Source organism: Antennarius striatus, chromosome 1 (genome assembly GCF_040054535.1).
Source record: "Antennarius striatus isolate MH-2024 chromosome 1, ASM4005453v1, whole genome shotgun sequence".
Taxonomy (NCBI): Eukaryota; Metazoa; Chordata; class Actinopteri; order Lophiiformes; family Antennariidae; genus Antennarius; species Antennarius striatus.
Genome location: NC_090776.1, coordinates 27824268 through 27968446, shown reverse-complemented (window position 1 = coordinate 27968446; position 144179 = coordinate 27824268). Strand labels below are relative to the sequence as shown.

Sequence of the window (144179 nt, the reverse complement as noted above, 5' to 3'; positions counted from 1 at the left end):
TTTTGTACACCTTTCCTTTCATTTTAGCTGAGCTCTTCTATCAAACATCACACCTGACACTTTCCACTACCCATTCCATCCTGCCTGTACACGCTTCTTTACCTCTTTTCCACACTCTCCATTGCTCTGGACTGTTGATCCTAAGTACTTAAAATCCTCCACCTTCTTGATCTCTTCTCCCTGTAACCTCACTCTTCTACTTGGGTCACTCTCATTCACACACATGTATTCTGTCTTACTGCGGCTAGCCTTAATTCCTCTCCTTACCAGGACAAACCTCCACCTCTTTACCTTCTCCTCCACCTGCTCTCACTGCAGATCGCAATGTCATCTGCAAACAACATAGTCCATGGAGATTCCTGTCTAACCTCGTCTGTCAGCCTGTCCATCACCATAGCAAACAAGAAGGGGCTCAGAGCTGATCCCTGATACAGTCCCACCTCAACCTTGAACTCCTCTGTCACACCTACAGCACACCTCACCACTGTCTTACAGTCCTCATACATGTCCTGCACCGCTCTAACATACTTCTCTGCCACTCCAGACTTCCTCATACAATACCACAGTTCCTCTCTGGGCACCCTGTCATAAGCTTTCTCCAGATGTACAGAAACACAATGCAGCTCCCTCTGGCCTTCTCTGTACTTATCTATCAACATCCTCAAAGCAAATACAGTGTGTCCTTGTTCTTTGTGGTTAATGCGTTCTAGGAACCATATGTGATTTAAGAATCCGCAATCAAGATCGCAATCTATTTATCTCATTGTTTATGGTAAATTAAACATTTATGAACCCTCCCCATACTCATATTAAACCACCTTCTCTCTCTATTACCTTTTCCCACACTCTTATCGACTATTTAATGCACGTTTGAGTCACACAAAAGTCCGAGATTGACGGAAAGGAGCACATTTTCGAATGCAGTCAGCCAATGGAATGCGCTTATGGTATCACATGACTGCCTACTAAAAATCCGTGATGAGGTGGAGTCACAATCGATGTGCGAATGCGCGAGGGCACTCTGTACTGCATTTATAGTACTCTTTTGGCATGAAACCATACTGATGCTCAAAAATGCTCACTTCCGCCCTTGGTCTAGCTTAAACTACTCTTTCCCATAACTGCATTGTTTGGTTCATCAGCTTTATTCTTCTGTAGTTGCCACAACTCTGCACATCTAGCTTGTTCTTAAAAATGGGCACCAAAACACTTCTCCACCACAAACAGGAAATTCAGCATAAATATGATTCTGCGCTGGAAGAGAGAATATAATAAGTACAGTGTTGACAATTGAGTGTCGAAGCAACAGTGCAGAGTGGCATTCACCACTAAGTAAGGGGGAGGTCATCAGGCTGGGGTTAGATTTCTTTTTTCATCAATAAGTCATCAGTCTCTCTGTTCCTCTTTCTCCTCCCACCTGCCAAGCTTTCCACTCTTCAGCTTCACGAAATGACCCCCCCCCCCCCACACACACACACACAAACACACACACATATACAGACTGAGACTGCAAGGCTGCTATTGGTTAGAGACAGATACAGACACACACACAACCTTTCCGACTGCTTGCAAGTGTCAAAGTCGAAGAAAAACACAAACCCATGTTTAAGCCATCAGTTAAGCAGAGAACATTTCGCTGAGCATATTCTGTTCAACAACAAAACAGACAAGCTAAATCTGTTCAGTACAACTTCAGTCTTCTCGTTCAAACTGTAGAGCTTAAATACGCATCCCAGCTCTTCTCTTTGAAGTGGTTCTTTACAGCAAGTATCCAAATAGTTCATAGAAACTGTTTGACTTTTAATGAAGTGAGATCTGCTGTTGAGACACTGATTTTAACCAAGGAAAATAGGAAAACCATGCTCATTTAGGGTTTTTGGAAAAAGTAAATTATCTATCTTTTGTCTATTACTCAACAAGCTTAGTTCCTATCTGTCCCACAGCTTAAAGAGGATCAACAGTATAACTGATAGCAAGCTGCACTTGATATGTTGTCTTAACTATAATTTTCTAAAATCACAGAATTCTCAAAAAAAAAAAACTAGTCATGCACCTCTTCACATTGTAAATGTTGACAATTTTTAAAAGTTAAAATGTGTCTCAAGTAACAACATTGCTAAAAATGAACACTGAATTAAAAAAAAAAAACCACCTGACAACAGCTGTGGCCCTGCAGAGCTTCAGTTTTTGCATCACATGGCACCAGCCTGTCAGACCACTCTGAATAACTGTCAGTCATTCCCATTTGGATTGTGTGGATGTGAAAAGTGGATTTGACAACTTCTGAATAGACTGTAGAACAGTGGACTATTTAAGCTGACCAAGTTCTCTTTTTGTACCAACCAAATGTTAGTGATGAATCAGAAAATTCTTAATCACAACCTGCTGGGTTGCATATGATCATTACTTAAGTGGACCTGCAAGAAAGCCATTTATTATATTTTGGCCCCTTGTCATCACCAGATCATGATAAGGCACGATCTAGCAAATATGAAAACAGTCCCTTCGGAAACTCTACCCATACTTTTGACTGGTGCTATATAAACATACAGTTGACTATACTGTGAAGATACAGTATAATGTACGTATCTCCTTTTATCATTTTACAGAAAACACTCCACTACATGTACCAGGTAAATATAATGTTTTTACACTATTAATAATATAATGCAGACCTAACTGTGAGGTCTTCTACACTCTCTGGCATAACATATCCAGATTTATGTTACAATGTCTGGACAGGAAAAAACAGGCGAAATGTGATTGCGTCAAATGGATACATGCCCCATTAAGAGGTGGTGTGAAATATGATTTAAATCAAATTTCTACAGCAGCATCTCAGGCGGCACTCACTGGCTGTTCAAATCAGATTTCAAACATTGTGTCCCTTGCAGAACAACACATATCAACACTTCAAATTCAGTCACAGATGTTTTGAGTAGATGAGCAAAATCCATGCTGCTAATTTGAGAGACAGAGAGACACAGACAGACAGAGACAGACAGACAGATATACAGTACTAATATTACTAGTGTAAATCAATGACGAGCAGATGAGTTGGTTTCAAGTTGGTTTCTGGTTCAACCTAACGTTCGTCAATGATTCTTTACCTGGGAAGAAATTACTGGAAAATTAATGTAAGGTATTGGGGAATGTGTAGGATAACAGATGACAGTTCTCTTCCTCATTTTCACCAAATTAGTGACATTCATTTTTCAGTAAAACATGAAGCAACCTAGCAGAGATCATACTATTTAAGATGACTCTGAATTCATTTTTGAATTTGCATTTAATATATTCAGAAGTGATCCAAAGCCAACCACTTCCTCTGGCTGAAAAAATTAAATTAAATTAATAAGTCTCCCAATGATAGTACAGCCAATAAATGTGTGAAATCATGTTAAAATGACGGGGAAATTGAGGACACATGAACTTTTTTTTTTAAAATTCCAAGATCCCAGTTTCAAACTTTCTTGCGCCCATCGATAGCTTGCAAATAACACTGCAGTCCAGTCAAAAAGGAGCAGATCGGATTTGGCAGCAGCAGCAAAACAACTGATGTCATAAGGTACTGATGTCATGTCTGTTAATAATAATTACAGTAAAGATTGTTTAAAGCAGGGGTGCTCAATACGTTGAGTGCAGGAGTTCGGGTAGTTCTACTAAATCGCATGATGCTAAAAAATTTAAACTAAAGCTGCTGTGAACCATGTGAGGAAGGACGGGGTGTTAATTATTCACTTCCTCATCAAGTTCAGTCCATGCTTATTTATCGCTGCCTATAATCAGCTGGAGTAATGCATACATTAAATGCACCACTGGTGTTCCTCTCAAACAATTCTTTAAATACACAAGTGTTAATGTGAAAAACAAAACCACACATCAAATGACTTTAAAAAACAAAATTATGACAATGAACAGCAAAAATGTCCGGAACTTTCAATCAATCAAATCAATCAACATTTATTTATATATCACTCAATCACATCATCAGACATTGCGAAGCGCTTCAACAGACAGTGAAACCTAACAGAACCCCCCAGAGCAAGCATAAGTGACAGAGAGAAATATTACTTTGAGAAATGTTACTTGTGCAAGCTCTGGATTTACAGATATCCGCAGCTAAAGTCACACTCAGGCCAATAAAACCAAGGTTACAGGCCACAAAATGTGCCACATGTACTCACAATTGCCTGGGGTGGGTGTTCACCCCTATGAAGATGACATGGAAGCTATTCAGAACACCATGTCCCCATTCTTCTCTCTCAAATTATCCCCATGTAGTAACCCATGGGGGCTGTAATATATATCTATTCTCACTGTCGCTGTCTCTGGGTTTTTTCTCCAGTCACTCTTTACTTTTCAGTTTTTGTTTCCGACATGCTCTCATATTTCTGATTTACCCTTGGTCTTATTTTATTATATTCTCTTTCTCCATTTTTTCCCTTTTTCAACTTTCTCACAGTATCCAGGCCTTTTAAATGTGCACTCTCACTACTACCATCAAAAAAAAAACCCTACGCCCCAATTGTGGAGCCAGCATAGTTTAGCACCACACTAAAACGAGTAATTGAAATGATCAACTCCATCACCTTGGCTTTGGGCACTATTCTCCACATCACTGGAGGTTGCAGTGATGAAGGTCCAGTGCTGGGAAATACTGTATTTCTCAACACATTTCCCAAACAGAGAGGAAGAAAAGGCTAACACCCATTGTGTATGGGTCAGCCCTGAAGGAAAATGACAGGGATTTTTCCTCTGGGCCATTTGGTCCTGTTGCACAACTATCTTACCTCGGAATGAATCCTCATGACCTGACAGATGTGACAAGGGTGACAGGGCTTACAATTTTACAATGTGTCATGATTTGCCACAATTAGTTAAACAGTGATAGGTGTTTAGTCGCCAGTTATTTGAAAAATTATTAAATGATATTTTAAGTTAATATGTTAAAACATCTATAGGTTCATCATCTTTAATGTAAGGAACTGTTTTTCTTATTCAGGAAGGTAAATTAAGGGTCTTTTGGTTTTTAGGCAACAGGAGCACATTAAGCTGCATATAAAAGTTCCGATGAGAATATTTTGACAATGTTGTTAATATATGTACAATTAATTGAGTCACCATGACTACAAAAGTCAAATTTTATGGTAATGAGACTACTCATTAGTAGTGAGCCACATGCTTGAGGCTTTGCTATGGCTTGAGAACCGGAGTGTGGACCAGACCTAAGTGCAGTTGTTGAGGAGAAGTTAATCATGTAAGCCCTTTTCACAAAAGGCCTCCAATGCACTGTGGGAAATCTCTCCAATGGTCATCTCCCCGCCTTGCTGATTGGAACGTATGATGACGAGGGAGGGTTCACTAAGAAATGGCTTGAAGCTGTGATAATGAATGAGGGAACAGTGACAAAAATATAAAGTTCATGATTCCAGTCTTCCATCTGACAGCTCCTCTTGTGATAATGTGCTGCTCCTTGTGTTCAAGTATGCAGGGAATGGCCATGCTAGCAGATGAGGAGGTGTGTGTTTATGTTTATGGGGGGATTCAGTGTGAAAATATCAGTAGTGTGACCTTGCATAGATATAAAATAGTTGCGCCCACATTCAAGATACACACCCTCAAGACAATAACTCAACATGCCAGGACACCAGCTGTTACTTCAACTGACTCACACAGATACAAAGATAGCACATGCAATAGCTGACGCGTGTGGACATGACAAACATTCGAGGCACTCTGGAAACACACACACAAAAACACACACACACACACACACACACACACACACACACACACACACACACACAGTAGACCAAATGCACACATGTCTTCACACAAGTGCAGGTGGTGCAGTAAACGCCAACCGGGAGCCAGAGTGGAGCAGCTTACAGGAGGTGGGGCTGGCTTTGCAGGTTAAGGAAGTCGTGACATGCCCCTCCAGCTGGCCCATAAATCAGCCAGCTCAACCTCACTGAGGATGGCTATTGGGACAGAAAGGCCTGGAGGACCCGGAACACACACAAAAAAGCACGCTCAGTCGCAGGCACTGGCTGGTTTCCCTCACACAGACACAAACAAACACACAAACACAAGGCATCCCTGGCAACACACACGGACATCAACACATACACACACAGTCTGCTGGGTAAACAGCTGTGGCACCTTCCATGCCACACCTCTCATACACCTTGGAAATATGCATTTGTGTGTTTAAGGTGTGAATGTTGTGTAATGAAGGATTTATAATAATATGGTGTGATAAATACCAGCATATTATAAGTAGGTGAGTTGGTGGAGCTTTATGACATCTACTGGTCCGTAAACTTTCAAAATAATTAATTACATGGTGATGCTTTTCAGAACAAAGATCAATGTGACTACAAATATGCGACTAAAAAACTTAAACTGAAATTAATGTCCTCTGTGGACTTTCTTTTTGTACAGAATCCTTTATATTCCCCACTATTTAAAGAAATTTTCCAAGAACGGAATAAAATACAGTACGGTTACTGGCTGTGTAAAATATAGTCTTTTCCTGTGCGACAAGCTTTTTGTCAGCTATCATCTATATAGAAAAGGAATGGTCTTTCTGTAACTTGTACATGGTATTGCTTGCAGTTAATACATAGAAAAGCAATCATTATCAATCAGGTTTACAATAATATAATTCTAATAAAATGCAAAATGCATTACAGTTGGGAGGAGTGTGAAAATCCTATGAACATCATCATCGTCATTACCGCACAACAACTGAGCCACTTTAAAGTTTGAAATAAATAATTTGCATTCCAAAGAGTTCAAATAATCTAAAGCAGCAATTCAGTGTAAAAGGCTCAAAAAGCAAATATCCAACAAGCAGAATGATGACTCGTAGAGTATCTACTTTCATGGTGCGTGAGTGTTAGTCTTTAGTAAAATTGTCTTTTGGTAAGTGATTTGTCTGAATGTTTCTGGAGAAACAGAATTCAGAGCAAAAGCAACACTTCATAGATTTATATCATATACAAGGTAACACTGCAGCAACTTCAATGAATAATAATTGCAAGCTATATTGCTGTAATTTCCACAGGATACTTGCCTTAAGGGAATCATATAACTGACAATGTCATGGAAAATTTTGAATCCAAGAAATGATTACCAGAACAGCCTAACCACATAAATGCAACAACAGGACACCCGCTGACTCATCAACACTTAATCTCCATAAATTATGAGGCAAAACAAAGTGATTACTCAACATGAAATTGTCTAGAGAATGAAAGAGAAAATAAATGTAAAAATGACAGAATACAATCTACGGTAAGGTAAGTCTAGTTTTACACAAGGGGTTTTGTTTATTTGAAAGGTTTCTCTACTTTGTTTTTAGTGTGCAGTTCAACTTGGTCCATGCACTCTTAGAATTAGAGGCAGCAATTACTCTACGTCCATCCACAACATGCTGATGAATTGTTTGACACACATGGCCTTGTACAGTAACAGAAAGGCAAAGTGCACTGCTCGACCCTCACAATGTAATTTTGATACCCCTGTTGCTCAGCTGGGCACCATCCAAGTCTCAATGTGTGCTGCACTGCAGAACTGGAGCAGGTATTGCTTCCACACAGCATTCCTGCTCCCAGTAAATCAGTGAAATATCAGCTACTTTATAATGAAATACCTTAACATCACAATCATTTCTGAAATCCATTTGCGCAATAGAGACGTTTCACAGATTTTCTTCTTTTAAATTTCAAAAAACTCACTGGAATTTTTTTTAAATGAGGACATAATTAGTTTACATCATCATCCTTTTATATCTATGTGTTAGCGGTAGTGATCGCTCATCAAATCATATTAGAAAGTGCATGTAAAGAAATTGGAGGCTGACATAACAACTCGCTGTACTATCGCTAACAATCAAACCAGGAGGCTAGATGTGTCTTTATGAAGTGCTGCACTACCTTAGGTTTGCTTCCATTGGTGATTTTAACAGTCCAATATTTGTGGTGGACAGACTTTAAGCCGACTGAAAACACATAAAATTTTATTCTGAGCATGGTTTTATGTCCTGTTATTGTTTCTGGTAAGTCTGATAAGGGAATAGTACTTGATTGTAATGTAATAAATAACAACCAATGAACAATTCTACTAAAAAACAACCTCTCAGACTCAATTGTGTCTGTATGTTGAGGATTACCTGTAATTAATTTATGAATCACGATTGTGTGAGAAATACTGGTATTAAATATTTGACAAAAGACCAAAGGGGATCACATAACAGCCGTATCAAAATAAAGCCCTGTCACCCAAGTCAAACCTTGCAAAAGAAATGAGAAATGAAATGAGAGCAAAACAAAAATCAACAAGAAAAGAAGCATACGGGATCAAGCACACAGCTGCTGCTAGCAAACTTTCATGTTAGTACAGCAAAATGCAAAACTGTATCAAATTGAATCGAAAGAAAAGGAGACAAAGTTGGAATCAGTCCAAGACTGAACTGAAGTGATACATTAAACTCATGCAATTTTTTTTTCAGCCTGAGAGAGGGAATAAGTCTTGAGTTTTGAACGGAGCCAAGGCAATGTCTGGGCCAGAGGTCACCACTATAACAGATAAAAACAAGAGATTGTTTGGGGGCCTGTTAAAAGAACACTGCAGAGGAGGGACAAAGACATTGCTGTGGGAGTAAGGGGGAAACTATATATATGAGTGTTTGTGAGAACAGTGTGCCGGAGGGTGAGGGGTGCTGGAATATATTAGATGATATGACTATGTCAATTCATCAAGTCTTAAATACTGATGTCACGTTGTCACCCAAGATACAGAAATACCCATTTGAGGGCTGATAGTAATTTTCTGTTAATTAGATGATGTTTAAAGGGTGGAATTCCCATCTCTTATCTCTGTGCTTTGAAGGGTTTCCTGTGAGTCATTTGTTGCAGCATGACCTGAAGATTTATGAGATATCCACCTGTTTACTGTGGGTCTGTGTGTGTCACTGTTTCAAGCTTGTAAGTTGTCATTCTAAATTGGTTTCAATCATTTCACAGGGTCTTGCTAATTTTAAAAAAACTCATCCATGCATGGTTGGTTTGCTGTTGTGACAACGGAATCAAGAGTGAAAAAATCTGAGTGAGTTTTTATTACACAACTTAATAAAACATAACGCTGAAGGGAGAAAAAGTCAACAGAGAAGACACAAAAAGAGCACAACAGAAAGAGGAGATGTAACTGAATGTGTGCATGCGTGTATACTGAGGACATGATGACTATGTTAATTAAACACACGAAGAAAAGACCTATTAAGTATAATTTAAATATTGCAATGTTGACATACTGTAAATAAAGATATATCCACTTTATCAAACTAGGATTATCTGACATTCTGCTGTTCCCCTTAGACTCAAAATGAATGTACACAGTCACAAAACTGTGTGGAGGATGTGGTTCACATCTATCCACATCTATTGTTATCTCCAGAAAGGAAAAACTTCCTGGAAATCACAATAAGTTGTCTCCACATGTACTGTAAACAATAAAGCAATAAAATGAAAAATATGGGCTTGTGGACTTGAATGATTTCTCAAAGCCAAGTCAATTTTTAAAAAAATGTTTTTTGACATCTTTTCTGACACACGGGTCATGATTTGGTTTTGCTGTGCCTGTCATGTAAAGCAGCATTGATTCATTTGAGCTGCTTAGATTAGAACCCATCATTAAAATATGTGACCGCATCACACTGCATAATGTTTTATTAATCCACTTTGATGCAGTCAAACCAAAGAGACAGATCAATAATTTGTAACTTGAAACCTCTAACTAATAAGATGCAAATGTGGAAAGAGGGAGATGAAAACTTGAAAAAAAAAGTATCTACCTGCCATCATCTTCTGAGCCTCATATGGCTCCATGTAGCCGTCATTTTCTGTTGTCACTTTTTCCATACTGGTCTGAGTGCCACCGGCCTGCTCAGCATCAAAAGGGTCTGCATAGTCTTCAAGGATAATGAGCTGCAGAGGAAAAAAATGAGGAAAGGTGAGATAGAGGGAGGAAAAAGGAGAACAGGTAAAAAAAAGGGAATTAATTTTGCTGTTCTATTGAACACAACAACATGTGAAAGGTGTCAAGAGAAATGTATGGCTGATACTGTTACAACACAGGACAGAACCGCACGATACTAAGGCAAGCTGAGAGATAAAGGGAGAAACACATAAATATACCACCTCACCTCTGCATGCCTCAGCACACCACCATAATGCCTCCACATTAAGCCTTACAGCACTCTCTCTTCTACCGCTGGCCTGCCTAATTACATGATAGCCAAGTGACAGGCCTGCATTTCAAGAGCAGAAAAAAAAAGACCACAACTGCTCAACTTTCTTATGAGACACAATTTGGCAGATTTATGCCGAACTGGCAGTGAGCCACGGCTAATTGCAGTCTTGCTCTTTTGCACAGAAGATGGCAATTAGATGGACATACTGAGACCCAGAAATACAGCTAAAACCTTCAGGGAGCAGAGCAGCATTCCATATCTATAGTGCCTAAGGGGGTATTTACATCCCGCTTTAAAGCGTTGATGTACAGTGCGCCCTCTCGCGATCGCTTATCAACGACTGCGACTCCACCTCATCGCGGATTTTTGATAGTCACGTGATACCGTACGCACATTCTATTGGCTGACAGCATCCGGAAGTGCGCTCGTTCCGTCAGTCTCTGACTTTCGTGAGACACAAAAGTGCTTTAAACAGTCGATAAGAGTGTGGGAAAAGGTAACACAGATAGAAGGTGGTTTAATAACAGTATAGGGAGGGTTCATAAACGTTTAAATTACCGTAAATAATAAGATAAACAGATCTCGATCGCAGATTACTCAATCGCATGTGGTTCCTGGAACGCAATGACCACAAAGACCGAAGGCGCGCTTAATTGTAATTGTCAGCGTTCGTGTGTTCATCCGTTCATCCGTCAGGAAGTCCACCAAATATCTTTGCAACCAGATAGAAAGATTAAACAAAAAGCTCATTACTCAGGCAGCAAAGGGGAGGAAAATGAGATGATGACCTTCAGTAAAGTAGGTCAAGGTCAAATTTCAACTTTTGTACACTCAGGAACTGGATAAGATAGAAAGACAAGGGAGAATACCAGTGTGAGTAAGACCATAGATCAAAGCTAGTGCTTTGATCTACCTATGCACTAACTTTGATCTATGGTCAAAGACCTACCCTGGAAGTACTGTAGGTCAGGTAAGTTGCGGGATGTTGCAGTCTCTGACTGCCTTGTTGTTTCTTGACATGTTTGTTTCATCCAATTCAGACTGTCCAGTCGGAAGAACATTAACTCTCATGGGAGTCATCTGCCTACCTGGACATTGGATCTAATGAGAGAAAGAGGCTCACTGTAGGGTTGGAGCTGTTAGAAAACCTTCTCTCAGTTTAATTCTGATGCTCAGTGGGATGAGGCAGAGCAATGCATGTTCTGCAACATTTTAGACAAACAGGTTTCAAACAAATAAGACAATGATTATGAATGCAGCTAGAAGAGCAAGCAAACCATTACTGTACACCCTCAGAGTCATGTGTAGAACAATCACTCATCTGGTTGACTGGACTGGGTGGGGCAGTCTAGAGATGGCCTGAGTATTCGTCATCTTCCATTTAGCCAACTTTCCTGTGAGGAACCACTGTCCATCTGTCCATCAAAGAGAGAGTGAGCTTCCCAGCAGAAAACTCTAGCTAGCTACAGGCCACCCGTGAGAGTGCCATAGACACACAAACATTCACACACACTTTCCAAGCCTCAAGGAAGCAAGAAAAATGTACCAACATACTCTTTCAAGTCAGGGATTTCTCTTTTGCTGGAAAAGAGCAAATTATTTTACACTATTGAACAAGGTCAAGTGTGACAAACACATGATCATCCAGAGATGGCATCATATCCCCAAATACCTTCAAGTACTTAAGTAAATGTTTTTTCTCCCTTTTTTGATGTACACTGTTTTGAATATAGGCCACTGAGGGGATGGTAACCTTAAGAAACATCTCTGTATGTAGAACAAAAAAGCATGAAAATACATTTATGTCTTTATGTGCCATCCTCTAGACAAGATCACCACTGAGCCACACCTTAAAATTCATATTTCAATAGAAACCACAAAAAATATGTAATTTGTAGAAAGTTCCAAATTGTAAAAGGCCCAAACATACAATTATTGACATATGAACCAAGATTAGTGAAAATACTCATTTTTCAGATTTCCTGGAGAAAATCACCATATTGTGTGGGGATTCAAAATAATTACAAATAAATTTATGTGGTGCAATAAATACTAGAAAGTCCACATAAAGGTGGTCACTTCTGGTTCCTTAGTGAAGAGGTAATAATGCAATCATATTCCTACAGACATTATTTCCACTGTGAAAGATTTCTGCAATAAGAGAAAAGGAAGTCAGAACAACACGTGTTCCGTAACAGCTACTGTATGTTAAATCTGTCTTCAATATTCCCTCTCCATCTGCTTTGGGAAAAGTAGAAGTTTTTTTCTGCTACAGCATAATTATAGGTTGCTTGAATGTTTTGCTTCTGTGATGCAGGGAGAAAATTCCAATACAAACATTGTCCTGATATGTTTTTGTGCCTCCCAAATATTCAGATTTCTCTTGCGAGTTTAATTAAAATAATGAAAGTCAGACAGACAGCATCAGACAGGCCCATCAACCCCAAAATAGTCAATACAGTCCCAGTGTTATCACCATCAAAACCCCTGTTTCATAAAACAACAGCAGTCAGTAGTCATGTGAGCCAAAACTATCTCAGATACATTCATTTTCAACACAGCCTAAACCCCAGAATATCCCTGATAAACATGGATCACCTAAACGGCGGGGTTTAGTGCTCATTTCAACGCAGCCAACATATTGCAGAAGAGAGGCATTAGGTCTGAGACCATAGGCCACAAATGAGTGAAACACTCTTAACACAGCATATCACATTCTCTTCTGTATGTTTGGATGATAGAAGCCCTTTACTTGCCAACAGAAGATTTATCTGCAGTTGTACACCTTATATTACTTCCAACTTTCCACTTCACGAGTCAAAGAATGTTTGGTTATGTTTCAGGAAATACTGTCTCTTACTGAGTTATGCGTGGAGTCATTTCAGAAACATGACATCACCATTTACCTTTGCTGTTGACACAAATGAAGGCTGAGTCTGACATCTGACAGCATCAGACAGACTCATACAGTATCTTGGCATTGAATGTGATTATAGACAGAAACGAATACATGGTATCCATACTCCAATGCAAACACTATGTGGCCTTTGGTTAGTTGTACATGTAGCCTTAAAGTCTAAAAGTACAGGTAGTTAATATTTATGGCTCTGGATATTTGGTTTGAAACAGTAAGGTTTTAGAGGGAAGATGGGGAGAAATACTTCATTTGAGTTTTATATACAGTATGTTTCAAAGAAGTACACTTGAAATTGTTATTTTTTCACTTATGGTTTGTATATGTTTTGAAATATGCATATATGTGTGTACAGGCCCCTGAAACACACTAACACAAGGGACCTGTAGACATGCAAAGTATATACGATGGGAGGCAGAGTGACGGGCAGCTCCTTCGTGCTGAGCCCCAATTGAGCAGCTTGTAAGGGGGGGCGAGGTACCTACAGAGAACATAGGACTATTAACATGGTGAACATCTATTTTCGATCTATGAGCACAGATAAGTCTTTGACACGACAAACACCTATGACTTCAAAAAATAATATTTTACAGACAGTACTGAGTCAGAGGTTAAAAACTCTTTTCAGCACCTGGCTTGCGTTCTTACTGCAGTCAATGGGGATAGTCAAAAGCTAATCTAAGAAGATGACAAACCAATAACCTAACAACTTTTGCATTGCATATAACAAAAATGTGTTTCTCATGGAAGAAAGAAGAGGTAAATGTGCTACAGCAAAGCTTCATCAAAGGGGAATTCTTGAGTCTCATGGTCGTTAACCGCTCCACCTGGTGTGTCACATTCAGAACTTCACAGCAATGTGTACATCTACAGTAGTCATTTTCACACATTAGTAAGCAAAAGTGTTATGAATTTTATCCTACACAAATCCATCTTGTGCATCAAGGCTATTTAGGTAAAGTGCCTCCATAAGGTGTCATCAACCAGCTGCTGCAGCCTGGTTCATTCAAAGGTGGAGGGTGTGGTTAAGATATCCAAATTGTTCCAATGTGTCCTTTCTGTTGTACTGCACCACTGACTAATTGAGAACAGGAAGTGCTTGGGGTTGTGAGGAGAGGGGTGCTAGAGAGGCTTCATTGCCTGCGGACACACCATCTGCCTGCTGGCATGGGAGGGTGTGTCAGGACTCAGACTAGGTATGCTTGTCATGAAAGGAAAATTCTTCTTCAGCATAAGAGTGCAATGTCTCAGTATGTTGAGTCATTGCTAAAACACACTGTAAGGCTGTGAGAATGTCACATCAGGCTTAGGGCATACCCTCATTTTAACCAGGTACTGAACAGCTCAATCCCATTGAGAGAGAACTCGTTCAGTGTCTTACTTTCTCAGTCTTGCAGCCTTCAGAGCTCTGGCATCTCACAACAAACATCTTGAAACACAATGAAGCTCTCAGGGAGTGACTTCCAATCACTGAGAACAGGAAGGAACATTAGCACAGGAGGGAGAAAGGCACCTGCCACAGTGACTTTAATGGTCACAGAGGTTGTAGGATTACATTTTAAGACGAGAGTCTTATGAACACTTAATGGAAAAGGGAATGTGCTCAGATAGATCTTTGCATAATGAGGTGCTCTTTTGCTTTTGAGAAATTCACAGCTGAAATTAGAGCACAGATGTAATTTCAGTTATGATAATTTGAAAATAGTTAGGTACATTCTGCTTTTCCATATTTTGAGCAAGTGACATTTGGTGTTGGTATTGTACAGCTATAGAAAACCTTAAGCAAATCTTATATAAAGGCAGACAATTTATTTTAATTAGATAAAGATGTTAGACATAAATACAAATGAAAATACATAAAAAGCATTCTTGCTGATGAATGCAGACACAAATATGACATTAATGCCATGGTTGTTCCAGGACGGATTCAATGCGTCAAGGTTGAAGCCTCCTCGAGCCTGCTGTCAAATGAGGGAGGAGGGAAAAAAGAAAGAGGACTGACGTGTGTGATTTATGTCTCACACCACAAGGGATTTCAGCCACTGATAACCTAATACAATTCAGTGCTTAGCAGCTCAATTGCATTAAGGCAGTTCAAAAGGCTTTTTGCTGCTATTGTTCTTCTGTTCTTCAGTGTAGCAAAAAAGAAAAACATGCCACTGAAGTGAGAACTGAAAGCCTCAGATGAAAAGAGGAAATGAAGTGAGTGCAAAATGAGAGGACAGAAAGGGCAGCCAATCATAAAACATGCTTACTCCTCCTGATGGATGAAAAGATGTTCAAAAGTTCATGAAAATCCAAACACAGTAAATTGAGCATCACTGTATTGCCTCTGCTGATAGCGTCTGCATTTTATCTCCCTCTATAAACTTAGATGGATGCTGTGTGCTCTGCAGAGCCATCCTACAATTACTTGAACATAATTTTCTACAAAGAACATTTGCAAAACGCTCCCTGAGAGCAACTAATTAAGCAAGACGGACCACAGAAATAACACTACCTTCAGGTTTGTAAAAAGAGAGAGCGAAGCTGAAAGCAACTGAGGACGCCCGAATCCTGGCTGATTCTGTATCTCCCTATCAGGCAAACCTGACTTGTAAAACTAACACATGTCCCTTTATACAGACCTGCCAAAAAATGTTTTCTCGTTCTGTTTGACCATATACCATTCCTTCAGCTTGGAAGAGCAAGGAGCCTCCATTATAGGACTATGAAAAGTCCATTCACAGAGTGGCAACAGAGGAGCCTCAAAACAACTGTCACATGACCTGAAAACAAAGATTGTTCAACATTGTGGTTTTAGGGGAAGGATGCAAAAAACTATCTCAAAGATTTCAGCTGTCAGTTTCCACTGTAAGGAACGTAGGGAGGAAATGGAAGAACAAAGTTCTAGTTAGGGCCCGGAGTGACAAGCCAAGGAAAATGTCAGATAAAGCGGAGGCTACTGATGGTGAAAACAGTCAAACAGTCTCACAGATCAGCTCCAAAGTCCTACAACATCATCTAGCTAAAGATGGTGTCAATGTGCATCGTCCAATTATTCAACACAAAGGGATGCTCTATTGAAGAGCGATGCAAAAGAAGCTTTGTCCGCGCACATGCCACAAACAAAGTCGCTTGAGGTATGCTAAAGCACATTTGGACAAGCCAGCTTAATTTTGGAATGAACTGATTGAACTAAAATTTAGTTATTTGGACATCAGAAGGGATGGTACACATGGCAGGTGAAGAAAACAGTGTTCCAAAACAAACACTTGATACCCACAGTAAAATTTGGTGGTGGTTCCATCATGCTGTTGGGCTGTGTGTCCAGTGCAGGTAACTGCAATCTTGTTAAAGTGGAGGTTTCACGGACTCCAGTCTGTATCAGCAGATTCTTGCAAACAATGTTTAAGAATCAGAGACAAAGTTGAAGTTACGCTGGGGCTGAATACATCAACAAGACAGCGACCCTAAACAGTGATGAAATTCTACTAAGGCATTCATGCAGAGGAACAAGTACAATGTTCTGGAATAGCCATCTCACTCCCGGTCCTGAATATTGTGTGATTTAAAGCGGGCTGACCATGCTGGAGACCATCAAACTAACCAAACTGGAGGAGTGTTGTGAAGACCAATAGTCAAAAATAACCAACCAAAATCCAGACCCTCATTGGAAGCTATAGAAAGCATTTAGAGGCTGTAATTTCTGCAAAAACAGGCTCTACTAAATACTGATGTAATTTTTGTGTTGGGGTGCCCAAATGTATGCACATGCCTACTTCTGTATAAATAATTATCGCACTTTTAGTAAATCCTATAAACTTCATTTCACTTCTCCAACACCACTGTGTTCATCTGCTATATGATATATTTAACTGAAATTGTTGATTCGAACAACCAGTGATTTATAAAGGAAAATCTGGAGAATTATCAGGAGTGTCCAAACTTTTTCATACCACTGTATGTATCAGAGCTTTGGACTTGAATTGCCATTTGAAGACTTATCTGCGTTGTTTGACTATTATTCATTTGCATCAAATTACTGCATTGCTTTACTGCAGTCAATGACGAGCATTTCTCTTTAGATTAAAAAACAAACAAATGTAGACTAGTAAGGAGATGTGTTTCTATAACAAGACAAACACAAGTTACACAAATTCAGGAAATTCTCTTTTGATGATCTATTGAAAAAACAGACAGCATTTATATTTCATAACCAAGTTCAAACTGCAGGGTTTTTATGGCATACTGTACCCTTTTCTACTCGTTGTATAGGATTAGACCTTGCTCTTGTTGTTGCACTTCAATGTGTACAACCATCAGTATTACTTATTACAATATATACTTTTTAAAACAAGTTTCACTTTTGCTGCACTGTTTCAATGTGGGTCGGCTTCTGCAGGGCAGCTGGGGTGAAGCCAGCTCTTTTCACAACAACTGATTTAGACTGTTTGGTCACGGTTTGGATCGGAATGCTTCCAGATGCAGCAACAACCATACTGAAACCCTGTACCGCACTTCTGCAGATAATCATCAGCAAAGCAGAATATACTGCAGAAAGAAACAGCTTTATTTCAATACAAAATTTATATCCAAAGCATCTTTCATATCACAAATACTCAAATTGCTTGGCAACAGGAAAAACTACGTTCACCAAGTTCTTCACATAGAAGACATTGAAACAGATTGATAAAACTAAGAGTAAATTTAACATGATTTAAGCTTAATACATAAACATAAGCTTAATACTTCTTTTTATTTCAGCTTATCCCATTAGGGGTCTCCATAGCGAATCATTCTTTTCCAATACTAAAGCATAATTACAGAAAAAAAATATCAAATTGAAGTTAAAATATAATAGAAGGTGTACATTAATTACTGCAAAAAGCAGTTTTGATCAGAGCCGCATCTGTAATTTTCTTTCAGCTATTGTAGGGACGCCCGAACAAAAGAGTTTTTTGGGTTTGTTTGTTTTTTTTAACAAATAGTAAACAAGACAGACGACTACATACCTTGTTTCTGGCCAATTATGGGCTTTGAATATAAGGAGGACAAGCTTTGCCAGTTCAACATGTACAGTGTTCTCTTTTGATACGTCCTTGAAGCACATTTTTTGACATTGACGCACTTTCATCAGACAACGTGAGTCCCTCGGACGCAAGCTTTAAACACTTACATTTTTTAAAAAATGGATGCTACCTTTCTGCGATATAATAATGGGAAAAAATGCACCTCCATTCAAAAAAAATATTCACAAATCAGCAAAAAATCCAAACATTTGTACCGCAATGGACGCAAATTTTTCCATGGGTGAGGAATGGCTTAATGTAAGCACGCAAGACAAAATGCAGCTTCCAAAAAAATGTGCACAGGAGAATATATGAATTACAGGCAAAGGAAAATATTGAGTGAAAAGCAAAAGGGGAAAAATTGAATTACATCTTTATTTCTTAAACTTTTTTTTTTTTGAAGAATGACCACCAGGCTGTAACATTTTGATAAAAATAACATGTAATTTTTTCTGTTTTTTCCTTTTTACTGTAATAGTTAATAAAATTTCTAAAATTAACAGTTTGTTTAGAATGTACTAGACGCAAAACTCAATCCTTGCATATACGGTTTATACCGTATATTCTGTTATTACTTTTGTGATGCATAAATGTCATGTTGGGGTGCAAAAATTTTTGTCACAGCACATCCCAGCGATGCACTACTTTCTTGAGGTAAAATGAACTCTGCATGTAACAGAATGTCTTTGCACGACAAAAAACAAGACTAATGGATCTTCTTTTTTTGTTATGGTTTAAAGCTATACTGTGGAGTTAGAAGTATTTTCTGTTTCATTCATTTTGGGTGCCCAGGAGTAATAACATCTGGATTCTTTCCCCAATTCAACATCAGGGACATCAACCGAACAAAGACATTTCAAAAGGCAAAGAATAGACAACCATTTGATCACTGCTAAACCTTAATAATAATAACGCAATGTTGAAAAACAATCAGCTATCATTCATAATGAAGCCGTGTATTTGAATCAAGAAAACGTATTCAGAGCACTTGTAAAATTATATGATGAAGCATAAATCTGAATGGAACAAATGTACACATGGTTTGAACCTTCAATATTAAAATGTCTTTACTGTAGAGCTGCTTATTTACGGCAACAAACCTCAACCTGTCATAATGACGATGGAGGTGCATCACATTTGCAGTTAATCACTTCTTTTGTATGACAGGTGTACAAAACTGTGGCGAGACCAGCGATATTGTTTGGTCTAGATACAGTGTCACTGAGGAAAAGACAGGAGACAGAGCTGGAGGTAGCAGAGATGAAGATGCTGAGGTTCTCTCTGGGAGTGACCAGGATGGATAGGATCAGGAATGAGTACATCAGAGGGACAGCACATGTTAGAGGTTTTGGAGATAAAGTCAGAGAGGCCAGACTGAGATGGTTTGGACATGTCCAGAGGAGAGATAGTGAATATATTGGTAGAAGGATGCTGAGTTTTGAACCGCCTAGAGGAAGACCAAAGAGGAGGTTTATGGATGTAGTGAAAGAGGACATGAAGGTAGTTGGTGTGGGAGAAGAGGATGCAGAAGCATAGGGTTAGATGGAGGAAATTGAATCGCTGTGGCGACCCCTGAAGGGGAAAGCCGAAAGGAAAAGAAGAAGAGGACTTCTTTTGTATGACAAAACAATCTCCTTGTGACTTTAACCGTTTTCATTTTCTGCTAACTGCCCTTGTTTCGAACTGCCCTTGTTCACTGACTCCTGCATTAGCACCAAGTCAAAGAAGCAAAAAACAAGCATCCCAACTTGCCCTCCAGAACCTTCTTCATGGAAACACATTCCACATAGCCAGGCCTCCTGTGGAGAACGGGGAGGAGGCAGTGGGTTGCACTCTAGTAGGTGTTCTTATATGCAACAGATATTCAAGATTAACTACTTGACGACACGCTTGACAAAATCCAATTTCTTTTCTCTGCCCCAGTCCCCATTTGATAGATTTATTGGCAGTGTTTCTGCTAAATGTGGTTAGTGGTGCAGTGCAAGAGTTCATAATAATTTAGGTGCTCCCACACAGTATTGTAATTTTGCAATAATGAAAATCTCAAGCTTATGTGAAAGAGCAATTTTCCTACATCATGCTTACAACAACATCCCTCGTCACAATATTTACAATTATTATGCAATTTATTTAATTTGTGAGTTTAATTTGTGAGTGAAACAAGGAAAATATGCAGACACATACTTTATATCACTGCTGTACCATATTAATACACCAATGCACAGGTAAATACTATTTTTATGACACTGACACAATGAAAAAAGAACAGTTTTGTGAAACATTCTGCAGATGTAGAAGGTTTGAATTTGGACATTATATAATACAATTTTCAATCAAACTCTGGCTTCAGAAAGGCTCCATGTGATGGAGATGCACAGACCGCGGTCCCTGCATGCCGACTACGCTAACAATAGAGCGAGCATTCAGGGTGGAGCCTCATAGTGCCACCATTGATAGGCAGCTGAGCAAGAGAGCAAAAGGCTTGAGAATCTATATTATGGGGGCTGAAGGACATTCAGGAGTCTGTTACCACCAAAATTTCTCGATGAAGCACCAAACACTTCATGTCATTGGATTTCCAACACCTTGTATAATTACATTGATAACCCTGCAAACAAGCAGCCGCCAGATTAACCAGCCTAGGGGCAAGCGCAAACATGTCAAGTTAAAAAGGGAATGTCACCAAGTTGTAAACACTTCCTGTCAGGAAGGGAGCGCTTCCTTAATCCAACCAACCCATTCCTTATTTTTACCCCCAAACAACTGCAGATAGTAGCTTTCTTTCTCTGTAATGTACCAAACAAAATAGCAGGTTATTTCAGTTTTGAAAAATAAATACAAAATATGACCTCATGTAAATCATAGATGTTTTACAACAGACAGGAAATTATTTGGTAGACTCATTTCACAGAATGAAATAAAATGAGAGTCTGGAATCTCGCTAAGAAGAAATTGAGGTGCCCTGCTTCCTGGAGTGCTTGCAGATTAGAGGGCAGCTCTGTTTGCAAGACAGAAGTCTGGTGGCCTCCTGCAGTGTGGCACAAAACAAAAACTCTCAGTTTAACACAAGAGATACAAAGGCAAATCAGATCTTTGTGATCGTGACATTATTCTGTGTTTGGATATAAAAACAACTACAGATAATTGCATGATTTCTGCTTTTGATGCCATGTAGGTTTGGGGCTCAATTTGTTCCCTTCTAATCAGTATGTCAAGATCTGCTTGCCCACCAGCATTGCTTCTTTTTAGACTCTCTCTCACACACACACACTCTCACACACACACACCCACACACAGTTGTTACACAAAACAGATCCATGTGTCCTAAACACCCCTGTGACCAGAGCTGCAGCAGTCATCAGCAAGCTAATTGTGACCTGGTAGAATCATGTGACCTATGCTTCTGCACAAAGCTACAAAAAAAAAAATTGAGTAACAAGCACAACAAAACCTATCGGGAGTCTGTAAATGGCAAAGATGAAGTCCAGATGGATGGGAAGAAGAAAGTAAGCAAACAATGGCTAAAGGCCATCAATTCAAAGAACTATAACTTACAACCACATGTGGCACGATGGTTACATATAAAATCTAACTATGGCCACATTCAATGAAGCTGAATGACAGTGCTGTCATGTAAATGTAATAGGATGTTCAAATTCACAAAGATGATATCTTGAAGAGAGGCTGAACCTTTCGGCACTCCATTAAATCAGCATTACATTATAACTTCCACTGCGTCCGCCACTACAGGATGACTTCATCCTATCCCTGAGAGGCGCGGTTTAAACATGCTGGACCTTCCTTCCTTTCAAAGAGCCTTTCCAGGATTCTTTTTCAGGTCACAAGAATCCATTGTTTTGTTTTTTTGTTATGGACAGTAAAACTTGAAAAAAATGGGTCATCCAAAACAAAGTCTAGCAAGGAACACATATTTTTGCATTCTGTCCAGTGAGCAATTAGATCAGAATAGCTAGGCTTCACATATCTAGAGTGAGAAAAAAATGCTTTAGATACCCAAGTGTTTAAGTAAGGAGTTACCAAAAGTAATAGCATTCTTTGATTTAGAGTGGGTAAAACTGGAAATAAACATTTCATAATCATGGTCCTCCATGCCAACAAAATCCCAGTGTCATTCTCAAATTTAAGAGTAGCCATAGCAACAAATTTTCTTTTGCATTTTACTCAGTTTACTATAATATTAAACCTCATAAATCAGGCATTTGTAACCATACAGCAATGCAGACACATCCTCCACTGGTCCACTGATATTCAGTACGGCCTGCAATCAACCTCACCAGGCTCTATCTGATCCAGAAAGGTAGGGAACTGCACTTAAAAGCAGAACTACAACAAAAACACTTCTGGATCCATGGAGAAAATCACTCACATATCCTGGAGAAACTGATGCTTGTACCTACAATGTCTCCCTGGCAGATAATCAAAACACAAAAGGTCATTAGGATGGATACATCCAACTCTAAAATAAGGAATCTCTGTTGGTCTCTTGAATATTTTCACAATATTTATCCATCCATTTTCTTTCCTGTATTTTGAATTCAGTCTGATCGTTTCATACTCTTAGTGTAGACTTTCATTATATGGATAGTCAGTCATTGGGCTGGACATGTCGTCTGGTCTCTCAAGACAGGTCACTACAAGAGACCAATATTTCTAAGTTTGATAAAGCAGCAAAGATAATTATCATTATTCTAAACTGCATGTTAGAGCATGGTGCAGCAACAAAGACAGTACATTTCCCATGGCTGAAAACATTTTCATGCTCTGCTACTGGAAATGGCTGTGTAGATTTTCACTGTGTATCGAGTATAAGAAGAACTGACTTCACAAATTGAATACTTAATCCAAAAACTTAACTGTACCTGTGAAAGCTGAGACACAGTAATTTAAATCTGGCAAAGAGCAAGCCCTTCTTTATCTAATATTCAGGAAAAGCTTAGTTTCCAGGACTCACCATTGGGACGTTAAATGCAAAAATAACATGAGCTTTTTAAGTGTTCTGTGGTGACAACAATAATACTAAGATCAAGGAAGCTCTTCCTTGACCTGAGGCCTAGCATTCCACTGAATGTCACTCTAAAGTTATGTCTACTTGTTGTTTTTTTAAATGAACACACTTTCATCCTGGATTGAAAGCATATCTTTTGCAGTGGAGGTAAAATAGTTTTCCCCCTCCAGGATAATTAATAAAAATGCTGTGCAAAGTCTTGTTTAACATGCATGTAAGAGATGTAGCACAAATAAAACAGGAAATGTGTGGATCCAGATGCATCCCTTGACTTCACATCCAATCTTTCTGCATAAATTTAGAGATAGTGATAATATGAGTCAGTTTATCTGAGTCAAAGCTCCCCAAACCATATAGGGAGCCAGAGTTACATTGGAACAAGTACTCGTGTACACAGAGACATGCTGATGAGGGAGGGCCATGCTCCATGACTGCTGCAGCCTGTCATCGTGCTTTACTGCCTTTGTTTACACATTTCCGAGTTGAGCTTGTCATCACTTTCCTGTGTCCTTGAGAGAAGTTAGGTTAGTGCTGAGTGGCACAGTGAGCTGAAAGATGAGGCCTTTAATTAGTTCCAAGACAGAATGATAATTGATCATCTCCCTCAATTCACTCTGCCATGAAGGGCTCCGCATCATTAAAAACATAACAAATCACAAAACCTTGAAGACTCAAACTACAAAAAAAAAGAAAAGATTTGCATCCAAATAAAGCTCAACAGGAACAAGTACCTTATTAAAATGCATGAAATCACACATCTAAGGTATGGATCAAAAACCTTCACAACAAGCATAAAATATCTATTTCTTTTGTTTGGTTTGTCTTTGCTGGAAAACACGGGAATTAAAATGGACAAGAGAAAATTCACTTGCTGCCACTATCGGCATTCCAGGCATTGGGTAAGCAGTAATATAATTAGCATTCATGAGTCAAGTAATTAAAACATCAATGTGGCCAAGCAGTGCTGTTAAGACACTTATGCGCACTTTACTGAGTGTCTAGGAGTCAGTGTTCCATTCTTACCCCAAAAATACTGCAGATACCATCACACTGACATCCAATGTCTAAATCACCCTTTTCTTATGTCTAGCAATACAGTACATTAAGTCTATTACTTTCCTCATATAGATAAAAAATCTTACACAGTTTCTTACACAGAAGGTTCAGATACAGCAGAGAATCTGGGACTTTTCTCTGTGCAGTTTGCATGTTCTCCATACATCTGTGTGGGTTCTCTGAATTCCTCTCACCACCAAAAAATATTGGTGTTCTCTAGATTGACAAGAAAATCCATACAAGTGTGTCTAGTCCTTTGTTTTTCTATGAGGCCATGATGAACTGGCCACTTGTCTCCATGGACCCCTACACAGGTTAAACAGTGGGGCTAAAAAATATGCCTGAGAAAGACGCTGTAAAACTGTTCCAACACAATGTTTTCTAACAAGAACACAACTTCATACATTTGAATCTTTCAACACCAGCCTGAAGGAAGAATGCCTGAAACAAGCTGCTAACAGTGCATCCTCCCACAGAGACTGTTAACATGAGTGCCAATATATTCAAGTAATATTCCATGAGCAGCACTTTTAGAATCACCTGGAGTTCCTCTAACAAGGATTTACAAACAGCTATCATCACTAGCCAGAATTTAACATAAAAATCCTGCCAACAAGCACTAATCCTAACAGGTTTAAATGTAAAGCCTCATAGCACTCGAAGCAACAGTTTAATTATCAATGAGCACTGAGAATTCATTTAAAATATTTTGAAGTAGAATTTTGGAACAAAATAACAATCAATACAGCCAGGAGGCAAGTCTTTTTATCTTTTTGTTCTTTAGGCTTAAAACAGAAACTTTTACAAGCCCAAAAGGGGATTTGCTGATTACAGCATAGGATTATAAAAAGCATATACACCAAATCTGGTCATGGTTCTTTTTCAACAAAAGGCAACAACTTTCAGGGTGAAACCTCATGAGTCCCACATACGTCCAGTTTGGTTTCTTTTGTAATAATCTTCAGAAAAAGTATAAAAATGAGTGAGACAACTGGATCAAGCAAGAAAACTGAAACGGCACTTTCATACAGAATGACGTTTTTGAAGTGCGTCTGCCTAATCTGTCAGCCTACCATCTAAATACCAAAAAAGTGTAGCATCTGTGAAGCTGTCCAGACTATGCATCCCTGGCTGATTCCATTCAGTGCCATCATCAAAGTGACAAAAATGTTCAGTTACAGTAATTGTGTTGTGTTGTGCAATATGGAATCATGTGGTTATGCACGGTACATTAACATGTGTCATACAGAGGAAGAATTTTGAATATATTTATACATAAATATATGTTTTGCATTTTTGTAGTAGGTAGATCATTTTGACTTGGTTTTATAAGTAGCGCACATGATGAAAAAGTGTGACCACCCCTGTCCTAGACAATAAATACAAAAAAGTACTAATATTACTTTTAGCGAACCTCTCTCTATGATACTAAAATAAATGTCATCACTCAACAAGAAACCTTAAACCCTCGTCTCCACACTTTGCTTAAACCCACTGACTGTATGCAGTCATTTAACTTGTCGCTCACATTGTTAGCTGTAACGTCTCTCTGTTTAAGCCCTATGTGCATATGAGCAGGGGAAGGGAAGGGGGTAGATGCAACTATTGTTGCTGCACTGTGCTCAACTCAGTGATGATATATATCTGATTGAATAGTAAACCTGCACGGCAAATATATGAAGGCAGTTGGAAAGAATGACAGTTAGAGAAAACAAACAGGAGATAGCTTCATGAGCTTTGCATACTTCATGAACTCTACGTAAGGTCATACAGGAAATACAAACAACAAAGTTTGTTTTGTGTGATGAAACCTGAGGTGGAAAAGTGTGCTCTTCCTCTAGTCTACAATACACTCCTGTTCCACACTGCAGATGGTGTGATACAGAAATAAAGGTCTTAAACCACGCTGAGCCAAATGCAAACTGGTCACAAATTACAAAGGTAAAATTGAAAGCAAACATGAGGGGGAGGAAATAATGAGCAGGTAAAAAGCAAATGAACGGAAGAAATTTTTGATCACAATTATAACTGAGGTATGACTTAGGGCGGAAACGACAGTGCAGAGTCTGTTTTTACAGAGGCTCGTTTGCAGGTGACCAATCCGGACATTCATCGTACAGTCTGTCCTAACATGTTATTGCCACTGAACATGACAGCTTTCTCCAAATTAACCCAGTATGGGTGTACTTTAATAAGCTTAACATGGCAGTATGAAATTGTTCTGTTTGCACAGATTAGTGTGAAACAAGCTCCATGCATTAGCCTCTAACTCAAAAGGTGAATGCGACACACCATCCGACCAGACCAGATCACCCCACACAGGATCGACAGGAACAACCACGGTTATCTATTCATGTATCAGGCATAGCAATAGTGTAAAAATCCACGGTCACCTGCACGTGTGAAATAAACACACACAGATGCGTGGGGTGTGTGGTGATCATGGACCTGTGCAAGGAAAAGAATTACCTAAGGGGCAAAAAGAACATTCACTAAACTGATCTGTCTCTTGAAAATGTATTCAACTCTATGAATAAGTCAGGATCACGTGGTTGTGTCGGCACTTTAAAACAACTTCACTGTCACAAGGATTGCAAAAGTTCAATGAATGGTAGTTTGTGTTTATAATATACTTGTGTGTGTGTGTGTGTGTGTGTGTGTGTGTGTGTGTGTGTGTGTGTGTGTGTGTGTGTGTGTGTGTGTGTGTGTGTGTGTGTGTGTGTGTACACACAACACACTGAACATTCCCTCCACTTCCTGCAGTAGGTTAGTCATTAGACTTGGGTCCATGTCGCAACTCCTGTGGGCAGCCATTGTGCGCTTGTGATAACAAGTTCAGCCGGTTGTAAGGAGTCATTCCTCACAGCAGTGGGTTCACTGGTTCATGAGAACATATTTGACTCCAAGCATTAAAAAACATTAAAAACACACCGATCTAGCTTGAGCTTTTAATTTTTTTTTACATACTCTTGTGTTTGAAGTAAACTTCACCCACCTTGTCCTTGCTGTCGTGGTCCGACGGGGGTGAAGTGGGAGATTTAACACTCCCCACAGCCACAGCCTGAGTGACCGTGACTCCTCCACCCGGAGCCGGGCTGCTCTTTTCGATTGTTTCCACCTTGATAAGTCGGTGTTTTGGAGACACGTACTTGATGTCCGGCGACGACACTGTGTTCAAGCTGGAACCGAACGGGATGTTTCCACCTGGAGTGTACGGGTCCTCGAAGTCCAGGTCCTTTTGTAGTTTGTAAGCAGCGAGGATGTCCGGCTGAGCGGAGCTGGGGAAGGTGGCCCCGGAGCTGGTCTGTTGGTAGCCAGGCGCACCGGGAACACCGGTGTGACAGTGTCTGTAGTCCGGCTTTGGGAGCGCCGGAGGGGTTGCTTTGGTAGTTTTGAATCCTAGGTGCTCCTTGAACCACTTGGCCATACTGCCAGCGCATCGCTCTCAAGTCTGGATGAATTTACTTTAGTCCCACCTTTCCTGACAGCGGAGCCCGAGTTCTGTTCGTCGAAGTCGGATCCTGGGATTCTGGGGTCACCCGCGGCCAGCCGACCGGCGTCTGCGCGTGTCGCCAGTCTCGTGCGAGTCTGTCGGTACGTGAAGAAGCGCGCGCGAGCGAGCGAGAGAGAGAGAGAGAGGAGGGGGGGTGGAGGGGGGAGCGCGCGGCCACAGGCACTCGGTAGTCAGCCCCGCCGTAAGCCTGTCACTCACTGCTCGGCTACTTCCCACGTCAGGTTTCAGGACTACGCAACACGGGAGCGCTTGTGCAAGACGAACACGCCCCCAAAACATAACCTGCCCGCCCTACCTGAGAACGTTCACTGCCACCTACCGGACTTGTGATCATCCGGCTGTTCACTGTTGTAAACAGTAGTCACCGACGCGTGAGCCGGACCCCCAGCTTTCAGAAGGTGCGGTGCGACAGAGGAGTGAGTGCCGATTCCATCGGGATGAATATTATCGGTGCTGTCTGTAGAAGGACTCGTGGGGTGGCCGAATAAATGGGTTTAATAGCATAACTTGCTGTCATTTTAAATAGAACTCTATTCTGAGAAATTATAGATTCAGACTGTCTCGTATCCGCACTTTGAAAAATACCTGATCGATTGAATGAAACACAAAATGAATTAAAATTGTTTATTAAATCTTCTTTCTTCTTCTCCTTTGGGCTTTTCCCTTCAGGGGTCGCCACAGCGATTCAGTGGCCTCCATCTCACCCTGTCTTCTGCATCCTCTTCTCTCACACCAACTACCTTCAAAAAAAAAAAATTATTTTTTTTGATTGTTTATTAAATAAATTGATCATTCAGACTGTTTGCTGAAAAGCCCTTCAGGTCAGAGTTACAGCCCCAATAAGGATTGAAGGATAAACTCCTGCATCCATTCCCTGCTCTGTCGAGGTGGCCACTGCAGAAATGACATCCCGCTTCCAAACGGTGATGTATTGTGATTGTCAGTGTTCGTGTGTCCGTCCTTCAGTTAGTCCACCAAATATATTCACAACTGTTGCAGATAGATAGTTTTCTCAAGGTCAAGGTCAAATTTCAACTTTTGTACGAAGGAGAAGGCCTGTGTGGTTAAGACCATAGATCAAAGTTAGTGCTTTGATCTATGAAAGGGTAAAACATTTTAATTGAGGGGTGTTGCAGCCTCGGACTGCCTTGGTTCTAGTTGTACACTGTGCAATGTTCTAAATTCACACAAATCCTTGAGCAGAGCAGGTAAAATTTTCAAAACAGCAATACTAACATTTGTCTCCAAGGGGTTTCTGAATCTCTTTGACATCGAGGGTCATGGGTTCTCATGCTAAACATTAACTGCCTTTCTAATCAGACAATGCATGAAAAAAGAATCCAATTTCCCATCCCAGAGACATCACCAGCAACAGTCTGCATTAACGGGAGGCATTGTTGCAGCACACTGGCTTTTTTATGAAGCAATATTTCTTTTTAATAACACTACACTCACAGCCTTGAGCAAGTGGCAGTGTACAGATCAGAGTTTAACCCTGACAGGCCCTTGGGAGATGCAACTCCATGCTTTGGAGATGAAAACAAAATCAATTATTTCTGTCCTGTAATCCTGTCATCTCTGCACTTTGTGCATACAGATGGAAATTTGACCAGTGTAATTTCCTTGCACTTTAGAAGAATATCATCTCACAACCAAGACATTAATCTGTTTAACTAGTGCATTATACGTAAAAGCTTTTTTTTTTTTTTTAAATCAAGCAAAAAATGGGTTTAGATGGTCCTTAGCTCACTGTAGCACCGGTCTTCTCTTGTTGACAGTCCTGGCAAAAACAGTTCCTGGCACAAGCAGAAATAGGACCGTTCCAGCTTGTTCAATGTGTGGTATATACCTACTGTTGGTGTACTCAGTATATATTTACATAAAATATACAAAAGATGAGATATAAATACTTCAGGTGCTGAAAGAGTATATGCAGGCATTACAAAGATATGTGATATGTGTGTTAGAGTTGGCATATGATTTAGGTTGCTGAGCATGACTCACATCCTAGTTAGTTTATTGTATTGCTACAGTTGCATTCACCAGCTTTCTCCAGCTGCTGTCACTGACAAGCTTTAAAATGCTAATCCTGTATTCCAGCAGCTCGTAGGGTACAAATACTCTAGCATTTACAGGCAGATTGCTTACTGGGGGAACTTATGTAGAACATTCTGCTCAAGTTTTAATATTTATCATGTGATAGTGGCTGGATGTGCACTAGCACAAGTTGTCAGTACCTCTCATAAATATAAATAAAATGAATAAAAATCTCATAGCAGTGGCAGATGGTGACTCTTGGCTTGATATAGGCTTGTCACGAATATCCAAAATTATACATGTCTACTTCTCCACTTTAATGTAGAAAGTCATCAGCTATCAGTGTGTGTCTTAATAAACCATCAACAGACTGCGCGCATTGCAATGAACTGCCTTCTTGTGTGTGTGTGTCAGTCATAGTGATGTAAGGGAATGATGCTTTCAGTAGCTGCTGTGCAGCTCAGATGTTTAGCATGCTGTGTCAGACATGTCACATGCCCATTTGCCTTTTGAAATATTTTACCTCACGATTTTTCAAGGATTACTAGAAATGACTTGACAGCAGGGGCAGCCAACACAATCATAAGAATATTTATGAGAATATATCAAACCTATCCTTTAGGGCATTATAACTCACCACATTATGTCTCTTCTTAAATATGAATTTCTATTTTAATCCTCTATTTTTACAAAGTGTGTTAACACTGTATTGGTCACAATGTAAGAGTTAATTTTCCACTAAACGAAAAGTGTGGTCATTTTTATTACTGTATATGTTGTTCTTTTATTTCAGTTAATCCCCAACTACAATCCACTTTGTACAAGCAGTAACACAGTATTCTCCTATTCTATAACTGCATTATGGCTGTGCTGGAGCTGGGTGGGATTACCAACAGTAATGAAAACAAGTCCCTTGAAACATTCAGACATTTCCTATATGGGTACAACAAATTAATAATTAACCATCAAGAAAACAGTTCAAAATAGAAATTAAAAACACATTTTGTATTTATGGATAACATATTTTAATTGTGAACACACTGAATAGAGTGTCTTCTTTAAAACAGATCATATAATACTTTTGTCACTTTACTAGGGAAACAAACCAAGAAAATATTACAAAGTGAGGTGTCAGTAGCTCAGCCTGTACGTGAGTTTTGGTTTAGGTGCCAAAAGATTGCTGGTACAATCCTCTGGCCCCCAAGGATTGGGGGGACCACGGAATTCGGACCACAGAATTCACCTACTTGGCATTGTCAAGGTGTACTTGAGCAAACATCAAACTGCTTCCAGATCGCTGCCATGTGGCTGCTCATCACTCCAAACATCTCTCTCTACTGAATACATAGAGGCTGTTTGTGTGTTATATTCAAGTCCTACAGGTGTGTAAAAATGTGTCATTTCTGTGTAGAAAAAAACAGCTCCCCTATAGTGGGATGAAAGTTTGTTCTTCTAAAAAGTACATTTTACAGTAGTAACCAATAAACTCTCAATCTCAGCCTCTATCTGCTGGTGATGTGTCCTTGGTCTCAATCCCTTCTTCCTCTCTCAACTGCTGCCTGAAGCATTGTGAAGCTGTGAATCTGACTTGCTTAGTAATCTTCACCCTCTGTCCAACTTTTAATGTCTGAGATTCTTTTCTTTGTGGTGATGACTGGTTCTTGTTTTGGTTGTTGTCTGGTCTTTGGTGGACCAGCCTCTGGGTGGAAGACCTATAAGCCTCTGCCTGTGGCTGGCTGGTATGTATTTTTAGTATTATTCAGTTCTTGTTCTTCTTGATTATTTGTGTCCATGATGCACTGGTGTCTCTGCAATGTAGTCTTTTTAAATTTCTACTCGTCTCTCTTTTCCTGAGTAGTTTTACCATAAGGTGATAATTTTAGCCTTGGGTCTTTGGTAGTATGTGTAAAGCCTATGATGCCCATATAATAGATAAACATTATACATTCCTCACCAGTTTTACTACATGTGTATTTACATGTGCTCATGGGCCCTCTAAGACACCCTTTTTACTTTGTCTCTTTTTCCATTCAGATAGCTTGAGTCTGCAGCCGGTCTAACATTTCAGATCAGTAGAAAGGTCACTTTTCCTCTACATGATATCTATACATTCACCTCCTAACTTCATGACACAATGAAATTGAGTGACTCGCATTTCAGATATACACATATAACCCAGGCAAACAGAGAAGTCAGTCTAAAATTGTTATCACAGGAAAACAAAAACCCCTATCTAATCCTTTGCCTGCTGTTCTGCATTAAAGCAGTGTTACCCTGTGGGGTTCCATCCCATACATCTTTTGTTTGTGTGCAGCAATCCTTCATATTCCCTCAGTGTGACTGTATAGCTTTGTTTATTTTCCTATGCCTGTCAATCAAACTGCAGGCTGGGTTCTTAGCAGATATTTCTCAGCCTCACCTCCTGCAACTGTGCAGCCTTCACCTTTGGTTGTTCCTGAACAGCTCGCTACTATAGACATGGAATTAAGTATTAACAGCCACCACTGCCGTGAAAGAGTGCAAGGACAGTTAACTAATGTGATTCATGTACGTGGTCTGCCAGGATGCAGGTGCTTATAGATTTGAGTTTAACATTCACCATTATATTGCAGATTATGTTGGTGACAGGTGCGGTGCATTGCCACGTCGTGAAGCCTGCACTCTGTTGAGAGCATCTCTGTATGTGAATATTCCCTGCAATGACACTGTAGGAACACATTACAACAGCACTTCTTGTATTTATACCTCACGGTCTACAATAAATCAGCATTTGGTTAACAGTAAACAGTAAAAAGAGAAATTCTATAATGTTTAAAATATCATGCAGAAGAGTTAAGATATTAAAGATTTAGTTGAAAATGTACTAGTGTCATCTTATAATAGTTAGTTATTAGTTAGTTAGGTATTTATGACTGGAATTCATTATTTATTATCGGATTATTATGTGTCCAGAAAGTGATCTACCATAATTTTCCTTTAAAAAAAGAAATGAAAGCCAATACTACCAACATGCTCTCATATACCTCCTCAACGAGGATTTGAATTAGTTGTACTTATGTACATGCTTGATATATGCACTTAGCCTTATAACATAGAAGGCTGACTAGCGGTGGTGGAACTCTGCAGAGGTTTGAGCACTCATTAAAACCTGAGCCACTGCTACCTGGAATAACTGGGATATTTGCTTTTTGATTTATATGTCAGACTCACAGTTTAGCGTAGATCCAGGTTGAGATGACCTACTTTTTATGGAGTTTTGTGGGTTTATAAAAAGACCATCCCTCAGTCTTGGAAGTAAACAGAGTATCTGCAGGATGGCTCAGTGAGGGAATAGATCCAATCTCAGGTGTTTGATGTTGGTTGAGTGTGATGAGTACCTTGCTTTGGGCAGTCATCTGATCAAATCACATCTCAGTGGACGTTCCCTACTGTGTGCTTTGTGCAGCTTTAACAGCACGTAACAATGAAACTTGCAGTACTCAATTATGTAGGTGCTGTGTGGCTTCTGAATATCTTATACTGGCTTAGTTTGATTAAGGATCTGTGATTCTCCAGTGGAAGTTTAAAATGTGTTAGAAAGGATGGCATTCCAGTCAACCTTTTACCTTTTGACCCCGGGCTAAGCACAGGTATGTCACCCACTCTTGTGGAAACCACATCCATACTGTGCAAAATAGAAATTTGCTGCCTATTTACTGGGATTTCAGTGTGAAGTTGGAATGTCTAAGATGTCAGAAGCCCTCTCTGCAGTTGGAGCAGAATATGCAGCATATATCCTGAGTGATTTACTGGTATGAAAGGCAAGGTAACAAGTCATTTGTCAATATGACCCGGACAAAGTGGGAAGCTCACGTTGGCCTCTTAAATGAGGGAGCAGATTAAGGAGGCTTTTGTTTGGTGTTTGATATGGATCTATTTTTAATTCAAAGCCAAGAAACAAGATGTTCTTTAACAGAGCTGTGTGTTTTTGGTTTTAGTCTTTTAATGAAAAATGAAAATGGATTTCTATTTTCTTACATTTCAGTTACCTTCAGGTCTCCACTTTTCTATAAATAACCACTTCTGAACAAAAAGCCGTCATTTTGATTTGACTAGATAGATAGATAGATAGATAGATAGATACTTTATTAATCCCGACTAATGTCATTGTCAAGGAATAAAGCTTGGCAGCTTGGCACGTACGCACACACACACACGCACACACACACACACACACACACACACACACACACACACACACACACACACACACACACACACACACACACACACACACACACACACCTGTAGACAGCTTTGGTGTGAACAATTCACCTAAGGAGATGGGAGGAAGCCAGAGAGCTCAACCCAAGCAGACATGGGAAGAACATAACCATGATAACTGAGAACCTCTAGACATACAAACTCCACACAGAAAGGAATTGAACCCAGAACCGTCTTGCTCTCCACCACCGTGCCACTATTTTTTTTTTTTTTTAAATTAATCAGCACTAAAGAAAAAAGAATCTCCTTGGTCGTATGCCGGTGTGGTTGTAATCAAAATTTTAACAGTTGAATATTATGTCATAATTCCAAGTATTAGTATTACACTAATACATACTGCCCGGCTAAGGTTACAATGATTGAATAGGTACCTTGTAGTCACCCTAGTATTCTTTATAATTTTCTCCAAAACAATCTCCAACTACGTAAATTGATGCATGATAGCATGAATAAGTAATTTTAAAAGCTGGTCACATAGCCAATTATAACGAGACTTGAGGTGGATGCTGAACCCATTTCCCAGGCTCCTGGCGTGTACAGTATAATCTAGAACGGGAGTTTTGCTTAATGGTGCAGCTGCAATGAGCTGTAAAGGGCCATAGAGCGCCCTGAGTGTTTATCAGTGAAAACACTCAGGGCTGCAATTTCGGGAGGCTGTAAAAGATCACAGATGTTGCCCAGTGGCTCCTTGCATGACTGCCATTGTTATGTTAATACATCTGGAAGGATTGGCTGTGCATGTGTCATAACATCAAAACGGGCTGACTGGGGTTTCTATACCACGTCAGAGCCAAAACGGATGATGAGTATACCTTGGCTGAGTTTTTCATATTTGTTTATTGCACAACTCCCATCATGGATTGAGGCGGCTTGGAAGCAACCACAGACAAATAACATTGAAAGGCAAGGTTGATAATTAATTGCCATACTGATACTCAGATCGCCGTGCTGTTTTTCTAGGGTGTGTGGTTAACAGCTGAATCATTTCATCCTTTTTATATGAAGAAACATTTCATTATGAATTTGAGCTTGCTATGGCACGAAGGTTGCAACTGACTCCAATCCTTTTTGTGCAACCATAAACATCCAAATAAAAAAGTTATCCCAGCAAAACACAATTTTACAGTAATATCAATGCCACTTAAGAAATGCTACGTTTTGTCCTTTTAAAAAGGCTTTTGTGATTGTCTGAAATCCAATTATTCCTGTGGCCTGTATGAGTATGGTAGGGTTATGGTTCATTTACTATTTATTAAACTCTGACTTGAGCTTTAATGTTGTGGTTGACTTACTCTCCTGGATCTTTAGTATATCAATAACTTGTTTGTCTTGTAATTGCATATTGATTTGGAAAATTGAATGTGGCTTTTAGTGTAACTATTTCAGGAAATCCCCTATAAGACATACAATTCCTGCAGCCTGATGAATTGTTCATTTTCTTTGTGGACATCCAAAAAAAACTTGTATTCATCCATCCAGCTGCTTGAGGAATAATAAATAAATGATCACAGTTTGAATCACACCAAACGACACGGACAGTGTAACATTTGCATCTAAAAACAATGCTGAGGCTATGGAGAAATTCAGGTGATGAAAGAATCTGCTGTGAAATTTCACAAGCCACTTAACATGTAGCATTCTTGAGCACTTCCGGAATACCTTCCCAGACACGTTAGACATGGCCGAGTAGCACTCAATGGACTTTAACCACAGGAAATTATCACAAAACAACAGCCTTCTCATCTTTGCTTTATGTTCTGATGGAAGAAATGAACTGGGAGGGGACAGAGTTATGAGACTTTCCTTTAAAAAAGGAGACCACACAGCTGTGAATGCTAAGGAATTAACCTGTGGATCTGTTGATGCACATGAGTTAATTCATGAGAGCCCATGGAAATGGTGTCCTGAGAGGGATGATTACATCCTGAAGATGACAGATGCGTGCTGGGAAATGTGGGAGACAGGAGGATGTCCAGGCTGTTCAGTGGTGGATGACTCACCGCTGGCGGCCGTAACCGCAGCCTCATTTCACACAAGCTAAATCCTTTATCCTGTAGCATGAGTAGCTGACAGGTGTTCTCAATAATCTTGCTCAATTAAGCAGCATGATTCACACCTATGTCTTTTGAAGTGGGAGTCTGTTAAGACTTTGAAATGACAAATGAAGATATTGTAAAATGCAGTGCCTAGAATCTATTATGAAGGCTGCTGCTAAACCCTTGTCCCAAGGCACATGGGCAAAAAATAAATAAATAAATAAATAAATAAAAAAAGGGGGGGGTGAGAATTTCCCACTTGGGAAATGTCAAAATGTTGTAATGATATTCATCAAATCCAAAAGTGAGACTCATCTTACTTTAAAAGATATTTTGCTGCACCTCATCTCTGGTGTGTGCTTACAAAAGGTCTTATTTGCATACCATGCTGGACAGCATTGAGCCCCGTTATAAAGACACACTGACTTGATTCAAGCTGCTGACCCAAAGAGTCAAGATCAGATCACCTCAATAGAGCTAGGTAAAACATGTTCAATGTGTAAAATTTACTGTTGAACAGAGAAGAAAAATATTTATATCACTTGGAGGGAAAGTTGACCTTGGTGTTTATTCTGGAATAAATACATTTGTCTAAGTGATAATTTAAACATTTTTCCTAAACAACAAAAATAACAGAATATCTAATTTGCAGGATTTCCAGGCAGTTTGATACAATAACATGCATGTTTGGGAAATTGTGAAGGGCATCTCCAACTACATCTACTGTTTGAGGCTACAGAATGGCATAGTGGGACTTTGAGCTGAAAGCTGCCAAACGTATGCTACAGGATCACTTCCAGTGTTACAGCTCCAGTTTTGACTCAAGTGTTTCATTGACTTTCATACCTGCCACCTGGTTGAACACCTGTCATGTATCACCTCATTTGCAATAACCAGCAGGGAAGTGGCTCAAGGGTTTAGATATTTGTTCACTTATTGGAAGATCCCTGCAGTCTACATGAAGAGTTCTTGAGCAAGATACTGAACCCCATGATGCTCTCAGTGGATTTGCCGTTGTTGTGTCAGTAGTGTTTGCTCCTGATAACCAGGTGGGCCTTTGCTACCACTGTGTGAATGTTTGTGTGACTAAGTGAGTGCTGACTTGTGTTGATTTCTCTCTCTCTCCAAGAGGCTTCTAGAGTTATCTCTTCAAAACTGAGCAAGCCTCATAGACAGCTGACTTGTGTCGTAAAACTTGAGGACCAGTGGGTCTGATTGGAAAGGTGCATAATTAAAGTACTATTCATTGACTTTTAAGAACCCTGGCGCTTCCCCCACTTATTGTTAGATTGTTCAAGCTGGGTGTTGGTAGTTACTCTATGGTTGTTCAATGCAGCCTTGTGCTTACCCTTTGTCTTCTGTACTTCAATGGTAACCACTGTTACACCAATTCAGCTTTCAGCATTGACCAGTCACAAACATTTACCTCATTCATCCACCATTGTATCCTGTTATTTCCTCTCGTCTTGTCTTATGCTTAAGAATAAATTTGTTTATAGTCATCTTACATTGTATCCATTATATATCCATTATATATACCTTACCAAAAAATATATATGATTCGTCATTTTATGGACTGATATAATCAATTGCTATCTGTTGTGGTTAGTGGGTAAAGAACTGAACTGACACTGGCAGGCTTCTTGGTTGGCTTCTCCTAGGAATCCCATTCTAAAAGATACATTTTTAGAATGGGATCTGTTGCCTCTTTAGAAAAATATATATTTGTGTAACATCCAGTATCTCCAATTGTCTCTCTACTGATTAAAGCAGCGAGTCTGTTTGCCTGATAGCAAAGCACACGGCAGACAAACATTTAAAGTCCCAGACTTGTTTTCTCTGGGAAACAGGCATCTTGGCAATAACTAGCAGTAGTTTATGAGATGGATCTTTATGTGCTGTAAAAGCTGGGAGAGCTCCAGGTAGTTGTTTTACTCTTCCTTTTTCCTCTGACTATTCTCTCAATGCAGCTATAACTCTGGGCCTGCACCAGCTGTCTGAAAGTATTGCGATCTCCTCAAGCATGAGCAGTGTGGGAGAAGAGCATACAGTAGTTCCATCAGGGTAGGTTCTTACAGGAGTAGAGATTGATTATGAAGATGTTAGTCACTATGAACAGATGCGAACTACATTATAATGTCCTTTTAAAAACGAAACCCTGTAATTCACACCATGTTTATTTCTTAAACTCACAATGTTATCATGTTACTTACTTTGATTTGGTACATATTGCATGATAAAAGCAACCCCTTAATGGCATTACTAAACTGGACTCATCGAACACCTAATGCACATGTGACACATCAAATACAGAGATTTTCTGTGCAGACCTTTGTTTTTTTACTTCATCTGATGGATTCAAGTCATGTCCCATCTGCGTAGGCATAATTAACAGCTGAATGATAAAACTAAGTCCCAATGGAGATATGTGCTCACAATATATTTAATTGAAGTAGATGATATAAAAAGATCAATTGAGAGTAACATGGAAATGTCTTTACAAATGGGTTCCTCTCTAAACTATTATGTAGAAGTCACAGTCATTTTTCTTTTTGGTCTTTCATGAAATAAGGTGGTTTACAACACTAATGATCAGGTGAGGGCTTGGACAGGAGTGAAGTCACCTCTTATTTCTCTGGCTCTTTTCTAAACAAAAGTGTCTGTGCAGATCTAAAATAACTGAACAGTATCTGCCCTACAAGTTGATGAGTGCATGCATTTCTTCATGCTAATAAACCATCTCTGAAGGGTCCATAGTCACATTTCTGCCCAGGATTATTCAAACCTCTGACAGATCATCACACAGGTCAACGCGTCTGCAGGCAGGTCAGTGTGTCTTTGATCCACTGACTTTATTAGCATGCAAATATGCACATAAATGTATGCTAATTTAAGTGAAAATTTTTCACACATACACACACACACACACACACACACATGCAGAACTACACCTCAAAAGTAAGAATATCAACTGAGTTATTAATAACATAATATATAAAAAATTCTGTCAAACAACAAACTCTATTGAGTTAAAATTCAACCATAGTTGCATGAAACAGAAACAGAAAAATACATCCAGACAGAAATTCCACAAAGTTTAAACAAAAAATTATACAAATAAATTGTGAATAATGAATATATTCTCATATTCCATTCAATGTGACATTTCAAGCCGTCATGTAACATTTCTGGGTTAGATGAACATAAGTGTGGAGAAAGGGAAGGAGCTATGAACAGATTCTAGCAGAGACCAGAGACAATTACATTTTAAGATATGTAGTCATCAGCCTTGCTCTATAACACAACATGGTAGGTGATGTTTTGGTAGATGTACTCATGAATTTGCGTTTAAAAGGAGCAGAGTCATAAGGGCACTGAGACATTATAGCTAAATAAATGAACCCTGACAGCAGGTGGAGATTCAATAGTAATAAAACTAAAGGGCAAAAGTGAGAAATTAATTCATAAAATCCTCATTTAGAGACTATTATGTTGCTCATTTCAATTCAGAGGGATTTCATAATATAATGTAGAATACAGCTGGTGCTTTTATCAAGAATGACATACCGCGACTGAGCAGGTAAAGGACCAATGGTGTGTTAAAGGCCACTTTGACACATGGCTCCAATTATTCACCTGTGGCCTTTGCGATAATAAAGCCTGTCTATTTTCCTTTAGCCATGAAAAAAGAGGGCTATGCTGCAGTGTGTTCTTAGTAAAGCATTGACTCTACAAATTAGAAGAGAGTAATTTCGGAAAGGATTTTATTGTGAAAAACTGAAAAATTACAAAGTATAAACAAAACATTTGCGATATTATAAAGAACGTCTTATCTATATATATATACATGCTTACATTCTTACATATACAGTATATATACACAGTGTGTGTATACACATACAGTGTGTGTGATATATATCCTCCTTTTTTCTGTTTTTTATTTGTAAACACAATATAAAATGTTGAATAAATTTGGTTCCACTTCATGATTGCGTCTTGTGTATATACATGCTTGTGTTTAAAACTGCTAGAGTGTACTTACAATTTCCCTACGGGGACTAATAAAGTATAATTCTATTTCTACTATTTAACTATAGGCATGTGTGCAAAGTATCTATGATGAAATGTGCTCACTCAGGAAAAACTATTATGTTTACTAATGGTAAAATGATGTCAGAGAAGCTTTTTGAGCCACTTAGTGCTGCAAACGGATCAATAGTTTGAGCATTGTGATTATTTTCACTGTCCACATCTCATTTTAGGGTTGATGATGCTCATCACTCACAGATAAAGGCATGGTTCTCTGGCAGGGAGCAGAAAAAAAGGTAATAATTTAGGTCAAACGTTCCAGTGGACCTGATTAGGTGGAGCTGGTGTCTATTAGAGGACTGATTTTGGAGTAATTGTAAGTGAGCTCATTTGCTAAGTGCTATTGCATATACTGTATCTATAACTGTGAAATCTGTAGGAAATCCACTGGCCATGGAAGAGAACAAGAAGTATTTGCTCACATTTAAGGTCAAATTCTTTTCTTGCAGTGACCAATATACATTCTTTACACTGATCATATTTCTTGGTAAGATTTAAAAGGCAACAACAAAAGTTGACCCATATCATAATCAATAGAGACACCTAATATCAGTATAACAGAAGAAATAAAAAGATGATTATTTTATATTAAGTCACCTGAGTGTGTGACTTTCAATGTGTTACTACCAAATAAAGAGAAGGTAAAAGTGGAATGAGATTAACATTTTTGCAAAAGAAAAATAGATCTAAAACTCCCAAGTTTTATTGTTGTTTGGTTCACCTGCAATCTAATGATCTCTGTTGACTGCCTTTTAATTCTCACTAGTCCATCTGTTTGAACCTGACATGGCATTGCTTATTTCCGTTGCTTCATACTTGCCCATAGAGGCAAAACAACAAAGGGTGATGGTATGATCTTGTAACATCGCATCTTAGATTCCTGAACCTCTGCCACAGTCCTGCCAAAAGCCTGCTGTGCTGCCTCCCATGCCTCCCACCCTTTCCCACCCCACCACAGATGAGAGAGGAATACAAATGCCTGCAGTCCCTGAAGCACGACCACCCCTCCTCCTTTTCCTCCCCCTTCCACTGCTGTATCCCTTCTCCCACATCTAAACCAGCCTCTGCCTGCCTCCCTCCATCCCTGATTGCTCTCCTCCAAGGACAGCCAAAGACATTCTCGTGAGTGAGATAAGGTTGATTTCAGCCGACAAAACATGGCCGCGCTTGCACAGCTGCTTTTGGCGGCCGCCCTGTGGGTGTTACTGGCAGGGCCACACTGAGATCGAGGCTTTAAATGCATATGTTTGACTAACTGTCACAGCACTGGCTATGTGTTAGCCTAGGAAACTAGAAAACCCATCCATATCTGTCTTTCTTTCCATATTTACTGATAGGGGTAAAGGAACAACATCTGACGACACAAGCTGTCAGAAGTATCAGAGACAGGGCTGCTATGAACAAATGAAGAATGAATATCACCTATCATCAGTGGTCTTTGTGCATATATTCATATTTTACATTTTATCATTTCATCTTTGGAATTATGAATGGTTTGATTCTGACAAATTTATGAAGTGACATATTCCAAACAATCAACATTTGGTGTGGGTAAAAAATATGACATTTTTTAAAAGGTGTGACTCTCAGTGGTAGAAAAAGATGCAGCAGGAAACGGGAAATCCAAAGACCATGAATCTGTATCTATGCCTGCATGTCATCATTGACAGAGAATGTATGAGTTTATGACCGTAATCTCTGAAGTTATTTGGCTGCAGAAGGACAAACCAGAAAGAGGTGATTAAACGGCAGAATGGAATGTCAGACCTAATAGATACAGAGCCAACCAGCGGAAATAGGAGAGGGAAGAGACGGGCGCCACAAAATGTAAAGAAAAAAGGTCTATTTAAGTTTGTGTTTCAAAGTGCACATGTCAGATTGGCGTGTGTGTGTGTGTGTGTGTGTGTGTGTGTGTGTGTGTGTGTGTGTGTGTGTGTGTGTGTGTGTGTGTGTGTCTATATAAAGGCTGGTGAAGAAATTGGAGTGTGTGCGACTGGAGATGTTCTTGGCTCCCCCAATTTCAGATGTAATTACCACAACAGAAAACGAGAGGTAAGTGAACTAGACAAGGCATCCCTGAGTCCCCTTTTTCTGAGATACTCCCTCCTCCTTCTTTCTGCAGCCATAAAAAGTACAGTGGACCCAAATGCCCAAATGGCTTTCAAATTTCCGATAAGGTGTCGCCATCAAAAATTGCAATTACACTGCCTTCTAACCTGTGACAGACTGTACCACACCTGTTCTGAAGACTGCATCGTCTTTTGGGGATTTTTTTGGTTTATTATATTATAGATATTGTCTGGGTGACAGGCTGGAAGCCAGCCAGTCTACTCACTCCCCTCCAACCTTGTCTGGAGCATTTTAGTAAAGTAGCTCCAGGTTATGAACTTCCTTGGATCCAAACCAACCCTGGATGTACAGTTTGTGTTCCTCACATTGCTTGTCGTAGGATAATTTTATGTGGAGGTTTTTTTGGCAGCTGCAGAACTTTATGAGGGGGGGTGATACCTTAAAACTATTTTTTTAAATAAGTCTATTCTTCTGTTTACAGCTAGCCCAAATCTTTTCATTGGTTTCATTTGACTGTATTGACTGGTTAAATAGTCAATCAGTCAGAGCTTCATCAATATGGTCTTCCTGCGCAGTTTACTATGCACCTGACTCCATCCAAGGAAACGTCATGAAAATATTATACAAATAAATAGCACCCACTTTAAAATGTTGTGAGAATGTGAGGATAAGAAATATGTGGGGGTTTAAATTCACGGTGTAACATCTGGTGTGTTTATTTCTATCATGAATGCAAAGTGAAGTTTGATGGAGTGAAAAGAAAAATTGCATTTGGCGAAGTTTTGAATGGTGTACATATTCTGCGGAGTACACATACACACACACACACACACACACACACACACACACACACACACACACACACACACACACACGCACACACCAATGACAATCACAGCAGAATGCTCATAGAGGAAAGTAATGTTATATAATTAGATGGATCTTTATCAAGTTGTTCAGCCTACAGTACAATATTCAGGTCTGCGGCTTTTGTGTAGAGCAAAGTCTTAATGCAAGAAGACATCTTTAATAGTGTGACCTTCTCAACAGATACCGTTCCTCCCTCCAGCGGTCTCTCTTCATCCCTCTGTATTCCTTCTACGTCCTTGTTTGTAACATTTCTCCACAGGACTCCCTGGGCGGCTGCATTTATAGGAGATTTTCAGGCGCTGCTGCCATCACCAACTGAAGTAAAGTACCTTCCTCAAAAAACAAACACAAATCACACCATAAATCACCTCAATTATGAAAGCATGTTCTGTATGTAAAAAAGTTCACGTTCAAAATTACAAATTAAGACTGCTTTCCAATTTTACTTTTGCAACTGCAGGAAGCAACCTACTTTTTATTACATAATCAGTTTTATACCTAAAATGGCAAAATCATGACAAAAGTAATTTCAAGGCACTTTCCAAGAAGAGCAGTTTTCAATTGTACCAAGTTATCACCATGACCAAGAGCATATCAATTGTGGTGAGGAAAAAACGACCTTCAACAGGTGGGTCCCTAATCAGATCCTGGTTTTACCCATTTTCCCATGATACCATGCATCATGGGATAAAAAATGGAACAGTGGAAGGCAGAATAAAGTCCAACAAATTCATTACGAGAGTCAAAGACCAAGATTCACCCTTGAACAAAATGACAAACTACACATGGTGATAACAGGGGAAATAGGAAAGAAAATACAGTACTTCACTTTGAAATACATTTTGGTGAAAAAGCTGATGACCTTTTATCAAGAGACAACAGCAACAGTGTTCTCAATGGATGTTGGACTACAAATATCCACATCCTGTGCGAATGTGTCTTATAATATCTGTATGTCACTGTTGGTAAAGCCTGTTAATGATTATATATTTGTGACATGTAGATGCAAGTGTGGAAACTAGCGACGGATTTCACACTGACCTACAATCCTCCTTTTTCACACTCAAACACAAATCACAGAACCAATGCTCACACACAAACATGTACTCTCAACGAAGGACCAGTTCTTTTTGTTATTACAATATTCTCAAGGATTTTGTAACTGCAAACTGAAACCCTCTTGTTTGAAAAAAAAAGTGTGTGGGTTGGAGTCAGCTCCGACGATAAGGGTGCTGCACACCCACTCAAAGATGCACACACACAAAAGCCACACTGCACAATTTTAGTCAAGTCTTTTGGTATGTTTACGCGCTTATTGTGCTTCATTTCTATAACCTGTTGTTCATAATAATTCCACTTCAGGAAAATGTTAATCATTGACGTATTTTCTGTTATTGAAACGATCGTCCCTCGTTTTAGCCGGAGTCCTCGCTGTTTCCTGCCTTTCTGCTAATATATGAAAAAGATATATACTGTAAATCTATTGGTCGTTCCCTCCATTAGCAATCTGATTACTGTCAGAGATCAATATCCAATGAGATGCAAGCTTACTTAACCAACATCTAGTTTTAACTTGCCTGGGAGTTTGAGGGTTCTGTGCAGCATCATTGTGTTTCCTAGGACTACGCTCTTCTGCACTGGGGCTTCAGATATTGTTCCTGGTATCTGCTGGAACCACTCACCCGGTTTGGGGGTCGCTTCCCCGAATGTTCCTGCTACCACGGGGACCATGTCGGTTTTGACCTTCCACATCTGTTCCAGATGTCTGTTGTATGTGTTTGTGTGTGTGTGTGTGTGTGTGTGTGTGTGTGTGTGTGTGTGTGTGTGTGTGTGTGTGTGTGTATGTGTGTGTGTGTGTGTTTGTGTCAATATGTTTGTTGCTACATTTCATTCAGCATTGCTTCTCAAATCCCTCCTGTGGTAAAACCCAATGAATTCATACACAACCGGTGAAATAGCAGCAAGTAGGGAAAATAGAGCAGAAATCATAATTCAGTGTGAAGCACAGGTAGTAGCTTCACTAGCAAGTAAATAAAGCTGAATACCAGTAAAGACTTCCTAATGAGTCTGTTGTTAATGCAATTTCAGCTGAAGCCTCCATCAGCTTCAAATGCTCTGTAGCACATGTATTTAAACTCCCTAATGTGTAAGTGTCAGCAGAAAACAGCTTGATAATCAATTTAGACTTGGGGATGGAGTGGGTTGATGGTCCTTACAGTAAAGTAAATTCCAAAGTGACTGTTGCTCAAATAGGGCTAAAAGAACAATCGATAAGAGCACTACCACTACTGGAGCTGTGCTGTGAAAAATATGAGTTCAGGCATTAATTAACAGTTTCCTCATAATGTAAGTGAATATAGCTGCAGATCGTTCATTCTGCCTCAGCTAGAACACATTGCTGAGACAGGTATAAAAATAATATGATCAAACGACGTTGTTTATTTCATTAGAACACTCTTTTTTGGAGAAAATCGATATTCTTTAATAGCGATGTGTTTCAGCAACCAACGTGTAGGTTAATGTGTTTGCTTAAAAGGAATAAAAAAAGAATCACAGCTTATTCGACTGACCTGGACATGAATTAATACAAAAAAAACCCCATCTCCTATGCAGTGTTGCATTTCAGAGCAACATCCACCCTTTCCAAAAAAGACATGCACTTTAACAGGATATGCAAACCATACGATGATTGCTAAAAGTCATTTGTATTCCTTTGAGATTCTCTGGATTTACTGGCTGTCTCATAAACACAATTCTGTTTTCAACAGCAGGAGAATTGGGTTTTTAATCTGGAGTAAAAGCCTATTAAAATCCATTAATCAGTTGGCATGATTAGGAATTGTGGATGACATTATCACATTTGCCCCTGAAGAACAGTAGATTGGCTTTTTTCATGTTTTATATGGATCAGTGAGGGCACAGTTTTCTGGAAGTCATTGGTGATCTATATTTCATCCGCATAGGACAAATCTGTCCTTTGTTTGATGACTTAGATCTTATAGTTTAAAAAGTTATTTTTTAAATAAATTAGATTGCTGCTGGGGTTTTTACGACTTCATTCAGCTGTTGGCCTCACATGAGCTGCAAGATGAATTCTGGCTATGAAACCAAATGCGCCTAACCTTGTACAATGAGTTGATCTTCTTCATTCATCTTGGTGACACATTTCTGCATTTATTGGCACATCATTGCCCCAATGAATTACCAAAAACATTGCAAATCTAGTATTCACCTCCTCATGCATGAGCACAACACGTACAAAACAGGACCCCAGCTGTAAAAGCTTTACTACGCATAATTAGTGGTCTGCATAGCCAAAGCTATAACTAGCTGGATTGTTAATTAAAGGAAAGGATGTCTAATTATATGAAGAGATTATTGCTTTAACCATACAGATTTCTACCATCAATTATTAAATTCCATTAATCACTACAGCATCTGGCTGATGAAATCTGCATGTATTTGTTTGCCTGTTCATTCATCTGATTACATACGGTATTATTAATATTACGTAATATTCACCACATGTTTGAAAGAAACAATGGTCACTTCTTAAACCACCTTTTTAGAAGCAGAAAATGTAATTTGATGCCAGCACACCAGATGAATCTTGTAAAAAATCCACCGGTCTGGCCCAAATCTGCCGTATTGAAACACCCAGAGTTGTCCTTCGCTTTCATTCAGCAGCCTCTATAACCGGTGCACCATTCAGACACACCTGTGCACACCTGTTCAAGGTAATAAGTATCCAACTAGTCTGTTTTTCTTTTATCAATTCTCTTTCCTTTTAAAATATGTTCCTCTATTTCCTATCTTTTACATTTTGTTGGTCTTGCTTGTTTTTCTTTTACCTCTGTTGGCTCAATCATTTCTCTCTACCTTTTTCACTCTACCTACTTTCTAATAATTTCTTTTTAAATTTGTCTTCTTTCCTGTTGCTTTCTGTCTTTCCGTTTTTGTGTTTCTCTCTATTAGTGTTGCCACACAGCCAAACTGATGTAAACTGACGTGGGAAACAGAGATAATTGGAGGACCCTCTGCTGCATAATCGCATCTGACATTAAATCAATTTCTCCCCTTTCCATGCAACATTCATCAACTCAGGAGAAAACTTTTTACATGAAGTATAGTGAATAAATGAGTCACAAGCTTTCTATTTTATAGTGTCTGTCAGCAAATTTCCTAAAACATTTCTGAGGCTCACATGACATCGGTCTTGACCTACGTCTGATGAAGAGTCATCTTTTCTTCTTTTTTATTTTGGTTGCTCCTTGTCTTCTCTTTTTTTTGTTTATCTGTCAATGTCAATCTTTGCCTTTTGCCTCTTATTTATTTTGTTTTTTTTGTTTTTTTATTGAAGCAATGTGAACATTGTTTTTCTTGCTAAATTAAGTTTGGAGGAAAGAAAAGAGAGACGAGAGCTTACTGTTTAAGAACAATTTCCTGAGCTAATATCCATGTATTGCTACCACTACCAGTGAATGAAGCTTACTATCTGTTTAAAATACTAACATTTATCCCTTTGACTTCCAATATATGCGATAATTTCCTGGTGTCAAACAGAAAAATCCAGTCTTACAAAGACATTTCAAAGCTTCTCTTAACTTGTCATTTTATCACCTTCCTTTGTGTAATACATCAAAATCTCAGCATGTGAGTGCAGAGCAGAAAATTAATAATACTCTCTTCGGGCTGCAGTTAAAACCTCTCTAAGAAATGAGGTCGGACAAAGCCTTCACTCTAATTGTATAAGCATTGCCACTTTTCGTTTGCTTCCAGGCACATCATTGGAAGTGATGCTTGCAAAAGCTGCCCTCTTGGCCTTGCGTTGCTGTCATATCTCCGCCCTGCCAACTACCCCCGGCCCCCCCCAACCCCTCCGGCAGGAAATCAAATACACTTAATGGAGAGAGGAAACATTATGACTGTAATAGAAGCTGGAATGAGATAAGTGTGTCACCAATCACCACCTTCCTGCATATCTATACTGTGGAGGAAAAATCCTTTTACGGTAAGTCCAATGTCAGCGGTCTTCATGATTTAATTTGAACGATAGGATGACAGGGTGTTTTATACACTGAATGTATTCAATGACCTTCAGGAAACCGAACCCTTTAAGTGAAATTCACCACACATAGAAGATATTTCAGAAATTCAGTTTTTTAAAATCATGGTCTTTATGAATCTCTGACATGAGAACAGCAAGGAAAAGGAGGGCAATGACCCTCTCACAGGATATCTGTTCTGGTTTTCACTTAACACCATCACTCACAAATACAAACACATGTAGCCACACATTATCCACTGATGGCCTAAGCAAGTCCCACTGACCAACGGAGTGCACGGTCAGTGGATCAGGTTCTCCCTTTGATTGAGGTCAGCGTTCATGGCTCCATGGTGGATCAGCTCACCGCAATCCTGCTCCTGTTTCAGTGGAAATGGGCAACCCCCAGAGGGCACCTCAAGGTGATAGATGAGTGCTGGGGGGGAACTAGAGGACCAATGGCATTGGCATTGCTGAGGCAGAGGATGGAAGTTGCTGGGATGCTGGCAATTGTTGGATTTAAAGTAGAGAGTAGTTCACAGCTTCGGTATGTTATATATAGAGCAGGAGCTCTTTTCCACCTTTAAAAGTCCAGACACATTTAACTCTTTTTTAGCAAATCACCCTGTCGATATTTATCCACCGTCTTCCATGGAAGTCAACAAAATTAATCTGCATGACGGGGGTGAGTTGTGAAGAATTTGATTCACTTACTCAATTAGAAAATGCGATTGGTCAGGAATATCTATAGTCCACCGTTTACGGTATAGAGGCCAAAGTCTTTGACAGAACGATCTGCCCACATCATCACTGACATGCTGATTGACTTTCCAGGATTACACTTTAATGTGTGATACAAGAAGTTATTGTTATTAATAAGAAATTAGGTACAGGAAATTCCAGTAGTTTAAATCACTTCATCAAAGTATATCATACCTTTAGAGATAACATCATTGCAGTAATTATGACTTATTATAATTATTTACCCCCACAGTACTTCACAACTGCACCACAGTCCAAAGCTCCACCTGTTAGCCAACCATCTATGTCTCTTGCATTCTCCAGGTAATACGGTGTAGAACCGACATCCTTCTCTCCACAAGATACAGCAGACTAATACATTAACAATAAATAATGAAGAAATTCATCAGAAGAGACTTTGCATATAGATAGCCTACTTAAGCTGCAAGCAACCATTAACATAACTTGCAGGAAGTACTGGATAATTAAGAGTGTCTCTCCATCTTTCCTGCCCTCTGTGTGACTAATGGAGAGGCCGCGGTGACGGAAGGAGGACACGGCTCTCAAGACTCCAGACATTTTCATGGTTCCTACAAATGTGTTACTTTGTAGAACTTGTTATGACGCGGTTCTGTTAGAACCCTTGTGGTTTCTTCCCTCATATTACAGTCAAAAGATTCTGATTTTCCTTTAGGCTGGATGAGTCTTTTTTAAATTTTATTACTTGAACTTTGGAGATGTTTCAACTATTCCAAGTGTCCATTTGCATTACCCAGGTAGCCCTCTGGTTTGACTTCAGGCCAGAAATTCAACCCTATCTTTGATTTACATGGGAAAAGGTATGACTCACGGTTCACGCTGGAAAATGTGACAGGTTTTTATTTCACTCACAGACTCCTGTAGTTGGAATTCTAACCACCTGTAAACCTACAAATCTTGATAGATGGAGTGCTTATCGCTGCAGGCATTCACCTAATTATATAAATTTCTCAGAGCAGGCTATTAAATGCATGACATATAAAATATCATCAGGATTTGGACCCTATCCATCAAGCATCCTGTCTATGGTCCCCCTTATCTATGAATCAGAGCAGCGAGTAGGGTGAAAACATTGCGTACTGTGTAATTATTGTTGGCATGATAGCAACTTCTGAATATGTATGCAACAGTTTCCCTCATAACCTTTCCAATCTGCTGTTTCCTGCTGTCAAAAGCCTCCCAGTGGCAATAACACCATTTGTTATGGAAACTGGCTTGTTAGGGATGTTAATGGTGCACAAACAGATGTTTTACCACTTGCTTCTGTGAACAGAAGACTGTTTTTTTTTTTTTTCTATACGATTTACTGTAACACACACAAAAAACAACAACAACAAAGATGACTAATAGCTAATGCAGCTCAGCTAAAATGTGGATGAGGTTGCAAATTGAGGAACGGAATACACGCCCTAAATGTGCTGAGGCATTATTATGATGATGAATAAAAATGTTCTTAATGGTGCCACCTGCACTGAGAAATGTTATTTAATCATGTAGGGATAGCCCTGCAGTGTTTTCCATAACTTCACATGGAGGCTGCAAAATTATTACAGCAGGTGTTCTTTACAACTCAAGAGACAGAGAAAAAAAATACTTTGTACTTTTTCACTGGCAGTTTATGTCACTATCACATTAAGGAGAAACAGAGAATTAACTGGTCAGCAGATTAAATTTGTAAAGCTGGAGCCATGGGCTGCAATTAATGATAATCTTTGCATGAATCTTTACATGATACGTTCACCATTCATCTTGTAGAGAAAAGTCCCCCTGACATTCATATGCAGTATGACATCAATGTCATGGCATGAGTGGAGTATGTTTTTACAGTTCAGCCCATTGATTTGAAAAGTGTCAAGTCAGAGACCTGAAAATTGATTCAAGGACGTGAGTCCAAGTGAATTACTTCTGTGTTGAGCTGCGGCTCCCTAAAGGTCTGCTCGAGGCTGTCAGTCAACCACGTTGGTGCCAAAGTGAGATGTCAGGCTGTAAAATTAAGACATTAAGAAAAATAATTTATAGCCAGTCTTAACACACGGCCTCAACCCGGGACAGGATATGACATTTTTGGGGGTACTTGCTCATTCATCACATTCATCTAGTGTCTGTGTGAGTGAAAAATAGGATGCTTGCAAATGTATCCCTGGGTTGAAGAAAATGCATGATGCTGTTGCACCTAATGTATTCAAAAAAAAAATCAGTTTCTGCTGTAAAGAGTATTGATACTGCTTTCATTATTTTATGCTAAAAGTCAAGCTGCATGATTAGCTTAGCTTAGCTGAAAGACAGGAAATGAGGAAGAGTATCAAAGGGATAGCACCTGTACAGCTCAGAAATGAATATGGTGGTTTAATCCGCACAAAAGGACAGCTGTGCAAGCTGCTTTCACCTCAGGCAGCTTCCAGTTTTAGGCTGAGCTAAACTACTCTAACCTGACTGGGAGGAAGCGAAGAAAGCGTGGAGATCAGGAGTGTTTCCCCTCCTCTCAGATGACAATAGATGGCTGCATGTCTCCTCCTGCTGTTGGCCTCTGATAAGCCCTCTCTTTTAGGCACAAGGTGGAGGGCCCTCTTAATGGAATTGCTCTCATCTCGGTAGCAGCGGTCTATTGACTGCTCTCGCCAGTCAAAGAGAACCCCCTTTGTGAGCCGAATGAACTGGGAGATTGATGAGGCTCGCCATGAGAAATCGGCCCAGCCCCGCACCACATCATAGCGGAAGGCTCCCAAGGACACCTTTTTTTACAGGGCATAATTCACATGTATGTGAAAACGAAATGCCACCACCAGGTTGTTGGAAAAGCAGCGCAATGCCGACGTACTGTATGTCACACTTGAGAGAATCTGCACGGAGAGCCTCCGCGAAGCTGGGAACAGAAAACTCAACGTAATCTGAACGTGTTATGAGAATCTGATCATTTCACAACATGGACCGCAGAAAACAAAATGCAAAAATATGAAAATGATTGTGTGTAATGGTGAAATAATAAATAGTACGGTGTGGAGGTTTAGCGTAAGCCCTCTCCGGGTGAGAGGAATGATTCATGAGATAAGTGATACCCCGTAAATTGAGTGTATCAGCCTAAAATGTATGCTGTGCAAACGCACAAAAACGGGGGAGTCGTTTGTCTGCTGGCAGCATCGGCTGTCTAGCGTTTTGTATTACAACAGGTAACCTCTGAGAGTTCAGGAGGCTGACAACATGCTGATAAGATGCTTATCAGTGCTGAAGCTCGACGGCCTTATCGCTCCTATAGAGCCTCTTACCTTTTGGCTCTCACACAGCCAGACAAAGATCCATTCTCAACAGGAATTTCTGTGTTGAGGAAACAGTATGTGTTATTCATTCCTGTGTCAATTGCCTTTAAGTAAAAACTCTCCGAGCTGCTGTTATAATTTCACAGACAATGTGATTGTTATATTATATATAATATATAACAAACCTGATTGTTATATATTATATATAACAATCAGGATGCATGGTTGTAAACCAGTTTTAATGTTCCTTTTTTTTTTTTTTTTTGCCCTGCAGGCATTAAAGCTGTTTCTATTTTGGTCACGATTAACATCAGCATTAATTCTGAAGATGCACTAGACTTTAGCGCAAATTGTAATTGAAAAATTACACCCTGACAAAAAGCCCATTTTGTTAATGCAATTGCCCCTCAGTAATAGAGAGTTGTTGGTCTTTTCTGTTGCCCCCACCCCCCCACCCCCATCTTCTCCATGGTTTTGTAGCCTTTTAGCCAACGTGGAATTCCCATTCATCAGGTCTGTGAGTGCCCTCGTGTCTGATCATCTGTCACTGGCTTCCATATATCTTTGACATCCCTCCTGCTGCTTTTGAAAATAGAGCCGGAGATTAGGAAGAGAGGAACATTTAAGCTAAGTCCCAGGAGGTCCGTCATCCCCTTCATTGCCTCTTCAAACCTCCATTTCAACCCGTCCTTCTCCAGTCCACCTCGTACACACACACCCCCCTCCCCATTTCCTTCAGCATCTTCACCTTATGGGGCCATCATGGGAAATCATTGTGCAGAGGATGAGCTGTGCTTCAGGGGCCCACGATCAGTCATGAACAGACTCACTGGTTCAGACATGGACATACGATGATGAGTGAGGAAGGATAAATATTGACCAGCTGCAGAGAAAAACAATACAACCTGACAAATATCCGTGATCAATCTTAATTTGAGCATTATTGTATGTTTAAAAACAATAGTTACACAAAGTCAGCTAAAACGGATTTAAATATTAAAAAATGGATGTGTAACCTCCGATGTAAAGCAGTACACAGACATGGTATTTAATATTCAAATCAATCAAGGGTTTGTTTTCACTGGAGGAGAGTTTTCTCTGCATGTACAAGGAATGCTGAATGTCGGTGACCTTCACTGTCTCAGGGATAAAATAATACTGGATACAGATTATCCTCTGGGCTCCTCTGGACCTCAGCTCATCTCAGAAAGACAGGAGCAAAGTCAAGTCCACATCTCATATAAAATGTGTGACATGTTCTGATGTGCATTAAATATATCAGTGGTGTATTGTATTAGTAGTAGCTGTAAGAACGGTATTACTAAAATTCACTGCTAATGAATTTTATATTGCTGAAACCAGTCATTTAAAATATAAAATTGATGAATGTGTGATGAAAATCATTGGCCAAAAAGGATGGCGTTCAATAAAACTGATGACACAATAAATACTGTGATATTTAATGTAAAGGAAGATCGAAGCTTATGGATACATGATTATTATTATTTAGTTGATAGATTTATGAAATGCAAAGTCAGATGATCTTAAATTTGAGTTATAGTGCTGCTTTCTCTGCTTTTTTTGTACATTAAGTTGGAATTGTATTTCCAACTTTACATGCCTTTGCATTATGATTATATTTGGATTTCTTAAGTTTATTAGGTGGCGGCACGGTGGCGCAGTGGGTAGCGCTGTTGCCACACAGCAAGGCAGTTTGGGGTTCGAGTCCTGCTATGTGCGGAGTTTGCATGTTCTCTCCGGGTTCTCCGTCTTCCTCCCGCCTCGCTCTGTGAACCTTCCTAACCTTCAACCATTACAGAACAGGCAACTCACCTACATGATCAATGATCAGCAGTGATCCCTCTGAGAGAAATACTCCGTCCACTTTGTTCAATTCAAGTTCATATAACTCTGAAAATATGCATTGTGTTAACTGAACACAGCAATGTGCAAAATATGGCTTTGAATATTTAAACCTGTTTTTATTTCAGTTAATAAAACATAATTTTATTATAGGGCAGCAAGTTGGTGTGGTGTTCAGTGTGTTCTGGGTGGTGTTTGTTCACAGCTTTCCTCCCACACACAAAACAAATGCAATAGGTGACTAAATGGTATGAATGATTATTTGTTTACATGTATGATAGTTTTCAGTTCAATCAGCTTTATTGAATTTATTCTAATAATGTAATTCAAACATATTACCTTCACAATAAACATGTATATTTTAATATTTTAGCTATCTGCTAATAAACCCAAATGATATCCTCAAACCTTTTGAGATGAACCAACTCACCAGGTTTCACACTGCTCTAGCAACAGATGCAACAAATAATCAGATCATTGTGGATCTGGAAAAGCACTAAAACCCATTAGACTGCACACAGCAGAGTCACAATACACATATTAGTGAGGCCAATAAAGCCCTGCTGCCCACGGCCAAGTGCAGCTTTTCTGTTATCCCCATGCAAATGAGAACATAAATAATAACAAATATAAGAACAAAAGGTATGTACAGATTAAAAAGTAACAACCAAACCTCACGGTCCTACATCTACAGCCCTGACTAATTAAAGGATGCAGACATCCCTTCCTGATGCATGAACACACTGACCCCCTCCTCCAAATGTCTTCAGAGTGAATTTCATTAAGTGGCATTCTACATTGAGAGACATCCCGCAGAACTTCTAACAAGAGGAGAAAGTGCTGCTTTTTGCGACGGTTTTTAAATCGATGGTCCCACAATAACTCCGTTCCATCTCTTACCTAGTGGAAGTGGAGGCGGTGGTGAGGAGGGGGAACTGCATATGGGAATCACAATAAGATGGATGGTCCGTTTCACTGGGATCATTACCTTTCCCTATCGATCGCCCGATGCAGGTCTAGCCTGAGTCCAGTCATTGTGTTGAAGAGATATATATGAGCAGAGGAACTGAGCATGCACCACCCTGAGCTACCCCTTGCACTCAAACAGATATAGTTTCATGTGAGTAAGCTGCTGGGCCAAAGACATATTTTACTAGAGTCAGGCTAATAATTGTGGAGCTAGATAGTAAGTTTCTCCTATGCATACATCTTTGTCACACCAAGACCATGCTTTGCTCTGATTTGGTCTGAGCTTCGTTAAAGGTATTAGGTTTAGACCCTTCTGGACGCTAACGTATGTCCGCACAAGAATGTTTTGGTTTGTTTGTCCCTTTTGTTCTGTCTGGAGGAAGGTTTCTGCTACAGTGCCCTCACAGTATTGAGTAAGCATCTGGAATGAGTCATAGCCCCTCTAATGGAAATCCATTTAGCCGGGTCTGAAGTATAAGTCTGCGCAGGGAAGCATGTCATCACACTGAACCGAACCCCTAGCTATTTTTCAGCAGACGCAGGACAAGCAGAGGACATTTGAGATGAAAAGACAGAAATGATCACCACAAAGCGGTATTGTTTGGTCATTTGGAGACCACCCCCCCAAAAAAAAAAAAAATTGATGTTTTTGCAGCTGATTGCGTGTCCCTCAAACTATTTTATAGTCTTACAATTTTATTGCCAGAGAGAACTAATGAGCATATCCTTATGCAGTCAACGGTAAGCAATGATTGAATACCGAGTGTCCTCTCTGACAGAATTATGTGATCCAAATGAGAAGAGCCATGAAATCGGAGGAATGTGAGGCAAAATAGAGATTCATAGATCATTAATATTTAAATATAGTTGAAGCCAGACATAGCTGAATGTTGAGGCTGGGCTTTCAGAGCAATAGAGTGTGTTCTGGCTCTTGATTGTGACGATGCTGCAGTCTGAGAGGCCAACTGTGACTACATATGAATTGAATTTTTTAATGGAGATTTGAAAGAAAGTCTGTGAAGGTCAGTTTCTCAGTGGTGCAGTCAGTAATTACACTCCCCTGGGGTGTTCCTCAAAGTTAAAGCAAAAGTGGGATAATGTATGGACTAAATTGTGTAGCCTTGTCCTGATGTAGCATTGCGAATGGTAGGTGAAATAATCTCCACGTGCTCGTCTCAGGAAATCTACTAATATCTTGTGTGTATAAAGAACATTTTTTCTTTTAAATGTCTACCTTTATGATCTCACAAATCTGGATTTCTGAAACTTAATAACTAGAACCAAGGCAGTCACAAACTGCAACATCCCTGAATTCAAAATTTTACCCTGACCTAATTGCATAGGTCAAAGATCAAAGCTAGTGCTCTGATAATCTTTCATAGATCAAAGCTGTAGCTTTGATCTGCGGTCTTACTCACACTGGCCTTCTCCCTCGTCTTTCTGTCTTATCCCGTTCCTTCGAGTACAAAAGTTGTAATTTGACCTTGACCCAGCTTTCTCAAGGTCAAGCTCATCATCTCGTTTTCATTCCCTTTGCCGCCCAAGAAATGTGATTTTTGTTACATCTTTCTATCTGCAACGGTTAAGAACATATTTGGTGGACTAACAGACGGATGGACGAACGGACAGAAGAACACTGACAATTACAGTGCATCACCACTTTGAAGCGGGATGTAATAAAGTACCAAAAGTTAATTCAAAGGCAATGCAAGCAATCTTTTTGATATTCCATTATTTTAGTTTTTCCACCAGAGGTGATGTTTGTTTCCCTGTTAAAGTGACAGCATGGCTGCTGAATGAGTAATGAGCTCTATTATGTTTTTCATCTTTTTCTTTATCCTTCTCTTTACATTTTATTACTTTGCTTTCTATTTTTTGCTACGAGTCTGTGAGTTTGTGTGTGTTGTTTAGAAAAACTTAATTCATATGCAGTTTTGTACCCAATCTTAGACAGCAATTTGTTGCCAAGTGTCCCTAAAGGTAGATGTGTCACAGGGAGTTTCAGACAATAGAATGGGGTTGTCTTTTTCTTTATTAGCTTACACATACAGATAAATGAGTTGCTTTCATTATACTATCCAACTTTGCAATTTCATCGTATATATTCTTCCCTGTTGTAGCATTTATAGTATATTTAGCATGCAGTCCATTCTGTATTTTTATATATTGTTTTTTAATCTGTGTGGGCCCGGTTTACCGTTTTCCAAATGAAAAAAATTCAGTACAGGGTTTTGTTTGAGGACTACCACACATTATATAATGCTTGTAAAAAATGTTCTTGATGAAGCTGAGAGATCATAAAACCACCTATAAATGCTCCTCCATCAAAAACCGAAAAGGATCAACAAACCTTAACACGTATATAACATACTTTATTTGGTAGCCATCTCCGAAGCTCTCCCCCGTGGAGGAGAGATCTTCAAACTGTGTCTCGCAGCAGAAGACAACCTGAATACATCAACACCTTCAGTCACCACCTGTTATGATCACCCATTTCTCTGGTGCTACACTCTTGAGGATGATTGTATCTGCTGCTTTGGATTCACTTCTTAACTCCACTTATTATTTTGAATGTCATGTGTGGAAAATATATTTTTTAAAAACACATTAAAATAGAAGTAGCTGTTAGTGCGAGAGGTTTTGATCCAACAGTAACAACGTCTGAGTTGTTTTAGACCTTTACAGCTTTATCGTAACAGCGTCTGTGGGTTGTGACATGACTGCTCCAGAGTTGCTCTGTTCCAACATCGGGTCATTCAGACTAACAGCAGGACTAGATCCACTTTAACTGCTGATTCTGCCTCGTCTATCAAGGTGAGGCATCATTACTGTAGCTCTGTGCCTGTATTCTCCATTTACTGTAACAGGGACTGTCTAGTTATATCAGGAATCACTTGTTATGTACTTCAATGATGCATCTTCAGGACACCGGACTGGAAAAGTTGACAGTAACATTACAGTAATTAAAGAAATGAATCTGGGGAAATAAAGATAACTGCAGGCTCTTGCAATTGGTTACATACTAATGAGAATGTTTAGTGTCAATTACTTTTCACGCCAAGCGTCCTTGAAGAGGTGAGAATTTTTTTCATTGTATGATAATGACTAAAACACAGATTAAAATCCTAACAAAACCATTAATAAACAATTAAAACTGCTGAAAATAAGCGAGAAAGACTTTTTCCACTCCATTATGTTTTATGCATTATTCAATATGAGTTCAAGCTTGGTTGTTTCCACCTATTTCTAGTCTTTAAGCAGAGCTGATGTTAATATAATGGACATTACAGTAATAATGGTCTTTTTTTTTTTTAATCTTTCAACACTAAATGGAATGACTGGTTTCCAGAGATGTCCAAAGTATTTCTTCAATTAATACCAAGAATAAAAATAATTAATTCTGGTTTAAAGCTAGTTTCATGAGGGGGTTCTTGTGCTTAGACTGACAGCCTTTAAAACTGATTGTTAGATCTTGTCTCGCTGCAGCCTGTGAAGCTTCTAGTCCACTTAGCTAAATCAAGCCTAGTGCAGCAGAGCAGCAAACCTGAACGATTTGTCTTCCCAGACTCACAACAGTTGCATCCAAAGTCACTCGATGACTGATCTACAGGTGTATGTACTCATTGAGACATTCATATGCCTCAACTTTTGACCCCCCCAGCTTAGTATTTCCATTAACCCTTTCGACACGTTCATCCCACTGCAATCCTCTTATCATCCCACGGAGAACGTTTATTCCACCATCCCAAATCTCGTCGTTCCACATAACGTTTTTTTTTTTTTTTTAGCAAAATACTAAACTCCTCACGGATTCCCTGACATGTCTAAAGCAGGGAATGCAGTTGTGATGGATGCAGCTGCTGAGCCGCGGGCTATCAATCAACTCCAGCTAGCTCTGAATGCGGCCCACCGTGTGCTGTGCTCCGGCCCAGCTTGGAGGTGGAAAAGTCAGCTATTTCTTGCTGTGTCAGTGTGAACACCAGCAACTTAATCACAAATGCAGGAACTCTTCCCTCCCGAGTCCAGATGGTCTTCTTACAATGAACGAGTGACAAGACAAATTCATGCAGTCCAACCCACGCATGGACATAAATAGATTGCCGAGTTCCTCCAGACAATCTCTTTTGTTTTACAGTTCTGATACCACGAAAAGCATACAATGGTGCAGGTTGCATTAACATGATTGACCAGACTCAATAGATCACCCAGTCTCTTGAGTAGCTTTCCTGTTCGTCATAAGAACACACTGATGGAAATATATGACCATGTCCAGGGTAGACCATGCCTCACTCATAACAGCCCTCTAAAAAGAAGAAAGAAAATTGCATTCATTCGATCAACAGTATAAGCAGGAGTTTTTTGACTTTCAACAATGACTTAAGAGAAAAAAAAAAAAAAAGGAACAATATCCCACCCATACTCACATAGAAAATGGAAAGCCAATAAACCTTGACAAGAGGAAATCCATTTGTTTTAAAGCTTGGGAGGATAAAATCTGTCCATCCTACTCAACCAACACTCCACACGATCCAGCAGTTACCCCTCAGGATGCTGCAATAAATCAATGACCGCAAGAAAAAAAAACAGGTTGAAGGGATTTTTACCAACTGCAGCATGAGCCGTGAACTTTTCAGGTTTACCTCTGGTCAAACTGCAGTACCTGGTGCATTGTTGTCAAATGTTTATAGGCTGTAAAATGGAATTTCCTGCCATGACAGTGCTTGTTAATGTGTGTTACTACACTCTACATATCATGTAACTGGTTTTTTTTTGGTCTGAAATGGATCTTTTACACCGATCATACCCGAGTCGTAATGCTTTGCTTGAAATAACTTGTTAGCGGCTGGTTTAATTTGAGGACATCAACCCTGAATAGGAGAAATCAAGATCACAACAAAAAATAAAAGCAGAACCACCACCTCTCTCAATCAATATCGGGGCCTAAAAGGTAGGGTAGCTGTGACCTTGGATAGCATTAACTGTACTGCTAGAGAAAAACAGACATCAGAATGTTTAGGCAAAGACAGCCATCTACTGGAAAACATAGGAAATGCATTACCTGGAACACCAGGACCCATGTTGGGCTCTAGTCTAGACTGTAGTTGGAGGAACCTTCTGCCCACATGGTGCCGTGTCCGTGAGAAAGACAGCAGGACTCAAAGTACCTGGTTGCTTTCAAAGTGGGAAGAAAAAAGTATTGGCAAAACCACAACTCTCTTCCAAACTCAGAGGATTCCATTGGGCACATAAAGGTAAACATTTAACATTTAATTTAACACAAGACATATAAACATATGTCATAAAATTCTTTATTCATAAACTTGATGCAAGTTTAGAAATTACTTTACATGGTCAAAACCACCCTTGCAATGGAAAAAAACAACAAAAAAAACAAAAAAAAACCAAAACAAAAAAACAAAGCATGCTAACTGTGCATAACTTTATAACCTGGCCACTGCTGTTAATGAAGCAAGGTTTAAAAAAAACAAAAAAACAAAATAAAATCAAGCCAATTCAGACCTCAGACAAAAAAAAAAAATCTCACTCACCTATGCAGAGAAGTTTTTTGTTAGTCAGACAACATGAGTTGGTATAAGGGAAGATGTTATTGAGTGTACAGAAGACTTGAGTACACGATTATTCAAAAAGTCAGGGGTTAAAGATGTGGGCTTGGAATTGTTCTGATGGCACAAAAATCTGAACTGCTACTTTTGATGGGAGAACTGGCCAAGCAGGTAGGATGCCGTCCAAGTCTGTGTCTGTAAGCGTCTGTAAGGGACAAAAAAAACAAAAACAAATCCTGTGTACCTTCAGTGCCTCGGGGGTGGGGTAGGGGGGGCAACATTGATATGTGAAACAGGGCAAAATCAGGCAGGTTAGAAATACTTTGAAGGGTGGGAGTTTGTTCTGCTCCATGTTTGTTCAACCTAAACCCCATTCAGAAAATATACATGTCTAAGTGGGGAGGGGGAAAAAAAAAAACCCCAACACATTGCAGAGCTTTTCTGGTTAAATCAGGGATATTTAAAATGGCCCCAAAAAACCCCAAAAATCTGGCACTTTCAATCTCTGTATTTGTGAACAAATTGTTAAGCAATCCTTTATGAAGTTGAATGTGCATGATATATATTCCTGAGTTTGCTTTTCAAGAGAACGCAGGGGTGTGCTCGACAATACGCCCACAAGATGAAGTATGGTACCAACGGCATCACAACAGTTATCCATGACGACCGACGTGGTCATGGTTACGATTTTTCTCGAGGCGAAACAATGAAGGAAGGTTGACGCTTGTTTTACATACCCTAACAGTCTAAACAAATGTCAGATGTGCTGATCGTGAACCAGGGGTGTCGTTTCTACCTTGCCTCTACGTGTTTTGAAGGTATTGGTTTTGTGACTGAAGTTCATTATCACTGAGGAATTTTTAAATCAACTCAACAATGAGGAATGACAATGTGAATTAGTGTACCTAGGATTTCTACGCTGGTTTTTTTTTTTTGGTTTTTTTTTTAGTTTTTATAACAACATATTTAAAACCAATATAAGTAAACACACAAGAGAACACCCACAACAAATGTGTAACTGCATTAATTGGAATGCTCCGCGCAGTTTTCTGCATATTACTCACATTATGTCAAAGATCCAGCATGCTGAGAGGTAAAAGCAGTGCTGAGAGTGGTTATGAATAGTAACCAGAGGTGGTGGTGGGAAGAGCTGGGTCTCTCCTGTGACAAATCTGATCAAATATTTATCACATTTACACAAATATTCTGGAAACCTAGAAGACTCCAGTTGATTTTCCCAGGTGTGAAGCCAAGGGGTGGGGTGGGGTGGGGTGGCCTACCCATCTCTGGTCTATCCATCTTTGATGGACTATTGCTGTGAATTTGAAACTCTGGCTGCAGTTTAAAACCAGCTATGAGGTCAAGGAAAAGTTGGAAGGTAAAGGTCACTCCTTTCCCTGAACTGGCAAAGTGCTCAGGATGTGAACCAGCTACAAGGACTAAGCAGGTGACTATATGGTTAAGCTGTTAAGACTACTTTTCTTCAGAACTACAAAACTCCACAACACTGTCTTCACTGCATAGCCTTCCTGAGGTTCATCAGGTTTGAGTGATTAGATACGAACAGCCAAAGCTCTGGAATGCCAGAAAAAACAGCTGCGTCTACGCAATTATTGTTACGGCTTGTTTGTATTTGCCATTTGTATTCGCGGTGCCATGAAAAAAAAAAAAAAAAGGGGGGAATGGTACTGTCAAAGTTGTCACAAATATGGGGATTACAAATCAATACTTTAAAAAAAAGAAAAGAAAAAAAAAAAGAACAAAACCGCAGTAGTCATTAAGCTTACATACGAACATAGCATACTTTTTTCCTTCTGCAAGAATATCCATGAAACAACTTTTACTTATTCTAAATGGGTCTTGCAACACCCCTGCTGTTAATAGTCAGGGATATATTGTAGTTCAGTCTCTGCTCAACCAAAGACCCAGACAAGTTTACATTATAAACAATTCTTTCGCAGAAATACAAATTTACATTATACATGTGGAGTTAAAATCAACTACATTACAGCGTGATCAAATCCAAACACGGCCCTGCTTCGTGTGGTTGTGTTTCTAGTGCTGCCAGGCTAGCCACACACACACACACGCACGCACACACACACGCACACACACACACACACACACTAAACCCCTCTCGCAGGGAGATGTCCAGTGGCTGGTTACGATGACGAAGACGAAAAGACAGTGGTCTCCGACTTTGGAGCTCGGAGGGATGCTGTACTTAATTATGGAACGTTCCCTTCCAGGCTGCAAAAAAAAGTCTCTTCACCTTTCTCCCCCACCTTCGCAAAGCAGATAAGAGGTTTGAAAGCAAGCTACCCTCAGAAGCACATCATTCAAAAAGCGGGATCTTGGCATCGCAAAGATAACACATGAGCACAATATTACAGAGGCAGTCCATGAAGAGAGAGAGATATGGCAGTGTTTCTTTCGCACTGCCACTAATTAAATGTCCTTCCAAGCCACCACTGCACACCAGGGAACGTCTCATGCCATTCTCAGATCTGTGGCCACAGGAGCAGTGTCAGACAAATAGAACATTTACACTGCTGGATAAAGCCATGCCACTCCTTACAACTCATAGCCAGCAAATAATCTCGGTGTGCTCAATGCCAAAAACCGAAGAGCCACTGGCGAAATTCAGTCCACCGTTCTGCTGGAGTGTGGGATGAATGTTGCAATAGAAAAATAAGATTGTATTGGACGATGGATGTATTAGATAAATATATGACACACTGATGGATCTTCCAACTGCTCGTGAGCTTTGATGTCAAGTTCATCCGAGGGGGAGGGGCCTGTATTTTGTGTGTTTACGTATGAGGATATGGTCGGTCGCTGAACAAGGAATTTGGTTTGGAGGTCATAATATCACGTGGAGGGAAAAAAAATGGTTTGCAGGAAAAAAAAAAAAAATTGGTCTCAAGGAGGGGCGGAGGGGGAGATGTGGTCCCAGTGCAGCAAAGACAAGAGTCTGTTTAGCCATCCTCCTTCGGGGGTGTGTACCAACCTAGTAGGGAGAAACAAAAACATATCAGTTATCCTTGACTAATAGAAATACGCAATAATTACAGGCATACGGCTACTGCGTGTTCACTGTGGTCCTCAGTGGCGTTCTCATCAGGTTTTAAGGATATAGAGCAATACGTTTTGTAACAGCAGACTTTTATTGTGTGAACTGGTTAAAAAAAAACAACCTAAAACCTCAATTCTAGACTGACTACAACAATGGTAGTTTTGTTAACCCAAGCTTTCTGCTTTGGGCTCTTTGCAGTGACATTTATTCATTTTCAACACTTTAGCCATAAGACAGGACATCCAAACCTTATACAGTTATACTGTAAAACATTGTTTCTCAAAGAGAGGGGCTCAACAAAGCAACAAGAGATATACTGTAGATTACATGTTCATGCATGTATACGTAATATAAATATTGACATATGTGTTTGTGTGTGTGGGTTACATAGGATGATTAGTGTCACTGGAAAAAAAAAGGTATGTTGCGAGATGTTATGCAGAGGTGTACTTATAACAATTTTATAGACAACTGATATTATTCATAGTTGCAGTGGAGAGTGGGGGCCGAATTGTTTTCTTCTTGCTGGGGGGGGGGGGGGCATTGCTGTAAAATAGTAAATGTAAAAAAAAACCACCACAATATAAAAAACTTGACTGAATTCCTCAAAGTGATTGGTGCCATTGATCTCAACAGCTCGATCAATAGCGTACCACGACCAGGAATGAAAACATACTCCAGGGGGTGTCAGCAGTAGCTGCAGTATGACATCAGTAAAATGATTTTTTTTGCATCTCAAAATGACAGCATGTGGTTTCTGGAGAAAAAAAGAAATTAAATGTACACAATACACCAATTGCATGCCTTTGAAGGAACGTTATTGATTAATGGTTTGCATAATGCCATTCAGTTCCCCATCGGGAATATAATCAGGAAAACAATACAGGAAAAGGTCACCCTGAAGTTTATAAGTGACTTTAATCCTTAGCTCTGGAAAAATAAATGGAGATTTTAAAAACATTGGCCCTCAATGAGGGACGGCAGAGGTGAACGACAGTAACAAAAAACAGTCTGCATTTCAGCTGTAAGCATCTGGTGTACCAGCTCAAAGAAAAGCTGAAAACCATCTGCTATAAATGAATGATTTTGTTTATGAATGTATTAAATCTCTTATCAGATTAAAGTTAAAAGGGATACTTTTAATTTAGGATTAACAGTAAAATTTTTAACAGGAAAAGTTAACGGTAACATTTGGATTTACTGTCAATAATGTTATTTCCTCCTGTAAAATCTAATCAACATTAAGTGTCACTCCTTCTCATTGTGTGGTTCACATCATTTTTTTATAAAACAGACATTTATGTTAATAAAATCATATCACAAACTCAAAAGTGAAACCTTTGCTTTGTGTGCTTTTGCTCTGAGGTCCCAGTAAAACCCTCAGCATGAACTGTGGGTTCAGGTCACTTCCGATGCAGTCCGTAAGAAAGTCCAGACAAAAAACACTTACCATTCTTTTCATGGATCTGAACCAAGGATTTGTAGGACTGCTGTGCTCTGGCGAGATTGTACTGGTTCTGCATTAAAAGATAAAATAAAGTCAAAACCAAGAGAGTTGGTCTGGTTTGTGATGACAAGACAGAATATGAAACAGCAATGACAGCTGTTTCTATGAGAAGAAAACAGCTTATCTCATCATCTCCAATTTCAAGAATAAAAGCCTGTGTATGGTGCAGGACAATGAACACCACACACCCCCATCCCGGCCCTTCATACTGCACTGCTTTCATGAACTGGTCAGCTCCATTCACTGAAGACTTTCAGACGCAAGTGGGTTTAATAAATGGAATCGGCATGAATGTTGACCACTAGTTTGATTAAACCTATAGTAATAAATTCACCCACTGATTGTTTAGTACTACTCATCTGTCATGACTTCTGGGTATACTGAAATAATTCTCAAATCAAAAAATATTACTGCTCCAACTTAGGTCCAGAAAAATCAAATGGAATAAAATAAAGTCAAGAGTTGCTTCAGGTTAAAATAAAACTACACATTTGGATTGTTCGTGTTCTGAGGCTGGTACTGTATAAACTGTTCAGTCACCTACATTTTCCAACATGTTGTAATGGACCGATTCTGAAGCTTTTTCAAGCAAAACACTGACATGACAACAACAACCCTTCAGTCGCCTTCAAAAATCTATTAAAAAAACAATTTGTAGAAATTTCAAAATATTAAAAAAAGAAGTTTGGTGAGTCTAGATTGCATTGTATGAAAAAATATTCCTTGACAAAATGTCCACATTTCAAAATCCTGTTTCCATGGTAAACACAAAAAAATCAACTAAGATTTAAATTATCAAACCGAGATGGTATTTATGTTTAAAATATTTACGTTTGGTGATGGTACATTGTCTAGTATAGCTAGCAGACGGATCCACAGATGACTGTTTCCCAGATAATTTTTTTAGTTAGAAAACACAAAGACGTAATCTAAACCCACAAAAATAACATGCTGTACATTATTATACTAATCTTGGATGGACAGCAGGCAACTTTAATTGTTACCATGGAGACATGGCTCTGAAATTAGCCATGGGAAAAAGAAAGAAATCATTAATGCTTACAATATGTCAGGCTTGATTTAATTCATAAACCTTCAAACTTCATTTAGACTTAATTCTGCATAGTCTAGTGGTTTAAACCTAAACTCTGTTTGTGAGATCATACTATGCTAAGTTGTCAACAATCTGTCAACAATGTCTGCAAGAATAGAGCAGTATGTTCCAGATTTTCTTTTAAAAATTACTGGTTATATGATATATTTAACAATTTCAGTTAAATATATCATATAGCAGACAAAAAAGAGTAATATTTGAGAAGTGAATGAAGTTTATTGGATTTACAGAAAAGTGTGCAATAATTATTTAAACAAAAATAGGCAGGTGCACAAATTTGGACACCATTGTTGTTTTATTGATTTGAATAACTTTAGCACTAATTATTGGAACACAAAATATATTTAGTGAGCTCACTGATCCTTGACCTACATACAAAGGTGAAGCCAATCACGGGAAAGGGTATTTATGGCGACCAATTGTAAAGTTGTTGTCCTCTTTGCATTTTTTATGAGGAGTGTCAACAGAGGAGCCTCAAAACAACTGTCACATGACCTGAAAACAAAGATTGCTCAACATCGTGGTTTTAGGGGAAGGATGCAAAAAAGCTATCTCAAAGATTTCAGCTGTCAGTTTCCACTTTAAGGAACGTAGGGAGGAAATGGAAGAACAAAGTTCTAGTTAGGGCCCGGACTGGCAAGCCAAGGAAAATGTCAGATAAGCAGAGATGACGGATGGTGAAAACAGTCAGTCGTCCCACAGATCAGCTCCAAGGACCTACAACACCATCTAGCTAAAGACGGTGTCACTGTGCATCGTTCAACTATTCAGCACACTTGGAAGAGCGATGCAAAAGATGTCTGCGCACATGTCAGAAACAAACGTCGCTTCAGGTACGCTAAAGCACATTTGCTTTAGCATTTGAACAAGTACAATGTTCTGGAATAGTCATGTCATTCCCGGACCTAGATATTCTCAAAAACATTTTTGGTGTGATGTAAAGCGGGCCGACCTTTCTGGCAAGAATTAAAACTAACCAAACTGGAGGAGTGTTGTGAAGACCAATAGTCAAAAATGACCAACAAAAATCCAGACCCTCATTGGAAGCTATAGAAAGCATTTAGAGGCTGTTATTTCTGCAAAAACAGGCATCTTCTAAATACTGATGTAATTTTTGTGTTGGGGTGCCCAAATTTATACACCTGCCTACTTTTGTTAAAACAATTATTGCACACTTTTGGTAAATCCTATAAACTTAATTTCACTTCTCCAACACCACTGTGTTCATCTGCTATATGGTATATTTAACTGAAATTGTTGCTCTGAACAACCAGTGATTTATAAAGGAAAATCTGTAGAATTATCAGGGGTGCCCAAACTTTTTCATACCACTGTATGTGCTCAGCACCAGAGGTGCTATGTCTTGTTTTTTTAGTCACCTATTTAAAGTGTGTATTTGAGGTTTCTATATATGTTAAAAACACGTGAAACTGCAAACTAAAGCACCTCTATTTCCTAACATGACAAACTTCAGTCGTTGAGTGATAATCAATACCAATGCTGAATGCTGAATGCTTCCTGCGTAGGTGTAGCAGGACTGAAGACCATCTGCTCATATGTGCTATTTTCACTGAACGAGTTATGAAGGCATGATGCAAGACTCCGGCAATTCAACACTGACTCTAGCTTTTAAAAGAACCTGTCTGTTCACTTTTTAAAGCACTTAAACTTGTTGAGATAGCCCATAATGTTAAGTCTGTTGAACATGTGTTTCCCACTTCGCTGAGCAAACTTGAAGGTCGTTCAAGCACAATTCATAATTATATGCTTAAAATCCCCACAAGAAGTCTATTGTTTTTTTGTTGTTTCTTTTTAAAAAAAAAAAAAAAAAAGCAGTCAGCTGATGAAAAATACTTCTTAAAAATATAATTTACTGTTTGGTTAAATCTGAATGAGCAAAATAAATCCATGTTTTTGAGTTGCACATCATGCAGCCAACTTTGGCTGCAGAAAAAAGGGGTTCTTATGCAGCAGGACAGACAATCACTAAAGCCTGAAACCAACACAGATACAGATGGTGACTGCCACCTGTACTCTGTATTTTATCCATATACTGAATATTTTCTTGAGGCTTATGGTTAAAGATGAACTCTACTGACAAAATGAAAAAATAAAACAAAAATCCCCTTGCTGAACTGTAGTCAACGGCCTCACAGAACCACTGAGGTAAATTTCTGTTTCCAAATTTGTTAAGTTTCCTTTAACATTCACAATATTTGTTGATACTGTCTATTTTTATATTCAAACCTTTAGTCTTCACTGTACTCAATCCAAAAGATGAATCAAATTGGGTGGGTGTGGGTGCAAACGGATACATCTTCTGAAGTCACTGCCTCTTTTTTTTTTTTTTTTTTGTCATACGTAGAGGAAGCATTAATGAGCCGTTAGATTCAGGAATCCAGGCTTCTGAGCCCCAGTATGGTCGTACTGCTCTATTTACACAAGCTGTACATGAACACACCTGAAACAGAAACTCAAGTGCTTTCTTACTCACCTTATTGGCTCCAAACTGAACTCTGGCTTTTCCTTTGACTAAAGTGGCATTGATCTGCATGATGACAGACTCAATTGAATAGGCACTGCTCCAACCCTGCAATGAGGAATCCCAAAATTGACAATGAAACTAGGTTTGAAAGACAATTGGGGGTAATATCTTGTAATGGGGCACAAATTCTCAATTTTATTCAGGCTTTAAATATGTGTGGCATACCTGTTTAGTGAGAAGTTCCATGCACAGTGCACCTCCTCCCAAAACATAACTAGAAAGTGGAAAAAAAATAATAATTTAGAGACACGGTTATTACAACACAATAAAAACCTGCAGAAACACAAAAATGAGAAGTGAACTAGGTTGAAAAAACTCACCCCCCAGATAGCACAGGAGAAACGACCCGAACAAACGGTGGATCAAATGGGAAATTATCCTGCAGTGGACAACAGCAAAAAACTGTTCATTTGTAGCCATACAAGACTCCGAATGTTTTATTTCAGTTGTTACAGAGATACTTTCACTCACCTTATATGAGAAGTTCAGTAAAATGTAATCCATTCCTTCTTTCTCCTTCAGAACTTGTAAGTCACTGTGTAAGGGGCTATCTGGATCCACCCTGTTGGTCAAGATCATTTCATTACTGTCGGTGTTCAGGCGGACACAAATAACATAACATGATGCACAACATTCCAAAGTTACTCACGTCCTTAATTTGACATGCCATTCATACAAGCTGTCGTTAACAAGTTCCACTGAGTAGATTCCTGCATAACAAAGTGAATAAATATGTTATTAGTTGTGCTGATCAAATTGGTGATATGCAGGCATTCGCATCAAGACAAAGAGCACGCCCTTTGTTTGCATGTGTATACCTGTCTTGTAACTCTGAGACCTGTAGATCTCTCTGAGCTCCTTCATCAGGCGGTCAGAGGCTTGCACCGAACCAGAAACAGCTCCCTGCAAAATTTGAAACAGTTAATAATAAAAACAAACAACAAGGTGTCTTGACATTCACTATAGGAGTAGACCTGTCACCTGTGCTGAACATCCACCAACATCAGAGAGAGTGCTTTATTCTACTACATATGAATATTTATCAGTACACCCCTTAAGAGAATGAGTCACTGATCCTCAAAACATTTAAAGAAAAAAGAAAATAGGTCAATAATGTGCAGCTGAGCCGCTGAAGAGGATGATGAGTAAGTGCTGTAATTTGTCCCTAAATAAAATTAAATATTTTTGAGTAATCATACAAGTGAGATCTAAGCTTCTATCCATAGCTTCCGTGGCAAAAACCATTCTCAAGAGACTACACTTAATTGGAATTCTGAAGAGGTGACACCAACAGATGTATGCTCATCACTACCACCAACTTTCCCTATGTCATTTAAGTTCACAGTAAACGATAGCACAGGAATCCCAAATCATGTTATCTTGCAGTTAAGTGTGAGGGGGAAAAAAAATCTGTCTGGCTCAAAAATATAGCAAAGACTTGAATCATCTTCTAATATACCCTATGATTCAGGTCCAGAGTTTCACATTTCACACAACAGCAGAGGTCAGACATGTTCCTGTGTGCTGGAAACACTCGATGCATTAGGAGAAGGGTGGAGCAGGGCGTGCAAAGAGACAACTTATCTGTGATGAAAAATATATATACATGATATATACGGACTCTGTCTCTAAAGGTTTGTGGTGCAATACATAAACAACAACCACACCAAATGTCAGAGTTAATTCTCCACACATGGGGGGGTCACTTGACTTTCACAGTGGGGAAACAAGGCAGTCAGCGACTGCAGCATCCCGCGATGCCTCTGGCTTCCTGAGAGTGTTGCTTTTATGTTTTGTGATTATATCTCATCAAGTTTCAGAGATGTGTACCTAAAAAAGGTATAAAAGTGAAAATTTGATCTTGTCCTAGATTTTCAAGGTCAACTTTGTGATCCAATTTTCATCCCGTTGCCTCCCTGAACATAACGCCTTTTGTTTCGTCTTTCTATCTTATCCGGTTTCTGAGACCAAAAATTTTAAATTTGACCTTGACCTAGTTTACTCAAGGTCAAAGTCAACATCTCATTTTCATCCCCTTTGCTGCCCGAGTAATGTGCTTTTTCTTTCATCTTTCTATCTGCAACGGTTGTGAAGATATTTGGTGGACAGACAGAGGGACGAACACACAAACACTGACAATTACATCACCGCTTCACGGGATGTAACTAAAATGCTGAACTTCATCAGTTTCAACTCCTCTGGAGTTGAAACTGATGAAGTCCAGCGGGAAAAGGAATATTGTTAAATCAATATTCAGTGGGAACATTTTTAACATTATACAGCTTATACTGACAAAAGCCTTTAATTGGAGAAAGTTAAGAATGTAATGTAAGAATATACTGTACAAAATATTTCACCACTTTCGTCTTAATTAAATCCTTTAATTCCTAAACTGATCACAAATGAAAATGAACAGATAAATACAGAAAATCGAATCACTTACATTCAAATGGTCCTGCCTCTGGTTCTTCCTGATCTTCTCCAGGATGGCAAGATTCTCCTTCTCGATGCCGTCGTCCTCAGATTTCTTTCCATCTACAGGCTCCTCTTCTTTCATTTCATAGTGGTCCAGATCCTCTATGTCCTGTTGGTTCACATTTAATCATAGGTTATTGTTTTATCGGTTGGATATGCAACTGACCAATCGAATCCTGTGGAAAGTCAAGATATAAGAATATTGACAAAAAGAGTATTATCTTCTTGGTTGTTATTACCAAGAACCTTCACAACCCTAAATGATATGTGACTAGGAAAAATACACGGTCCGTGAGGGTTCATGAATGCACACCTCATTGTGGACACGTCTAACTATGGAAGATTGTTCTGGAATGTGTTACCAAAAACATCTGATGATGAGCTGCAGCCTCTGGGAGTTTAAGTGTGAAACAACAAAACACCAACTCTTTCCTTTTGAGAAATAAACAACCATGGTGGCCCAGTTGAAGCATACCCAACTCAATGCTGGTGAATGTTTACCAGCTCCCCTGACATTGTCCATTTCTTTTATTCTATAGATACACTTGTATACATTCCTTCACAGATGCAACGTTTAACTGTGGTCATAGAAGAACAATTAGCTCAATATTGTCCCTTCGAGGAACGATGGGCGTCATTCCACCAGCGCCTACAAGGATTATGTTCACTGAGGATGAATCTTCTTTCCAGCTGGGCCAGGCGATGTTGTTTGAGTTCATGTACTTACATGGACTGTGTTTCATTTTTCAGAGTTTCATAATTGAACATCAAGCAATACGACAGGTGTTGAGACCAAAGGTGCTTACAAACCTCTCCCATCTCTTCTTCCTCTTCTTCTTCCGATGTGACTTCCTCTGTCCCATGCTATACGGGCAAAAACCATAAGAAACCTTTAGTGATCATGAGAGCACTGAGTCAACTGATCAGCAACTTCACACAATCTATCATAAGGTCACGTTGGCAGCTGTTTCTACATTGATCAGAATTTGTTTGGCCGCGACTGATGGAATACCATAATCTGCCACATCCTGGCAGGGCCATTCCATGGAATAGCATTTTGTGACATCAGAGAACATCGAGCTAAACAGCCTTGCCTTTCTGTCTTGTCCAACAGGGCCTGCAGGTAGTGGCTGGTCTAGCATCTCAACATCCGGATGCTGGGGAAGGTTGTACAGCCGACAAAGGTCACATATGAGTTTCTTTAACTGCTGTAAAAGCTAAAAAATAAACAAAAAAACAAACAAAATACAAAATACACACAATTAAGATGTGTTACAGAGCTCAACAATTAAATACTGCAAATGAACAAAGAGTTGTCATGTGACAGAAACAATATATCAGCCACGAATGCCACTATTTTTCTGTTTACCATTTTCCAGATTCCTTAATGCCAAACTACCAGCTCATGATTGTTTGAGATTATGTAAAATGCACTGAAGAGCATTATAGCAGCAATGGTGCTGTAAATAAATGCAGTTTGACTGATGCTGTAAGCTAATTTTTTTTTTACATGGGAATCATTAATTCTTTATAGCATGGAATTATTATATATTCATTTATCTATAGAATTTCAAGTTTTATCACTTATCTAACACCATCATTAAAAGTCAACAGCTGAAATAAAAATAAAAAAAATAAAGAAAAAACTGACAGCATTTCTATTTAAAAGAAAATTATCCTACAAACAGGACAGTAAGAAAAAAATAGGTGAAACTCAGGCTGTCACACCACATGTATGATGACACAAAAACCCGACAGTCAAGAATTGTCTTTGTGACAGTTGTCGCAACAATCTTATGACACAACCATTCAGTCTGCTGAAAACCTCTGTCTGTACTTGCCAGTTATAAGAGCTGACCTGTTTCCGCAAGTATAATAACACATACATTTATGTGAGACAATTACAGACCACTCTAGGCTTAAAAGGATTTTTTTTTTAAAAAGTCTAACACTTCCACATAGTAAAAATGATAAAATCAATGACATAAACTCAACTCCTGAGTGAATTTTCTTCACACAGCAGGCTTGCATTGTATGACAATAACGCACATTGAAGTATTTGCTGCAAGGAATGCGAGTTGATACGTTGAGCCAAGTAATCAGCCCTAAATCCAATGCTGTAGAGGTTCTTGACTTTGGTCATGTGCAGACATCTGAGGCATCGTATGAAAGCAAATCGGAATCATTTTTAAGGGTTTGTTTGTTTTTTGAGAGGTCAGCTGTCAAATAGAGAAATCTGCTTTTATTTCTACGTTTTAACCGGAATGCTGCACCGCAGGATGACATCTGTCTTGTGGCAGGCATTCCACGAAACATACCCACACACACTTGCAGGTGTTATTTTGAATGGCACTGGGTTTAATGTTGACCTTCATGATGATGACAAACAGTTGTCAGTTTTTTGTTTTTTGTTTGTTTTTTTCCAGAAAAGTTGTCATCAACCAGAGCGAAACAAACAAAAATACTACGTTGATTACCAGGGTGCTGCCTTTCCTCACATCTTCCAACCGCTCCAAAACTTGCGTCAAGCTCGGGTCATCAGAGTCCACAAACCATATCGGAGGCGTGGATGGATAGGATTCCTAAAGCCGGTGGAAACAACAGAAACGAGACAGTCAAATAAACACATTTGACCAGTGCACGTCTGCAGTACAAGCTTGGACAGAACCAGTCCAGTGTCATCTCTGCGATGCCTATATTAGCATACGTAGTGCAGCGTTAGCTTAAAGCTAAGATTGCTTAACAGTGCTAATCAAAATTGATTTGGGAACAACACAACCCATCGACCCCGACATTCTAACGCCCACCGACACTAGCTTATAGAATTACGCAAAAACTGATCCCGACGACACGAATGTGGAGGTGTTCAACTGCCAAGCTAGCAAGTTAACAAGCTAGCATTAGCTCGCTAACGACCATCAAACACAGCCTATAAATTCTGATAGCTACAACGTTGTCCCCCTTACCGTAATGTTGCAATGGATAATTAGTAGCTTATCCCCAGTTACGTTAAACTGGCAGCTCAGCTCGTCAGGCTTCCAGTCAATGATTCTGAAACGTTCGTGGTTTGGATCGAAAATGGATTCCAAAAACTTCAGTTCGGCCTTCAGCCCCGACACCGACATCTTCCACGCATCTCCGGCTGAGCCGTTTGGGGAAGGGGAGAAGTCGGGACTTAGCTTTTAGCTAGCTAAAGCCACAACGGGATTTTTTTTTTTTTTTTTTAGTATGATTTTGATTGAGGGAGGAAAAAAAAAAAGTGCCAACGAAATTATGGACTGCCTGTGTATATAGCTGCACACCTAGATACCAACTATAAACACCGTCCGGTCAAATTTCCAGCGTAGCCGGACTGACTTGCTGATGAAGTAGTTAACGTTAGCATTTGCGCTTGCCCAAAAAAAATGCTAGCTTAGAGAGGTAGCGTGCTAGTCCGTTGTTGTTGTCTTTCCGTCTATTGTTGTTGTCTGCCTTTGCTAACAACACTTTAAGGCTGTCGTGGTGTCGCGTCGCCGTCTTCCCACAGTCACACCTGACGGCTCCTTAGTGGCAACTTAACCGGGGAAAGGTCAATGCCACCTCCACGATCTGAACTTAAATCCCGCTGAAGGGATAGTGTTGTCATCCCGGTGTACACTGAACTGTATTGCTGGCCTCTTGTGGGGTTTAAAGATGGCGTTGTGCGATCTGCCCGTTCCCGCAGACTCCCAGCATTCAGCGCGTCCTCGATTTATTTTGAGGGTAAAGGAAATAAAGGGAAATAAATAAAGGAAAGGAAATAAAGTTGTGCAGTTGGAAATGATTGACTTTGATATCAATGTGAGCGAATTGTATCGATGTGATTATGATTTAATAAGGAGAACGAATGACATTCAGACACCACAAAGGGGAGATGGACTGGTCTGCAAAACTTCAACAAAACTTGTGCATCATCATGATTTGGAAAACTGCAATTAATTCAATACACATAATATTTGATGCAATTTTTTTTAATACAAAATTGGACTAATATAAAATTGTAATGTATCATAATGTAATAGTGACTAAAAATAAAAAAAGGCACAGTGTTTATGTGACCTGTGACAGGTGTACCTGTGTGCAGAAAATACAGTATTATATAAATTACTTACATAAACTTCTAAGATTAAGCAACGCCAGATAAGAAATTAAATATTTATCTCTTTTTACAGGATTTTATTGTGTTAATTTCCCTTGGTTCATCACAATTAGGGACCGGGAAAAACCATTAAATATATTTCAAAGAATGAAAAATATCTGGATTCGATCAGAGTTTAATCAAGTCATAAATTATTCTTGTATGCTTCTTGCAATAAAATCGGACATTTATCCCTCTACACCAGAATTTTAAGGTATTATTAATGACAAAATCAGTTGCTTTGATGTTTTCCCTTGGAAAAAAAGTTCTAATAATAAACTGTTGCCCTGTTATTGATTGTTTTCTACCCATGGAGCCTAGTTTGTTTTATTCCACCCCGCTTCATAGCGGTGATGTATTGAAATTGCCGGTGTTCGTGTGTTCGTCCGTCCGTTCGTATGTCCACCAAATACCTTCACAATCATTGCAGATAGAAAGATGAAACAAAAAGCACATCATTCCATGATGATGATGATGATGATGATGATGATGACCTTGACCTTGAGAAAACTAGGTCAAGGTCAAATTTCAACTTTTGTACACTCAGGAACCAGGTAAGATAAGATGAGGGAGAAGGCCAGTGTGAGTAAGACCATACATCGAAGCTAGTGCTTTTATCAATGACAGTAGATCAGAGCACTAGCTATGATTTTTGACCTATGCAAGTAGGTCAGGGTAAAAGTTTGAATTCACGGGTGTCGCGGGATGTTGCAGTCTGTGACTGCATTGGTTCTAGTTTATTGTGTGATTTATATAAAATGACTGGGCTGCCACCTGATATAGTTCTAGAATATGGAGATTGAGACCCACATTGCAAAGTTTTTTTTTCATTACAGTAATCTGCTTACTTTATTTTACCAACTAAATGAAGAAATTACTGAATTTACCTCTTTAAAGAATGTTTTTGGTGGCATTTGGAATACTTTCATATTTAAATAATAATCTCGGTAGCCACATTATTTTTAAAAATATTTAGTCTTACTACCGTATTAAGTTTACTTATAGGTCTTTTTAAATTCTTTACATCTGGAAGAAAGTTATTTTGTATATCTAGGTCTTGTCATGGCTATTATTATTAAATAGTAATTATATTGAAGTTTCAATTGCGTATTATTTATCTGGAACTTTCCAAAAATAAACGAAAAATGGTATTTGTCGTACGTCGCGTGTGTAGTAAAGGCTAATGACCACTAGGGGGTAATGTGGGCTCAGCTTTTGAACAACTAAGGTTGAAGAAGCTCAAGTTGTGAAAACAGAAACCTCAGTTGGTATGGTTTTTCCTCTCTACTAAATAAAGAAATTATGTTTCAGATTGCATTAAAGTCTTCATATGCCTGTATATCCTGCAAATGATAAAATAATTTGATGGTTTAATGAATGGAACTCATGTCAACTTGCATGTATCTAAAGATAATACTCCTTCAAAGCTCCATAAAAAAGCATTTTGAGGTATTTAGACATACAAATTTTGAGTAAAGGAAAAAGTACAAGATGAGAGAAAAGCTTTAAGAACTAGCCCCTTTTAAGTCTGTGAATTTAATTTGTCAGATAATACAGGTTTCAAGGAGCAAACATCGACATTTTTGTCAATGTTTCCAAATACTCTTGTGACTCAACCTGCTTTCAGGGGTCATTTGCTAGTAGCTGACTGTCCCTGACTAGTGCTTTGCTGTCATCTGTAATTGTGTTATCATGAGGTCTCCTTTTCATGAGGAAAAACACTGTTTTTGCGCATAAACTAAACTGACAGTTGTGGCTGACCTTGTTGTCCAAAGCTGTGCTTGTCACTGGTGATATACGTGAACCTGCAGCTGTAGATAGTGTGAGCATTGATGACCATAAAATTAACACTGTCCCTTTTTTCATACACTATAATGCAATACTATTGTATAATACAATACAATACAATACTATATTATAGTACTAAACTGTATTCTCTTCATCCCTGAGCAACCTTGCTGTTCAGATTCCTGCACACCTCCAAACAGTGACTAAAACACTTTAAATTCAACGTGCACATTACATTACCTAAGCTCGCTCAAGTCATTGGCTTTGTTAATGTAATGGCTCCACAAGAAAAGGTCAAGGTTTCAGTCTAGCAAACACTGGTAGTGGAGTGTGTGTGTGTAAATTTGACTATAGTAGTGCAAAACACATTTTGAAGCTAACCTTTCCCTCTATGACCCCAATCTTGTGTTTGTGCCTGGTAAACATATACAGTATGCATCTGTTTCAATGAGCAGAGACTCTGCATGTTTGCTTCTGTCATAGTGTTTTGCTTTTTTTTATGTAGGATACAATTTTTTAAAGAATTGGGGAGGGGTACTGTTTAGTTCCAAGACTGTTTGGTTTGGTATATCTCATCCAATGAGCAACAAAATATAAGACACCAGGTAAAAATGATATAATAATAATATTACTAAATTTAGACCTTCTGCCTGCCCTCCCTGTCCAATTCATCTAACTGCTGACCTCTGCTACCCAAGCTGTCATTTGAACTAGCAGGTTAAATAAATCAGTATGCATTCTTCTTTTAAGTTGCCACACCCTATTGATGGTTTATTGAGGTGAGTGTGTGTAATGATGGATGTCATGTTATAGGAGATAGTTGTTGTATAACATCCTGCACAAAGAGCAATTAACCCTACTGGTCTACCCACAGCAGATTCTCTCTGAGAGACACCTTAGAGGTTTTAATTTTACTACAATATATATATCAGAATATATTCTCTTGACAAGCTATTAATGACCACTGACAAACTGTGCACATACAATATATATGTGTGTGGAAAAACATAGTCATATTTCATGTTTTATTTATTTCATATTCTATGTGTAAATTAAGTTGTGTCCCAAACGAAAGGATATAGTATTTGATTGTATCCATAATGCAGCAACCATCTGACACATGAGGAGGCTTTATAAATGAATGAGAGGAGATGGGCCACTGTGAAATGTATTGTAGACTGCAAAGCTTATTTTTTGCAAACGTAATGCCTTTAATACCATAACCTTGTCATAGCTCCACACATCTTCAGTAATATCTTAACAACCAGTTCAAAACATGTCAAAAATCAGAACAAAGTGATAATTTTCTACGGCTGGAATCCTGATTGTCTTCTCAGCCTTGGTTTATGATTGACCAGCTGATGCACAGTTTGTCACAGTCGGCCTGTGTGCGCAGTGACAAAGGCAGATTACGGTTGTCCTCAGTGATTTATCCTGCTCTTCTGCCCTCCATCTACACTAGGCGAAAAGTTAATTAAAACCCTGCCTTGCCCCAGTCCATCCCAGACAGCCAGAGCAAATCATCTTTGGCTATGTACACCCTATATTATTTTTTTATAGACAACTTCAGGGTTCAAAATGTCAAAATAGGCAGCATGAGTGCTCTATGCACTTCTTTTCATCATATTTATTTTCATGATCTCATTTTGATACCTTGTTACACATCAGTGTGTGTAAATTAAAGCTTTCCTTTTCTTTATTAAACATTTAACTCATCCAATGCTTTACTATGTGCTGTAGTTACATAGAGTTACAATGACAGTATAAGCAAAACTGAACCAACCAATGTTATTTGCTTTGCCTGATTGTCTTTCTCCTTCATCCACATTTTATCAACAATGTTGGAGAGAAGAGTCAGCAACCAGGTGTAACCCACTGTGGTTATAACCAATGTCATGATCGGATTGTTTTAGCATTTAAATGTTTAGCTTTGAATAAGCAAAACCGTCCTTCAACCGCCCTTTCTGCTGATTCACCACATACTGTACAGCAACCGTTTGTCAGATAAAACCCATAAAAAGGGGCACTATTTCATTTTGTTCTGGGAAAAAGTGGATGTTCAAGTGAATGCAGAAGGCGGATCACATCCAGGATACCGCATAGTGAGTGCTACGCATGTCCTGATGTAATTCATAGAAGTCAGAGAAAGCGTGATTGACTTACTGGAAGTATTTCTCTCACAAACATGAAATGCCTCATTAAGATTAAACGCTGTATCAGTGCAGGTTTCTTTAGGAATTTAAATGCTTATGTTGCAAGTAGTTATAATGTATGGAAGTTCACTATACTATAATGTGAACACTGTCACTGAGACCAAAAGATCATGAGAGCTGCATTAGTAAATAAACTGGTCTTGAATGAACCAAGATGAAGACCAGAGCTGCTCCAACACTGCATCTGTGAGGAATAAGAATCGATAGATTTAGTTTCATCAATTTGTTCACTTGAATGAGAGAGTTTCAGTTTTTCTAAGACACTGAGACAAAAGAAAAAGAGCACAGGTTTTTTTTTTTGATATCATGACATCATTAGTCATTAGAAAACCCCAAACACAAACAAACATACAAACATTGATATGCTTTTCATAAAATGTGACAATTCATTGTCATATATTTATATACAGATTCATGCGTTCATAAACTCTAGTCTCCAACAATCAATTGGTGTCAAGCACGCTCCCTAAAAATTGTGGTCATTTCCATTCTCTGTGATGTAATCACGTCCATAAGTGGACTTATCATCATTTAGTAAACTTACAATAAATGAACCTCCCGTAACGGTTTACCTTTGTTCTGTTCTTGTGCTTAGAGTGAGGATGAGAGAACACAGCCCTAAGATGAGTCGGTACAGCCTAATAAATCACAAGAACCCTCTTCCTCTTTGTCTTGTGATCTGCTTCTTGTGACATCCATTATCCAATCCAACAGATTGTGACGCAAGTCAAAATGTTCTCTCAGCCTCATGGTGAGAATATTGGACCAGATCCTATTTAAACCTGAGGAAAAACCCATAAATAAGAATGTTGAAACCAGGGTTGAATAGGGCAGATACATCCTCAACTATGGTGTTCTTGATTTTCCTTTAAATGCTCTGCTTTCACAAGCTTTTCAATGATTCTCAATGAAGTAAAGAGAGAAAAACCAGCCTAAAGTCACTAAAATCTCTGGTATTGCTGCCTGTAGGCACAGCGGTGACAGCACATGTAAATATTAAAATTATGTTGGGGGGTGTTTGACTGGGTTTATTTCAAGACCCAGCAAGTTTATCACACCAACCACAATGGCAAGAAAATAAACTGAAATACTGATGACACAGCAACCAATGCGGAATAATGTAGAGATGAACCTAAATCTTTTGGCCGAAACACATTATGTCTTTGAAGACATAAAAAGATTCATTAAAAGTTTAGGTATAGCACATCATTTTCATATTCTTTCAACCCCAGTCTCTTTCGGAAAAATAATTACATTAAAAATGCATTTGTCATATATATAGGTCTATGTCGAAATTAAGTGTTCCATCAATGAGCCTACAGGGGGCCATTACTCTTGAATATTACTGAAAATAGAGCAAGTGTCACCTTGAACTACAACTCCTACTAGTAGTGTCTCAGCAATACCTCCACTACATCTATACAAAGGTGAGTAATATCTTAAAGGAGTCTTAAAGGAGTAACAGGAAATTTGCACTCAAAAGATATATTAACAGTAACAGATACATCACATTAATAAGGTAAAAGTGAGCAAAAATGCTTTCAACTTTAATAGCATAAAATATCTTGGATTTATAGCTTGAGATGAGGACAGTGTGTACTTCTTATCTCGCCACGTCTATTATATAAGCTTGAGTCCATATTAAAGCCAATGATATATAACCAAAAAATGTGAGGTAGAAGGAGGAATGAATGTAAAAACATGCAAGGCAAAAAAAACATTTTTTTCCTGGTTGCAGTCCAAATATATTGAAAAGTCATATTTTACACTGGATAACATACGTCATATGTTATCCAGTGTAATAGATAAATCGACTATGTTGTGTCAATCTAATTGGATAAAGGTTATCTGTAGGACATCACTGTTGGATCTGTTGTTCCTCATGTGGCCTAACCAAGTAAACTGCTGCTTAATTGCATTCAGGCTAAAGCCCGTCATCTTTCTGGGGCACTGCTGCTCTGGCAAAAAGCAAAATGGGCTGGTGGAAGGGGTCTTGTAAATGATTTATTCTAAAGTTTATGCAGCTTATGGGGATGGTGAGAGACCATGGTATGCCAACAGCAGAAGTAGGAGACCCATCTTAAACAAATCATCCAAAAGGAAATATATAAAGGAAATATATAATCTAAAGCGTTTCCTGCCCAGACAACCGCCATAGAATGAAAAATACACACAAGTAGAGAGCAGCTCTTACTCAGACATGGATGGTGATTATTAAGGTGCTGACGGTTAAGAGCACATTTGTGCCTTACACTGGTCACATCGAAATCAATTTCTGCATCAATCAGGATGCTTTTTTATTTCATGCACTCTTTGCATGCCATTTGTTTCATAAAACAGGGCTGCTTTCACTTTCTATCACATTTAAATTGTTGCAGTTTGTAAAGTTTCTCAGATTACATTAAACCCGTCTAACTCCTTGCCTGACTCGTTTTATGTAGGTCGGACCAGAATACAGGGTGGGATCTCAAACAATGACAGTAGATGGAAACATATGGTGGCTTTGCTGGGAAGCTGTGTGTGGCAGATAACATTTTCCACCAGTGCATCTAACCACAGAGGACTTTGAGAAAGAATGAGTCTCAAGGGGAGCAACATACCATCTGGACTCCTGCGAGTTGTGACACATCCAATTTACCTCTACCTGTGGACCGGCCAGTGAGCTCTCCATACAACCGCAGTGATTAGATGTAGCCTGGCTTGACAACATTCACTTTTCAGACAGGTTAAATCCGCCTCCACAATAGAGTGGAGGAAGTTAAAAAAATATTTTGAAATAAAGTAGTGTAGTCAAGTAGTGACTTGAGATTTTATTAGTTTGATGGTAGTGTATGCGCCTCGTGTTATGCCGTATACTCGCGCAACAGAACAGAATTAAGTTCGGCTTTTTCAACTGCAGGTTTTGCAATGCGAGGATTTTTAAATAAATATAAGCAAGGTAAGGATGTTTCCCAAACCTTGCGCTTTAATTCATGCATCACATTATTAGATAAAGTAATTTATTCGGTCATTTGGTTTATTAATTATAGATTAAAATCTAGAAGTCTTTTCAATCACTTTACACCAGGAAGACATGTGACGGATAATTTTTGCCAACATTCCTTGCCAACACCAGCATCAGATTTCAGCAGTCCAATAGCAAATACTAAATATAAATATATCTCTTACATTTGAAAGATAAGTGTTTTTTCTTTCATTGGCAGTCTAATACTGCAATTTAAAAACAAAAGGGAAAAGGTGCAGGATAACATTTGCAGACAAATGGATCACAGGATGCTGTATGGTGCGATATTCAAAGCAGATTCCTGTCCTTGGGAGGACACTTTCAATTCACCACTAACAACCTAAAAGGCTCTCTAGCTTATTGATGAATGGATAAATTTCCATGTGGTAAATGCAGCAGCACATCCAATCTGTTTCACTTATTCCGAAGTAACTAACAGCAACGCTGCCAGTGGTTAGTTGATTACCTGTGTGCTGCATCATTAGCAGACAGTGCAGAAAGGCACATAGCAATCAGTCACTTCACCATCTGAACCAGCTGAACCCAGCCCCCCCATGTTGAGCTCTCCACCATGATGAGAACCTCTGTGGCCTCCTGGGTATCCTGGATGAGAGAGAGGGTTTCTTCTCTCCTCCCTTCTCCCTGGAGATTTGGTTTGATGGTAACACAGACTCCCAATTGAATCACAGAGACATGATCCTAGCCAAATGTACAAACTTGATTACCCCAAGACACTGTATCCACTGAGCAATAGATAAGGGGATTTAGCCATGGACGCTCCAGTCACATACAGGTCAGGAGCCTCCATCACACAACCGTTTATTCTATCATGACATTTCCAGTTACTCCACAACTCTCTATTTTATCAATTGATTTTTTATGACACAAAAATCCACTTTCTTAAAATCAATGGACATGGAATTTATTAATGAGAACACGACTTGTGACCAGAAATAATAATAATTTAAAAAAAAAACAACTTTATACGAGGCAAAACAATAGTTAGTCGCACATGTCAACAAATTGTTCATGAGATCCCCGCATCGACCACCAGACCTATGATCCAGTGTCCAACCGTGACAACAATCATAGTGGTTTATTACTCATCTCACATTCCTGGTCAGGCCCAGGTGGGTCATTTCCATGCCCAGTGTTGATAGGCATTGATTGAATCTGCACAGCTCTGACTTCACTATGAGCCCCAGGAGATGGGTTCTGCTTCCAGGGTCCAGTAACGCCAGAGCTGTGCTGTCAGTCCTACTCCATCATAATGATGTCCAGAGAGGACCAGAGTCTCCGGCTCTTCCTGCTGTACATTAATCAGCTCAGAGCATTAAAAGCAGCTTGGGTTCAGTGTCTAATGCTGTAGTTTCAATGGCAGACAGACGAAATTTGGTCCATAAATAAATTACAAAAACATGATTTCCTGGCAAACTTTCTTGGTATTCTTCTGAGGGAAACATTTTCCTTTGAACCATTGGATCAATTATTTTATGACAAAGCGTAATACCAAAAGCTAAATACTGACTTCCAGTTTTTGCAATAATAATATTTAACTCATCCCGTTATTGGTGTATCAAATATTAACTGTTAACCAATATTGGTAACTGGTTATATTTAAGGTTGGTCTTAAGCTACCTCAACATTTTTGGAATAGTTTTGTCGATCTTTTGCATGAATGGTGAAAAGAAATGTATTCTGGATCTCCATCATCAATCTGCATCACAAGTGAACACACGCCTACGAAAATATGAAAACAAACTGACCTCGTAATTTTTCTTCACTTTGACTCACACATGGAAAAAAACATGAGTTTTCAATGATTGCTGTTGCGATCTGTGGCCCAGATTTGTTATTAGGATTTTAAATCATTTGAATTCAATGAGGCGGTCACAGCTCCTTAGACAGGTGAGATTACGCATGAATGACCTGAGCTCCCGAACAGCAAAGGCTCTCTATCTGTCCATGTTTATTTGTTTGTTTTTTCTTTAACTTTGTTATTGACTTGTTGCCTCCTTTGTCTGTCTCTCTCCCAACATTGATTTTGCTGCAGACATGTAACTGTTCCCTTCAGTGACAGCAGAAGCAGAAAACAAAGATTTGCAGGTAGACACAGTTGGAGTGGCTTTGCTTCAGTGAGCTCTTACAAAGGTTTCTGGGTCTCCTCTAGGACCCAAAGAAGTGATTCCAGTCAGCTGTGTAGAAGAATGATCAGTAAATAGTGCTAATGTAAAATTCATTCAGTGGTGCTTTATTATTTAAATTGCACACAAGTAGTATGGCAAAAATATGAGACAATTATATCCATATACTGCTTTTTTATCTATCTATCTATCTATCTATCTATCTATCTATCTATCTATCTATCTATCTATCTATCTATCTATCTATCTATCTATCTATCAATCTATCTGTCTATCTATCTATCTATCTATCTATCTATCTATCTATCTATCTATCTATCTATCTATCTATCTATCTATCTATCTATCTATCTATCTATCTATCTATCTATCTATCTATCTATCTATTTTACTTTTGCAGAATGACATACTAGACACTACATTTGGCAGTCGTCTCACATTCCTGTCAGTCACTGAGAAGGTAATACATTAACAAAGAAGTTAATCTGTCTTCTCCGTGACTGATCCCTCAATTTTACGTGACAGATATTGATCCTACCATTGCATTCTGCATTTTTTTTGGCTCTCTTTACTCATTTCTGTTGTGCAACTTTTTGTCAAATGCTTCTTATTACCATTATAAATTTCTAAGAAGCATTACAGTATAAGTTCCCTGACTCATGGACAACAGGGAACATTATGAACTCACCAAGAATTCCCTCCTGCTCATCTTTTATACAAAAACGTAAGACTTTTTGTGGTCTCTATTGCATTTTTGCATATCCTATAGTGAAAGCGCAAAATGAAATGTAAGTATTGACCACTGATGAAAGCTTCTAGTGACAGACCAAACTATATTACTGTACATTACATTTAGGTCACCATGTTTACTAAAGCTCTGTGGCATCACTGAACTGATATGTTTTATGACTTGTGAATAAAGCTCCAGAGTGAAAGTTGAACCAATGTCACAATTTAAAAAAATAAATAAATGATTTCATGACTGCATTTAAACATTTGCATAAAATTTTGTTCAATGGGTGAAAAGTAAAAATGTCTCATGCAGAATATATATGGTTTAATGTTGTATAATTATTATATTATGATACTATTGTAGCATTAATGGCCTTAAGTATGAACATTAACATACTGTATCTACATTATAACCATAGGTTATCGTATTAATAGAGTTTAAACCAGTGTGAGGGGTTAATGCCCTGCAGGTAATGTATGGTGGCTGATCAATATGTGCACATGAGGATGCAACTCTATGGTGCAGGAGCCAAGCACTCCAGGTAATGAACTGCCTACTTGATATATACCCCTCACATGGTGGGACTGCAGCGGCGCAAAATGGTACTGCAACAGCAGCAATTCTTTGATTAGCCATTTCTCTTCCATCACGCTTCACTTGCAAGAAAAGAAATCTTACACGCAAATTTACTAACTCTCTGCCAGCGTGTCAAACGGCCATGAAGATCTAGGATACAGTTTTTAGTCTACCACTGATACTGAAAATTTAACCTCCTTAACCGTATGTAGTGCATATATGGTACATTTGACAATAAAGTTGACTATGACTATGTTTAGTGTGATTTTGTAAAAAAAAAAAAAAAAGACGCATGGCGTTATGAAAAAAAAGTGATGGTAAAAGTTTAATCAGTCTGGATTGACCTCCTCTCAGTGATTAATAATAGAAGCCTTTGGAGTTCCAATTTATGACCCCAGGTGAGTTCTTTGGGCTTCTCCCCATGCCTGACACACTTCATTTACACCTATATAATGAGGGTTTAAACAGAACGGTGACTGTAAATCTACTACAGTAAAATTGTTCTGCTCCTGACTCTGACTGGACCTCACCTTATTAAATCTCACATCATAGACCGGAGAAAAATTTACAGTCTTTTCCGAGATCACTTACCAAAGCAGTGTGAAGTCAGTGAATTATTGCATGTCACTAGATAGTTAATGGATGATTGTTGGAAGGAGAATTAGGTCCACATATCTATATCATATCTAATATTGAGGTTTTGCTAAGGATACAGATGATCAAGGCTAAGAAAAGGATTCTTTAATTCTGAGAACAATGTTTGTCTTTTTTGTAGGCCAAGATAGCATCATATCATGACAGTTTGTCAAGACACATATACCATTTAATGTCTGTTGACATGTTTAAACATATTTGCATCAGCATTTTTTCCTGTCATTATGTCTGTGTTGGGCACACACTTTGTTTCTAAAAAAAAACTGCAGTTATGAACTGTGCTGAAGTTGAAAGTAGATGTTATGGATTGGTGGTGAACTTAAAAAGTCCAGATGTCTCAAGGATTTGGATCCTACATTTTCAGATTGTCAGCTAAACTAACTTGGTTACATTTTATTGAAAAAAGTAAATTAAAAAAAATTTAGAGGTCAAGAAATGGCCAGTGTGGTAACTGGGCCTGTTTCAACTTTGTGAGGAAGAGGAGACTCTGTTGGGCCCCTTTTACCATATTTAAGACATTGCAGATCCATCAGGACTTTGATCTATGCACAGCTTCCACTGCTTCTCATGTACATGGAAGGAAGGTGGACTGTTTCCTTAGTTTTTGGTAGATGAAGAACCAGGTTGTTGTGTGTTGTGTGTCACATGCAATTTAATCAGTTTTCGTATAAAAATAATGCATATAAAAATAAATTTTAAATTAAGTACTATATACTGGAATTAATTCTATTAATTAGGCGTTATATACCAAAAGTATAGAAATTAATCCCCCCTTTTTTTGTGGTGATTCAAAAAACAGCAAGTACAGTTTGAGTACTGCATACAGCACTACTAACCTGCCATTTAAACCAGCTGCTGGACTGGTGTTAACTTGCAGCAGCTGATCTCTGAGGACTGGAGCGCTCGCTGGTTTTCGTGCGAGCTGCGCGTCAGGACGAGCTGCTGCGCGCTGGTGGAGAGTAAGAACTCGTTTGCACATACTAGAAATGAGATATTTTTGTTTTAATGTTTTAAGATAACACTATAATGAATCAAAATATCTCTGTGTGCAGTAAATAATCACGACTTTGATGCATAAGTTCCCGAATAACAAGCAGGTAAAGAGTTCGGCATGTCCGAGAAGAGGAGCGCTGAACGCTGCAGCTCCAGGGATTCATGACCACCAGCGGAGCAGATGAAGAAAAAATGATTCGCGCTCTTCACATCATCGCTTACGTCTTCTCTTTAATCCGCTGTAAGTCTGTTTTTCTTTACTTGATTTGCCTAAACTAGCACACGCGTTCTTCTCAGTTTGAACAGTTTTGAAATGAATTTTTGGTGAAAGTTCCTCTTTTCTCTTTCGTGTTTCGGTCATCTTTAAATGTTAAGTGCAGGTAAGATTTCAGAGCGATTTTAGCTTCAACTTCATTTGGCAAACAAGCAAATCATAGGAATAAAATTGTAAAATGCCCAAATTACACTTTTTCGATTGTTGAGCTTAGCCTAGATATGTTATTGCTGTTAAACACTGTCAAAAGTCTGTAATTAAATAAAGACTGAAGTCAATGAGCCATGTTTGGTATCACAACCAAAGGAACTGTAGAATACTTTATACCCAACAGAGAATTATTGGTACGAAACAGCCGGATCAACTTCCCAAAATCATAATTCCATTGCCAATTAATTTCTGATAATAACATCACTCATAAGATGAACATGGACATTTATTTGCTGAGAGAGGCGAAATCAAAGGTTATGGCAGATTAAATAAAATAATAAAATATCAGATGATTTTATAATATTTAATTATTAATATATATTAGTCATATATGTATATCCAGTATAAGTTGTTTTTTTTACTGTCACTGTGCTCCATAATACATTTTGTAGAGCACTTTTTGCACTCTAAATGAGTACTGTAGTGGATGAAATGCAGAATTGATCGTGACCTGATCTTGTTAACAATGATTATCATGGCTTCAAGAAGTTGCATGCATTAAAATAGACAAACAAGTGCTTCTGTGAAAATTTGTTTTTTTGCACATCACGCTATGCTTTTGATATTTTAATGTAATATATTTTGGGAAGGGGTGATCACAAATGTCCACAACAACAGTTCAAATCTGACCCGATTGAAGGGCTTGGAAGAACCAAATTGGCACATTGTTCTCGTAAATACTATTATCAACAAAGTACACATTCAGAATTGTTGAAAGAACACTAAAAATATGTCTGAAATGACTCTTTACTGGTTCATAAACTGAAACTAGCAACCTATTTAAGGGGGTGGCAGTAGTCCAGTAGGTCTTGGGCTGGGGAACGGAAGTCGCCAGCTCATAGCTTTGATCTATGGTCTTACTCACACTGGCCTTCTCCATGTGCGCTAGTCTATACACTAATCAGGTACTACTTTCAGGGTACCCAGACCTACCATGAAAATAGGTCAGGGTAAGTCGCGGTCTCTGACTGCCTCGTTTATATTTTATTCCAAACATTCCGTGGTGTAATCTGGTGGCGGGGTTAGAGGTTGGCGGGGTTTGCTGGGGGTTATTGATGGAACAACCAAGAGGTTATCCAAGCAACCAATCAACCACTCCAGGATAAATTCTGTACTCCATAACATCCAATTAAACCTTTTGGCTTATTCATGCAATTGATTATGGTTTCTCTCCTAATTTGTTGCATGTTTATACAATAATGTTTTACAGTTTGCATCATGCACTGTGACCTTATCAACTTCTCAATGGCTGACTAGCATCATATTAACATGCGCAACCTCACTTTCAATTATTATAAATTCAATGCATCGCCTATGAGACAATGTACATTCTACACATTAAACCTATACACACATACACATGTACCAGTGCCAGCATAGCAGGTTATCACAAGTTTTGGCGGTTTCCTATTGGCCTTTACCCCTGGAGAAAGCTTGTTTGACTCTGACCACCAAGGGCTTTGACAACATACCATCTGTTCAATGAGTGCTTTCATATTGGATGGAATTAAAGCCCAGTGACAAAGGCACATCGTTTCAGCATGAGACAGCTCAGCAGTCATCCACACCTCACAAAAAGTCCATTGTCTGCGACCTGATAATGACACAGTCTACTACTGAAAAGAGAAGAATTCTCTAAGGTTCTCCTGTCAGGAACATTCCTCTGCAGGATATTGACAACAGGAACTTTTCTTCTTCTTTTCCTTTCGGCTTTTCCCTTCAGGGGTCACCACAGCGAATCAGTTGCCTCCATCCAACCCTGTCTTCTGCATCCTCTTCTCTCACACCAACTACCTTCATGTCCTCTTTTACTACATCCATAAACCTCTTTGGTCTTCCCTTAGGCCTCCTGCCTGGCAGTTAAAAACTCAGCATCCTTCTATCAGTATATTCACTATCTCTCCTCTGGACATGTCCAAACCATCTCAGTCTGGCCTCTCTGACTTTATCTCCAAAACCTCTAACATGTGCTGTCCCTCTGATGAACTCATTCCTGATCCTATCCTTCCTGGTCACTCCCAAAGAGAACCTCAGCATCTTCATCTCTGCTACCTCCAGCTCTGTCTCCTGTCTTTTCCTCAGTGACACTGTCTCTGGATCAAACAACATCGCTGGTCTCACCACAGTTTTGTACACCTTTCCTTTCATTTTAGCTGAAACTCTTCTATCACACATCACACCTGACACTTTCCACTACCCCTTCCATCCTGTCTTACACGCTTCTTCACCTCTTTTCCACACCCTCCATTGCTCTGGACTGTTGACCCTAAGTACTTAAAATCCTCCACCTTCTTGATCTCTTCTCCCTGTAACCTCACTCTTCCACTTGGGTCCTTCTCATTCATGCACATGTACTGTATGTTCCCTGCTCTCACTGCAGATCACAATGTCATCTGCAAACATCATAGTCCATAGAGATTCCTGTCTAACCTCATCTGTCAGCCTGTCCATCACCATAGCGAACAAGAAGGGGCTCAGAGCTGATCCCTGATGCAGTCCCACCTCCACCTTGAACTCCTCTGTCACACCTACAGCACACCTCACCACTGTCTTACAGTCCTCATACATGTCCTGCACCGCTCTAACATACTTCTCTGCCACGCCAGACTTCCTCATACAATACTACAGTTCCTCTCTGGGCACCCTGTCATCAGCTTTCTCCAGATCTACAAAAACACAATGCAGCTCCCTCTGTCCTTCTCTGTACTTCTCTATCAACATCCCTAAAGCAAATACTGAATCTGTAGTACTCTTTTTTGGCATGAAACCATACTGCTGCTCACAAATGTTCACTTCTGCCCTTAGACTAGCTTTAACTACACTTTCCCATAACTTCATTGTATGGCTCATCAGCTTTATTCCTCTGTAGTTGCCACAAGTCTGCACGTCTCCCTTGTTCTTAAAAATGGGCACCAACACACTTCTCCTCCATTCCTCAGGCATCTTCTCACTATCTAAGATCCTGTTGAACAACCCAGTCAGAAACTCTACTGCCACCTCTCCTAGACACTTCCAAACCTCTACAGGTATATCATCAGGACCGACTGCCTTTCCACTCTTCATCCTCTTCAGTGCCCCCCTCACTTCATCCTGACTAATCTTTGCTACATCCTGGTCCACAACAGTCACCTCTTCTAGTCTTTGCTCTTTCTCATTTTCCACGTTCATCAACTCTTCAAAGTACTCTTTCCATCTTCCCATCACACTACTGGCACCTGTCAATAGACTTCCATCCCTATCCTTAATCACCCTAACGTGCTGCACGTCCTTCCAATCTCTATCTCTCTGTCTTGCCAACCAGTATAGATCAGTCTCTCCCTCCTTACTGTCCAACCTAGCATACAAGTCATCATAAGCTTCTTGTTTGGCCTTTGCTACCTCTACCTTCACCTTACGCTGCATCTCCCTGTACTGTCTACTGTCCTCAATCCTCTCAGTGTCTCACTTCTTCTTAGCTAACCTCTTTCTCTGTATACACTCCTGTATCTCTTCATTCCATCACCAAGTCTCCTTATCTACTTTCTTTCCAGATGACACACCAAGAACTCTCCTACCTGTCTCCCTGATCACATCAGCTGTAGTTGTCCAGTCATCTGGAAGCACCTCCTGACCACCCAGAGCCTGTCTTAACACCTTCCTAAAAGTCCTGCAACACTCTTTTTCAGCTTCCACCATTTTGTCTTCTGCTCTGCCTTTGTCCTCTTCATCTTCCTCACCACCAGAGTCATCCTACACACCACCATCCTATGCTGTTTCGCTACACTCTCGCCTACCACTACTTTACAGTCACTGATCTCCTTCAGATTACACCGTCTACACCAGATGTAGTCTACCTGTGTGATCCTACCACCACTCTTATAGGTCACCCTATGTTCCTGCCTCTTCTGGAAGAAAACATTCACTATAGCCATTTCCATCCTTTTTGCAAAGTCAACTACCATCTTTCCTTCTGCGTTCCTCTCCTGGGTACCAAACCTGCCCATCACCTCATCATCACCTCTGTTCCTGTACCAACATGTTATTGAAGTCTGCACCAATGACAACTCTCTCACTTCTAGGTATGCTCAGCATCACTTCATCGAAGTCCAACCAGAATTTCTTCTTCTCCTCCAGCTCACATCCTACCTGTGGAGCATACCCACTAAAAACAATGAAAATGACACCTTCAGTTTCTAGCTTCAGACTCATCACTCTATCTGACACTCTTTTTACCTCCAGGACATTCCTAACAAACTCCTCCTTCAAGATAACTCCTACTCCATTTCTCTTCCTATCTACACCATGATAGAACAACTTCAACCCTGCTCCTAAACTTCTAGCCTTGCTTCCTTTCCATCTGGTCTCCTGGACACACAGTATGTCTACCTTCCTCCTCTGCATCATGTCAACCAACTCTCTACCTTTTCCTGTCATAGTTCCAACATTCAACGTCCCTACGCTCAGTCCTATACTCTTGGTGTTTCTCTTCTCTCTTTTCCTACAAACACACTTTCCTCCTCTCCTTCTTCAACCCACAGTAGTCCAATTTCCACCAGCACCCTGTAGGTCAACAGCACCGATGGCGGTCGTTGTTAACCGGGGCCTCGACTGATCCGGTATGGAAGTCATAGGTTTGATTCACATGTTTGAGTTGCCTAAAGTTTTACGCTGGATGCCTATCCTGACACAACCCTCGGTATTTATCTGGGCTTGGGACCGGCACAATAGGACACTGGCTTGTGTCCACTTGTGGCTACATTATTGACAACAGGAACTATTCCTCTTCAAATGACCTTTAACAGAGAGCCTCACCTCTTTTGTGTTATTTTAATGAGAAAGTCAGCTCAGCTGTTTTGGGCAGTGTAAGGGCATTAATAATCCACTGCACTTAAGAAAAAAAAAGTGATGCTTTGTGTATTCATTCAACTCCAGATAAGATGCTGATCATTTTCAATCAGGTTTGTTTACACCCTGCATGGGCATTACGTATCTGGGCTGGAGGGGAGGAGGTTGGGTGTTGGTGTTTACAGCTGTTTCTCATTTGAAAGATGCACATGCTGGTTTGTCTTTAGGTAAAAGCAGAATTATTATCACTCTCTGAAAATATCTACACTAACCTCAGATGTCATTATTTGAAAACAGCTTTGAGGACTTCATAGTTGCCTTTGGTAGACATACAAACGGATGGATGAACAAAGGAACGAACACGAGAATACTGACAATTACAATACATCACCACTTTAAAGTGGGATGTTATCAGAAATCAGAAATAGTTAGAACTAGTCAGTAAGGAAAATGTCAGCATGTCAAATGAAATTCTCTTGTGTGGAAACATATATCATCTCAGTATATCCGTAGTCCGATGCTCATTAGTGTTTGACCAAGCACAGCCTCTCTCCATACAGCACAATGTCTAACATTCTAAAGATTTTGTCATTAGGCAGCAATGGAGCAGACTCAGAGGAGCGGCTCATGAATTTGTTGCTGGGAAAGAATCGCTACAACCCACTCATACGGCCAGCAGTCAACCGGACAGAACGAGTCACAGTGAAGCTGCAAGTGTCTCTGGCTCAGCTTATCAGTGTGGTAAGGAATAAGATACTGCTCACCGTAAATATGGGTGTGTATTTTTACTATTCATGTATCTGTGTTTATGAAAAACCAACGGTGTGCTGCGTAGAAACTCGGGAAAAGTGATTGAATGTGGATGACAGGAATAATAGTGACAACCACAAAGTACAATATACCTTAAGAGTTTAATCAGCTATGTGACTGAGCTATGTGTCAAACAAGTCCTAAGTAAAACAACACTTTAAAATAATTCAAATCATTTTCATCCATTCCAGCCTTCGTAAAAAAGCCACAAACTCCTCTAAATTATTTAAAAATCTACCAATAGACATACTTTCTTCTTTTCCTTTCGACTTTTCCCTTCAGGGGTCATCACAGCGAAACAATTGCCTCCATCAAACCCTGTCTTCTAATTACATGTACGTTACGTAAACAATGATAAAGTATGAAAAAGAAACACAAAAGTCACAAGCACATGGGCACTACGTCTTTACTCCGTGAAAAAGAATGAGATGCGGTCTCAGCTTATGTATCCATCCACCAACTAGTACTAGTGTCCTAAAGCACGGCTCGGATCCCACATTTTGCTTGTATGTTGAACTAAAATATGGACAGCGCGACGGCTCATTTCTCAAAAAGCTTGTATGTCAAGAAGCTCGTATCTCAAGGTACAACTGTAGTCAATTGCAAACCAGCCTCTGCATAGAGAGAAAAAAACATCGACTGCGGCTTAGGTTGTGAGAGAGTCGTCCACTTATGGGTTGGTTCAAGCCCCATGTCCTCCAGTCTACATTGCAATGTATTCTTGAGTAAGATACTCAATCTCAGCTTCATCCTGGGTGCCATAATTACAGCCCACTACTCCTCTGGAGTTGGTCAAATAGAGAACCTGAATTTTCCTGAGGGGACTTCCCAACGGGTTTGATAAAGTATGGAAAAGAAGGAAGAGGTGGTCATAGCTCGAAATAGACGAAGAAGAGGATAGGTCTGGTCAGCTGAGAGCTCTCCCTCTGTTAACCCCGGATTGAAACTTCAGCACATTTGATTAAAAGGAGCCATAAAACTGTTTTAGCACAGTGATTGAGGCTCTTCATTGATTTACAGGCTCTTTACAGCTGCAGACGAAGCCAACACGGCTAATTCACAGCACCCCAACCCGGTCTATTAGCTTTCATTGAACACATTGGACTAATTGGTATTTGGTATCACTTCATTTTCAGTGTCTGTCATGGTAGTATGATGACAGTATCACTGAGGTATTTTGACCTCAGTTCAAACTAAATTTTACAGCTGGGAATGATAAAGTAATAAAGAAGATTTAGCAGAAATCATTTACTGTCCTCTGATCTCAGATGCTGATGCTGTTAAATGGAAGAGGAATGTCAATGTGTGCAAAAAATATCTACAATCTAACATTAATTATGTAATTATTTTGAAATAATTTATGTATTTTTCATTTTCAAACTATTTTATTTTAATTACTGGTATTTTATTTCATACAAGTCTTCTATCAGTAGCCTGTCATCCACAATTTCTGATTACTTTTGATTTCTGTTTTTTATATGTAGTTTGGATTGCAGGTTGATAGCAAGTTACAGTCAGTTTATTGCAACGTTTATTGTAAAAACACTGGTCAGGATCGTGTTCATTTGTAAATCTATATAGATTTTTACTTTCCAGGAAACAAATATGAGGGCAAATATCTTCTTATCCAGTCTTTTTTTTTTTTTTCAAATGCGATATTCCCATTAATACAAACTCAACTAATCAGTTTTTAGAGTTGGATTTATGTCTGTATTTTAAAACATGTTTCTTTCAGAATGAAAGAGAACAGATCATGACTACAAACATGTGGCTCACTCAGGTAAGTGCTGTGATTGACTCACTCCTCATCTGTCATGTTAAATGTCCTTTCCTCTGAGGTTCAAACAATATAATCGTCTTCACTCAGTGTGGAACAAACGGTTTCTGTAATTGTGCTCTCAACACATCACACTGAAATATGTCATCAGAAACAAACGGTGTCTTGAGAAATTGTTTGGAGGTCAGACTTTATGGCCAGCTCTCTCTGTCCCCCCAGCACTGGGTGGATTACAGGTTATCATGGGACCCTGCAAAGTATGAAGGCATCGACAAACTGCGTATTCCCTCCAGACACATCTGGCTTCCAGATATAGTCCTGTACAACAAGTAAGATTCATGGGAATGTCATAGTGATACTTGACTAGGAGATTTCATATAAACAGAATGATGTGGGATAGCAGCAATAGTGACACATTTTTGAAAATCTGGTAGCTACTTAATAGCTCAGCTCATTTATTTAACCTACTTTAACTGGAATAAGGAACTTTTTTTGGATCATATTGCAGCACTACAGCACCTACTAAATCAGCACACATAAACACACCAAAAGCTTTTCTTTAAGCGAAGAGAGCACAGCAGATTGTTCAAACAATTTAGCATTTCTTTTTTACCTGATCATCTGATAGAATCACTGAGATACTCATATAGACAGTCATTTAAATTTTAGTTCTGTTGACCATTCATATCTTTCCCAGCTGCTTCTCTGAATTTATACACAACAAAGACTTTCATCTATTCTCTTTGGGTTTCAGTTTTTTTTATTGATTCAGCTGTCCTTGACAAACAAGCATGTTTTTAGCAAAGAGCAGCTTTCCTCTCATCCGAGTTTGATTTTTTTCATGGTTTTTCTCGGTTTCTTTTTCCTAGCGCCGATGGCACCTATGAGGTAACAGTCTTCACCAATGCCATTGTCCTCTCCAATGGCAGCATCAACTGGCTTCCTCCAGCCATCTACAAAAGTGCCTGTAGGATTGAGGTCAAGCATTTTCCCTTTGACCAGCAGAACTGTACTCTCAAGTTCCGTTCTTGGACGTACGACCACACAGAGATCGACCTGATCTTAAAGTCTGAGGCTGCTAGCATGGATGATTTTACTCCCAGCGGTGAATGGGATATCTTAGCCCTCCCTGGCAGGCGGACAGTGAACCCACAGGATCCCACCTATGTGGATCTCACATATGACTTTATTATTAAAAGAAAGCCCCTGTTTTACACCATAAACCTTATCATTCCCTGTGTTATGATCACCTCTCTAGCTATTTTAGTCTTTTACTTACCCTCAGACTGTGGAGAGAAGATGACCCTCTGCATCTCCGTCCTTTTGGCTCTTACGGTGTTTTTACTTTTAATATCAAAGATTGTTCCTCCCACTTCACTGGATGTTCCTCTGATTGGAAAGTACCTGATGTTTACAATGGTACTGGTGACATTCTCTATCATCACCAGCGTGTGTGTGCTCAATGTGCACCATCGTTCTCCCAGCACTCACACCATGCCACCATGGGTCAAGCTGATATTTCTCATCAAATTGCCTTCCTTGCTTTTCATGAGACGCCCTCACAATACCTCTTCATGTCAGAGACTTCGCCAGCAGCGTTGCCTGCATTCCAGGAGAGCTATTTTGGGGTTGGGTTACCCAGTTGCATCCAAAACAGGCATCACTGTGTCATCTTCTGTCCTGCTCTCTTCTGACTCTGCATTCTCCACCCCAGGACACAAAAATGTAGCTCTTCCACTCAGCCACAATCATTCCTGTAGGAAAGGTGACCTGCATTCCAATGACTACCTTCCCTGTGGTTTGGCTACCCAGGAACTTCAGCAGGGAATCTACTCAGATTGGGCTTCTGATGTCAAAGAGGCAGTGAACGGGGTGCAGTTTGTGGCGGAACGCATGATGGGAGATGATGACGATCAGAGTGTATGTATGACGGCTCATAGAAAGTGCTTTATTGCATCAATACAATGCTACACGTTTGTTTGTGCTGCTTAAGGATAGGTTTACATTTCAAATTTGATAATGGATGAGGAATGTGTTCGCATTTTTAAGGTTGTAAAGTTAACAATTTAAAAGTTTGCTCTTTTTTTCTTTAATAATTCATTTATGTTCAAGCCTGTTACTCTGCTCAGATCCAATATTTAGAGCACATGTGTCAAAGGCAAGGCCCGGGGGCCAAGTGTGGCCTGCCACATCATTTTATGTGGCCCGCCAGAACATTGAAGGTCAGTGTCAAAAAATAAATAGGTCAAAAGTGTGCATTGGGCAAAACTACATTTCCCATAATGCAGTAACCAAGTCCAGTTTAACTTTGATAAAGCGTTTTTTACAAAGTTAAAGCCCTAACTTGTGTTTGACGTTATTTGTCTTTATTCAATCTGATAGTTTGATCCTGGATTGATGGAGTTCTGTCAGTTTTGTAACCTGACAAATTAAAAAAGATTTATGTTATAACAGCGAAACAAACAAACATGTTTTTTTCTGTGCAACTGCAATGTTTGTAACTTGAATAAGTACTAAATTAAGAGTAATAACATTGAGGAGTAGTTACATTACATTGAGTTACATTGAGTTACATTTATAAGTTACATCTGACCCTTTGAGGACAGCTATGATGATGATGTGGCCCTCGGTGAAAATGAGTTTGTTAAACCAAACACATTACTCTTGATGGAAACCTTACTGTCTTTATGTTCCTGCTTGTGCATAATCATAAATGAAAAGTACTTCATTTGTAGGATTTGGAAACACGGGGAGATGGAGTTTTAAATTTTTAATCGTAAAACTCCCATTCACAACCTGTTGACTAGGAAAAATGAGGAAAATGAAAAACCTACATAGGTACATAAATTCCTTTGAAATTTTAGCCAAGGTTGTGCATTGGTAAAGCTTTATTGTCAATATACTGAAACATACATTCCCAAATGGCCCAAGACATTTGCAGGTGATGCAACACATCAGGCTTCAGGCTGTTTCCATCTGTGTTACCAGCAGTTTATTTTCTTATTTCCAAATAAAATCAAATAAGAATCAAAAATGTTACTATGCTCTTGTCACATTTGAGAATTTACCTTTTTAACAATACATTATACAGATTTTTAAAAAAAAATGTGAATCTGATAAATAATGTGAGACTAACTTCTGTGATGGGATTGTCATTTCAGTCCCCACTCACTCTGTAAAGGCCTCTCCCCAATGAGACAATGTAGTTTAATAAGGTTAAAAATTAGGACTGTAATTTATAGATGTGATATTTCTTGCTAAAGATATGAATTTAATCATAATTTTTTAATATAGGTTTCTCTTCCATCAGTCCTGATCCTATTATACTGAATCAAAATTTTCTGTATTGACAAGATAATATTAACTGCATATTCTGTGACCTCTGTGGAGCAGGGGGGAAAAAATGTTGACTGTGACCCAGAAAATTGAAGGCAGGCTGTCAGTAATCAGTTGCTTTCTCAGATCAATCAATAAACTAAGGAGGGAATCAGGAATGAGGAATGACCTTGTTTTAAAAACTACCAAGTGCAGCATTAAAAAATGGGGTGAAAGGGTTAATAACCAATCTGGAGTATTACTAGGGAAATGGTCCCTGTATGGATACAATTTTATTTTGTTCCAGTCTGAAGAGTAGTGAATGTTTTAGGAATAAAATGTCCATTTGGCTAACATTGTTGGTCCTAATGATTGGGGACACCATCCCAAATCTGTGTGTTTACAGATAAACACAATAGAATAAAAGAGATTCACAGGATTTACTATGAGGTTGTTTTTTGGGGGGGTTTTTTTGGTTTGTTTCACAAAGTGAGTGACTCTTATTTACTCATATCATCCGTCAGTTGTACTCTGCCACCAGGTGGTCACATGGAAGCATGGGAGCGCCCACAGACAACACACTGAGGCAGAATCATTTGAGCATCCAACCCCTCTGCCATACTGCTGGTTTATTGTGAGAAATGAAAAATAACACATTTAAAGTTGCTAATTCACATTTTACATCTGTGTATTTCCAGGTAATTGAGGACTGGAAGTATGTGGCTATGGTGGTGGATCGAATGTTCCTCTGGATCTTTGTGATAGTTTGTGTGGTGGGCACCCTTGGCTTATTTCTTCAACCTCTCCTTCAGAATCAGATCACTCCTAACCAAGAACCCAGTTCAGAGACTCCACGCATGTGATGAGCAATGAGGAAGAAGATCTGGTTTTCTCTTTTTTAGCAATTACACTCTTAAATTTTATATCTATGTCAGTAGTGTTTGCAAAGACATGTTAGTGTAGTACTATGTTGGTAAAAAAGCACAAATCTCAACATTATTTGTGCCAAATTTCACCAACAGGCCACTAAGGAGGGTTAAACGGGGACTTACAACCAATTCCAATGCATATTAGTGTTACAAAAAAACCCATTTGATTTACAACAAAACAACCATATCCAGCGCTCAAAAGTCTGAAATGGAATGATCTAACATGGTATTAATGAAGGTATTTTCCCATCATGTTGATAAAGGACAGCTGCAGACTATATCAAAACTAATATGGCTGACAGTTGTCATGTCATCATATACTCTTTGCATATGTATAAATTAGATTAACTTACCATTGAAGTGTGATGTACAATAAAAAAAATGTATAATAAAGATAAATGTGTGTTCTATTTCAATCCGATTAAATGCAAAAAAATTCCAACAAAGCCACAAATTGTTAGGATATTTCCAAAGTGCTGTGTTCAAAGTTAGTTAAAAGTTATAAAGTTGTCCACTGAGCAGATGCATTAGCTGATGATGTGCCGTTTACAAAATGTTATCACCAAAGACAGCTGTTCTCTTGAGTGTGTGAGCAGGCAAAATATATGTTAGTACAACAAAACCCTTGGAGTTTCGTACTCTTGCTGTGTTATTGCCATATATTTGGCATGCTGGCATGAGAAAAACACTAATAAAGTTTTTTTTTCTGTAAGTTCTTAATGACAAAAAAAAACCCAATATGCATTTGCTTCAGATCCTGTAATCTCACAGCTGTTCATTTGTAACTGTAAAAGAGGTGCTTTCTGTTCTTGCTCAATAAACAATGCTGAGTGGGCTCATTAGAGATTCTGCAAACTGTTGTCTTCAATGACATCAAGAGATCGACATCAGCATCTGTCTTAATGGACAAAGCTCCTTACATCCAAGTTTTCACAATCATTCGAGGCTTTTTCATTCACCTGTTAGTTTCCTATCATTTATTCAGAAAGACAAAGCAGCACCAAAGCAGAAAAAATCAAAGGTTCATCTGTTTACATACTGACAAAGCAGGAGTCCTCAGTCCGGTAAATCACAAACTAAATGTCGGCATTATTTTGTCATTCATGTCAAATAAGATACACATAGAGTCATTGAGAGTTTGTCTTGCCACATAATAAAGGATTTATTCATTCATTCATTGCCAAAACCTGTTTCTGTCGTGGATAAAGGATTTATATCCATGACTATCTGTAATAATATCGATGAAATATGTGCATTCAGCAAAAATACATGAGCTCTAAAGCTGTCACTAAGTATAGTCTTGTTAAAAAAAAAAAAAAAGTCTTCAATTGGTAGGTGTACAAAAGTTTTAACATTCTTGTTGAAGGTGAAATTAACATTTCTATTTCTGTGATGTCATGATATCCCCATGGGGGCAATCGTCTTTTCACCTGGCCCACTTAAAGGACTTGAGACTACAAGGACAGACACCAAACAGCTGAAGTGTTGGTGGCAATTTATGTATCTGCCGGGAGAACTTCACCAGGACCAAGAAGCATTAAACATTTGCCCAAAGGGAAGAAAGAAAAAACATTCAAAGGCACACTTATATCCCAAATTAAGCGGGTTTAGATGGTACATATTGAATTGAAAGGACTGGATATTATGTAAAACCAATATTCAATAAACACTGACGGAAAAATGCTGCTATTCGTTAAATATTTATGATTCAATAAATTATTTTGTAAAAATTGAAATTGATATATTCAATACAAACCTCATCAGCTTGATAAAGACTGTGTGGTTGTGCTTTGATCAGATTAACATACATTTATAAATAACCTGTATCGGTGCTCCAAAGTGACGCCATGTTTCTCCGTTGGAGTGAAGTTATATAAGGACAGATGGAAAATCTCTCATCAAATCCCCCCCAAAACTCATTTAACTCGTTGTCATTGTGTGTGTGTTGGAACATTCCATCATGTTTATTTCATATCTCTTTGAATATAAATAAGGTGTTAGAATCTGTAAACGGATTGGGTTTTTTTTAAAAATATGGTTCCATTGCCGTTTTCCTAGTTAAGACAGAATAAAACGGTTCTGGTGATATTTGTAACAGGGACATAAAACTACAGGAGTAAACCAGGCTGTGGGGTTCTCCCACTGAAAGAAGGCTGTGAACTCTTGTTGAAACATTTGCATTCCTGGATGTGTTTTTATTGTTTAATTAGATTAGTTTGTTACAGACTACTATAATCCTATTTATCTATTTATGGGTGTATTTATGCACTTATCTTAAAATGATTTCTTTCTGTGACTGGAGCGTGCCTCCCATTCGTGACCATGTGTCTCCGTGTAGCTCTGCCTCTCCCTTTCTGCTCTCTTTCCCTCGCTGCAGACGCGTTTTCTCTCTCTTCACTTTCTCCTGCTGTCTGCTCCACAGAGAGCGGCTGCCTCTGACCCTGGATTCATTTGGGACTTGTCATTTGAAACGGGATGAAAGCCAATTTTGGTCTTGTTTTGCCCATTTGTTCTTTTCTTCTTTGTCTTCTGGCAGGTGAGTAGGATATAAATCCACTACTTTAGTATCGTATACCATCTTGGTCAATTTATTCCTTGTCCTATAAGATTTTCAGATATATTCTCACATCCAATCCTCATAGAAAAATTAATAGAAAAATTCTGGGAAATAGATAATGTAAACCAGTGTCAGTATTTTTATTTATTTATGGTTGAATAAATATAGATGCATACGACAATTATGTAGATATAAATAATTCTATATGTATGCCAACATTCTAAGTAACACCAAAAGCATCAATTACATTTAACAGTGTATGGATTGTAAAAAGTTCTTGTTGTTAATGGGAATAATCCATTCTCTTAAATATGAGAGAAATTTAGACATGGACTGAATTTATCAGACCTAACACACAGAGTTAACCTCCTTGAAATGATGTTGTATAACCAACTAAAACACTGATCTTCTGCACTTCATCAGGAAGCTCCTGTTCTAATGAAGAGCACAAGCTGTTCTCGGTGATATTCTCAAACTATAACCAATATATAAGACCAGTGGCAAATGTGACCGACCCAGTCATTGTGCAGTTTGAGGTGTCCATGTCACAGCTCGTCAAAGTGGTAAGTAGCCTGCAAAGAGTTTTTTGTTTTTTATTGTTACAGTGGCAATTGCCTTGGGTTATGGGCTTCTACTACACCACAGTTAAACATAGAGCTGTGTTCACTGAGCAGTTGTGGCCTGATACAAAAACAATGGCTTCACACGTGGATGGCCGAGCGTGAGAAGAGGTTGTCGTAAGGCTAGATGGAGCGTGTCACCTGTCTGAGTACGTCCTCATCACTGCCACTTTGAATGAGTGTCCTGTCTGAATTTAGTGTTTTGTTGGACTTTCTTGACTGATGCCTGGTGACAAACAGATGGTTCTCACTTGACTCAATCGGGTCTAAAGCAGATGTCACCAATTAAGCTAAAAGGCTGAATTCACAAAATGAGCTGCTTTAGATTTACTGTCCGTCACTCCCTTCGCTTGTGTTGATTTGACAGGAGGACATACACAAATGGACATATAAGCAACTATTTTATTTTTGACATTTTTATTTTCTTTTTATAGCATAGACAAGAAAACTGGCTTTACAGGGGACATGTTACTTCCATCACTATGAATTGTGGCTTCATTTAAAGCAACAGACATTTTGAGAGGGTCGTTACCACTCTAGAGTCTGTAAATATGAAGATATGGCTGGGAGTCGATCTAACGTAGCTTAGCACACAGCATAGCGCTTAGAGAAAACTGCTGTACTGCTCCCCAACAAAAATCCTGCTCCCTTAAACATAGCTCTTTCTTGTGTCTTTATAAGTAATGGATGTTTATGAGAGATAGCATTCTTCTTCTTGTAACTTTTGGCAAAAAAATAAAAATGGTATTTGTTGAAAATGGTATCAGCCTGTAACAACTGGTAAAATAAAATCATATAATTTAACAAAATATGCAAGGCCTGGACAAACTGTTTGGACGATTATCACATTGCAGCAATGTTTTCTTCCATAGAGGAGATTCTTCTTCTTCTTCTTTCCCTTTCGGCTTTCCCCTTCAGGGGTCGCCACAGCGAATCAATTGCCTCCATCTAACCCTGTCTTCTGCATCCTCTTCTCTCACACCAACTACCTTCATGTCCTCCTTCACTACATCCATAGAGGAGTTTGATTAGTAAAGAAAACCTTGGATAATGACAAAATGTCAAACTTTACTCTGCATAAGTAAATAGATGTACCAGAATATTGATGGATGACTATTATTTCCTCCTCACGCCTGGTGCTCCTCACCCAAATCCAACTGGTATTGATCAGTTGACACTTATTACACGTGGGCTTTTATGAGCTAATTTAGACCACCAACACTTCATTGGCTGAGCTGGTTCAGTGCTCATCTCACAATTTGACATCATGTAAGGATACTTCTTTATAACAATGAATGAATAAGGAAGAGTCCCCATGGAACCATATCGTACAACAATTGTTTTATCTTTCTGAGAATTAAAGTAAATAAGCATATTTCACAGGAATAATAAATAAAAGCTATCTCTTCATTTTCATTGAGCATAAATATGGCTATCCTGCTGTTGATTTATTTAAACCTGTGCTTACCACCCATGTAGAAGCTAAACGGCATCATTTACCATTCATTTATGCACTGGGACATAACATTTATTCATTCACGGTTCAAGTCTCATACTAAACTTACACCCGCCGTACCCCCTCCCTTCTCCCTAGTCCCTCTGCTCCAGCTTTGCTGCAGAGTTGTTATAATAGAAGTTGAGGCTGGGCAGCCTGTGGTCTCCAGCTGTCATGTGTGTCACTTAGCGTGGAGGACTCAGGTGTACCGCTCTTGATCCTCTCTTTCGGATAAACAGAGTTCTGATTGTGCAAACAACACATTAACAGTCCTCGGTGGTAAATTCTATGATTACCAGTGACAGCGTGCATTCTCAGTTTTGCATTGAAAATGTTAACACTGAAATATGGTTGTTGGAAATGTCTTGATCATTACTTTTTCCTCTTTTCTCAGGATGAAGTCAATCAAATAATGGAGACAAATTTGTGGCTTAGACATGTAAGTGTGTTGTGCATGACTGTATAAATTTACACCACAGCTGCGGTAGTATCATAACTTGTGAGTTTTTGGATGATGGACTGACCAAAAATGACTATTATAAAAATCCTATCAATAAATCCATTGTTTTATGGTCAATTTTTTTAATGATCTACCAGTGATCTGAAATTCAAAAACTTGCCAATGCCATCACAACTCAGTGACAGTCTAACAGGAACATCTGCCGCATGGGGGACCTTCAAAATCAAATAGTTTCCATTAATTGTTTTTGTCAAGGCTGCAACAAAGAAACAGTGTCCCAACATGCTGTGTGGTGTGATGGTTTGTCATTTACTTAGTCCCACATGGTGCCTCTGCTTCCATAATGGTGCATGCAGTGAACCGGTTTGAATTAAATAAGGAAGGGCAGGTCTCCAGGTGCCATGTTTCAAGCACTGAGCAGAAAGTCCTCTGTGCTGGAGCCATGTTCACATTAGAGGGTGGAGATGTAAATGCTTGTTGGTGCTGTTCCACTTATTTCAATGTCAAATATTATTTTGGGACTTTCACAATGGTATAAGATGACAGCCTCTCATTGTTTTTATGAGGAGGATGTCAAAAATGAATTTAAAAAAGTACATTTTAATAACAAAGTTTTTTTTTTTATTTAAACTTTTCTGTACAACGCTACAACATATTTGATTCAACAGCTTTAGATTTAAAAAAAATGTTCTGCAAACATCATACCTATTATATTCTCTTACTTGCTATTAGGTTATTTTGATATTTTGAGAATGTCCCTGTTTGGGAGTCAGATCACATCTTTGGATCGACACGAAATTTATTAAGGATGTTCATCACCAGAAAAGGCGCGGTGACTTTGGTGATCATGTGGTGAATGATGAATGTCTCAACCACTTTTGCATGAATTACCTTAATAATGAAAACTTTACCTTTGGTGATCCCTCAGTGTTTCATGACTATAGAATTCAATCTAAACTGTGTATGTTTGTTATTAAGTATAATCTTTAGATTATCATTCAATAAGTACTGAAATCTAAAATCAAAATGATTGTAGTGGTTTCATTAAGATGTCAAATCATTCAAGATTACATTTGCTGGTACAAGTGACCCAATTCCATTTTTCCTCACATTCGGCACCAGAATGAGTGCGAATGATGGACTTATAAGCAAAGAGCACATGGAATCAGATATTGTCAGATCTGGATCAAGCCTCACTCATAGGTTGAAATAAATCTGATTACATTTGGATGAATGCATTTGCATTTGCAGCTGCATCGTGTCACAGTGGGTAGCACTGTTGCCACACTGCAAGAACGTTCTGGGTTTGAGTCCTTTCTGTGCAGAGTTTGCACATTCTCCCCATGTCTGCGTGGGTAGGCTCCAGCACACATGTGATCTGTAAAATGGAAAAGTGGCTGTAGGCAAAATGATTACAGTCATTTTGTGTACAAAAAAAAGGAAGGATGGATGGATGTGCATTTGCTTTTGTCATGTAAGCAGACAGATCAGATATTCTCTGTCAGAAATCAGATATCAGGACAACAAATCAGAATTGTTCATCAAGACCCATGTACTAGACCATTGTGCACTTGCCAATGTACTTTGTGACTTGGATTTATTTCAGAGTCATTTGAATAGAGATTCACAACCAGTTTATTTGTCTCTTCAAAGTTCATTCATGGTTTAGATTGACTTCAAAATTGTTAGCCCTATTTTTGGAAATTATTGTCTGACATTGTTTATTCTCTGCCTTGATTTTGATGTACCTCAACACTTATTATTGATTATCAGATCTGGAATGACTACAAACTCAGATGGAATCCAAAAGATTTTGGAGGTGTTGAATTTATCCGAGTACCATCCAACAGGATATGGAAGCCAGACATTGTGCTGTACAACAAGTGAGTGTATCAAGAAGTTAAAACCTGTCTTAGTGTGCATTGATTGTCGGGTTTATTTCCATTAAATTGTCCTCTCATTGCTTCTCTTAACTATAGTGCAGTCGGAGATTTCCAGGTTGATGATAAAACAAAAGCCCTGCTTCGTTACAATGGCGATGTTACGTGGATTCCTCCAGCCATATTTAAGAGCTCCTGCAAGATTGATGTAACTTACTTCCCTTTTGACTACCAAAACTGCACTATGAAGTTTGGTTCCTGGACATACGACAAGGCCAAGATAGACTTAGTGCTCATTGGTTCAACCATTAACTTTAAGGACTTCTGGGAGACTGGAGAGTGGATGATCATTGATGCTCCAGGTTACAAACATGACATTAAGTATAACTGCTGCGAGGAAATTTACACGGACATCACGTACTCTCTGTACATTCGTCGGCTGCCACTTTTTTACACCATCAACATGATCATCCCTTGCCTTCTCATCTCCTTTCTCACGGTGCTCGTCTTCTACCTACCATCTGATTGTGGCGAGAAAGTCACTCTGTGCATCTCGGTCTTGCTGTCGTTAACTGTCTTTCTCCTTGTTATAACAGAGACCATCCCCTCCACTTCACTTGTAATCCCCTTGATAGGCGAGTACCTCCTCTTCACTATGGTCTTTGTCACCCTCTCTATTGTCATCACTGTTTTTGTGTTAAATGTACACTACCGTACACCAAAGACCCACAACATGCCCTGCTGGGTGCGAACTGTGTTCCTGGGGCTGTTACCCAAGGTAATGTTCATGACTAGGCCAGAGAGGGACCCTGAACAGGTGACGGTTACCAGCAATGTTCAAACTATGAATTCCAGAACCTGTGCAATCCATTCATCAGCTTCTTTACAGAAACAGCACAAACCTCAGGCCCTGGGCTCCAGTGTGGTGTCCAGCCTGACAAACCGTCAGCGGCTTTTAAACAATACAGAACTCTCCAACCTCAATAACGTAAGTGAAGATCCAGTGAAAGGTACAGGCTCTTCCTTCTTGTGCTGCGAGGGACGTCACAATGGCTGCTGGCACCAGAGATCCAGCAAACTCCCTGCTGGAGTGGGAGGAGGTGGAGGACTAGGCAGCCTAGGGGCGCTGACTGGAGGCACTGCTTCAGGGGTCGGGGGGAGTAGTCAGTGCTCCAGCTCAGAGTCTCTCGATGGTGGTATAATTCCCCTGTTTCCTCTGTCTCCTGAGGTCAGGGAGGCCATTGAAAGTGTCAAATACATTGCAGAGAACATGAGACTACAGAATGAAGCAAAGGAGGTGAGTGTTAAGCAGCTTCTAAACCTTCATTGATAATTTGCTTTCATGAAACAGATGGTTATCACTATATTTAAATTGTTGTCTTTGTGATCCTGTCACAGGTACAAGATGATTGGAAGTACGTTGCCATGGTTATTGATAGGATCTTCCTGTGGGTTTTTGTCCTTGTGTGCATCCTGGGGACAGCTGGCCTCTTCCTCCAGCCTCTATTGCTGGGGGAGGACATTTGAATCAATAGTACAGAATGTTGAATTGTACAGCATCCATTACAATTAAGAGTCTTGTCATGGACCAGCAAGGAAAAATACATAGGGAACACAAAAACAAGAAGAAAACATGACTCTGTCTGGCAATGGGAACTTCACTGATTTATTGACTGTTTTCTCAGAGAGTAGATGATTTTTATTCAGCAAATGCTGAGGCTGATTATTTATGTTGTTCAGATGTTCGTCAGGATTCCTACATTCATTCAGTTTATATAGATTCTTATTCTGTATAGGGTTATGGGGCCTGGCGTATCTGACTTTGGGTGAGAGACAGATGCACCTTGGGCTTGTGGCCAGGTCATCACATGGATCACACGGTGACACAGCAAGTCAAACAACTATTTTCAGTCATGCCTGCAATCAATTTAAAGTTTTAGCTCACCTTGTTGCTTTTGGTGGAGGGAGGGAACCGGAGGGAACCCATGGGGAGAACCTTTACACACCACACAGAAAAATCTCAGGTCCACCTTGTTGGTGTAAGGCAGCATCAGCGCCCTCTGCTGACGCTATGAGCTGTAGAGATAAAATTGACTGAAGAACCTTGTTGTGTACTTACCTACATTCACATCCCAATCAAGTGTCAATATTTGTCCTTTTGTGCCATTCAAATGAAATTTTGTTTAGAATATTAAGTCGTTTTTGAGTACTGTACCAGAATGTTGCGTTTAATTAAATAACATAACAAGCAATTATCATCATTCACTGTGGATTTCAGTTTTTCTGAGAATGTTGTCATGATGTTGACTGTAACAGTCTAACAGTATCATCATGTGATGCGTCTTTGCTCTTACTAAAGATAACTTGGATGTTTGACGGTTAAAGATGTACTGTATATAAAGCATTCTGTGATGATCTGTGTTCTTTCATAGCTCCAGTCATACTATGTTACGGAAAGTTACACTGACACCTTTTGCCATGAGTACATATAGAAAGTAATTTTATTAGTATAACATGGCCTTCATCATTAGGTCACTTGTATTTTCCATTATGCAAACTGAATATGTACAGTCCACAAAGTGTGTAGTGTGCAAAGACACAATGTAAATAAATCAAAATTTTGTTTCTGTTTGACACATTTCTTAATTACTTTGTTTAACCTCCACTGTGCCCCATTGGAGCTCACTCAGCTTATTGGGTTACAATCAATACAGAGGTCAAGTGATAAAGGATCTGAGTGGGATTTTTCTCTCTTCTTCATCTAACCATGTTTTTCCAAAAAGCAATAAACTGTTCTTTACCACACTGAGTCTTAATAACTCAGTGCTGACACAACTGATCTGATGCTCACGTGTACTAAAAAACACATGTTTAACATTCATTTTGTGCCACTTAAATGTAATGATTGATTGAAATACATGAGACACTATGTCAGATTAAAAATCTCCACACTTAAAGACCTTGTTACATGTCAGAAACATGCATGAATTGAAGGATAAACTGGATAAACTGGAGATGATATTGCTCTTTTTTTGTATCACATCAACTGATATGCTGAAAGAGTAAAACCCATGTGATTCACTCTGTGAATACGTGAACGAATCAGTATCTCCTGCATGAAGTCTATCAGTGCGTCACTGTCTTCTTAATTTACAATGAACAGCCAGAGCAGATGGTGAACTAAGTGAGGAAAATCTAGCCCATATTAATTGAATGCAGGCAGGAAAGCAGAAGATAGACAGACACTGCATTAGCTCCCTGTCACATCTGATAGGAAGCCCTAGGATGATGAATTAAATTAAATCCCACTCAGAACTTCATATCATATGTTATTGATTTGCAGGAGAGCAGATCTCTCAGACATACAGTGTGTGGGATACCAAATGACAGAGATGTCCTGTAAATATCATTTAAATGTAATGTACACATTTGCTTGCAATCAATAAATATATACAAGAACGGTGTAGCCCTGGCTTAAGTGAACAACAGACTTTTGGTTGTCAGCATGGTGGGTGGGTAATGACAGCTAAGACTTTTGTGTTTTGTTTTGGTTTTTTTGTGGGTGAAACAAAAATACTTTTCTGATGTATTTCCTGTGCACATCAAATATCATTACTTAACCTGCAGTACATTCTGACTCGGGAAATAGAATGTGGTTTATGTTAATGTATGTAAAAATGATCATGGCAATCAATAACGAAACAAAGACAAAACACAAGGCAACAAAATTATTATGGGTGTACAGAGCATAAGAAAATAAGCTACAGAGATAATACATCATTATTTAAAGTCAAAGGTGAAGTTTAACAGCTTAAGTTTAAAATGTGTAATGGAAACATCTGGGGAAAAAATGGTGTAAATGTTTTTTAAATATTTTTTTTTTCTTGGGGTGCGTACCAGAGGGTGGGTGGTTCGAGACCCATGTGAACCAAGAAGTTGGAGTGTGACCTGGCAGTGGAGAGGTGCCAGTTCACCACCTGAGCACTGCCAGTGTGCCCATGAGCAAAGCACTATCATGGTGTGCCCCATGTGAGAGCTGCCCATTATCTGCATGCTTACAGGCCCCTTGTGTATGTGTATGTGTGTGTGTCCGTGCCTGCGTGTGTGTGTGTGTGTGTGTGTGTTTATGGGTCTGCACTGTAATTTACCTATGGGGATGATTAAAACATTGGTTATTATTATTTTCTCTGAAACAGTTGTACAGACATCTCAATCAGATATTCAATACAGATGTGAGTGTTACAGAATGATAATAATTCAATATATAAGACAGAATCTATAAATCTTGATTGTATTGTTTTGTATTGCTTACATTTTATTATTTTAACAATAACATTCAACAGACAAAAGAAACAACATGACTAAATTTTACACATCAAGTATTTGTGTCCATTTCTTCAGTGAAGCTGGAAGTGGGCACAAGCCAGTGTCTTTAAAAATAAAAAATAACACAAAAAAAAAAATAAATAAATAAATATTGTGCTGGTTCCAAGCCCAGATAAATACAGAGGATTATGTCAGGAAGGGCATCCGATATAAAACGTATGCCAAATCACACATGCAAATCAAATATGACTTCCATACCGGATCGGTCGAGGCCCGGGTTAACAACGACCGCCATCGGTGCTGTTTACCTACGGGGTACCGGTGGAAATTGGACTACTGTTCGTCGAAGAAGAAGAGCAGGAAAGTGTTTTCGTAGGAAGAGAGAGGATATGAATGCCAAGAGTATAAGACTGAGAGTAGGGACGTTGAATGTTGGAACTATGGCAGGAAAAGGTAGAGAGTTGGTTGACATGATGCAGAGGAGGAAGGTAGACATACTGTGTGTCCAGGAGACCTGATGGAAAGGTAGCAAGGCTAGAAGTTTAGGAGCAGGGTTCAAGTTGTTCTATCATGGTGTAGATGGGAAGAGAAATGGAGTAGGAGTTACCTTGAAGGAGGAGTTTGTTAGGAATGTCCTGGAGGTAAAAAGAGTGTCAGATAGAGTGATGAGTCTGAAGCTAGAAATCAAGGGTGTGATGTTTATTGTTGTTAGTGGGTATGCTCCACAGGTAGGATGTGAGCTGGAGGAGAAGAAGAAATTCTGGTTGGACTTTGATGAAGTGATACAGAGCATACCTAGAAGTGAGAGAATTGTCATTGGTGCATACTTCAATGGACATTAAGTAGTTAAGACAGGCTCAAGACCAAAGAGGAGGTTTATGGATGTAGTGAAAGAGGACATGAAGGTAGTTGGTGTGAGAGAAGAGGATGCTGAAGACAGGGTTAGATAGAGGCAACTGATTCGCTGTGGCGACCCCTGAAGGGAAAAGCTGAAAGGAGAAGAAGAGGTTTCCATTTCTTCCCATTTCTTAATAACAACGTTGGGTTTCCTCTTGTCGTTACCCTTTTGACAATTTGAACAAAGACCAAAACTATCTCAGAGACAACTGGAAAATAATATTTTTTATTATTCTAGTCTTTTATTGATAGTTTTCATTCTAACATCCATTTACCTCATTTGAACATTTACTATACTAAAATACAATGATCACAAAAAAAAAGAACGTAACATACAAGGAAATCAAGGAATTGTGTCAAATCAAGGTGTAGCAATATTGTTTAAATACAGACAGGTTTCATATAAATCGTTTTAAAAATGATTAAAATCATCTGATTATTGATCATATATTCATTTTGTTGATTTAAGACACAAAATACACATCCCCGAATAGTTTAGTCACGCTTGACTTTATGTTTACACATTATGGTGCAGCAGCAGCGCATCAAAATGAAAATGGTTAAAAGTGTGAGCAGCACAGCTCCTGTCAACACCAGAAATGCATCCACAGAGTGGTAGGAGTACCAGGGCATTTTGTAGGAGTCTGTTCTCAGGTGAGCTGCACCTTTGTGTCTCATTACATACTCAATCCAGAAGAGGGCAGTATCCATAGGCTTCATTGGCTGATCTCTGTGCAGCCTGGAGAGTCTCTGCATGTTCATCTTGTAGGATGGCTCTGTCAGAACTTCACGTATGGCCGTCAGAAAGTTGTCATCCTTGTCCACCGTATTCATAGCCAGCATCTTAGCTGCTCCTCTCTCCTTCAGACGCAGCAGGTTGTCATATTGGTCAAAAAACACAGGTAGTCCCACAACCGGGACTCCATGATAAATAGCTTCTTGAACACCATTTGTTCCTCCATGAGCCACAAACAATCTCATCTTGGGATGTCCTAAGAGATCGTTCTGTGGCATCCAGTCGACTAGTAAGGTGTTGTTGCCCAGAGTGGCTGGTCTTTCACCTTTGTGCCTCCAAATTACTTTCTGGGGTAGTTTGGCAAAAGCTGCAGCAATCTCATTTGTAATGTCCATTGAAAGGTTAGCCACAAAAGTCCCCATTGACATGATGATGAAGCCATGCTCTCCAGAACTCTGCACAAACTTCTCCAGGTCTTCAGGTAAAGGTTTGGCAGGTTTACACTGGAAACCTCCAATATAGACAGCATTTGGCATAGTTGGACGAGGGAACTCAAACACAAAGTCAACTCTCATGAGCCACAGATCCGCTCCCCGTAATAAGTCCCTATATTTGACTTCTGGGCCAAAGAAGTTCTCACAAACAGCTTGATACTGAGGTCTGATTATGAATTCATCCTGAGCTTGCCAAATGATGTAGAAAAGGATATTTTTAATTCTTTGTAATAAAGTCATTTTGTCTGACAATCCTGAGCCAGTCATTGGGATATAAGATAAAGGAGAGGGTGCAATGTCCAGGTGTCCTTCTCCACTAGATGTCCATCGCACATTGTAGACCAGTGGTAGTTTAAGAGCATGGGCTAACATTATTCCTGCGCCCCATGAGGGATCAGTAAGCAACAGATCATACTCTGCCTCCTTCAAACTAGACATTAAAACTCTATCTCTCAACATGTTAGTTGCCATTTTGCAGATTATTCGGTGCATCTTAAATAAAGCTGTAAACATCTCAACCTGTAAACTTGCAAATCTCATAAGTGAGCTATCTCCTCTTTCTATGTCAATAAGTTTTTCCAGGATAGGGTTAATGAAGTCATTATTAAAGGCCTCGCTAACAGGAACTGTGATCGTCTGGAAATGCTGTGAGTCGTCTTGAATATACCAGCTTCCGTTGGTCCGAACCACGTGAACAGTGTGCCCTCGAGAGTGGAGAGTTTTAATGATGATATCCATGTTCACCCAGTGGCTTCCCTCCAAAGGAACAATCAAAATCTTCCCTCCGTGGCAGGTTTCCCATGACAGCCATACGATGGATAATAAAAGAATATAACCTATCATTCCTTGAGGACCCATCTTTAACCTGAAAAGACAGTATTGGTTTACAAAAAAATCATTATTGATCACTCTTGAGAAGAAATATAGATTTACATACCTTTCATTTTAATCTATTTTAAACTCCCTTTTTTACATTTACAGACAAACTGACTGATTTTAGATTTTTGCTCTTAAACATACCTGTTTCACACGGAGCAGGCTTAGATATGTTAGGATGTTGATGAGAAACACTGAAGGTCATAAGCACATAACAATGAATTCCAGGAAAGCTTACATTAGTGGATTAAAGTTAAGCCTCTCTTCGGGCTTTTTTTTTTCAAGATTTGACAACAATGAGGCAGTTAGCAAGCATGTATTGTTGATGATTATTTAATTTTATTATGATTTCTGTGAATATACTTACTCTATGAAGCACATAGCTTCATTTTATACTCATAAATTAACAATTAGTTCTTCTGAGAAAAAGATTTTCAAAGGTATGCCCATACGTAAGTCTTTATTATACATTCAAGAATAATCTAACACGTACGCAGATTTTCTGAACATCAAAAAGAAATACAACCAACCAACTTTTTACTATGAGAATTTAAAAAAATAATAATGTATTTTCCCCTCAATTTCTTCAGATCACCAGAGATGGAGACATGCAGTTATACATTTTGGTATCAGTCATTTCCACCATAAGGTTCCTCAAAGAACTTGGCATCAGAAGGCAGGCTCAACAGAAGACCATCAAGGAGCTTACTGATGGCACCAAAAGAAGTAGTTAGTGGCTGTGGCTGAGGCGAAAAGGGAGTGTTTGGGCTGCCAGATGACCACAATGTGCCTCCAGTGCAACACACGCCCAGGTCTGATCAACCTGTGGCGGGCCAACCCCGGATGAGGGTGTGTTTGGGGCAGCAGTAAATCAGTTCACTAAGTCTTGGCTGGGGACCAGAGGGTGGCCAACTCACTGCCCATGTGGGTGTGTGTGTGTGTGTGTGTGTGTTACGGGCCTGTACGCATATGCATGTAATTAACAACCTTAAAATAAAAATTATTTCTATACTGTAAATCAATAAAATTGATTTCTTCTTCTTGTGATAAAAGACATTCAATGAGTTTTGGATACACAACCGATGATGTGTCCAATTGGCACCACCAGTTAGTCATGCCATGACTACTGTAATTGCATGCATGACGCCGCTTATCATCATGAGATGGTAACAGCAATTCCTATGAAGAATTCTAATTTTGGTATAATCTTAGCCGCTGGTTTTCTATGACTTGCTTCCAACGTAATTATTTGTTACCTTTTCTGCAAAATTAGACAAGTGAAGTCAAAACAAGAAAAAAAACTACTGAAATAATACAGTAGTGTCTTTAGAAATGGATCTCTTCTCCGTCTTGTTTGGCATTTGTTTTGCTATCAGTAAAATGTAGCTTTTTACTTTCTGGTCCAGCTAGAACTACAAGTGGAATGTTGACACCCCAGCATTATATAACAACAGTCACCAACATGTCTGTGCTCGTGGTGCCTTTCTTCCTGAGTTTTAGGGACAGTTGTGTTGTTAACCTCTGGGCTTTTTGTCTTCATGACATTGTTTGACGCATCGCATATCTATAAGACAAATTTGAGTTGTAATATAGCCTCTTTCCTAAAGCTGTCAGGTCTTGGTGCTAAGCTAAAACAGGCTACTGCAGTATGCCTATCCTAATCCATGACCACGGATCGTCTTACAGGCCTCATAAAGAATGCAGGATTCTCAGGTCCTCAGGCACCTTGGAGGTTTGCCCTGACAAAAAAATAATAATTGTGTCTTGTAAACAGGTGTGGTGTACACTTTAATCACAGATGGAATACCAGTACAAATGTGGATTTGATTTAAAGAATCAGAGATTTGCATCACATTACAGAGTTATGAATAACATCATCAAGCACTGATAGGACTGATGATAGGACTGGTGATATTAGAATACCAGTTACAGAAAAATTAAGCTGAATCCTTTATTTGAGATATAAAGATTGGAAGAGACTAGAGTTAAGGAAATGAGTCCGAAGGTCTTTTCCTGCCTATATAGTGTAATATCTGCTATACAACCGTCCATAAATGTGCATTTAAATAAACTGAATGACTTTGTATTCATCACCGTGCTCCATGACACGTACGTACTGTACTTAATAAGGGCTATTGAATCTCTACCAGACCAATAATAAATCTCTACTCTTTGTTGCCAACAAGTTTTACTTTCCTTATGATACATATATTTAATTTTATGTACCCTCAGTAATACAGAACAAAAAATTTTTATTTCAAAACAAAAGAACATGTCTCTGTGATACACACACACACACACACACACACACACACACATGCACCAGAAATCCAGAGCTTGATCTCAGTCACAATTTAGAGTGAAAGAGGATAATCAGAAAAGGACTGGTATCAGTATGTCAGTCAGTTGAATTTAAAAGAACCACAATGATGGTTTGTGTGCTTTGTCTTTGTTTGTGTTTAGGTGAGGCCCTGTTGTTAGAGAGTGCTTTCATGGAGAGGGACGACAATGCTGGCCCACTTGTAAATGACAGGAATGAAGAGCAGAGCAGAGCCCAGGACTGAAACCAGGAGAAATGCCCAAAGAAACATTCGATCCAGAACCTGGGCCACAAACTTCCAGTCTTGTACCACCTGAAACAAAAAGACACATGTGTAGCAACATGTGAACACTCGAATCATTCATATCCATCCAGATATGCTGAGTACGGACATGCAATATTTCCTCTTCTACGACTTATTTGCAGCTTTTGTTATATTTCAAGAAAAGGATGTGGGAAAAGTGATTCTTCTCCAGCTCTTCCAGGAGTTTAAGTCAAATTCAACTAAACTACACAATTTCTACACAACCTTGCAACCGTCATCATAATGCATTTTCTGCTTCAAGCCAATGACCACATATTGCAATGGATCATCATAGCACAGATACACATGAAGCCATAATTGTACATCACCAAATCACTTTCTCATATCTGGTAGACATCAGTAGCTCATATTTACTGACAAAAGACCATGAGAAGAAATTCCCTATTATGCATGTGAAGATTACTATTTCATATTTAATGTAGAGTTGTGATTGTTCACAAATGAAACCTATCGACTGGCCTTTTGTATCACAAAACATATCTGCAGAATGTGGGCAACATGAACCTAAAATTATTTTATTTTGAATTACTACCTTACTTACTATGTAATTAGAAACACATTGTCATAGTTACCTCTCTGACCTCATTTTCTTTAACCACATGCATGGTTATGTAGCGAATAGCATCCAAAGCTGCTTGTAGGCTTCGTTTGGTGTAGAGGAGAGGTGTCTGCTCAGGACCCGAGTCCTTCATCACACCCAATCCTCCAACTCTGGCTGCACCGGGTGTAGCATAGCGGTCCACATGGCTGCGCATGCACAGAAGCTTTGGTAGCCAATGCAAGAAAATCCTTCTCACCCAGGGTGCCATGTCATGATGTGTAGAAGAGGACCTGTGGTGAATATTAATGGCAAAGACGGTGATAATGATGGAAAGAGTCACAAACATCATGGTGAAGACGAGGTACTCCCCAATGAGGGGTATTGTCTTCGAAGAGGAGGGGATGATCTCCTCAATGACCAGGAGGAAAACTGTGAGTGACACCAGGACTGAGGTGCATAGAGAGATCTTCTCTCCACAGTTGGAGGGCAGATAGAAAACAAGGATTGTGAGAAAGGACAGGCCAATGCAGGGGATGATGAGGAAGAGGGTGTAGAAAAGAGGCAATCTGCGAATGATGAAGAAATAACTGATGGTAGGATAGGAAGAGCTTTCGTCTGTCCTCAAACCACGGCTGCCTGTGGCCTTCACTATCTCCCATTCACCGTTGTCAAAATAGTCCTGTTTGTCCACATGGAAGTCCTCCAGTATTATGTCCACCTGATGAATACAGAGCACAATCTCACATTTATGGTCAGGACTGACAAAAGTGTATTGTGCACATGCTGTGGAGTACAGTCTCACTTGGGACCCATCATATGTCCAAGAGCCAAACTTCATTGAACAGTTCTGGAGGTCAAAGGGGAAGAAAGTGACATCTATGGTGCAGGCTGACTTATAATTGGCCGGTGGCGTCCATAATATTGTTCCATCATACTTGACAACAGCCTTAGTGATGGTACCCTCGAAACGTCCATCAGAACTGTTGAAGAATAACCATTTATTAGTTTAAAAATTACATGATAGCTCTTAACACTTCTTAAGATACAGTGCTGTCAGTAGCATGGCCATGATGATCCCGTTAATTCCAAAAAAATGACACATACTTATCATACAGTACGATGTCAGGGAGCCAGATCCTGTCAGATGGGACTCTAATAATTGTGATGCCCAGAAAGTCATCAGGGTTCCACCTGAGTTTCATGTCGATCCACTCCTTCGTACAGGAAATAAATACAAAGAGCAAAGTTCATCAAAAACTGCTACAGTTACAGGAAAATGATTTGCAGATTGATTTCAAACATGTCTGTACGGAAGCTGTAACAGGACGCCAATTTAACTTATCGTGGAAAACAGCTAGCCAGGTCATTTGGTGAACTAATCTGCCACAAAACCACAAATTGCAGTTTTATGAAGGATTATTATAACCCTAACCCAAATTCAAGAACATAGTGTATATTTGAAGGGCCAAAAGGCTGATCTGGTTAAGTCTGGCCAACTTGACTACCCCCCCTGATTACTTCTGTCCTAAGCTGCACAATTTCTTCACAAGAATAAAAGTTTAAACCAGAATACTCTCTAGAGTGGAAATCATTTATTTTTTAGTAGGTCTGCTATGTACGATATACAGTATAATGTTTGACAAATATTTGACAAATACACAAATATAACAAAATTCACTCTTATATTGTTACAAATGGCCTGAACATGTTATACATGCTAAATAAATCATGACAAAATAATCAGCGCTCAGCATTATAATGATGAAAAGGTTGACCGCCAAATGAAATGAGAAAGGATGTCCTCTGGCATTCTATCCACTTTGCATGGGACTTTCATGACAGAGAGGTACTTCTGCTAACAACAATGCCCTTCTAGCACTTGTTTTGCATGATACAATCCATCATCGTGAAAGGGAGCAGCTGACCCGAGTGGAAAAAAATGGTATGTGATAATATTTCACAAGATTCATGACGGGCACTATGAAGAAGGCAAACCGCAACAGGGCTGAGGGAAAGGTGAATTGGCCCAGGGCCAAATGAGCTCCAATAGATGCTGCCAATAGATCAGCTTAAAGAAATGTTAAGACTGGACTGGATCTCCCTAAATGCCAGGTACAGTAAATCCATAATCCATGAGGTAAATTTCGGAGCATTTTCTTGTGATAATTAGTGAATATATTGGTAGAGGGACGCTGAGTTTTGAACTGCCAGGCAGGAGGCCAAGAGGAAGACCAAAGAGGAGGTTTATGGATGTAGTGAAAGAAAAAAATGGTAAAATGGTAATAGGCGTATCATAACATAATTGTGATGAGAAAAGTGTTTAATTTGAAATCTGGGGACGGGGACCACACAAGCCAAGACGGCTTTCACCCGTCAGCCCTTTTTGTCGGATGTTGTTGATGTTGCAAATGAGATGAAGGTGGAGAGGTCTGTTGTAATAACATGTCTGAGCAAAGAAACAAATAAATAAAGTCATGTAACAAAGTGTGATGTTGCATAGCTCTACTTGCCTGTTTCATCCACACATTGGTTGTCATCAGTTGGTTTTTCTCATCCTAGAACGGTAAAATAACATAAATGCTGGGATTGATCATTCTTTATAGAAGTTTCTTTCAACCCTTTTATAAAATTATATCAGTGACCAGTGCTTTTATATACATTACTCACCACGTCAACTAGCTGGGAAATAGCCAATCCAAATTTCACAAGGATCGTATGGTTTAGATGTTCCACTGGCCGAACCCATTTCTGGTAGTTTCCAAAGAGGTGTTTGAAAAGTTGGTCCTCTGCTTTTGCATAGGAGGAGAGTTTTGGAACACCTGAAAAAGATAAGAATACAAGAAAGGTAAACTGGAAAAACTAGACAGCACCCAAAGAGCACAAATCCCCGCCAAGGCAACTGAGTTTCATCATCAAATCACCTGACTGAATCAGCAGGTTCAATTATTGATTACAATTTTTTTTCTTGTATCCAGATCAGACTGGTGTGTTGTAGATGTTATGGGAATGCCATTATGTTTGTTTTGTCTGCGTATTTTTAAGCATAATTCACGAAGCACATCTTTTCTAACTACCACTTGTCCATTGTGAAGAATTTTAGATTCTTAGAAGTTTGTGTATAGCCTTGCTTAACCCTTTGTAGCATCCTAGCTTTGCACTCAAGCAGGAATCATTCACCTTTCTGGTCTTACTTGTCTAGAGTTTCTGGATATGACCTCTGTGATAAAACTTCTGTTTCAAGCAGCATGGACACCATAGTCTCACCCCAAGCACACACCCAATGTACCATGGTGTCCTCAAAATACAACAACATGGATGGATGAAGATGTTTGAAAATCAGTGCCAATGTGACATTTAACACCTGTCTACTACATTTAATAAATAAAGCCAATATGATATGTCTATTTAGTATTACTCAAATGCGTAGGAGATTCTTATTAATAGTGGGAATCATTCGTAAAATATCGTTTAACAACAGAAATATTATTTATGAATTTAATGGTATGTAAATGATTAGACACATGAAAAGACTGCCTGGATTAAATTGTGGAACTATTTCTTCACAGTGTACAAATGTCCATGGAGTATTGGCCATTCAAGATAAATTGATAAATTGGTATTAACTGGCTCAGACAGTTAATTTATCTTTCAACTGCATGAAAGATAAAAATCCTACAATGTACAATGCTGCCAACTCCCATCCCAGTCCTGTGCTGCTTTTTCTGCCCCGTCCAAATTGAGCCTCCATTTCCTACAGAAAAGATTTTTTTTTAAAATGGACAGACACAGCATTTCTTTCTAACTGTAAATTAATGAAAGACTGTATTGAATGGATTTGACGTAGTGTGTAATTGTATTATACGCTTATACAAGTTCTATGCCAGTAAAACTCTTTCCATCACATTCGAACTGGTGCAGGGCTCCCTTATTGTCTCTTAATATTGATTACATTTTGATTACATAGTTTCACAAATCTTGTCCATTGAATCATGCACCAGCAAGGTTGTTAACTTAGTTTATGGCTGTAGAATCGAGACTAGAAATCTTCCATCAAATGTATGGTGTCACCTTCTCAGTGTGGGTGAATCAATAAAGACAATGCTGCAACACAAAAAATCAATGACTGTGTGATAAGCAATGTTACCTCTAATTTTTCATGTGTCTGGGCATACAAGCTCACTGAGCAGACTGAGGACCAATGTGAGCAACATCAGATGTGTGTGCTGTGACCACACACCAGCATCACACCTATTCAAAACCTGGGATCATAGTTACATGGCTTATTAAAAAACCAACAATTAAATGACTTCAAGACTTTTTATTTGTCACATGCATGAAATGTACAAGTCCATCAGCAGTGAAATGCAGTGGTGTCACACTTGTCACTCAAAGAGTTTCACTGCTAAAACATTCAGATCAAATTCAGATTCACAAATTCATTACCTTAGCCCCTCACCCATCATGTTTATGATATGCATTAGAGGATAATTAATGCAAAATGTCAAGCCGGGTTTATGCTAATAAACTACCTCATAATAACCTCATAATAATACCTCATAATAAAATTGATATTTAATGTTAATTCATTCTTGCAATTTAAAGGAGCTATATGTCCCTGTCTCCTGCTGTCTACAGTAAGGAAAAAGACAAAAATCAATGTAAATGAAATATGGGATACATATATAATGTGCAAAATATCAGTGACTGAAAGATATAAAAAGAGAAAGTTGAAATGTACAGCAAAAGCCAAAAAGAAATATACCACATAGTCGATACATGAACGTAGATCACGAAATGCACACAGTAACTGTGGTTTCTTATTATTTCCTATTTCCTTTCCTGCTATGGTGCCTATTAATAATACACACACTTTGTCATCAGCCTGCTAACTAGCGTTCACTAGTGCTTAATTTCATCAGCTCACTCAGTCATCTGTACATCCAACAGAGTTTCATTCATCACACAATATATGGTATAAAGTTATTATGTGCTGTAATGTAATTGTTGTCTTTGTTCGTTTCTGATGACCATTTGTTTGCCATTTGAAAACTTCCGACATGCTTTATGCCGCTTGTCATAATAATTAAATGTTTGATAATCTATGCCCCAGAGAAACACTCACTGGTTTTTCTTTTTTCCCTGTGTCTAAATTCCAGGATACACTACAGTCCAGTTTGTCTTGAACATTGCTATCATTGGGCTATTACATTCCACCTTGGTGATTTGATGAGGTTTCCCCAGCCTTTAGGATACTTACGCAGCGAGCAACACAGGTGACAGCAGCACAGCAATGGCAGCAGCAGTGCTGTTGAGGTGACTGCCGCTCCTGCTCCCAGCATCTTATCAGAGAAAGCACCGGATCAACAAAGTCGGTCCCTCTGGCATCATGGGTCTGTGAAACAAATATCAAGAGCTACAAGCCTTTATGTGTGCTGGATAAACATCTGAGCCATGGAGCATGGCTTCAATCATGACTTGGTTTAAGGGTTCAATTCCCAATTCAAAATATTTCATTTGTTCAAATTATATGCAATCAGTAAATTCATTTAATAAGCTATATATATATATATATATATATATATATATATATATATATATATATATATATATATATATGATACATACAGTATATATATATGTATATATATATATACATATATATATATATACTGTATGTATCAGACAGTCTATTACATATATATATATGTATTTGTGTGTGTATATACTGTATATGTATATACACTGTGTTTATACAGTATATGTATATATATATATATATATATATATATATATTCAGTACATGTATATATATGTGTGTGTGTCTGTATAAGTACAGTATGCATACATATACATACAGAGACATGGATAGATAGATAGATAGATAGATAGATAGATAGATAGATAGATAGATAGATAGATAGATAGATAGATAGATAGATAGATAATACTATTTGTACCAAAAAAAACTAACTGCATTAACTAACTACAATTCAAGAACGCGCTCTCCTCCTTTCACTGTGCTAACCCCCCCATCCTCCATCCTCCCCCTCCCAAGGCATTCATTACATTCTTCACAGTAAGCATGCACATCTTGTATGCATTACCTCCTCGGCGTGTCTCCCATTTACACACAGTCCAGAGTGGCGTTGGTGGTGGAGGCGGTGGGAGTCCTGATCACAGCGACAGAGCTGCTCCAGCCCTCCTCCATTCCACGACGGTCCGTTTTGTCGCCTCACACAGACGCTGCTTCCCTGCCTACCGCCTCCAATTGAGCACAGGAGACGCACTCATCCCCCCCTCCTCCGTAGCTCCACCCCTCATCATCTTCACGGTATTTCCATGGTCACTAATCACGGAAACAAGTAGTCGCTCCCGCCCCAGCAGTGTCAGGGGACTGCGTCGACATTCTGCTGCATTTTCCCCCCATGAAAGTTTCAAGGTCGCTCCATGTCCCCAGCTATGTGATGCTTTAGTTTGTATCACCAGATCTTTCCTGTTTTCTCTCTACATGAGATGGTGTGCTTCTATAGGACACTGGGGGGTCTAGGGATGTTGCATACAATGGGATAAAAAGTCAACCTTAGCTTTTTGCCATTATTATTATACACATTTATAATATTGAATAAATAAATATGAAATTTTTCCTTCCACGCCTTTATTGGTCTTTTACAAATCTAACCTTTTTCACTTGCGCGGCCTACCATTTATAACTTCCTTTATTTATTTTTATCATCTTGAGAAAAACCTGATTTTTCTTAACTTAATATTAACCGACTAACAAATAAAACAAAAACACTTTTAAAGCATTTTTTTTTTTTTGAAATTTCAACATCTTTCATCTTATTTTTATTCATTTTATGTTTGGGCTGAATTAATGAGATTAAAGTTAATGTTTGGAAAACAAACTTAAATTATAATGACAACGTTCTTTACGTAAATCTCTGTTGGATTTTGTGTCAACGTGATTATTTTGTGATTTGACTTTTATTAATAAACGTGATGTTAAACATCAAAATCAAATCTCTCTCTCTCTCGCTCCTTAGATATAGTACTATCTAAGGAGTCGTGCAATTGTTAAATTTTCCACTTATTGATTTTATACTATGATTAGTCACGCCCACTAAGTTGTACATCTTTCACCTGGCTGTATTTCAACTACAATTCATCAGCTACAATTATTCTATTACTGCTGCTGTTCCTGAAAGAGCTGATGGGTTGCACCCATGAAAAATGTGACAAATCTGCCCAGACAATCCGGAAGAGATTGATCGTAGTTAATCTTTCGTCTCATATGGCTGCTAGGAAGTCTGCCATGGCCGCCTTTCACTGTCAGGCCCATCTGTACTGGTGTCGACAACACCTACGCTGAACCTGGACATGTGGAGGAAAGTTATGTTCTGTGATTAGTCTAGATTCTGTCTACAGCAGATGGATTGTATAGGGTCAAAGTGTGGAGAAGACATGGAGAATGCTATGTTGATTGCTGCACTGACAGATTGTCTGGGATGGGATCGCCCCTCGGTGGAAAAACAAGGCTTGTCATCATTGGTGGTAATCTCAACACTGAAAGAAGTGATTTTGAACAGAGGTAACTATGATATATGTAAATCGGATAAAATGTGCTTGATTGTTGTAGTCAGCCCATGACGTACTGGGAAAATTATACATGTATTTGTTGACAGTAAAAACTGTTACATAGAAAATAAAGTAAAAAACACCCAGAAGTCTGAGTCCAGCGCTCCGAAATGCGCATGGGCTAAACCACGTCCTGACTGAGCACATCGGTGATGGATGGCGCTTTCTCTGACTATTTGTCTTTTCTTACAATGCTGTTGCTCTAGAGAGAGAGAGACAAAGACAGAGAGACAGAGATGCCAACATTCACTAATGTTTGCATTAGCCGGGCTAGTACCATTAGTTGTCATACTGTGCTGTAGCGATGTTGTTTGGTCTAGAGACAGTGTCACTGGGGAAAAGACAGGAGGCAGAGCTGGAGGTAGCAGAGATGGAGATGCTGAGGTTCTCTCCGGGAGTGACCAGGATGGATAGGATCCAGAAAGAGTACATCAGAGGGACAGCACATGTTAGAGGTTCTGGAGATAAAGTCAGAGAGGCCAGACTGAGATGGTTTGGACATGTCCAGAGGAGAGATAGTGAATATATTGGTAGAAGGATGCTGAGTTTTGAACTGCCAGGCAGGAGGTCTAGAGGAAGACCAAAGAGGAGGTTTATGGATGTAGTGAAGGAGGACATGAAGGTAGTTGGTGTGAGAGAACAGGATGTAGAAGACAGGGTTAGATGGAGGCAACTGATTCGCTGTGGTGACCCCTGAAGGGAAAAGCCAAAAGGAAAAGAAGAAGTTAATTCATTTAACAGATGAATGAATGAATATATGAATATATGACACCTGTGGTGTCCCACAGAGATCTGTCCTTGGCCCCCTCTTATTCACCCTATACATGCTCCCCCTCGGCCGTGTCTGTAGCGGGTCAGAGGTAGGACCCACGTACAGCACAGACTGAGACCAGAGCAGTAATAGTCCAACAGTTTATTCTGGGGTTCGCACAGAATGGCAGCAATATTCCAGACAAACAGTCTCCGTAACCAGGAATCCCAGGTGACAGGTATCAGACAAGGAACGAGCAGGCAGAGTAGTCAACGACAGAAGGCTGGTCAGTTTACCGGGGCAGAGACGAGGAAGACGGGTCGAAGACAGGCAGGGTCGTAACCGAGGAAGCAGTCCGGAGATCAATACGAGAGAGCTATGCATGACACAAAGACAATCTGGCAGAGGCTCAGAGGAATGGGAGGGTATATGTACTGAGCAGGCAGGTGCTAATCAGGTGAGGAAACACAGGTGAAGGCAGTTGCACTGATGAGTTTGGAGTGGAAGGCAGGTAGAGCTGGGCGGATGAGGGGAAAACCAGGAGCGGATTGTGACAGGACCCCCCCCTTCAAGGGACGGCTCCAGACGTCCCAGACTGAGCGGGGAGGGAGGGGGGAGGCCGGAGGGGGGCTAAAACTCCTCCGAGACAGCGGAGGCCACATCGTCGTCTGCAGAAAAGGAAGACGAGCAGGAGGAAGCATCCACATCCGAGCCACCATGTTCCGGTGGGTCGGCAGGCCCATCAGCAGCAGGTCCCCCAGGGGACGGGATGAAGGATGGAGCAGGCTGGTCCGGATGCAGGCGGTGAAAGTCTGCGATGAGCCGAGGATCCACGATGAACCGGGCCGGAATCCAGGAACGATCCACCGGACCGTAACCTTCCCAGTCCACCAGATACTGCATACCACGTCCACGGCGGCGAGAGCGCAAGAGGCGCTTGACAGCATACACAGGACCACCATCGACAAGCTGAGGAGGAGGAGGGGGTGGTGTAGGGGGAACAAGAGGACTCACCCGGACAGGCTTGATTTTGGAGACGTGGAAAGTTGGGTGGATCCTCATGGACCCTGGAAGCTGCAGGCGGACCGCTTCCGGGTTAATGATGCGAGTGATGGGGAAGGGCCCCACAAACCTGGGAGCCAGCTTGCGACTCTCCACCTTGAGGGGCAGGTCACGGGTGGAGAGCCAGACCCTCTGGCCGACCTGGTAGGTGGGAGCAGGCTTGCGGCGCTTGTTGGCGGCGGCAGCGTAGCGGTCAGCAGACTTCAGGAGGGCGGTGCGTGCTCGTTCCCAGGTGCGCCGGCAGCGACGGACAAAGGCTTGAGCCGACGGGCAGGCAGCCTCCCTCTCTTGGTGAGCAAAGAGTGGCGGCCGATACCCATAGGCACACTGGAAGGGGGAAAGGCCCGTGGAGGAGCAGGTGAGGGTGTTGTGGGCATATTCCACCCAGATGAGTTGCTCCGACCAGGAAGCAGGATTGTCAGCCGTGAGACAGCGAAGCGTGGTTTCCAGGTCCTGGTTAGCTCTCTCAGTCTGCCCGTTGGACTGGGGGTGAAAACCAGAGGTGAGGCTGACCGAGGACCCCAGCAGACTGCAAAACTCCTTCCAGAAGATGGACGTGAACTGGGGGCCCCGGTCAGAGACGATGTCGGTGGGCAGACCATGGAGCCGAAAGATGTGTTGGAGGACCAGACTGGCAGTCTCTTTGGCAGAAGGAAGCTTGGGAAGGGGAATGAAGTGTGCCATTTTGCTGAACCGGTCTACCACTGTGAGGATGGCAGTGTGACCCCTGGAGGGGGGTAGACCGGTAACAAAGTCCAGGGAAATGTGTGACCAAGGGCGATGAGGGACAGGCAGGGGGTGCAGGAGGCCGGCTGGTGGGTGACGAGGAGTCTTATTCTGGTTACAAACAGGACACGCGTTGACGTAGCCACGGACATCCTCCTCCAGCGAAGGCCACCAAAAGCGCTGCTGCAGGACATCACAAGTGCGCTGAATGCCTGGATGACAGGTGAGCCGGGAGGCGTGCCCCCACTGGAGCACATCGGAACGGAGCCTAGCCGGAACAAACAGGCGGTCAGGAGGACAGGAACTAGGACCGGGCTGATCCTCAGCGGCTGCTCGCACCCTCTCCTCGATCTCCCAGGTGACGCAAGCGACGAGGCAGGAGGCTGGAATAATGGTGGAGGGTTCAGGTCTTTCATCCGGGCTCTCAGGAAATCGGCGGGACAGTGCATCTGGCTTGGTATTACGGGAGCCTGGCCGATAGGACAGCGTGAAATTAAATCTGTCAAAGAACAGTGACCAGCGGGCTTGCCTTGAGTTCAGTCTCTTGGCCGAGCGAATATATTCCAGGTTGCGGTGATCAGTCCACACAATGAATGGCACATTGGCCCCCTCTAGCCAATGGCGCCACTCCTCCAAGGCTGCCTTTACCGCCAGAAGCTCCCTGTTACCAATGTCATAATTCCTCTCTGTGGGAGTGAGACGGCGAGAGAAAAAGGCGCAGGGATGGAGCTTCTGGTCTTTGGCGGCGCGCTGGGACAGGATCGCCCCCACCCCCACGCTGGATGCATCCACCTCCACAGTGAACTGGCGCTCTGGATCGGGAATCTGGAGGATGGGGGCAGTGGAGAAACGAGTCTTGAGGGTGTCGAAGGCTCCTTGAGCTGCATCGGTCCAACGGAAGGAGGTCTTGGATGAGGTGAGGGCCGAGAGGGGAGATGCAATGGAGCTGAAACCTCTGATGAAGCGCCGGTAGAAATTGGCAAAACCCAAGAAACGTTGCAGTTGCTTGCGTGTCTCCGGGACCGGCCAGGAGGTTACAGCCGAAACCTTAGCAGGGTCCATCTTTATGCAGTCTTTGGCAATAATGTACCCCAGGAAGGAGACTGAGGGTACATGGAACTCACACTTCTCCGCCTTGACGAAGAGGGCGTTGTCCAGGAGGCGGCGGAGGACGGATCTGACGTGGACGACGTGCTCCTCCTGGCTGCGGGAAAAGATCAGGATGTCATCCAGATACACAAAGACGTACTTATTCAACATGTCTCGGAGCACATCGTTCACCAGGGCTTGGAAAACTGCAGGGGCATTTGTCAAACCGAAGGGCATCACACGATACTCGTAATGCCCTGTCGGGGTGTTGAAGGCAGTCATCCACTCATCTCCCTCCCGGATGCGAACCAGATGATACGCATTCCTCAGATCGAGTTTTGAGAACACCGTCGCCCCCTGGAGCAGTTCAAAAGCCGTGGAGAGGAGCGGGAGGGGGTAGCGGTTCTTAACCGTGATATTATTAAGTCCACGATAGTCTATGCAGGGACGCAGTGTCTTATCCTTCTCTTCTACAAAAAAAAATCCTGCGCCAGCAGGTGAAGAAGAGGGGCGGATGATCCCTGCCGCCAAGGAGTCTTTAATGTATACCTCCATGGCTTTTCTCTCAGGGGCAGAGAGAGAGTACAAGCGTCCCTTGGGAGGTGATGTGCCCGGTAGTAAGTCAATCGCACAGTCATAAGGGCGGTGTGGCGGCAGGGAGGTGGCTTTAGCTTTGTTAAATACCTCTCTTAGGCAGTGGTACACAGCTGGAACCCCAGTGAGGTCAGGAGCAGGAGTAGAAGCAGGAGCAGAAGAAGCTGACGACGCCTCGAGACAGGTCCGCTGGCAGGTCGCGCCCCACTCCCGAACGGAGCAGGTTGTCCAGTCGATGTTAGGATTGTGCAGGCGGAGCCAGGGGTACCCCAGAATGACGGGCTGGTTAGGTGTGGACAGAAGCAGAAACTGGATGCTCTCACCGTGCCCCCCTGGCAGGAGCATGCGCACCGGGTTGGTTTGAGATGTTACCCTCCCCAGCACATGTCCGTCCAGGGCTCTGGCTGCAATGGGCGACGGCAGCGGCTCCGGGCGTAGTCCCAGCTGAAGAGCGAGGTTCTCGTCCATGATGCTCCCATCAGCCCCAGAATCCAGGAGGGCGGCGATGGAGTGGGAACCAGAAGGCAGCAGGAACTTGGCGGTGATGCTTGGCCTTTCAGAGGAGGCGGGATCAGCGATGGAGCTCACCAGTATGCCTCCGTTCACTGGTGAGCTCTGGCTTTTACTGGGCACCGGCTGACGAAGTGTCCTGGCTGACCACAGTACATACAGAGGTTCAAGCGCTGTCTTCTCTCCCTCTCCTCAGGTGAGAGGCGGGTGCGGCCAAGCTGCATCGGCTCCGGATCCCCCTCACACACAGGGGTGACTGAGGCAGACAGGAGAGAGGTCAGCGCCGCTGTAGGCTTGGAGCGAGGAGGACTGCGGGGACGGGAAGGGCGTGGCTGGAGCTCAGAGCGTCTCTCTCTCCGGCGTGCCTGGATGCGCAGATCAATGCGGGTGGCGAGTTCAATCAGGCGCTCCAGTGTTGACGGCAGCTCATAAGCGACCAGCTCGTCCTTGATGTATCCAGCCAGGCCCCGCAAAAAAACATCACGGAGGGCGACCGGGTTCCAGTCACACAGAGGGGCCGTAGTACGAAAGTCTATAGCGTAATCCGTGACTGAACGGCTGCCCTGGACCAGATCCAGCAGTTCTCGTCCGGCGTCGGCCCCCAGAGGTCCAGTACCAAAAACCTTCCGGAGCTCGTCGGCGAAGGACTGGAAAGATCGACAGGCGGGAGTCCCTCTCTGCCACTCCGCAGTGCCCCACAGACGTGCCCGCCCGGTGAGGTGATTGACGGTGTAAGCCACCTTAGCCTCCTCCGAGGAGAAGGTGAGCGGCTGGAGGGAGAAAATGATGGAACAGTTGCAGAGAAAGGCGTTGCAGGTGGCAGGATCGCCGTCATAACGCTCCGGTGCTCCCACGTTAGGCTCCCGGATCGAAGGCGGAACGGCGGCGACACCCGCTGAGGCGGACGGCGGAGCAGCAGCGCCCGCCGAGGCAGGTGACGAGAACGTGGCTCCCGGTGAGACAGACGGTGTTGGCCCCAGGGCCTGGGTGCGGGCGTGGAGACTTGCTACATCACACCGAACTTGTGCCAGAACCTGCTGGTTTTCTGCTGCAGCCGCAACAGAATTCGCAACCAGCTGGTTAAGCATGTCCTCCATCCGGGAGATCCGGTGATCAACCTGTGCTGGATCCATTTATGGCCAGATTGTACTGTAGCGGGTCAGAGGTAGGACCCACGTACAGCACAGACTGAGACCAGAGCAGTAATAGTCCAACAGTTTATTCTGGGGTTCGCACAGAATGGCAGCAATATTCCAGACAAACAGTCTCCGTAACCAGGAATCCCAGGTGACAGGTATCAGACAAGGAACGAGCAGGCAGAGTAGTCAACGACAGAAGGCTGGTCAGTTTACCGGGGCAGAGACGAGGAAGACGGGTCGAAGACAGGCAGGGTCGTAACCGAGGAAGCAGTCCGGAGATCAATACGAGAGAGCTATGCATGACACAAAGACAATCTGGCAGAGGCTCAGAGGAATGGGAGGGTATATGTACTGAGCAGGCAGGTGCTAATCAGGTGAGGAAACACAGGTGAAGGCAGTTGCACTGATGAGTTTGGAGTGGAAGGCAGGTAGAGCTGGGCGGATGAGGGGAAAACCAGGAGCGGATTGTGACAGTGTCATCAGCAGGCACGGCGTGTCATTTCACTGCTATGCCGACGACACGCAGCTCTACATAAGGACGGAGTCGACGTCTCCTACAGCCCTGTCATCATCTCCATCACCAGCTGCACTGTCAGCCTGTCTGGAGGAGACTAAGGCGTGGATGAACCACAATTATTTAAACTCAACAGCTCCAAAACCGAAGCCATACTTGTCGATACTCCACACCAAGTACGATCATCCCCCATAACCTGTATCATCTTTGCTGGTTGGGTCATTCCACTCTCCACAGCAGTCACCAACCTGGGCGTGAGAATGGACCCCCACTTGACATTTGACACCCACACCAAGCATCTGTGTAAGACCTCCTTCTACCACCGTAGGAACATTGCCACGCTCTGCCCCACTCTCTGCCCGATGCTGAAAAACTAGTACACGCCTTTGTCTCCTCCAGGCTGGATTATTGTAATGCGCTCCTCATCGGGATCCCATGAAGAGCATTCACAAGCTCCAATACATACAGAACAGCGCTGCTAGGATCCTGATGAGGGTACGGAAATATGACCACATCACCCCCATCCTGGAATCACTGCACTGACTCCCTGTGGGACTCAGGATCACATATAAGATCTCCCTCCTCACCCACCAGTGCGTACACGGTAATGCTCCAGCCTACCTAAAGGAAGTCCTCGTCCCCCAGACCTCCTCACGCACCCTCCGCTCCAGCACAGCCAACCTCCTCAAGGTCCCCAGAGCCAAGTTGCACAGCATGGGTGATCGAGCCTTCTCCTCAGCTGCTCCCAGTCTGTGGAATGCTCTCCCTGACCATCTGAGAGCGCCACAGACTGTGGATTCTTTTAAACGTGGCTTAAAGACTCACCTTTTTAAAAAGGCCTTTCCTTAGTCTTTTATATGTACCTTATTGTTGGGTTATGCTGTTTTTATTAGTTTACTTCACAATAGGTTTTATGCTGTCTTTGTCTTTGTAGCACTTTGAGATTTTTATAATGTAAAGTGCAATATAAATAAAATGTATTATTATTATATTATTATTATATTGTATGATTCCATCCTTTCTTTTTAACACTGAGGAATGTGAGGACCACACAGACAGAACAATGAGAGTGATTGTGAAGCTTAATACTGTATTATGGCCGAGGAGGATCCAGATGTGTCTATTGGGTAATACAACAACGGATGTGGAAGTGGAACAAAGGCTGTGTTCTGGTGATGACACTGATACATAACCTCAACTAAAGAATGTGTTTTTGGAAGAAACTATTTTTGGAGCTTGACGGGGCAAAACTGCTGATACAGGTCCACAGCCTCAATAAGATCAGGCAGTAGACACTCCCCCTCTTGTCAGTTAATCTGTAAACAAAATCGTTCCCTTCACCCTTGTTGTAAAGATATTGGTGCTTACTTGTTCTATCCTTATCTAAATCCACAGGATCAAGTTGAAGAGTTTGCCTGTGTGCTTTTGACTTTTAAAATAGAACAAGTGGCCTCTGAAAGCATTATCTGCATTTATCTGAAGCTGTTTATTTCACTTTATTCTGTGTTTTTTTGATACTTTTATGGAACCATTGAGATTATCATCTTGTCTAAAAGTCATTTTTGGGGCTGGTGGTGTGTGTGTGTGTGTGTGTGGGGGGGGGGGGGGGGTCATACCTTCTCTGAATAAGTAATGGTTACTCACTGATATTATTTTTGATTAAGATATGCGAGGTATATATATAATTTTTTTTAAAATTTCATTACTTTTTAGTTCAGTTATGTTTTTTTTTTTACACACAATAGGGAATTAAATATATCCAAAAAAGTGGATGCAAATTGTTACCTCAGATTTTTTAGGTAAATTCTATATGTTCTTGTGCTCGGAGTGTCCCCCGTCTCAGCTGGGAAAGGCTCCAGCAAACCCAGCGACATGCCTTAAGAAAATGAATGCATTAATGAATTCTGTTATTCATTACAGGAATGCAGAGAGGTCTAAAGAGAGATGAGATTCTGCAACCAGCAACAATCTTATATCTCCACAATCTGGGACTAAACTCTATCCTCCAAGATGTCAATGATCGCTCCCACAGAGCCACGCTTATCAGAGACTACCTACAAAGTGTGGGAGTGGAGAATATCCTACCAGGAGTCCTGACCTTAAACCTGTTGAACGACTGTCATTTACAAAAATGTATGCTGTCAACATAGATGTTTATTATATATGTGTTGGGGGAAAAAAAAAAATCTAATGATGAATGAAACACTTTGTAAAAATAGATTGACTTGCAGTCAACATAATTAAAGCATGAAAGGGTTAACCCAGAATGTATTCATCAGTAACTTCCTGGCTGCTGGTGTTTACTCGAACACTGTTGTCCACATACATAAAACGTCCCTCCTTTCAGGACAGAAGTCTAGTCTGTTACCTGAAGCGAAGTGTCTCTACAAAGAGAAACCATTGGACTCTAAAGCTGCCTGTGCGAACCCGATGACGGTAAACAGTCATGATTTTTATTTTTTTTAATAAGAATTTGTGACTTCATACTATTACTAATAATAATAATAATAATAATAATAATAATAATAATAATAATAATAATAATAATAATAATAATAATAATAATAATAATAATAATAGTAGTGATGGAAATTAAACACTAACTGTGCTTTTTAAATCCGTATATGAAGAAACGCACATTGCGCAAATAAATAGATTTGGAGGTTGTAAAATAGATTTAACAGGAGTGTCTTCACCACAGCCGTCATCGGTGCGTTTACGGACCCGTTTTCTGAGTCCGTCAGTTAAATGTCCCGGGATAAACTGCGCTTTGTTCTAGACTCATTAGTAATAAACACACTACTATCTGCGCTAATGAAACCATAAACGCCCTGCAGGAGGTTTATGGAAGTGCGTTTCTTGGTAAAGCGTGCGTAAGAGCTGCGTGTTTTTGCATCCGGTTTTCAAAATAATGTAACGTCATTCACAGGAAGTTCAAAGCATGCCATGAAAATGACCTGTCGCTTATAATTACAAGAACATTGTTTAGGAAATTCCCCCTCTTTTGATGACCAAATTCCGTTTTATTGTCTTTCCCGTCAGTGACGTCAGTGACGTGCTTTAGTCAACTCTTCCTGTAAAATGTCCCAAAAGTAGTTTCATTTTCTGCAAACACTTTCTGCTATAGATTATTATTAGTGCTGTCAGGCGATTAAAAAAATCAATCTAATTAATTACAGGATTTGTAATTAAGTAATCTAATTCATCACATTTTAATCTCATACCTGCTAAAGACCCCCAAATAAAGAATTTGAATTCTAGGACATTACAAAATTGTAGTGCATGACTAATCAATAGAATACACCAAGAAGAGAAGATTGGAAATCCACATTTTTGTTGGTTAAGTGTGCTTTATCAATGAAATTCACAAGAAAAAAGGCCAAGCACATCAGCAAACCAATTAGGCCAGGTGCATTTCTCAAAAATGCCATACAAATACGGTTAAAATAAAATAAACAAAATTCAGAAATAAAATAAGGCTGAGACTCAAATAGGCACAAAAGCAGACTCTCAATCAAAATGAATACTAATGCTGACTCACTACAGCAATTCAAAATGAATAATATAACATGTCTCTAAATACGGCAACATCAATAGCAAGATGCCAACAGGCCAGTGGTTCTTAACCTTGTCACCTTTTTCAAACAACAAAACCAAGACAGTGCATGAACTCACATGAAATGACCTACCTGCAAATCAGTGTGACTTCTGCTGTTGTTATTGACAGACCAGTTCAGATATGAGTGGCTTCATCTTGGCAAGTGCTACTCTGATGTCATTTTCACAGCAAAGTCTGATTCTTTTGTTTTCCATGCAGCTTAATCCTTGAGTTGCTCAACTTGACATTGCAAATCCTTTTTTCCTTTTTGCCCAAGTTGGGGGAGAGGTAAGAGTTGTTTCTTCTATAAGTATTTCACTAGTCTAATATTGATTGATAGTCTAATATTTATGAGCCTGAACATGGGCTGCTGGCAGAGCAAAAAAGAAGATGTGAGTGTGGGGTCAGTGACCAGAGACACAGGGATCTGTAGAGTGAAGGCAAAAGACATAATTGAGCAGTAAGCAGTTTTTGACATGAAGCAAATAAAGAGACAGAGGGGTAATGAACTTGACTGAGATAACGGAATCCATTTCTACAAATTAGTATATGTGCATTTAGACTAAGACGTTAAGTACTAGTTTATTCATTGGAAAACGTGATTTTATCTCACACCCCAGCAGTTGCAACTGCAGCATAACTTTGTGTGTATATTTGGTTTATTATAAAGAATGAATTCACAATGAAATTCCAATATAATTTTTTCCACTTGTTCAATTGTACCAATTATACTTTTTTTTTTTCATTTCAGATGAGGCAGATCTGTTTTTGCAGTGCTGTGCTGCTGCTTGTCCTCATTACCAGAACCTGTCAAGGTGGCAATATCTTGGTTTTTCCAACGGAGGGCAGCCATTGGCTAAACATGGATGTCCTACTCCAAGCTTTACATTCAAGAGGACACAACTTAACTATTCTGCGTTCCAGTAAAAGCTGGTATATAAAAGATAACTCCTCTTATTACCATACCTACAATGTGGAAGTGAAGAGAGGCTTGGATCAAAAATTCATTGCAGAAATTTTGTCTCAGGTTACTGCATTTGAGAGGGGGACACTTCCCTTGATAAATTTCCTCTACCTGACCTTCGGACTGTTTGACACTTTCATTGAAGCTCATACAATCATAAGTGAATTTGTATCAGCAATTCTAGATGACCAAGTCTTGATGAGCACCCTAAAGCACAGTAAATTTGACCTGGTCCTCACCGACCCCTGCTGGGGTGGTGGAGCTATTGTGGCCAAATATTTGAATCTTCCTTTGGTTTATAATGTCCGCTGGGTACTTGCTTTAGAGGGTCACCTTACCATAGCTCCTTCACCTCTATCATACATTCCTATAACAGGATCTGGCAACACGGATAAGATGGCATTTTTTCAGAGAGTTAAAAACATGTTACTGTATATGACAACTCAAACCCAAAATTACTTGTTGGCTAAGCTAGTATACCAGAAATTATGTGACAAATATATTGCGCCTGGCAATGATTTCATGGAGTTGCTGCTGAATGCAGACATTTGGCTCATGAGAGTTGACTTTGTGTTTGAGTTCCCTCGTCCAACTATGCCAAATGCTGTCTATATTGGAGGTTTCCAGTGTAAACCTGCCAAACCTTTACCTGAAGACCTGGAGAAGTTTGTCCAGAGTTCTGGAGAGCATGGCATCATCATCATGTCAATGGGGACTTTTGTGGCTAACCTTTCAATGGACATTACAAATGAGATTGCCGCAGCTTTTGCCAAACTACCTCAGAAAGTCATTTGGAGGCACAAAGGTGAAAGACCAGCCACTCTGGGCAACAACACCTTACTAGTCGACTGGATGCCACAGAACGATCTCTTAGGACATCCCAAGATGAGATTGTTTGTGGCTCATGGAGGAACAAATGGTGTTCAAGAAGCTATTTATCATGGAGTCCCAGTTGTGGGACTACCTTTGTTTTTTGACCAATATGACAACCTGCTGCGTCTGAAGGAGAGAGGAGCAGCTAAGATGCTGTCTGTCAATACGGTGGACAAGGATGACAACTTTCTGACGGCCATACGTGAAGTTCTGACGGAGCCATCCTACAAGATGAACATGCAGAGACTCTCCAGGCTGCACAGAGATCAGCCAATGAAGCCTTTGGATACTGCCCTCTTCTGGATTGAGTATGTAATGAGACACAAAGGTGCAGCTCACCTGAGAACAGACTCCTACAAAATGCCCTGGTACTCCTACCACTCTGTGGATGCATTTCTGGTGTTGACAGGAGCTGTGCTGCTCACACTTTTAACCATTTTCATTTTGATGCGCTGCTGCTGCACCATAATGTGTAAACATAAAGTCAAGCGTGACTAAACTATTCAGGGATGTGTATTTTCCGTCTTAAATCAACAAAATGAATACATCAACAATCAACAAAAATGAATACAGCATCAATAATCAGTAGTTTCAAGCATTTTTATAATGATTTACATGAAACCTGTCTGTATTTTCACAACATTTTAACACAATTCCCTAATTTCACATTATTTTATTTTATTTTATTTTGTTTGATCATTGAGAGGAAAATGGATGCTAGAATGAAAAGTATCAATAAAATACTGGAATAGAAAAGAAGGACTTATTTTCCATTTGTCTCAGTTGGGATAGTTTTGGTCTATGTTTACTTATTAAAATAGCAATCACAGGAAGAAAGTTCCTGAAACCTTACATGGTTATTAAGAAAAGGGGAAGAAACTAAAACAAATTCATTGTATACTTTATTTATGTGTAAAACCAGATATTTAGCTATGCGTCTTTTGTGTTTCTTGAATATTACTGTTTATATACTGAAATCATACAGATGACTTATTACAAGCACAGTCCTTCAATTCTGAATCTGACAGTGACAGCCTCAGTAGCTCTAAGTTAATCTGTGTGTGGTTGCAAGTTAGATATGTGGTTACATATAAATTTGCATGTCTTGTGTAAACTTTATATTTTACAATATAAATACTAGGCAGCACGGTAGTGCAGTCGCCACACATCAAGGAGGTTCCCGGTTCGAGTCCCGCCCTGTGCGGAGTTTGTTGGTTCTCCCCATGCCTGCATGGGTTCTCCTTGGGTTCTCTGGCTTCCTCCCACCTCCGGAAAACATCCAGCTTAGGTTAGTTGATCATACCAAATAGTCCGTAGGTGTGAGTGTGCGTGCGTGCTTGTTTGTCTGTTTGCATGTGGCTCATGTGCACTGGCGTCACATCCAGAGTGTACCCTGCCTCACGCCCATGTCGGCTGGGATAGCTTCCAGCAGAAGAAGCAAGTATTGACAATGAATGAATGTCAATACTTCTAATCAGAATCAGGATGAGCTTCATTGTTTGTCTGCACAAATTTGGACTTCGAATGTAACTCTGGTTTAACTTTGTTTACAAAGTACAAGGTGTTGAAATATTTTGAACTTCAAGTTGAAAAATGGAACAAAGAAAAAAATGTACAAAAGGAAAGAAGTGCACTTTAAAAAGGTTGTGTGTTTTTTGGAGACGGAAGATTTGCAGTTACGCAAGTGAAAGAACAGTTGCTGAGAGGGATTGGCTCTCTTCACAGAATGCATGGGGAGCTCTTGGCACCAAAGAGCCACGAAAGAGAAACTCTGTGTGCTGCATCCCAATAAAAATACACAATTAGAGGAGCAGTTGAAAAGAACTTCATTGTAGTTCTCCATTCTGGGCACGCAGCTCCGTTGTTCTGTCTTTGTCATTGAAGAATTTGTCACTCAAATGAAACAAAGCAACATGTCTTCTTGAGTATGTTTTTGCTCCACACATTATTGACAAAAACAATCGTAGATAGTCTCTGAATGTGTCGTGTGCATTCGTTTTGAAATGTGATGAAGTTTTCATGGACTGTTTTAGTGGAGGAGGGGGAAGGCTGGTTTTGATTTCTTTCCACTTCTTTTAGTTGTGCTAAATCAGAACTGTTATACATCATAAGGATGCATCTGTACAAACACACTGTGCTTTATTGTCCAGCGCCTACTTTGTGCATGAGGTAGATTATTTGTCCCTGTGGCACCCCGTGGCTCATGAAAGTGAACTCTGTCTTTGAGGTTCCTCGCCCAAATGTGTCAGAAGTTGTCTGGTTGGGCGGGTTCTTGCACAAACAAGCAAAAGCTGTTCCTCAAAACTTGGAAAACTTTGTGATGATTCCTGGAGAACATTAAATCATCATCATGCCATCGAGATTAATCGAGAGTTTCCCCATTTAACTTAGATCTTTATTTTGGATCAAATTGAGAATATTTATTTATCATGGAGTTCCACTTGAAAGCGTTCCCATTTTTGGATCTAACTGACAGTTTCTAAAGAATGATGGGAAAAGTTATTGATATGTTTGAGTTTGATTGGAAAATATTTCAGAGGGCCATGCAGGAAGTCATGAGTGAACACTTGTAATTATGCAGATGTTCTCAGGGAATCAGAGATGAGGCCTTAGGATACTGCCCTCCACTGGGTAGAGTATATAATGATACAGGACGGCGCAGTTTGCTGTGTAATTCATTAATGAATTACATTACACCACTTTTGTATTTAATGCTTGATTAGTTGGATTATATTTTAGATTGTTTGAAACAACACATGAAACCTGAGCAGTAAAGAAATTTCTGTATTCTGTTTGGCTGTATAGTTTTGTGATCAGTTGAACATTCAAAGGAATATGTGTTTTAACTTGTAACTGCATTTTAAGTCAATGAATATTAATTTTATATTTCTTTCAAAAACCTTTTTCATAGAGCAAATTATTGTCAGCCATGTTTTTTTTTTTCCAGAATGTGCTGAGAAAAATAAAAACCATTAAAAAAATCTTAACTTTTTTGTAATATGACTAAACATGAAACATTACTGAAGCACTTTTAAAACATATTGTATTTAGCATGTTACTAGTTTTGAATTTGCTCCAGTCTGTGTACTTTACTCCTCCTTTCCCTGTCACCTGATTAAGAATATCTCTGTGGTATGACCAAAGTCCTCCTCAGGTTGTTATCTGTAAGGATGGGGAGTGCTCTTCGCTCTGGTAAAGGAGAAACACTGAAAATTGGAGGCCAACAAGGTAACCAGAATTTTTTCTTAACTTTTGCATTTAAAACCAACTGGTAGGTGGTTTGAATTGAAAAAGAAAAAAACATTTTAAGCTGCATTTCATGTGAAGTTCTGAAAGATTTGATCATTAACTTCATTGTACTGAGTGATAGTTCTCATTGTACATGCTAAAGGGCTTACATATAGACAAAAGTTATTGTACATAACATTAAACAGCAAACATTTGGGTAGATAAAAATGTGAATAATATTTGCTACACTTTTTGCATTTAAAACTACTATAAGCTTTTCAAATATCAAACTTTTAATTGTCAGTAATTCAGAAATATAACTTTCATTATAAAACAACATGAAAATTACACACTTAAATGGCACACATGCATTTTATGAAATATCAGTTGTTGTTTTTCCTCCTAACTTTAGAATAAAGATGCTTTGGCACTCAATTTGGATTCATCTCTGTTGGCTCTTTGCGACTCTGGTTTATGGTGGTAAAGTTCTTGTATATCCTATGGATGGGAGCCACTGGCTGAACATGGAAATCATTATTGAGGCTCTGCATTCAAGAGGCCATCAGGTATCTGTCGTTCGATCATCACACAGCTGGTACATCAAGGAAACGTCGCCATTCTATACTTCAATTACTGTCGATGAAGATGGTGGATTCAGTAAAGAGTCGATTACCTCATATGTGACCCAGTTGCTGATAAAACAGAAGGAAAAGATGTCATATTTTAAAGTGGGCATGGCACAAGCACAAAAATCCATTGAAATTAATGAGAAAACATGCAGAATGCTTGAGTCACTTTTTGAAAATAAAGATTTGATACGGTCACTAGAAGATTCCAAATATGACCTTGTCCTCACGGACCCTGTTGTGGCGTCAGGTGCTATAATTGCCCACTACCTCAAGGTACCACTTGTTTTTAATGTCAGGTGGAGTGGTAAAAGTGAAGGCCATTTTGTAATTGCACCTTCTCCTCTTTCCTATTGTCCAATGCACGGCACCGAGCTTTCAGATAGAATGAGCTTTCTTGAGAGGCTTCTTAATGTAATCACTTTTGGATTTTCAGAATACTACATTACACAACATATTACATCCGTTTATGGAGACACTATTACAAAGTATTTAGGTCCTGATGTAGACTATGCTTCCCTGCTTCAAGGAGCAGATCTGTGGCTCATGAGAGTGGACTTTGTGTTTGAATTCCCTCGCCCAACCATGCCAAACATTATTTATATGGGAGGTTTCCAATGTAAATCTGCAAAACCTCTTCCTCAACACTTGGAGAACTTTGTGCAGAGTTCTGGAGAACATGGAGTCATCATCATGTCTCTGGGAACTCTGATTGGAGAGCTTCCCCAAGACCTAGCTGATGACATCGCAGCAGCTTTTGCTAAATTACCTCAGAAAGTCATTTGGAAGTACAAAGGTGAAAGACCAGCCACTCTGGGCAACAACACTTTACTTGTCGACTGGATGCCACAAAATGATCTCTTGGGCCACCCCAAAACAAAACTATTTGTGGCTCATGGAGGAACAAATGGCATCCAAGAGGCAATCTACCATGGAATTCCAATCCTTGGACTTCCACTTATGTTTGATCAGCATGATAATCTACTTAGAATCGCAGCAAGAGGAGCAGGGAAGATCATTGATGTTTTCACAATGGATGGCCACACCTTGTGTCAGGGAATTCAAGAAGTTCTGACAGAGCCATCCTACAAGATGAACATGCAGAGACTCTCCAGGCTGCACAGAGATCAGCCAATGAAGCCTATGGATACTGCCCTCTTCTGGATTGAGTATGTAATGAGACACAAAGGTGCAGCTCACCTGAGAACAGACTCCTACAAAATGCCCTGGTACTCCTACCACTCTGTGGATGTGATGCTCTTCTTAGTTGGAGTTGCACTGATTATTCTGAGCACCATTGCTGCCTTGATAAGATGTTTATGCTCTGTGTGTCTGAGAACAAAAAAGTAAGCATAATAAAATGTGCCACAGTATGTTACGCGCAACCTAAAAAGAATAGACTTCATAAAAGGTTTCTCCTCCATCTTTAAGTCACGATGTTATGGATTGTGTTTTCATTTTGAAGTAGGTGGATACTCAGACAGGTGATTGTTTTAAATGTCAGAAACTTTTTGCATGACTCAATGTTAAATGCATCTGAATTACGCTTTATGAATGACGCCTTTTATCTAAATAAAATCATTACATTTAAATCATTCTGCAGAAGGCAGTAATTCAGAGTTGAGGTGTATTTCAGGTTTATATTGTCACTGGGGTGTTGTTAAATAACTGAATTAACAAAACATGTAAATGTGTCTCCAATAGGAAAAACGCAAAATATAGTTAATTATAAATGGCTAAAATTAATTTAGTGTAATCAAAGAACTCCTGCAATATGAAGCATTTATTGAGAGGAGATGACTTTTAATGACATAGTTTTGTTGTAGTTTTGCAGTTTTTGCTGTTGTAAACTGATTCTAAGCTGCAGAATCAAATGACTCTCAATATAATTTATTCTAGTTAAGAAGCCGACTATTTCTTCAAAATAAACACAATGTTGCATCAACGCAACTTTATTATCATAATCTTCATCTGTGTCGATATTGCTTTACGGAACCGCATCAAATAAAAATAAAACAGATTAACCAGAATAAATCTGGTTTATTTGATAAATTTGCATCATGAAAAAGGCCAATGGTCTCAAAGGAAGTTTGTGTGTATTTATTGTAGATAAAGACATGCATTGGGAATTTTTTATAGGGTAATTTACTGTTACGATATGAGACAGCTGAAGCATCTGATAAAGCTTCTAATGAACATAGCAATGTATTAGCGAGGTAATCTGAAATAAAGTACTCTATTTTCCATCGGGAAAATAAAATAATTAAGGACTCCTTTCAGTCCCGAAAGTAGGTCTATATATGTTTCTATATTTGCCCTGAAAAGAGTGTCCCGCAGGATGACATTGCAGATCTGCCCCAATTTCTGAACTTATGTAATGCTACAAATAAGAGGCAATACTAGTATGAAATGAACTACAGTCAAAGACACGTCATGCCGCAGAAATCGATCAATAGATCCATTGATCCACAGACCCTCAAGGACAAAATCTGGTTTTAGATGTAAAAAAATACTGCTGAGGATCTGCAGTCGTACTCCATTATGATAAGTCAAATTATTCTAAAGATGTTTTTTTTAGTATAACAATATAAATCCACTAGATGTTGATTCATCCATGAGTGCCACCCAAAGTCCTATTACAAGAATCCTAGTTTCACTAGGATTTCACTTACACATTGAGACAAATTTCCAAGAATGTCTGTTTGTGAGGATTATAGAAATTAAAATGCTATACATGACTGTGGAAAATCCCTGAGGGTTTTACTTCAATAAATAAATTATTTTATTACAAAAACAATTTAAAAAAATAATTATGCAAGTACCAATACAGAATTTGTATCTGCATCCAAATGAACGGCTATTGGCAGTCGTGATACTATTCATCATGTACATGATTTTTACATGCTTTACTGTCAAGAAAAAAAAAAAAAAATCATTAGGAATTTCTACAAACTCTCCTTCAACACTGGAAGAATGAAGGAGGAAACATGATTAATGAGGAAAACAAAAATAATTCACGTGAAATTTCATTTTGATGGAACATTTTCACATTTGGTACAATCTCACAAGTAATCTATTATTAGTCATGTCCATGTTAGCTGCCTGGTGGATTCCTGTTGTAGCAAAAAAAAAAAAAGAAAGAAAAAAACACACGGAAAATATTTCAGTATAAAAAAAAATATACTATTAAAAATACTATCTCAAAGAGCAGAAGAGTTTCTCACAGCTGCTGGTTGACATTTAATGACTGTTTAAAAAAAAAGTCACAGAATGACACCAAGTGAAACATTGATGGAAATATGCTGGTTTCCCCTCTAGCAGAGACGTACATGACAAAACTGACACCAGTCTTTCCTTTGTGATATACATGAAGCAACTGGTGAACCTCACCAACCCTTAACTGAGTAAAACTGACGCAGGTAATTCAAGATTCACACGTCTTTTGTTGGCTGGCTATTGCTCCCATCTGGGAATGAATCCGACACACCAGCCCTTATAAGACTGTTAATAATGACTTTTAAACTTAAACATGATGTTACGGCTGAACCTGTGTTGTTGAGCTGATTGA

The 144179-nt window shown here is 39.8% G+C and overlaps 8 protein-coding genes across 14 annotated transcripts in view; 4 read left to right on the top strand and 4 right to left on the bottom strand.

Annotated features, from left to right (window-relative positions):
* Positions 1-27999, bottom strand: part of LOC137596674 (SH2 domain-containing adapter protein F-like) — a 91447-nt gene extending 63448 nt beyond the window's left edge. For all 3 annotated transcript variants that reach the window (XM_068317379.1, XM_068317385.1, XM_068317393.1), the window contains exons 1-2: positions 27301-27999; positions 9860-9992 (exon numbers count right to left, since the gene is read on the bottom strand). In XM_068317379.1, coding sequence (XP_068173480.1) covers positions 9860-9992; positions 27301-27732 — 565 coding nt within the window. In that variant the 5' untranslated portion in view covers positions 27733-27999. The remainder of the gene's footprint in view (positions 1-9859; positions 9993-27300) is intronic.
* A 31831-nt stretch (positions 28000-59830) lies between these two features.
* Positions 59831-75023, bottom strand: LOC137598711 (ubiquitin-conjugating enzyme E2 Q2-like). 2 transcript variants are annotated; one of them, XM_068319158.1, is made up of 13 exons: positions 74342-75023; positions 73853-73957; positions 72470-72592; positions 72186-72239; positions 71344-71484; positions 69719-69803; positions 69550-69610; positions 69372-69462; positions 69221-69279; positions 69066-69114; positions 68850-68945; positions 65185-65251; positions 59831-64491 (listed from the first exon to the last, which is right to left on the bottom strand). In XM_068319158.1, exons 1-13 carry the CDS (start codon positions 74498-74500, stop codon positions 64445-64447), a joined length of 1137 nt encoding a protein of 378 aa, XP_068175259.1. In that variant the 5' UTR covers positions 74501-75023; the 3' UTR covers positions 59831-64444. The 2 variants fall into 2 exon arrangements, with proteins under 2 accessions (XP_068175259.1, XP_068175269.1); XM_068319168.1 differs by having other exon boundaries at positions 59833-63668.
* Positions 75024-87537: 12514 nt separating this feature from the next.
* Positions 87538-100440, top strand: chrnb4 (cholinergic receptor, nicotinic, beta 4 (neuronal)). 3 transcript variants are annotated; one of them, XM_068320984.1, is made up of 7 exons: positions 87538-87602; positions 87696-87877; positions 93540-93685; positions 95490-95534; positions 95751-95860; positions 96401-97451; positions 99545-100440. In XM_068320984.1, exons 2-7 carry the CDS (start codon positions 87799-87801, stop codon positions 99707-99709), a joined length of 1596 nt encoding a protein of 531 aa, XP_068177085.1. In that variant the 5' UTR covers positions 87538-87602; positions 87696-87798; the 3' UTR covers positions 99710-100440. The 3 variants fall into 3 exon arrangements, with proteins under 3 accessions (XP_068177085.1, XP_068177093.1, XP_068177075.1); XM_068320992.1 differs by having other exon boundaries at positions 87588-87877; positions 96401-97256; positions 97344-97451; XM_068320974.1 differs by having other exon boundaries at positions 87588-87877.
* Positions 100441-102181: 1741 nt separating this feature from the next.
* chrna3 (cholinergic receptor, nicotinic, alpha 3) lies at positions 102182-110217 on the top strand. Its single transcript, XM_068314780.1, has 6 exons — positions 102182-102311; positions 102756-102895; positions 104842-104886; positions 106681-106790; positions 106887-108084; positions 108186-110217. The coding sequence occupies exons 1-6, from the start codon at positions 102251-102253 to the stop codon at positions 108312-108314; spliced, it is 1683 nt and encodes a 560-aa protein (XP_068170881.1). The 5' UTR covers positions 102182-102250; the 3' UTR covers positions 108315-110217.
* Positions 110218-112501: 2284 nt separating this feature from the next.
* Positions 112502-113993, bottom strand: LOC137595016 (UDP-glucuronosyltransferase 2A2-like). Its single transcript, XM_068314795.1, has one exon. The coding sequence runs from the start codon at positions 113976-113978 to the stop codon at positions 112506-112508; it is 1473 nt and encodes a 490-aa protein (XP_068170896.1). The 5' UTR covers positions 113979-113993; the 3' UTR covers positions 112502-112505.
* A 1907-nt stretch (positions 113994-115900) lies between these two features.
* chrna5 (cholinergic receptor, nicotinic, alpha 5) lies at positions 115901-123513 on the bottom strand. 2 transcript variants are annotated; one of them, XM_068341947.1, is made up of 8 exons: positions 123407-123513; positions 122560-122694; positions 119970-120121; positions 119813-119857; positions 118407-118516; positions 118105-118282; positions 117334-118020; positions 115901-116749 (listed from the first exon to the last, which is right to left on the bottom strand). In XM_068341947.1, the coding sequence occupies exons 2-8, from the start codon at positions 122639-122641 to the stop codon at positions 116594-116596; spliced, it is 1410 nt and encodes a 469-aa protein (XP_068198048.1). In that variant the 5' UTR covers positions 122642-122694; positions 123407-123513; the 3' UTR covers positions 115901-116593. The 2 variants fall into 2 exon arrangements, with proteins under 2 accessions (XP_068198048.1, XP_068198134.1); XM_068342033.1 differs by having other exon boundaries at positions 122560-122641; positions 123407-123493.
* Positions 123514-133678: 10165 nt separating this feature from the next.
* On the top strand, positions 133679-137325 carry LOC137593581 (UDP-glucuronosyltransferase 2A2-like). Its single transcript, XM_068312440.1, has 3 exons — positions 133679-133758; positions 135140-135208; positions 135672-137325. Exon 3 carries the CDS (start codon positions 135672-135674, stop codon positions 137253-137255), a length of 1584 nt encoding a protein of 527 aa, XP_068168541.1. The 5' UTR covers positions 133679-133758; positions 135140-135208; the 3' UTR covers positions 137256-137325.
* A 3160-nt stretch (positions 137326-140485) lies between these two features.
* Positions 140486-141961, top strand: LOC137594227 (UDP-glucuronosyltransferase 2A2-like). The gene has a single exon (XM_068313607.1). The coding sequence runs from the start codon at positions 140486-140488 to the stop codon at positions 141959-141961; it is 1476 nt and encodes a 491-aa protein (XP_068169708.1).
* The last annotated feature ends 2218 nt before the right edge of the window (positions 141962-144179 follow it).

What these genes read in the sequence shown, in the direction of transcription:
- chrna5 (XM_068341947.1), bottom strand. Translation starts at nt 122,641, where the DNA reads ATGCTGGGAGCAGGAGCGGCAGTCACCTCAACAGCACTGCTGCTGCCA. An exon ending in CCAATGTGTGGATGAAACAG is followed by an intron (nt 118,517 to 119,812) that starts GCAAGTAGAGCT and finishes TCCTGTACGAAG; the next exon opens with GAGTGGATCGACATGAAACT. An exon ending in GACATCGTACTGTATGATAA is followed by an intron (nt 118,283 to 118,406) that starts GTATGTGTCATT and finishes ATTCTTCAACAG; the next exon opens with TTCTGATGGACGTTTCGAGG.
- chrnb4 (XM_068320984.1), top strand. Translation starts at nt 87,799, where the DNA reads ATGACCACCAGCGGAGCAGATGAAGAAAAAATGATTCGCGCTCTTCAC. An exon ending in CAAACATGTGGCTCACTCAG is followed by an intron (nt 95,535 to 95,750) that starts GTAAGTGCTGTG and finishes CTGTCCCCCCAG; the next exon opens with CACTGGGTGGATTACAGGTT. An exon ending in GATATAGTCCTGTACAACAA is followed by an intron (nt 95,861 to 96,400) that starts GTAAGATTCATG and finishes TCTTTTTCCTAG; the next exon opens with CGCCGATGGCACCTATGAGG.
- LOC137598711 (XM_068319158.1), bottom strand. Translation starts at nt 74,500, where the DNA reads ATGTCGGTGTCGGGGCTGAAGGCCGAACTGAAGTTTTTGGAATCCATT. An exon ending in AGAGGCAGGACCATTTGAAT is followed by an intron (nt 69,804 to 71,343) that starts GTAAGTGATTCG and finishes CAAATTTTGCAG; the next exon opens with GGAGCTGTTTCTGGTTCGGT. An exon ending in TGGCATGTCAAATTAAGGAC is followed by an intron (nt 69,463 to 69,549) that starts GTGAGTAACTTT and finishes CTTGACCAACAG; the next exon opens with GGTGGATCCAGATAGCCCCT.
- LOC137594227 (XM_068313607.1), top strand. Translation starts at nt 140,486, where the DNA reads ATGGATGGGAGCCACTGGCTGAACATGGAAATCATTATTGAGGCTCTG.
- chrna3 (XM_068314780.1), top strand. Translation starts at nt 102,251, where the DNA reads ATGAAAGCCAATTTTGGTCTTGTTTTGCCCATTTGTTCTTTTCTTCTT. An exon ending in GACATTGTGCTGTACAACAA is followed by an intron (nt 106,791 to 106,886) that starts GTGAGTGTATCA and finishes TCTTAACTATAG; the next exon opens with TGCAGTCGGAGATTTCCAGG. An exon ending in TACAGAATGAAGCAAAGGAG is followed by an intron (nt 108,085 to 108,185) that starts GTGAGTGTTAAG and finishes ATCCTGTCACAG; the next exon opens with GTACAAGATGATTGGAAGTA.
- LOC137593581 (XM_068312440.1), top strand. Translation starts at nt 135,672, where the DNA reads ATGAGGCAGATCTGTTTTTGCAGTGCTGTGCTGCTGCTTGTCCTCATT.
- LOC137595016 (XM_068314795.1), bottom strand. Translation starts at nt 113,978, where the DNA reads ATGGATATCATCATTAAAACTCTCCACTCTCGAGGGCACACTGTTCAC.